The following is a 141,526-nucleotide window of genomic DNA, read 5'->3' on the forward strand; positions in this document are numbered from 1 at the left end:
CCTAGTGAGCCAGCCCCATGGGCACCGAGCTGATCCAGCAGTATCCTGTAGGGAATAGAGCACCCAGCTCTGTCCTCCTGCACCTGAGCCTGGCTCAGATCCCTGTATGAGCCCCCACAAGAGCTCAAATCCTTCCTCCCACTTAACCTCTGCAGGAGGATCCCCCATTCAGTCACATAACAATAGGACAGAAAAAGAAAATGAGCTTAGTGCCTGAGTTCAGTTAGAGCTCTGTCATGTACCCCTGGAAGCTCCTCCCAGGTCCTGGCACACAGTAGTTCCTCAATAAATACATGTTACTTCACTGCATAGCTGATCCAGGTGAACCTGGCCTTAAACCACATGAAACTTGGTCACCTCCTTCCTCCTGCCCTCTCGTTCTACTTTTGTCACAGTGACCAAGGTACAACTGCTGAGTCAGGTTGCCTCAACTTGAATTCTGAATAGACCGTTACTGTCAAAGGAAACTTGGGTAAAGGATTTAGCTTCTGTGTACCTCAGTTTCCTTATATTTAATATGGAAGTAAAAATACTACTTACATTGTGAACTTTTTTTTTTTTGGTATGCCAAATTTAAGTATGTTATGGTAGGCAGAATAATGGGCATCAAAGATGTCCATGCCCAAATTCCTGGGTCTTAAGAATATCCTTGCATGGCAAAAGGGACTTTGCAAATTAAATTAAAGGATGGCCTAGAGATGGAGAGTTCATCCTATATGATTTAAATGGGCCTAATCACATGATTCCCCAAAAGTCCTTGGTGTTTCCAGAACGAGTTGGAGAAAGAGTATGCCAGAAGAAACAGCAGAGAGAGTCGAGGTTGACTGGCATTGAAACTGGAGAAGGGGTCTTGAGCCAGGGTAGATAGGAAGCCCCTGGGAGCTAGAAGAGTGAAGGAAGTGGAATCAACCCTGGAGCTTCCTAAATGGAATGCAACCTTACTTACATCTTGATTTTCAGCCCAGGGAATCTTCTAAGTCTCAACAGAACTGTAAGATAATAAATTTGTGCTGCTTCGAGATATTGTTTGTGATAATTTGTTATAGCAGCAACAGGAAACTAATACATATGTGTAAGCTCTTTGAAGAGTGTCTGGCACACCATAGGAGCTCATTGTTCTTATTATCAATATCATTATACAGGGTGGAGAACACACAGTTGCTTCTAGTGAGAGCTGCTCAGAGCCCATATCCCACTATAGCAGGGAGCAGAGACTGGATATAAGAAAGCCAAGGGACAGGGACATCTTCAAAACAAAATGTCACTTGGCACAGCCAAGCTGTGAGTATAAGATTAATGATCAGCTCCCCTGCAGTCCCTTTCTTTTAAAGAACAGAGTGGCAGGCACCAGGGAGAGAGGGGTGGGCCTGCATGGTACAGCCATGCTGATATTTCTATAGCTGTCCCTGTAGAGATGACAGCCAGGGGGCTTGGTTGCACCCCACACAAATAGATCTGCCAAGGAGACAGAGAAGCCCAGGAAATCTCTGCCATCAGAATGGTCCAAATCTCATACCTGATGTACTACATGGAAATGAGCAAGCCCCACAGCTGGAAGGACTTAGAGTTAGACAGAATTGGGGATTTTCTCTCCTGACCAGATCATGCAGATTGACTCAAAAGGCAGAAAGAAAGGGAAGGGCTACTTCAGAATAGCTGTGTGCTACTTGGTCCCCAGAGGCACAGTCTGGCTGACCAGCAGAGGGTCACGCTCACAGAGAAGCCCCTCTCTGTGCCTCCTCCCTCCATCACCTCGTTCTCTGTCACCCCGACCAAGTAAAAGTGAGGCTTTGTCCCACAGAACCCCCAGCCTCCCACCCCTGCCTCCTCTGCAGAGACCTTCATCCCTGTCTTCCTCTTCAGGGACCACACATCCTCTGTGCACACTAGGGACCTCAGAAATCTGTTCCCAGTTGATCTGCTTCTTACCAACAGCTAATGAGAACTAAATTGGTGGCCTCCCATAGTCCTCATTTCTAGGGTAACAGCCTTTGTCTCAGAAGAGACAGAGCCCAGACCATCCCATATCCCTAGACTCCCCTGCCCCAGAGGATGGACCATTTCCCATTAGAACCTGTGAGATGGTGTGTTCCCTGCGGGCAGGTGCATGTCTCTCTGTTCAACATAAGGCCTGGCCCTGAGGAGGCCCCCAAATCCAGCTGTTGAAGAAGGGATACTCTTAAAGAGAGCAAAGGGCCCTGAGAAACTCAATCCCTTCCTAGTTCATTCTAAAGAGGGGCTCAGCAAGAGGAGCCACATGGAGAGACCAGCTAGCCACCTTTGGGCAACTGGAGATAGCAGTGACCTAAGAGGGAGACGGATACCCTGACCTCCGTCAAAGGACCCATTCCATATGGGTGCCCACTGTCAACCAAGGTGGCCTCTCTGTCCCAACCTCCCTGTCTTCTTAATTTTAGCTCTGAGCTGATGTCTTCCACTGCTCTCTGCTCCATCTCCACGTGAGTTCATGGACAGAAGAACACTCCCTGTTCCTCCCTCCACCCCAGGTTACCATATCACTTTCCAAAAAAGAAACTCCCCTTACCACCTCCTACTCGACCACCGGAAGTCAATCTGCATGAGGACCTTATAAAGCCACTGCTAGTCCATGTGGCCTCTGCATGAATTTGAAAAAGTGCCCATTTCTCCTTGTGAATGCAGATCCCACCAAAGCATACAGCCTGGCGAGAAGAACAGAGGCTGGATACGGGCTCCCACCTACCTCTTGGCCAGGTGTCTGCAGAGCGCACAATCTACCCAGTTCACAGACTCCAGGGAATGCACCCGCTGAAGGGGCCTGATAAGACTACTATTGCAAATGCTGGGCGCAGTGGCACAGGTCTGTAATCCCAGCAGCTTGGGGAGGCTGAGGCAGGAGGATCTTGAGTTCAGAGCCAACCTCAGCATCTTAGCGAGACCCTCAGCAACTTAGCAAGACCCTATCTAAAAATAAAATATAAAAATAGGGCTGTGGATGTGGTTCAGTGGTAAGAGCCCCCTTGATTCAATCCCTGGTTTTAAAAAAAAAACAGTCTAGTCTTGCTCATTTTACAAGTTAAGAAGTGAATACCCAGAAAATGTTAGGTAATTTATCCAAGGTCACATGGCAAACTGGTGGTAAAAACCAAGGTCAAAAACCAAGATATTCTGACTCCCAATCCAGTGCTTATTCCCTCACTCCAGTCTACCCAAGTCTTACTCTTGGGGACAGATGGCAAAGCCAAGACAGCAGGAGAGCTCCTGAAAGCAGTGCCTGGGGAGGCCTTCTTGTACTAATTAGGAGAGAAGTGATAACCTCATCTCAAACTCTGTCTAGACATAAAATTGAACATAAAACTCTCTGAACCGTGTACCAGCTAACCCTTGACTGGTGTGGAACATAAATACAGATCTTCCCTATTTATTTCCCATCTACCAACCACATTTATTCTACACTACCTCATTGCGAGTGTGTCCCCTAACATCTGTGTAGGCCAGTATATCTGTCTTGGCCTGGCAACTCCCATACAGGGTCTCCTGCTTCAGGAGAACCCCTGAACATGCTGAGAAGAGAACTTTGAATTTAGATTAGGATGAGGACCATCTGATGGAAGCAGGGAGGGAGGGTAGAAAGAGGAAAAAAGAAAAAAAATGCAGGCCTGGAGGTGTAGCTCCGTCTTAAAGCTCACCCTAACCCTGGGACCCAGCCCCTGTACTGCAAGAAAAGAAAGAAAGAAACAAACAAAGCAGAAGCTCCTCCCGCCTTAATTCCTAGTCCGGGATTCATAGCAGCACTGAGCTCTGCTGCCCAGAAATGGTGGTGAAAATAAACATGGGTGTGTGCATGTTTGTACACAACCCCTCCCCCATAATACCTGCAATATGACATACTTATTAAACTCAGACAGAGTCAAAATATCTGGTTTTGAATCAAGCATTGCCACTTTCTGGCTGTGAAACTTCAGGCAAGTGCCTTAACTTCTCTGTGCCTCAGTTTCTTCTTTAATAATACAGGGATAATAAAGACATGAACTTGTAGAGTTTTATGACAATAATGAAAGTGAATTCACCTGTGACACTTAGTACATTACCTGACTGATAGCATAGTAAATGTCAGTGGTGACTATTTCCTGACACCTTGTCCCGGCCCTGTTTTCCTGCAGCTGTGTGTGGAGGGCGTGGTGCTGTCCAGGTTGCCCAGCACAGTTTGCAATTCAGTCCTCCAGTATCTGCTGGGACGGGCCATCTGGGCAAGGAGTGAACTGCCCGTCACCAGGAAACTGGAAGAACCCAGATGAAATGTCACTCAAAAAGGGACACACTCTGTGCACCAATCTTGGAAGCAGAAAGAAGTGCCACAGACCAAGCAAGCCAGCATCCCCGCCCAGCCTCTCCTCCGGCCAGTGCCCGTGTACCTGCCGCAACCAGGTGGCCATCGGCAGCTCTGAGGCAGGCACCAAGGAGGATATTCAGAAGCCTGTTTCCTGAACCTCCCAGTCCCTTCTTTATTGTACCAACTGCAGCTACCCTTCACCTTCACCTCCAGGGCATCCCTGCTCTGAAGCAGGGTGGGGCAGGGACCAGCAATGGGCACCAGAGCCAGGGTGGACTCCACCTCTGATGCAGCTGAGCTGGACGAATAGAGAGCCCAGCCTGTACAGGTTTCCAAAGGCCAGGATTCATCTTCTGTGAGAGGTAAGGACTTCCCTGTCACAGAGGGAACCAAGCAAGAGTTTGTAGAAGGGTCAGAAGCTCAACCTCTGGCACAGGTTCAAATCCAGCCCCATCTTGACATTGGAGGCAGTTTCCTAATTTCAATGGGAGGAAAAGAGAGATTTGGGGAATCCTTGCTGCCAAAAGTATTCCTGTCTGGGACTCCTCCCCTCTTGTCCCCATCTCACGCAGTCTAGCAACATTTTTATCTTGTGTGCCAACCCTTGGCCCTCCACTGGAGAGGGATGTGTTGATAAACCAGAGGCCAGCTGGGGATGCATTACTGCATATAATCTGTCCATTCAGCAGCTGCTACAGCAGTTCCTCCTTCCTAATAGTATTGGCTTTGCCTGGTATTAAAAAGGGCCCCTAAGTGCCACAGAAGGTCTTTGCTGGGGAGAGGAGAGCACACCTGGAGCCGTGGGGGAGGGGAGGTAGAGCCAGCCCCGGGAGAATGGACCACTCTCTTGCTCTGGATTCATCCAAAAGAGCTTGCAAAAATTAGGCATGGGGTGGGGCAGGGGAGAGGAACTGGCAATCAGGAGGCAGAGCTTTACCCAAGACTGGCACACTGGCCACCTCCCCACACCCTCTGTGCCCAGAATGATGGGTGCTGCAGGAGGAGGTGTGTGTGTGTGTTCGTGCGTGTGTCCCCTCAGCTTCCCTATCACACCGCCCAGCTACTCTTCCCAATCAATGGCCTCTTTGTGGCAGAAAGGGACTGGGAGCTATGACACCAAGTGTGGGGGAGGGGTGGGAGGCCGGCTCCCATGCACATCGGTGCAGGACCCAGGCTTGCTGCTGTCTGGGATACCGCCCCCACGCTCCCCAAACCCGGAGGCGTACGCTCACCCAAGGTCTCCGCACCCTCAGCGCAGAGAATAGGACCCTCAGGAGCAGTGGCATCCAGAGCGGGTCCTATAGACCCGGAGAGACCCAGATGCGCAATCCCCAGGCGCCACGCCCGCTAGATGGCGCTGGGCCCGTTGTGCTCGTCCCACTTGAGGGCACTCCCAGAAGCAGCCCAAGCACCCAGCGCATCTGGAAAAGGGCGAGAGTGGCAGGTGCCTACTCAAGGACACACAGATGGGGGAGAGAGGTTGGAAGGCGGCATTCGTGCACTCATTCATTCATTCTCTCACTTACAGGTGCCTATTGAATTGTACAGTTGGACAGAGGGACAGTTGCCCACCCTCCTCTTGAAAGTCTAAATGCCTTTAATCTCAAGGAGACCACAGCCTCAGAGAGATTAGACACACAACGGAAAAGCGCATCCAAGGTAATTTATGCCAAAAGCCAAGTGAGAGGCACAGCCAGTGCTCTGAACTCAGAATGGCTGAGGAATAAGACAATGCAGAACCTAAAATAGGTTACCTTGACCATTCGGCTCCAGACAAACCAGATGGATGACAGTCACTCATTCCTGCCAGTGCCAGGCCCTGAACATTCCATCATGACCAGAGAGACACCACCCTGTCCTGGGGGAGTTCATCGACTAGGGAGAAAGAATCAGGCACATAACCACACAATTACCTAGCTCCAGCTGCTGCCTGAGTGTGCTCGGCACTGCCCTGGGCTGCCTCTGCAGTCCCAACCAAAGAAACAAGAAAGGGCTGCCTAAATCTGGGGCACCATCAAGGCGAGGGTGGCCATCTTCCTGCGGGCCAACTGGGGATGAGGAAGAGCCAACACTTACTGAGCACTCAATTCTCCACGGCCCGCATGGTGGATGTCTCCTGGCTCAATCATTACTCCAGAGCTACCATTGGGACCCCTGCTGCCTGAGGTGCAAATGCCATACCTCTTCTGCTACTACAGGTGGCCTCTGGGGCCAAGTCTAGACGCACAGTTGAGGGCCAGGATGTAGGGAAGGAGAGAGATCAGAAACAGAAAGGGGCCAGGCAGATTGAGAAGCCTCTGGATGGGGGCCCTTGTCCCCTTTTCCCGCCCATCACAGCCAGACCCTTCTCAGTGTCTCTGACCAAACCCCAGCCGCTTAGCATTCCGCTCAGCTTCCTCCCTGCTCCAACTCCAAATGTTTATCAACACATGCTGTAATGTAATCAGCTCCTGGGAAAATACACACCAGGTAACGGATGCTGACAAGAGTGTCAAACAGATGTCCCCTCCCTGCCCCTCCCTCCTCCCTCCCAGCCAGAACCGGCACACCCAGGAGGCTGGGGACGCCCTCTTGCCAGGCTACCCTTCCAGCCTTGAGAGTAGAGGCGTTCCCCAGGAAGCTGCCAGGGCAGGGGATGGAGCCTGCCCCTGTGGGGCCCAGCAGTGTGACAGATACTGTGCTGTGGGCTGTGCATGCCTCACCTCATCTCGTCTCCTCACAGCCACGCAGCAAATCTGGTCTACTCTCCCCATTTTGCAGATGTAAAAACTAAGGCCCACAGTGATGATGAAACCAGAGGGAAGCATCAGCAAAAGGAGGGACGATCACCCTCACTGCCGTTCACTGTCAGGCTGCTGCCCCAGGACAGGGCACAGGCCTTTGAAGGGGGCTGCCCTCGCCACTTTTCAAAGTTGTCAGATCTATGGGTCTGGCCTCAGAAGACATGGCAGGCTAGATATAAGGTGACTCCCCGTTCCTACCCCAGCCCTGGTGGAGTCAGGGTGCCCATTCTGTGCTGCGGGCTTGGGACTCCATGAAGAAGAAAGCCCCGGCTGCAAGGTAGGAGGAGAGGGGGACTCTGAGAACAGGACTCTCCTTCTTTGTTCTTTTCTCCTCCCTTCCCCTGGAACCCGAGCTTAAGGACCCTTAGGCCAGCCTGGACAGAGGGGACAGGAAGTGCACAGAATTGGGGAGAGCCCAAATGGGACAGGGCAACTCCCCCCAGACCTCCCGGGGGCCCTCCCAGGATCAACTGTCAGAGGCTGGTTGTCCTAAAGGAAATCAGTAGTTGCTTTTCCCTCCAACACATTCAATTGCTCCTTTCATCTAACAGGGAGTTGTAAATGAGAGTTTATGGGATTTCTAATGATGGTGGTTTCCCTTTATCAGCCTCCAATTCCCACTCCTCTACTAGGATTGACTCTGGAAAAGGTTTTGACCAGGAATCAAGAATCTAGCAGAAACCTGCCCTGCTTCATAGGGAGGGCTAGAGCTTGTCAGATTGGTATCTGAAGGCCATGGGAAGCTCACTACCATGAAGTCGGATCTGGGTTCCAGGCTGCCTCCCATCCCAGATGGCGCGCTTCACATCTCTGGCTTCTGGTTCTTTAGCCATAAACCTGGGGTAATAATGCCTGCTCCACCCACCTACGCCACAGGGCTGCTGCAAGGATCAAATGAGATTATAGGCCTGAAAGGCCTTGGAAAAATATAAAGCAATCACCCAACCTGGTTTGGCTAAGATTATTATTGCTGTTGTGATTGTGTGTAGGTGCGAATGGAAGAGCAAATTATGGCAACCTGCAGGTCTGAGGGTGAGCTTGTTTGTGTTACATGGGAGTGTATGCGCCAGTTTTGTGGAAGGGTGGAGTTCTTGTGTTTGCACCTACTTTTAAAAGCACATGTGGTTCAATGTATGTGGCTATGGGTTTACCAGCATAAGGACACACATTAAAGAGCTTTCATGTAGTCACATATAATAATATTATACTAAAATATAATGCAACAGTCCATGTACCAGGCATTGAGCTAAACACTTGATTTGGTGCTTTTTTTTAATCCCCATGATGTGTTTATGAGGAGGTGTGGGCCAGCATAGGTGTGCAGGTTGTGTACATGGCATTTGCTACATGTGTGTGTCCATGCTAGAAGGGGCGTGTCTCTGATGTAATGAATATGTAATGTCTCTTCATCTCTTCCAAGTGGCAGGAAGTGTCTCCATGTGCTTGCCAGAGTTTCAACAAAAGTATGGGCATAAATGTCAGTGAATCTAAATATGTGTGCACAAGCATGTGTGTGCACACCTGCCTCCCTATTCCAGGGCCGATTAGTATAATTGTTCATTATTTATCAGCTGCTTGGGCTCCGTGAGCCCCCAGCAAACCCTGAGTGCCATTGCCACGCAGCCATCAAACCCACACAGACACATTGTGGGGACAGCAGCAAGCTTGGGAGGGGCGCCACTCTGTTCTCTGGAGCCATGATCTGTGCCCAGAGGCAGGGCCCCTGCCAGGGGAATGTACAGATTGAAACAGCAGATTTGGAGTTGCAGGGGCGCTCTGCAGATAGGCTAGGTTCAGGGGCCTTCAGGGCAGGACAGAGACAGCACCATCAGGTCCAGAGGACCTGGGATCAAAAGGATAATAGTTGCCCAGCCCTGGATCACCATCTTAGCATAGTAAGCATGGCGGCTGCTGAGTGGATGGGGGTGAAAGAGTCCTGCTTTTCTCCAGCCCCACCCTGGCTCCCCTTGTCCTAGGAATTCATGCCACCTCCACCACACAAGGCTGATGACATGCCCAGTCTTTGGGCCTCCTTCCTTTCCTTCTCACAATAGTACCCCTCCGGGCTCTATTCACCTCTGAAGTTACACTTCCCAATCCTTCCTGACCCTTTTAACTAGGGAAAGGTCCCTGCACACCTGACATTCCCACAGGCTCTAGATTTCCCTGCCGTCCCACTTCCTCATTGATCCTTGCTTATCCTAGTGGACTTTGGTACCAGGAAGGAGGGGAACAAGTCTCAGTTGTTTAGGGCTTTATCCTAAATACTTTATACTAGGCCTAGCATAGTATCTGGTCATAGTTGGTCCATAATATTTCTGTGTGTGTGTGTGTGTGTGTGTGTGTTTCTGGGGATTCCCCAACCCCCATGAATGAATTATTGTTTAAAGTCTGCTCTAGGCTGAGGAGAAGTCCCCTACCCCCATCCCTTCCTCCATCCCACCCCTCAAATAATCACCACCCCCAACAGGTGTGAAGATAACAAATTTACAGAGCACTTTTACCAAGATCCTGAGAGCCATCAGCACCATTCCACAAGTCTAAGACACTGACTTGAAGAGTTCAAATAACTCACTAACAAATTATCCTGGCTCACCAGGGCTTTCCTAGCTTTAGCACAAAAGTCCCATGTCCTTGGTCACCCTTCTTGTCCCGGGTTTCACAGTTGGCAGATTCAGGACTTCAGCCTAGTACTCCCAACTCGCAGATCATCATGTCCCTCTGCTCAGCTGCCTCCTGAGCAAAACACAAAATTCAGCTCCTCAAAATTCAGTTACCTTCATGGGCTCTGCCTACCCTTTGGATGTCACCCCCCAGGCCACTCACCACCCTCCGGGAGCACCTCTCCCCAGAAGAACGTGCTCAAGGAGTACAGGGCATTAATATTAACCTAAATCAAATATAATTCAGAAGCTCATTTCTGCAGGAAAAGCTCTTTACATAATATAGGGAAAAGTTAAATCTATTATTAAAGTAACTTTGTGATAATATTAAAGTAAATTTTTAAATAAAATTAAAATGGAAAATCTTCATTCACAAATTTTTTTCATTTTTCCAGGTCACTGCCCCATTTTCCTCTTCATAGATGCCTATTTTTATGGAATTGTAATGCAGCATGTGTATTATACTTGTCCTTTTCACTTCACATTATAGAAACCTGACTTGGATTTTCCTTATCCAGAATTCTCTCTGTCACTAACATCCCTCATTAGCCCAGATCACAGGGATGCTGGGCTCAGGGCTGCCTCCTCTCCAAAGGACGCCTTCTTCAGCAGGGATTCTCAGCTCAGGGCCCCAGCTGGTCTTCCACAGGTCACCGTGAAACACTCTCCTTGAGCGGAAGTGTGGTTCTCAGGGCAGATGGACATAGTTTTCATCAGCTGCTTCCTGGAAAGGGCTGCAGCCCACTGAGGCTAAGACCCGCAGCTCCACAGTCCCAGCCTCGGCTCCACACCCAGGACAAGTGTCCCCTGTGCGTTTTCTCTGCTGCTTTTGAACTGACCAAGGAGTTCTGCTCTTCCTTTAAAACAAGTTCCATTTCTTTACTTCCATATGGCTCTCAAAAAGAAAAATACTCATTCCTCCAAAGTAATCCATCCTGACAGTCAACCCAACCATGACACCTATACCAAAATATAAGGGAAGACAGGGCAGGAAGCCAAGTGTCCTCTTCCTTTCTCAAAGTCCTCTTTTTTTTTTAATTTATTCTTTATTCTTCTCCATCAGAAGTATTCCAGGATGAAGCTCTGCAAGTGGCTTCCCATCCTCATGATCTAAGCTCCTAGGTCCATGCACAGCCTCAGTGGAAGCTTCTTTTCAAGTATTCCAGTCCCAAAGCAGGAAACATGCCTCCACTCACCTGCAATCTTCCCTAGGATTCTGGATGTGGTGGTTCACAGGACTGTAGGGAAAGTGTCCTTGGGATGGCCTGTCTCTCGGGCTGATCTCTGTCTGGTCTCCCTGCTTAGCCCTTGGAATAGAAACAGGGACAATACTAACTCCCCTTCTGAACTCAGTTTTTTCTGGAGAAATGGATGTTCAAGATGGGACTAGGGCCTTTCCATATTGCCCCAACAGCCTTGGAGATCCCTGGGACACTGCAGCCCACAGGGGAGAGACTGGCTGCCTGTTAGCCATCTTGGTACCACTTTGACACACTAGATCATTGGACCTGGCGGTGGGGTGCAGCTGCATTTAGCTGATCCATCCCCAAGAGAATGGCAGCCATGGCAATAGAGAGGCTCTGCAGTGATCTCGGTAGGAATAACAATAATTAAATGTTGCTAAGCACTGTGGGATACAGAGGCACCATCATAATCACCACAGCTACCACTGTGATGATAACAGTAATTAGGGGCTGTGGTTACCCCACTACCCCCAGGAGCACTGCCTGGGGCAAGGTTGGCCTGTCAGCTTAGGGAAAGGGGTACCTATGCAGGCTGTCTCTGGGGTTGACTCAAGTTCTGGCCACACTTTCTCTGAGGGATCCCTTCTCTTCTTCCTTTCCTTTCCTCTTGCCCTCAGCCTCAACTGACCTTGGATTGAGGACTGGGGACACAGGAAGGGGTGACCTCCATTCGGCATACCATTCCAACATACCTTCTGCTATCAACACTTTCCAGGGGTTTGGGGAATCTTGGGGATTTCTTCATAGAGTTTCCTCACATCAAAGTGAGCTTTATTAGCCAATTACTGAATGACACAGAGGGGCCTGGGATATGGCCGGGAGGGGAAGTCATTATTGTATTGACTTTGGGCCTTTTCCAAGCCCAACAGTGCTTGTCTGAAAACATCTCCAGGCCGAGGGAGGGGCTGGGGAAAGTGTCCTTGGGACGGCCTGTCTCTTGGACTGATCTGTCTGCTCTCCCAGCTTAGCTGACTGCAGCTCTGGGGTGTGGGAAAGGTGAGCCCAGCAGCCTGTGCTTTGAGTGGATTGTCATTCCAGCAGTCACCCAGTCTCAGAGACAGGAAGGAGGGCATGTGGAACTCATCTCATCCGTCTCCATGCCAGAGCAAAGATCCCATCAACAGCATGGCTGATAAATGACCCAGCAGCCTCAATCTGAGAGTGACTTGAAGTTCATTCCATGGCCGGTCAGCTTGGATCCCCACAGTCGTCCCTAGACTAACTTGAAATCTACTCCCCAAAACGGATGCCACAGGCCCTGATTCTCCTAGGAAGATCCACAGACAGCGGCTCCTCTCCCCCTACAGGTGCTGAAGATCACTAGTCACACGCCCTGCCACTCCTTTCAGCCTTCCCACTTGTGAAATAAGAAGTCACCTTCCAACCTCTCTCTGCAGGCAACTTCAGCTTCCACTTCGCTACCATGACCTTATTAATTTCCCCCACTTTCCACCTGCGCTACTCTCTTTGTCTTCCCTCCAGAAAAATACCTGTCTTCCCAAGGTTGCGCTCTCCTCCCCTCTCACCCACCATCCACCCCTGTCCAGGGCTTGCTCCATAAACGACCCCTTTCACTTCAGATACCTGCTTCTCCAATCCCTCACTGTCTACCGGCTCTTTCTGTCTGACTCCCAGATGCTCAGCAGCATTTGATTCCCCATCAAAAAGGCTCCTGGGCCTGTCTCACTAACCCTCCAGGCTTCTGATCAGCTTGTCCCTCTGTCCACCACCAAGCTTCTCAAAAGAAAGAAGGACACCTGCTGCTTCTGCTTCCACTTGCTGCTTCTCCCCCCTTTGATCTGGATTCTGTCCTTGCTTGGCTGCCAATATCATTCTCTCAAAGGTCACTGGTGTTTTTGCCACTGTTTCCAAAGACCTCTTCTGGCAGAGCTTGGTGACATGCCTGGAATCCCAGCAACTCAGGAGGCAGAGGAAGGGAATCACAAGTTTAAGGACAGCATGAGCAATGTAGCAAGACTCTTCCACAAAAGAAAAAACAAACAAATAAAGAGGACTGAGGATATAGTTCCCTGATACAGTGCCCCTGGGTTCAATCTCCAGTACCCCAAACAAACCAAACAAACAAAAATCCTTCTGTCCCTGCCTGCTTTCTGCAGTATCGCATGCCATTGGCAACCTTCTCCATTGAATCCTTCTGTCACTGGCTTCTATGACAACCCATTCTCCCAGGTCACCTCCACTTTCACTGACCAATCGTCATGTGTCCATCCTACCCACATCGTTGCCAGATTCATCTCCTGAAAGCACAGATCCGACAGATCCCAATAATGGCTCTCCATGGCCTACAAAAAGAAATGTGCATATATATCATATATGCATATATATCATGGAGTGGTTAAATCACATAACTATATGTAATACATAACACAATAATCCATCAAGAGTTTTCAACTTTTTTTAAGCAGCAGAATCTTCAAATCCATTAAGAAGATTCCTTTTCAGAAGTCCAAACCCAGTGCACAAGAATATCATGCTCTTTAAACAGGGCTCCTACTGAAGCAGTGGTAAGGGAATGAGGAAAGCCCAAGAAATCCTAGGGTTCTCAAAGAATAATTTGAAAACCATTGAACACACTAACTTCCTCAGTCTGCACATGAGAACACTGAGGCCCAGGCAGGGGAAGTGATTGGCAGAAAGTGGCACAGGATGTGAAGGAATCAATCAGCACATTCTCATTAAGTGCTTACCAGATACCAGGCATGTTCAAGATGCTAGGGAGAGAAGAGAGAAAAACTAACGTGGTCCCTGTCCAGCAGAAACTGACAGCCTATTGGAAGTGAATCAAGCATTATAAACAATTACTGAAGCAGTTACAAGAATGCAACAGGAGCCATGGGAGAAAACAGGAGGGAATGTGCCTGGGACACCACGAGGAAGTGACAAATGTAAACTGAGCCCTAAAGAAAAAGTAGCTGACCAAAAGGCAGGGGAAGAGTGTTGGTGCAGATGGAACAGCTTGGGTGCAGAGGAGACATGTTTGGTGGCTAGAGCTTCAGGAAAGCCCAATAGCTTCTACTTAGAGCCCAGGAGAGGGGAAAGATGAGGCTGCAGAAGCAACCAGGAGCCCCATACTCCCTGTTGAGGACTTGACACCAGCCTCAGAGTCGGGCAGGCTAGGGAAGGGTTCTCAGGAATCAACCTGATCATTTGCATTAGAAGATAATCCGCTGCTAAATGCAATGTGGTATCCTAGATTGGCTCCTAGAATAGAAAATAGACATTAGTGGAAAACCTGAAAAAATCCAAATAAATTCTATAGTTTAGTTAATAGCATTATACTAATGCTGACTTCTTAGTTCTGATAAATGTACCATAATTATATAAGATGCTAACATTTGAGGAAGCTGGATGAAGGGAATATAGAAACTCTGAACCATCTTTGTGATTCTTTTGTAAATCCCAAATTATTTCAACAAAAAAAAGTTTTCTACACACACACACACACACACACACACACACACAGGTGTGTGTGTGTGTATATTCATTCCTCTAGCAGAATGGAGCAAAACTGTATGTGGGGAGACAGATTATAGTAATAACAATGCCTAGCACTTAAGCCATTTTCCCTATACACCAGGTATTGTTCCAAGTACTTAATATGTTTAACTTATTTAATCCTCACAACAACTCCATAAAGTAGGTGCTATTATTTCCCCCTATGTTACAGTTGAGGAAATGTTGAGCACATAGAAATTAAATCACTTGCCTGCAGACGCACAGCTACTAAGGGTCAGAGCTGGTGTTTAGGAATTCAAATCAGGCGACCTAGTTGTACAGTGTCATGCACTTGATCCATACATGTTATCCTCTCCCCTCAGTGTGTACAGGCCATACTGGTCTGAGGGTACTGTAAGGGCTACCCGGAAATCATGAATGCAGGCACGAGAGTGACAGCAGAAGTGGAGCAATGTCATTAGATATATCAGACAGATTGGACACAGAATTAATGGGGTTTGCTTTTGAGTTGGAATGTGACAGCTGAAGAAGAAGGAAGGAGCAAAAATGGCTCCTGGGCTTTACGAGGGACCTGAGCCCGCTCACCTGATATTTTGTCTTATGCTTCCTCCCACCAAGAAGGAAACCTTCCAGACCTTTCATAATCTGGCTGCACCCACCTGTCCCTTTCTCCTACATATCCCCAGGATGAAAACAAATGGGAACACTTGCTGTTCCCACACTAACAGAACCTCTTCCACCTCTATGCACCTCTACCTTCTTTTCAAACTCTGCCTCATACATGAAATTCCCTCTTCTGCCTCCCTTGGTCCAAACCTGATCCATTCTTCAAGGCCCCAGTCAAATATCACCTCTTCCAGCAGCCTCTCTGCTTCTTTAAAGACGATGAATGTAAAATCATATGATCTCATTTATCTGCCATCATCTTCTCCAACCAACCCATCCCCAGGCATTCATGCCCCTCCCCTAAAGACACACACTCTTGAAGCCCATTTAAAAACAGAGCATCCAAGAATTCTCATGCCAAATTGGGGAGGGTAAGAGAAAAAGAGCAGGGAACTGGCAGATGTTGGTGCATCTGGAATTGTCCCCTTGAACCCATCCATCCATTCAGCTTCCACCATGCCAGGCACAGAGTATGAATCCAATTCAGCAAGGAATCCAATTCAGCCCTGGCCCTTAAAACACTTGACAGCCAGATGGGAGAGTCCCAGCTGCAGAACCAGCTATCATAAACTACATTTGAGAGGGGCATTCCCAAGCTTAAAATCTTGCTGGTGGCTACTTGGCATGGTTCACAGAGCACCAGGCCTGTTCTTTCCTGGAGATTAGGCTCAGGTTAAGATCAACCATTTGAGGGCCCCAACCACCTCCCCTGTTGCTCACCTTCATTCCTTTCCTTGTGCTGACCCCCTACCTTAAATCTGGTCTCCTGACTGCCTTCCCCAGCCAGGCTCAGCTTTGATAGATGACTCACTCTGCCCCTTTCCACTAAGCTTTTGCTAAACTGCCCAGGCTAAACTGGTTACTTTCCCCAGGACCCACCAAACCACACCACACCATATATGTTTCTTCCTATCATCTGTTTCTGCATCTGGCTTCCCCCTGCTAGACTGGGCTTCCTTGGGGCAAGGGCATTACAATGACCACTTCTGTATATCCCCAAGCCTGGCACAGTGTTTTGGTAAAAAAAAAAAAAAAAATTACGTGTTAAATGTAAAAGGTACAGCAAGTGAGCAAGAATCCAAGCAAGCGAGTGTCCATGTGAGTCCCCAGTGTGACTACTTCAGGAGATACTCCTGGGCCAGTTCCCCAGAAGAGGAAAGTGGTGCCTTGCTTGCCTTTCCTGTTCCTCCTACACTCAGGATAGATAATTTACTTATTATCAGAAACAGGCTGTTTGGCTCTGCTCCTGCAGCCTTGGAAGCTGGGCAAAGGGCAAAGGGAGCATTGTCTGGTCAGGACTCTCTTTAGTGGGAAACCCTGTCTGCCTCCCCCAATCAGGGATAGGGACAAGAGGTCTAGAGTAAAGGGAGAAAGGGCAGGCTTCGGGCTGCCAAGGGCTCTGAAGGGTGCATTCGTCTTGGCAGGAAGGCCACCACACCCGGATGTGGTGGGTGGTGAACGGGATGGGGCCGAGTCCCTACCCTGGCGGGGACACTGACTGAATGAGCCACTTTCGCGGGTATCCCGCAAATCAATCAAAAGAGAGGCACGGATTTGCGTTCCCTTGGGGAAAAGGAGAGTGCTTCGATTTGGGGAAAGGAACCCCTAAACTCAGTAACGATTATAAAAGAAACCGTGCCAGAAACCTGAATGCCTGATCTCACCACCAGTGCCCACCACCGGCTTCTTTGGTAGCTTCCGGTTGGCAGCGCATAGAACTGTCTCTGCATTCAGCGTCCAAGCGCTGCAGAGGAGTGGTAGCTCTGGCTACCGGGGTGTAGTTCCAGCTTTGCTTCTTTCTGGCTTGGGCGAGACGCCTAGCCTTCCACTGGGCCTTTGTTTCCTCATCTGTGAAATGGGTCCAGAGTTGGAGTAGAGGGCTATAAAAGCTTTGACATTGCTAAATCCAGTGCTTTCCGCACCGCTCCTCCGCCGCGGCCCCGCCACCCCATCTTAACTCCACCCCCGCAGAGCTGCTTCTCTCCGACGCCGGCCGCTAGGGGTCACTACCTCCCTTTGTCAGCGACCAGGGAGGGCAGCCCGCCCTCCGGCCCACTCCCGGGCTGAAAGGCGACCAAGGGGGCATTCCTGGAGCGAGGGGGCCTGAACGGGACCCCACGGTCGTCGTCCCATCGGCCTCTGCCTAGGCCCTGTAGGCGCGGGCTGGCTAGCTGGCGGGCGGAGGCCCGGCGGGGCCAGGCGTGCGTCGGAGCCAGGAGGGGGTTAACGCTAACCCCTCCCCCTCGGGCTGACATCACGGGAGAGCGGTGAGAGGCTGGAGCTCGGCGAGTGAGAGAAAGAGAGGGAGAGGAGCGAGCACGGCTCGCCTCGGCGCCCAGGCAGCTCCACATTGTTGCGGATCGCCGGCACCGGGCAGCGCAGCGGCGACGGGGACGCGCGGCGCACCCGGCTCGCTCTCTTCGCGCCGGCCGCACAGCCTGAGCCCCTCCGGCAGCTGGCCGCCAAGCCGTGTGCCCGCAGCCTGGGCCCCGAGCCCTCCGCGCCGCCCGGGCTCGTCCCGCCATCCTCGGAGGACGGCCGGCCATGGACGCCTGCAAGTTGGAGCCGAGCGGGAGGGTGTGAGCGCGCCAGGGGCCGGGAGCCCGCGCCGCGCAGCCGGGCAGCCGGGCGCGCCGGGGGTGGGTCCCTCGCCCCAGCCCGACTCTGCGTGGAAGAAGAGGGCGGGGACCCGCGCGGGGAGGAGAGCCGAGGAGGCGAAGGGGGCATGACTCGTGCAACTTGCGGCGGGCATCTGCCGAGCCTCTGAGCCGGCGGCAGCCCGGGCCCCGGATTGCGGCCGCGCGGATCCCACCCTGCCCACCCCGCCCCGGCCGACGGCTGCGGCTGACCTGGATCCTCCGAGCGCCCGCCGGCCGCCAGCGATCCGCCCTCGTCTTCCGGGCTGGTTTCTGGAGCGCGAGGAGCGCCCTCCTCGCCTCCCCTCTCATCGGTCCCCGGGACCCCGATGGCTCGGATGGGGCTTGCGGGCGCCGCTGGACCCTGGTGGGGACTAGCTCTCGGCTTGACCGCGTTCTTCCTCCCAGGTAAGCGCGTTCACCTCTGCACCCCCCCCCCACCCCCCGCCACCCATCCAGTGCTTCCCCTGGGCTGGGAACTGGATGGCGGGCACTACTGGGTTGCAGGGAGTGAACGGAACCACAAAAGTTGGGTCACGGCTTGGATAAAAGGGGAAGTAGGAGGTGGCGCGGCGGAGAAAGAGAGGTTGAGGAGCCGAACAGCCTGCCCTGCAGGGAAGCAGTTAGATGCACGTCTCTGTGTAGCAAGAAAGCACTTTCTCCGCTCAGTTCTTCACAAAAAATAATAATATGTAATAGCGTTCTATTTATTTAATAACCAGTTCTCAGCTCGAGAAGCAGTTTGGAAACACTGCATGTTACATAAATGCAAAATAATCACCGTAATCACCGTCTCGGGGTGTGAGACAACAGCCCCAGGGGGAGGGCGTCAGTCTAGGAGCTGGTGGGCTGTGGGTTTGGGGGATAGCAGGGGGGCTTCGTTTCTTTCGTCGTCCCCTTGCCAGACGGTCTCAGGCTCTCGGCCCCCTCCCGCCGCACATCGCTCCACCGCGGGCACGGAGAGCCAGCTCCTGCTGCAGAGGCGGTTCCTCGCTCACCTGCGGTTCCTTTCCTGGAGGGTGAGGCCCGAACTGCTGGGGATCGCAAACTCGGCCTTGCGCGGGACTGGGCTCCGCCTTGGAACTCCGCTTCTAATGCTAGGGGTTCTCCCGGGAGGAGGTGCCACGGGCTTCGTGCCAGCCAGGTGGCTGCTTGACCCACTTTCCCGAGGGGCCACGAGGGTGCCGAGCGTATCCTTCCTTCCTCGAGGTGCGGGCTGCCAGCAGCCAAAGGGTTAATACAGCGCAGGACCCTGAGGTGGCCCACAGTGGACCACTCTGACGGGTGGGGTGGGGGCGGAGGCTGGGACCAGCCCAGGCATATTGTGCTGGGGAATGAACTGGAAAATGCGTTTAGGAGGCAAATCCGACCGATTCCCCTTGCCTAGATTTAACCCTTTGTGTCCCTGGGGAAGCTACTGGGTTCCCAGTGGGACACCCAATTTGGGTCAAGGTGGGGGAAGGGTCCTTGTAGCCCTCTGGGAAGAAACCTGAGATGATGACCTCTGCCCCTAGCAGAGGGAGGGGGGCAAAGGGGAGCTTGACTGAAGCACATGGTCCTCACTTTGCAGTTTCAGGATAGAGGGGTGGGAATACAGAGACTTGTTCCCCCTGGGGCAAGAATATGAGATTTCCAGTGAATCTTCCAGTCAGAGTTCCCAGGCAGTTTGTTAGAGGGGGTCAGCTTGGCTGTCGGGGTTTGGGGTTTGAGTGATCTTCTGAAAGGCAGGAGCCTGACCTCATTATTTCTGTGCCCCTTTTCCTACCAGCCAGCTCACTGCTGGAACTCCACAAATCTGGCTGGGTGGCAGATGCCAGGGAGAGCAGTTTGTGAAAACAGGTGTGTGGGGAGGAGGTGTCCCCACCCCTGAATCCTGGGGTGCATCTCTCCTAAGGGGGAGAGGGGAAATTCCAGGGCTCACTGGTGTCATTGCCACTTCCCATGGCCATGACTGAGCCCCCTTCCCCCAGAGTGGCCTTATGGAAGTAAGAGGTCTACATCTCACACTGGACGGCCTGGGAAGCCCAGGACATACAGAAGCTTGGACTCCAGGACTTGCTTGATCACAGGGATCTGTGCTTCTGGGAATCCTTTGATTCCACACATCCACATTCAACCCAGAGGAGGGAGAGTTTGCCCAGAGCTCTGGTTGCTTCTAGCACACTAGGGGTTAACCTAATCCTGGGATGGACAAAGGGCGGGAAGGTTTGGGGAGGGGGATGAAATCAGCCTCATTCTCCCCTCCTTTTGTTGCTCTCTCTCCCCAGTTTTATGTTGAAGGGTGGTTAATTCCATCTTCGGTGGCTAGAGGCCTGCTGTGTTCCACCTGCTTAGGAAGGGGGACTGGGAGGTGACCCTCAACTGGCTCAAGGTAGACACTCCCTTCACCAAAAATCCAAATGAGAGCTTGGGGTGCCAAAAATGGAGCCACAGCAGAGACAGGCAATTAATAAGTGTTCTCTGATTGATTGTAACTGATGGATGGGTGGCTTTCGAGGCAGCCAAAGTTCCAGACTCACCAAGCTCCTTGATCCACTGCCTGCGTGCCTTGCTTTCTCTGGAGTCCACTGTGAAAGGCAGGTAGATATGGTTGTTCCCAGTTTGACCCTTGAATAGAGGCCAGTAGGCCCAGAAGTGGCCAGCCCACCCAACTTACACACACACACACACACACACACACGCACACACACACACTCCTTTCTGATTGCTGGCTCCTGCTTCTCTCTGGGGACTTGCCAATCTGCTGCTCTTTTCTGGGTTCTCCTGGGTTGTGATAGGGAGCATTGTGGGGGTGGGGAGGGAGGAGCCCCTAGTGTGTTTGATGGCACCTGACCACAAACACTCCCAATCCAGCTACTAGAGTGTACACAGGAAAATTTGTTTCAACAACACAGACTTTACCAGGCAGGGTGGTGAAAGCCCTAGAGCCTGTCTTTGTTTCCTGACATTGACACTCTGTGGTTCCTTCCCGTTAACTTAGAGGAGAGGGTCAGTGGGGCGTGTGAACTGCAGCCCAAAGAAAGATGGGGAGCCCTAGGAGGAGGAGGAGGAGGAGGAGGCAGAGAACCTGCCTGAGAAGCAGGTGTCCCATCTACACCACACCCTCCCTAATTGGCTTCCCTACACCTTTTGTCTGGAAAGAGAACACACACCCCAGGTGTCATGCACACTCTCTCTCGGAAGACCTGTCGGGCCACATGTACCCCTCTGCAATCTGTGTACAGCTCACTGTCATGAGGTGGTTTACTTTGAAACTCTGAGTGTTAGAGCTGTCGGGTTATTTCCTCCCCATTTCTCACAGACAGTGGTATTCTCGGGCTTGCTGGGCAGGGCATTGTGGCAAAACCAATTCTGCTGGCCCAAGGCTTGCAGTGTGTGTCCACAGCTGACTCCAGGCCTGTTTTTGAGGCAGCACCGTGGAGAGTGTCTCAGAATCAGGCAGGAGGGATCAGGAGACATTGGACCCAGGGGCCTGGCTGAATGGCCTAGCAGGTGTCTTTTCTACCTAGACTCCTGAGCATGTAGCCCCAGATGCCCGATGCTGGCTGACATCAGGAGTTCATCAGTTCCTTTCTCCACCACTTGGCTTTGCACAATGAATCCACTTTGGCCACAGCCTGGGCCGCCTGACCTGCAGGCCCAGTTTATGCTGGAGTTTATGCTGGAGCCAGCTAAAACCCTAGTGCTGACAGCTGAGCGAGTGGGCCAGGCTGGAGGGGCAGAGGGTCGCCTCCAGTTGCTGTGACTATGATGCTGCCATTGTTTAGCACCTGACTAATGTTCATTGTTCAGCACAAACAGAAAACACCCAAGGGAGGTGTGAATGTATCTTCGATTTTTCTGATTGTATCGTTCCTGGTTAACCTGGTAAATTGAATGCCTCCTGGCCTGGGGAAGGGGCAGATGGAGAGGTGTCTGCGTATTCACCTGTTCGACTGATTTCTTTCTTTCTTTCTTTTTAAAAAACTTTGATCATTAGCCAGCACGCCAGGCTAGAGGGACGTTAGCCAGTTGTGGAACTTGGCCTGTAACGTTTTTAGAGTCTTGCCTTTGGTCTGGAGTGGTTGTGTGCACGGCTTTGTGTGTTCATGTTGATGATCTGTAGTTCCCTGTCACAAGTGCAGCTCTCTGGGGACTAGGATGAGGAGGTGTGAGCACCTATGTCTGCCGGTCATCATGGGACTAGAGCCATAGAGTATCAAATGTACGTTCCTATAGAACTGATTTCCTATGGCGTGCTGATGGATTTTGTGAGTGGTTCTAAGCTTTGAAAATGCCTGTGTCTATGTCAGAGTGTCAGTGAGGGTGACTTTGGGAGGAGACCCAGGATTTGCCCTTGGCCAGCTCCTTCCAGGACAAGCTGCCTGGTCTGGGTCCAGGTCCTTTAGGTGGGTGGGTACCCTGGGAGCTGCTGCTTTTTCTCCTCTGCCCTTGGCTTTAGACTAGGCCTCGGCATCCTCAGCAGGAGGCACCTGAGACCTTGACAACACCTGGAGAGACTCTCCTGTCAGCCTTCTGTTTTCTCTGTGGCCAGCGGAGCAGTGTTTGAGCCTGGGGTTAACCCTGGCCTGCCCTGTGGGTTCTCATGTCCCTCAATGGCTGGGATTGGCAGAGGGAGATAGGTTTTCAGCTCCTGATTTAGCATCTTTGCTTCCTGCTTGGGTACTTGGGGGAAAGAATCACAGGAGGGGGATAGTAAATCCTGGATTTTTAAAAAATAACATGAACAGAGGGCTTCAGTTCTCCATAAAAAGCCCTGCAGAGCCATTTGCATGCCCAGGTCGGCAATTTTAGGTTTTCCTAGAAACATGGTTTGAGCCTCAGGAAGTAGGAGCCCTCTTGTTAGAAAGGAAGTGGCAATGAGAGGCAAGGAGTGGAGAGAGGATAGTCCTAGGAGCCTAGTACCCTGTGCCCGGGCCAGCTGGAAAATGTTTTGCCCGTAGTGCCAGCCCCCCTCCATAGAGACCAGGTCTGCAGAACTGGTAGCAGATGTGCTGGCTGGGGCAGGAGTAACTTAAGATCTGAGCAGGATCACCTTGCAGAGGGAATGCCCCGAGCTGGAGATAACACCCCTTAGTCCAGTTAACTCTTTACACTCTGGAGTCTCATTCACTGTTTGGAACTGGGAGACGGGCAAAGAGAAAAGACATCAGGCCCTATCTGAAACCTCAACCCGTTCCACAAGGAGCACTGAACTCCGTGCAACAAGAGGAACTCAAAAAGGACTCAAAGACATTCTGACAGCACACTGTAGAATTTTCAGGGCAGTGGATAATCCCAGGTTTATCCTGGGTAGGGCTCAGGAGAGGCCATAGGTGTATAGTCACTGGGTCTTAATGGGAATTGTGCCTTTCAGGTTTCCAAGGGAGAGCAGAGAAGCAGATAGCCCAGTCCTCTCCCTGCCACCTGGTGGTTGCCCCATCTTGGCAGCCCAGCATAGTGACACTGTGGAGGGTGGCGATCTGGGCTCCGTTGAAATCCAGCTCCATCGACTGCTAGCTGAGTGACCTCAGTGAAGTTGCTTTTCAGGCCTTGGTTTTTCCATCTGTAAAATGGGTTTCTGTCAATACAGATTTCCAAGACTTGTGAAAATGAGATTGGGAATGATGAATGAAAAGTGCTTAGCACGTTGCCAGACATATGATAAGCATCTTGCAAAGGGTGGTGACTTCTGTCCCTACTCCTTTCCTCTGAATGCTCTTGCCTCCTGAGTGCTTGTCAGGTAGCATCACCTTTATGGCTCCCTTGAGAAAGAGACACTCAACTGCCCACCCATTGCTCTTGTCTCCAATCTGGTGCTGCTTGGAGAGTGAGTCCCTTCTCCCACTTGGACATAATAACCCAGGTGCAGCAACTGGGGAGTAGCCAGGGCTCTGGGAAGCTCAGGTGGCCTGGCTGGCTACATGCCCCTGCCCCGTGGTGGTCGAGGACTGTGCAGGGAGCAGGTGCTACACAGCCTCCACTCTGCAGCATGTCGCCCAGGGCTCTCCCAGCACCCGCCTCGCTGCCTGGCTGGAGCCCAGCTGGGGTGCCATTGCCCATCTGGAGCACTGGCTGTGGCAGCATCCTGGCTGGCAGGGAGGGCCTGGGACTTGGCCTCTGCCTCCTTCAAACTTTCACATTTGAGGAGAGGATAGACAACAAGACTCTCTCGGGGAGTCTACCCCCCTGGTGAAATGGTATGAGCCAGATAGGTAGCGAAGTCCCTCCTGGGCTGCTCCTCCTCTGTTGCCTCCCCTATCACAGATGGAACCCTTCTGCAACATTATAATGACAGCAGTGTTTGTTTTCAGCTCATCTATCCTCTTCCTGACTGTTCCACCCAATATATAGGCCTTACTAGCATGACCTCCACCTTACAGAGGAGGAAAGTGAGACTTAGTTTTGGTACCTTGCTGCCCATCTCATGCCAGTATGGCCAAATTAGGTGCCAGGACTTGAGACTGCAAACCCAGTAGATCAGGAAGATGAAATGAGCTGGGTTGGACAGCCAGGCTGGATGTGTCCTCACTGAATGTGTCCATGAGATGGCCGTCCACTTCACCTGCCACCTCCATCTTCAGTCCCCTGCAGTGTGAGCCAGAGCATGGCAGCTCCCTGGGAAAGTAAGGGATGAGTTGAGAATGTAGACTGGGGAAGGGTCCCGCTGGAGCTGGCCATGGACCCAGGGTAGTCTGAGTGCGGGATGCCAAGGGCCAAGGGAGCTGTGGGCATCCCTCCTCCACTCCAGGGATGTGGCCTGAGACGTGGCCATGAGCTGTGAGTGTGGAGCTTCGGGGTACAGGCAGGCCCAGGGCAGGGTGTGGCCTGGCTCAGGGCAGAGGGCAGGTACTCATGGACTAGATGGCACAGCCAAGAGGGGCAGAGGGACAAGATTTGGTGGATAGAGTTAACTCCTCTCCTTGGCCACCCCCACTTCTCTGGTCTGCACAGACCCCAATTTCATTCCCAGTTTATGAGGAGTCTCATTACCAAGCCACAGACAATAAAACCCGCCTGACCACTTTGGCCCGAATCTCATTAGAGGACATGAGTTCCGCTGGCTGGTGGCTCCTTTGGGACACAGCTGCAGGCGTGGCCTGAGAGGGAAATAGCCCATTGGCCATAGGTGTCAGAATGTCCCATTGGGCAGCTGAGTTCAGTCTATGAGCTTACATGAAGTCCCTTCCTCTGAAATCACCACATGCATGCTCCCCAAGCCTGGAAACTTGGGGTCCCAAGTTTCTCTACCCCCTGGAACTCTTAGTTCTGCCCCTGGCCTCTTAGTTCTGCACGCAGTACCTCTGGGACTGTTCTAAGAGTCTGCCTCCTCTAGAAGGAGCTGGCTCTGAAGCTCAGCCCGCAGCATTCCTTGGAGGAGGGCTCTTGGGGACAGGTGACAGCATACCCAGTCACACCTGTACAGCTAGAGCAGAGATGGAATTGGACATCCTTGCAGTGGCCTTGGCCTGAATCTTGGCTCATCTTTCTATCCAAAAAGCAGGGGGTGGGGACTTGGAGACACCATGGCAGAAGTTCTTTCCCACCTATAAGTGAAGTTTCACTCAGGACTGAAAGAGCAGCCACCACCAGGGGCCACCTGGTAGCCTTGTCAGGAGCTTCCTGGTCCCGTCTCCTCCCTGGGGTTGAGTCCCTAGGCTACTGTGATAGGGCCTGGGATTCCACCCACCGGAGACAGGATTGGTTTTTTCTTAGCAGATTCTGGTGCCCGTCGCTGCCTCCACTCTGCAGTCTCTTTCTCTCCCACCACCCGGCTTCCAGAGCACCACCGTGGCCTGGTGGGTGTCACTGAAAAACAAGACCAGAGCAAAGAGAAGCACATCCCCTCCCTTGGTGCCTCAGGCTTTTTGGAAAAACTGCAGGCTAGACCCAAATGACTGCTTCTGGGCACACCTGGGCTCACTTGACCCCCACAAGTGGTCACACAGTTCAGTTCATACTTTGGCAGGGGAGCTGCTATTCCCGTCAGCTGAGTCAGCGGAGATTGGACAGCCAATCTGTGATCAGATAAGAGTCCTTATCTGAGAGTAGGGGACAAGAGGCCTATGTTGGGCCCATGAAGCAACCCCATAAGGTCCTGTCTGCAGTTCTTCTGGAGCACAAGCCCCACGTGGGATTGGGGAGGTAGCTGCCGGGAATGGAGTTCTCCCTGAGCTGTGCCCCGGGTCCCCCGGGTCCCTCCCACTCTTGGTCCTGGTGTCTTGTGGGCAGATGCGGTTAGCTGCTAGGATAAGAGCAGGGTAGAGGAGGTGCCTTGGAGCCAAGCCAGCCCTGTTACTACTTCACACGGGTCCCACTGCAGGGGAGGTGACAGCAACATCATTACTGGCAGCCAGACTCCTGACTATGTGTGCCCACACTGCTGCTTGGATGACTGTACCCCAGAAGGACACTCATAGGCCCTGGAGCATGTGATGGCTGCGCCGCTAGCTCATCTCCCACTGCCCTCCCTGCACCCCACCCTGCTCACTCTGGTGCTTCCCCACCCAGTGCCATTGTACCTCCTGTTCCCTCACATTCTCCCTTCCAGCCCATAGACACTAACTGCTGAGGTCAGGAGCCACTGCAGTCCTCAGGCTTCCCACTTGAGGACCACCTCTTCACTCACAGCCCCAGCACCTAGCTGTGCCACCCTGTGGTCTGATACTCTCCACCTTGCTCGGTAGTTCTTTGAGCCTGAAGTTTGTCTTCTCCACAGTACTGAGAGTTCCCTTGCTGATGCGGCTTGGTTTCCCCGGGGTCTAGCCTAGTGGGCCACTAGTCCATGCCACATGGAGAGACGGTTGCTCATAAGGACTGTTGGTGATGATGATAAAAAAAAAAAAAAAAAAAAATTTATTGAGAGCCCTGGGTGCCAGGCCTGTTGTAAACATCTTACAGGTAATAACTTATTTGATCTTCATAGCAACTCATGGAGAAGGTACTTCTGTTTTCTCCATTTTTACAGATGGGAAAATGAGGCCCAGACAAGAGTCTTGTAACTCACGATTGGTCACAAGGCTGGTAAGTGGCAGAGCTAGGACTCAGGCCCAGAAAGTCAGGTCAGAGTCTATGATCCTACCACTTGACTAAGCCACCTATCTTCTGGCAGGCGGGAGGCTGGGTGATGGAGGAGACAGCCTGGAGTACTCATGAGCCCCTGCTTCCAGAACTGTCCACCACCTCCACATAGCACCTAATGTTTACACTGTGTCCCTTGATGGCTCTGGAATAATCTGGTGCTGTCATTGTATATTCCCTGGAGCACCTGGGGAGCTATTAGCCCTGTATATTCCAAGAGTTACTGTTATTTTCTTTGGATACCTTAGAAGTATTAGAAATACAGTTGTAGTGAGCATGATGGTACACACCCCAAATCCCAGCAATTCATGAGGCTGAGGCAGGAGGATTGCAAGTTTGAGGCCAGCAACTTAGCAAGGCCCTAAGCAAATAAGTAAGACCCTATCCCAAAATTTTAAAAAATAAAAAGGGCTGGGGGTTAACTCAGTGGTAAAGTGCCCCAGGGTTTAATACCCAGTACAAAAAGAAGAAAGAAAGAAATACAATTGTTATATCCCTGGTATATCCTGCCCTGGTCACTGCTGTACCTTGGGGGTTTTCGTGTGGCTGTGCTAGAGTGGAATGTTTTGATGTTCCTTTTTCATCCCCTGAATCTGGGGACATCATCTCCCACCACATTTTGTGGTGAGACTAGGCCAGGCATAGAAGCTTCCCCAAGAGAACCTGTGGAACTGCCCCCGGCGGGTGTCCCAGGCTGGCCCCGCATCATGAATGGGTCCAGGACTCAGCAAGCTGATCCTATGCCAGATCCCATCCCAAGCTTCTGGAAGGTTTTGGTCTCTCTTTCCCTCTCCCAGAGATCTCAAATGATGGCAAGGGCGGGGCCCCTGCCTGGGAGTGAGGGAAGAAGAGGATTTAGGGTGTTCACCCGCGCAGGCTGCTTTGATCTCCTGGGATGAAAGGGCTGGTGCTTCCTCTGCCCCAGGCAGACCAGGGACAGGGAGCTGGGGATAGAGGCAGTTGATCTTGGGGCCAGGCCTCCTCAGCCTCACAGCAGGGGTAGAGAACATCCTAGTAGAGATCACAGGAGCAGAAAAACCAAAACCCTTTCCTGATGTGTAACTAAGGGCTAAGCATCAACTTCGGACGGTACACATGCCGATGTCCTCTCGGTCACCCAGGCCCAAAGCTCCTCCTGGCACCCCCTGACCCTCGGTTACCCTGTGGGCTCGGGCCTCACAGACTCCCTTGCTTAATTAGGAAGGTAACTTGGCTGCAGAACAGTCATCTGATCTGTTTCGACGCCAAAGAGAAATTCCTCCTAGACCCTCTGCTGTTCCAGATTATCCATGCTCCGTTAGCTTGAATTACCACATGGCCCCTGTGGCCCAGACACCAGCCATAGACATGTGATAGTGCTGGGGGCTAGAATCTACCCTGCACCCAGGAAGTGCTTGGAAGTTGTAGGAGGAAGGTGGGCTTAGGCCCTTCCTGAGTCCCTCCAAAATCCAAGGATTGCCCAGCAAGCACACAGGGTCCCCTGACCAGACCTGCAGGTGGCTGCCCTGATTGTGGGCCAGACCATTTTCATGCCCCTTTTCTCTGCTCTCTGGAGCGGGACCTCCTCGTAGGGCTTTGAATCTACAGCAGAAGCTTCCTGCAGTAGCTCCCAGGTCTCAGTTGGAGCAGAGGCAGGGATAGGCATCTCCCCAAGTGTAAATAAGATCAGAGCAGAGCAGCCACACTGCACTGGATGATTTTATTATGTTTGCCCACTTCCCCCGCCCCCCGAACTGTCTCCATCTCATTGGCCTAGATTGCTGCATCTCTCAGAATGATGGATGGGCCTCCTCTCTCTTCCCAGGGAGGGTGGCCAGCCCTGCTATATCGTCCTGCCCGGCCCCTTCCCAGATTTATTCCCTATGTTTATGTGGCCAGAGAGTCATCAGTGTCCTGGGCTGGCTGAGCACTCTGATTATCTCCACTGGATTGATGGATGGGCCGTTGGTGAACTTAGGCGACAGACCACTGTTCCCTGCTCCCGACTCTGCCCTGGCAATAGCACCCTTCCCTGCCCTCCCAGGAGTCAGATAATGGGCTGGGATCAGTACTGAAGAGAAGCAGGAAGGATGGGGTGGGGGCAGTGACAGTCCTTGGCGCCCTCCTCTCAGGGGCTGCTGCTGCAGAGAGAGCAGAGAAGGGTGTCTGTGGCCTCCTCCGCCCCAAGCTCTGCTTGGAAACACCTTTCCTAGGAAATGTCCTTGATGGCCCTCTCCCACCTCCTATCGCTCCATTACCCTGTCCCCTTGGCACTTGTGTACACAGTTTGCTCTATAATGATAATCTGTGTGGTTTATGTGTTTCTTTACAAGTGTTTTTATGTCCTCTGTGTGTGTATGAGGGAGGTTTATGATGTGTGTGTGTGTGTGTGTGTGTGAGAGAGAGAGAGTGTGTGTGTGAGGTCACATGATGTGTGTGCGCACGGGCGTGGGCATGCACGCCTGCTCCTGACTAGACTGATTGCCATCTTCACGGGCTGGGGCTCTCGCCCAGCTCCTGGGGTGGGGGGCAGAGCCTGGGTGCCAGGGTGTGGTGGAGGGGGAAAGGATGGGAGGCAGCCAAAGACGATGAGCGTCTGAGCCCGGGTCTACACTGCCCTCAGCCTCCAGTTAGAGAATAGGCTGAGGTCAGTTAGGTCATTATTTTGTCTGTATGATCACAAACAACTGGTTTGACTATTTTTCTTCTCTAAATTGAAACCACTGGTTATTTTGGAGCCAAATCATGTCAGCATTTTAAGACTTACCTGTGTCAGTCTTAAAATGAGCATCTCGTCTTCTCTAAACTTGACTTCCCTTAACTGTAGAATGGGGGCCAGGGGGTCCTGAGAGGCTCACAAGAAGTAAACAGGAAGAGCCCTCCCAGCAGGTGTGACCTGGAATGTTGTGGGGTCCCTTCACCAGGATGGTCAACATGGGTGGACCAGGAACTCAAGCCCCAGGGCTCTTGCAGGCAGATCCACCCCCCATCCCCAGAGGGTCACCAGGGGAGCTCAGTGGCTCCTGAAGCCAAGACGCCTGGGCCTCCTTCAGGGGAGCTGGAAGCGCAGGATTGTGACTGCCCCAGGGTGCAGTGTAGAGAGAGCCAAGGCCTGTGGGTCACCCTCCCTGCCTAGATATGCAGGCGCGGCTGTGGCTACGCCAAGCACTGTACTGTCCTTCACCCTCCAAGGCAGAGTCTGCTTGTCCCCCTCCCAAGGCCAGTTCAGGAAAGAGCCTCCCAGCAGGTGCACAGCTGAAGGTACCTCTCTGGGCAGAGGAAGACAGAGATGGGTCAAGTCTGAATCCTAGAGTCTGAGCATTGCAATCCCTTTCACATCCTAAAACCTCTTAATGACATCCCTTCCAGTTGGTGGATCAGCCAACTTGAACACGAATGTCCCAAGTGGTGGGGAACTCACCACCCTCTGTGGAAACCCCCATAGTGCTCTCTGCCCCACATTCCCCTCTACACTCAACCAAGATCTATGTTTTGGAAGCTGCTGCCCATCAGTCCTGTTTCTGCCCCTCAGAATGGCACTGAGTACATCTGATCCCACACATGACGTCCCCCAGGCACCTGGACTGCCTGAACTCCAGTGTCCCCACTCCCATAAGCTCATGTGATCCAGTCTCATACCTCACGGTCTCAGATGCCGTCTTCGGTGTCTAGATCCCCAGTCACAGGGGAGTTGCTCACAGAATTGAACCTGGTGCTCCAGATGTGGGCTGAGCAGCCTGGAACATTGGCCTCTGATTGCCTGCCTTCAGCCACAGCTGTCCAAGACCTAAGAGTGGCAGCGCGGGTCGCTGTCTGCACCTCACCATCCTTCCCATCCTTTCCAGCCCTCACCCCTTCCCACCCCTGTTTTCTTTTGGATTAACAATAAATTGCAGTGAAAGATCTGCTTATCTCCAGCAGGAATTAAGGAATTAAGCTGGTGATGGGGAGAGAAAGGAGGCAAGAGGGAGCATATTGCCAAGCATCAGGGTGCACAGAGGCCAGGGGTGTGTGTGCAGGGGGTAGCAGGGCTGGGGGACAGGACTCTCTGCTCACATTAGTAACCCTGGTGGTAGGCTGGGCCCTCCTGGGGGTGGACTCAGCCGCTTTGAAATGGGTGTGCTGACTAGTGGAAGGAGGTGCACCACAGTGCCACAGGTGGGGTGATCTCCTGGCAGCCTCTCCTGTCATTCACCAGTGCTGCCTGACCCAGTGCAGCGGCTCTGTGGCGTGTTGCAACACGGGGAGGGCAAGCCACAGCACGCTGCAGGGTAGGGTGCTGAGCTCTTTTGACGTTAGGATACAGAGGCAAATGCTGCAGTCAGAAGTCCAGGGGTCCCTACCTTGCAGGCAGTTTGTGAGCACTGTCCTGGCACTGAAATGGCCCCAGGCAGGCCCTGCCACTCCCCTGAAGGGGTCCTCACCCTGGGGTGCTTGGTTTCTGTGCTAAGACAGTCACAGCCCCTGGCCAGGCCAGCATCCCGGCCAATGGTCAAGAGCGCAGGGAAGCAGGACCCATGGGAAGTTCAGCAATGATGGTGAGGGAGCCAGAATCAGGGCCTCAAGTCCAGGAGTCAAAGCTGGTTAATAATTAGTAACTCTGGTTAATAATCATTGGGGGTTTTTTACCCAATTTTAATTCCCCTGCCTCCTGTAACCCTGGAGACCTTTCTAGGCTATGTCCAGGCTCAGAAAAGAAGCCCCCCCCCACCCCTAACCTGGGTCACCACAGCCCAGCCAAGCTTCGCCCTCTGACCCTCCCACTGCCACCCCCTCCCCCAGCTGGGTCTGGTCTTTAGAGCCATCGTGGTGTTTAATCTCCAAGAGAGATTAGTGACCTGCTCCACTGCCCTCCCCCACAGGCTGTTTGGAGGCCCCTAGATATTTCCTGCTGGACGGACAGGCCCCGTGGCCACCCAGAGAGGGTCTCCCCAGCAGCGCTGCTGCCCCATTGACTCTTTTGGCTTTGGGCCTTTTCTGCTGACCATGCAGTGTCATGGGTGGCACTGTGGGAAATGTTCCCCTAATCCTTTGGGTGAGATCAGTCAATCAACCAACAAATGCTCTTTGGACATCCGCTATGTGAGGAAAAATGCTTTAAGCAACTAGAAACATTCAAGACTTTACTCCTCTGGTGGCATCAGGATGCACTTGAAGACACCTGACCCCAGGCGGGTGGCTTAGGGTGAGGAAGCGCAGAGGTCCATGTGTCTTGGGGGTTGGCATTTTTCATCTCTTAACTGCTGGGAAACTTCTGGCTGGAGTTTGTCCAGGTTGGCCTGCCTGTGGCCTGGGGTCCTGGGCACAGTCCCGTTCTGATGGTGGTCAGAAGAGTTTTCTAGAGCTGTTTTTGAAAGCCTTGTGGTCAGGGGAGAAAGATGGGGCAAAGAAAGGGAATAGAGAGAAAGGAGGCAAGGGTTAAAGTAGGGGACCTGGGAGTGGGGTCTCCTGTCAGCCCCGATCCTTTGTGTGGGCTGAGGCTGAGTACAGTAGTGGTGGCCTGTCCTCAAAACAGATGGGGCCCCCGGCCTCTGCAGTGATGCACAAAGTTTCCTGGGAATTATTCCAGTGGTTACAGGGGCTGTGACGGAGACATAGCCTGACCTGGGGGAGGGCCACAGGGGCTTCTCTGAAAGGGTGACCTTCCACTTCTGCAATGGGACTCCCGGTTCTGCTCTTTCTCCTAACCGCCTGCACCCGCTGTGTTGTCAGTTCTGTATCTCCTGCCCTCTCTGAAGGACCCCTCCCAGCCCCACCACTGCTACCAGCAGAGCGAGCACAGAGAAGTGAGAGCACATCCCTCTTCTGCTCAGAAGCCCTCATGGGCTCCCTAGTGCCACTGACTTTTTAAGTACAGGCTCCGTGACGTAAGCCCAGGCTTTCAGCCTCAGCACTGTATTGCTGACGTGCAGCCACACAGCTCTTGACTGTGGGGCCGTCCCCAGCCGTGAAGGATGTTTAGCAGCATCCCGGCCTCCTCCCACTAAGGGAGCATCCTCCTCCTCACCCATGATGCAGTGTGGTACAATAAAAATTGTCTTCAGACATTGCCGAAGGTCCCCCCGGGGGCAAAAGCACCCCCAGTTGAGAACCACTTGCCTTTCACAGAAGCCCACTTTTCCAGGTACTTCCCACAACTCTACGTGGACCCACTACAGGTTCCAGCCAAAATGAGTGCTCCCACTCCCGCAGGCGCTCCTGCCTGGGCCTTGGTGACAGAGCCAGAGCCCCAGCACACCCACCTGGGAAGTGCCTGGTTCCCTCCTGACCTTTCCTCTTGTCTTCTGCTCCTGCCTAGAATTAAACCCCTCCCTCCCCCTCCCCCAGACCCTGAGCTCCATAAGGAAGGGCCTTAAAATCTCTGCTGGCCCCAGTTTAGTGCCCTGTACCCAGTATGTGCCCCATAAATGTTTATTAAAATGATGGGAGCCGGCTGGCTTCTCAAGCCCGATAAGCTCTGCGGTCTCCTTCTCTGTTTTCTCTTGGCACCCTATTTAACCCGTAGCCCAGACAGGGGAACTTCTGATGCTTCTGTTTCTCCTGACACCTCCATACCCACCTCGTTTTATTCGCAGCAAACAAAATCATCTTTTTCCCATTTGTTCAGCATCCGCTAAGTACGGGGAGCTCTGTGGGGTGTGTGTGAGAAACTGCATGGCTGTGTGGCTTCGCAGGCGGTGCTGAGTGATGGCAGCGTCTGGGGGAGGGTGTCAGTGTTTGGGTCAGAAACGATGCCACCTCAGTGACGCCAGCATTGTGACTTGGGATTTCCTCATTGCTTGACACTCTAGACTCTACTCAGGTGGGCAGATCTGCTCTGTCAGCTGTGGTCCTTCCTCCTGCAGGCGTGCTCGGAGGGCTGGCCTTCGCTGCCCGGCGAACTCCTACTCCATCTTCAAAACCCAGTCAGACCTTACTCCTTTGGGACGCACCCTTCCCTCTAATCCCCCTCCCCAAATTCAATATTCCTCCCTCTGTTGTGGCACTTGGTGAGCAGCCCTGCCAGAGCAGTGCTCTGTTAACAGTTCATTTAGCCTGTGTCCTTGAGCCCCGGGACCGTCTCCGTCACAGGCGTGTGTTTATATTCCCACTCGGAGGCACTTGATAGAGTCTTACTAATGTTAATTAAATAAATGGGAATAAATTGCTGATTTTGTTTTCCAAAGCATTTTCTTTGTGCTGTGTTAAAAGTGTGCTTCTGTAATGACTTTGCTTAACCTTTCTGCACTGCTCCCGTGTGCTCCTGAGCACACAGACAGGCATGCACGAGCTGGTTAAGTGACATGCGTGTGCTTGAGTGAACACATGTGAATCCGTTTCAGGGATTCTGTAAATGTAAAGGTGCATCCCCCAACATGGCCCCCGCAAAGTTGGCATTCCCTTAACCTCCATGCCCCCACCTTTGAGAAGTGAAGGGATGAAGGTAGGGAAGGCAGGGTGAGCCCCTTCCCAGGCCCCCTGCCCAGCCTCGGGTGGCCCAGGGAGTGCAGGTGGGTTGAGGGGGCAGAGCCCTGCATGGCCTAGCCGGAGCACACCCCCTTGCCTATCCATCTCTGCCCTGTTTAATTGGAATTTGGCTAGTGGAGACCATCTGTTCTATTCCGTCCTGTTTCCATGACAACCAAGTGGCTTGAGACTGAGGTTTGTGGTAAGAGAAGTGGCCTGGGGGATGCTGGGAAAAACAGCTAGGTCCTCCCCCTCGAACTCTTGAGCCTCGCCCTCTCTCCTCTCTGCCCTGCCGTCACCCCATACTCAGAGAGGGAAATAAACCTGCTCCCTGCCCAGAGCCCCCCAGTATCCTTCCCTGTCCCAGCCCCCCCGCCTCCTGCTCTTTCCCGGGCTGCTTTGGCTGCCCACATGCGCTCCCCCTCTCCCTCCCCTTCCATTCATAAGGACTTTCCACCCGTAGGGACTGGAGGGCCAGCCTGCTCTCCTCCCCACCCTGGGACAGGGCATGACCTGAGGCGGAAGGAGTGACCTGGGCAGTGGGATGAAGCTCTGTCATGCCTCCTCCAGCCACTTCCTTTCCCTACCCAGGTGTCTCAGAATCTCCCCACCCTGCAACGACTTTGCAAGTCTTAGAAGACTGATGGCTTTTCCTCCTTCCCAGCCCATTCCAGGACCCAGTAGCCACAGATGATAGGGCCTGGGACGCAGGGCCTTCAGCCTAGGAAGCAAGTGCTCTGTCACAGCCCAGCACAGACACTCAGGGCCCCACAGAAAGGATGGTCTTTAGAAGGTGGCCTTGGCTCCCTTCGTCCCCCAGCTGCCAGTCAGAAGAGTGACCCAGCAAGGGCACACAGCAGAGAGAAAGCTCCGGGCCAGTGGGGGCAGTGGACCACCAAGCGGGATGGCTCGACTCCCAGGGGCTCAGGCCTGGCACCCTGGGCCTGAGGAGGGGGCTTCTCTCTCATTTCAAAAGCCAGTTCTGTTTTCACGGTGTTATTTTCTGCCCTAATTTTCCCTGTCCAGGGCCGAGCCTCTTCGTGCCTGCTCTATTACCAGGGGACCTGCCTGTCTTCAAAAATAAGTGGTGTGTCTTGTCAGGTGACATGTCTGTCACTCTGGTCCAAGCCATCACACGCAGGATACGCACAAGAAACACTTGCTATGGTGGGGGTGGGGTCCAGGATCTCTCTAGCGTCCCCTCCCCCAGCAGAATCATCCCTAGGCAGGGAAGAGAGGTGGGCCTCTAGGCCTCGGAAGGGCTTTGCTCACCCATGTTTGGGGGGTGCTGCAGTCTTGTACAGGTCTCCTGGTGGCTTGCCGATCTTCAGCCTAGCTCTCCACCATGTCTTTCTTCATGTACCTCTTTTTTTCTTTTTATTGAGATACAATTCATATACCATAAAATTCACTCTTCCTGAAGCATACAGTTCAGTGACTTAAGATATTCTCAAAGTTGTATGGCCGTCACCACTACCAGCCCAGAGTGTTCATTTTGCCTCCCGGAAAGGCAGCCCTGTCCTGGGCTAGCCATCGCTCCCACTTCCCTGCCCCACCTCTGGCTACCACTAAATCCACTTTCTGCATCTATGGATTTGCCTGTTCTGGACATGTTATTCCCTAAATGGAACCATACAGCTTGTGGCCCTTTGTGACTGACATGTTTGCCCTTAAAGTTCCATGTCCCTCCTTTTAAAGCACAAATGTGGCCAGGTCAGTACCTGCTTAGAATGTCCATGATGCCCCTTTGCCCACAACGTGAAGTTCAGACACTTGTCTAAAATGAGGTCTTTCAAATTGGCCCCTACCGTTCAGACCTCCCAGCCCCCCAATATCTGACATTTCAGACACACCCAGGCTTCAAAGACACCCTTTCCTCTCTGAGAGACTCCTGCTCATCCTACAAGATCCAGCTAGAAACTTGATCTTGGCTGGGATCTTCCATCACCCACAGACAGAACGCCCCCCCCCCAACTCCTTCACTTTTGGTTCATACTTTAAAAAACAAATAAACAAAATGCAGTACTTAGCACACAGTAATCACTTGTTTTCATGTCTGGGGCCCTTGTTAGGCTGAGTTTCCACAGAAAAAGAAAATGCCTTAGTCTTTCTCATTTCTCCACCTTCTGCGGGTTGTCACTACTGGCGGCTCCCCCCAAACACAGGCACAGCGCGTGGCACGTGTGTGTACCAAGTCATGTTTTGCAAGTCAAAGGAAGTGGAGTAGGAGAACCAGCGTCAGTGGGTTGAATCTGGGAGATGTAACTAGAAGAATCTGGAAGGAGGGGGAGGGCTCAGCAACTTGGCATGGCCGAGACGAGGTGGGTATGGCTGCCTACCTCTGTGCGTAGTCAGAGTGGAGGGAAGGTGGACGGCTTTCATGGAGGGGCATGGCCGCTGGCACAGGGGACATGGGAGATGGGGTAGAAGGTTTGGCAGAGGTGGGAGCAGAATGGGGAACAGCCACAAGAGGGGAGGAGTGACCTTTAACCAGAAAACAGGAGTGGGGTGGATACAGGGGAGGGGACGCCCAGCAGACAGGACAGTTATGCAAAGGCTCAGGGGCAAGTGAGAGTGAGCGCCTAAGATACTCTGGGGTGCAGCCTGTGTGGCAGAGGAGGAGGGCAGCGTGGAGGCTCGGCTGGCGGACTGAGCAGGAGCCCAATAGCCCAGGGAACTTCGGGACAAGGCAAGAGCAGTGGCCTTTCCACTGCATCCGATGGAAACCTCCCCATCCTTCAAGGTTATTTAAGGATGGATGGACTTTCCTGTCCACCCAGTCCCTAAGGGCAGCAATGGCCCTCCTGCTCTTGCCAGATGGAAACTACTGGAAGGCCAGGGATGGATTCTAGTTCCCCCCGTCTTCCTCTCCTCTTCCTCCGGCCCCATGGGGGTGATTTGGGTTCTCTGGCACATGTCTTGCCCTTGGACTCTGAGGACAGCCCTCTGACCCTCAGTTTCTTCTATAAATCCTGACTGAGGATAACGCAGGGGAATGATGCCAACTCTGAGGGTTGTCCTGAGGACTCCGTGAGATAATGTATATGGGTGCTCTGAAGAGCTGGCCGGCCTTTGTCAACAGGTGTGCTGTCAGCACAGGTCAACCAAGTGAAGGACACCCAGGCCAGGGTCTCTGGTCGGGAGGAGTCTCCAAGGCCTGCCTCCCTGTTATGCCATTTCCAAGGGATTGGGAGCCCTGGTGGGAGTGGTTCTGTGCTGTTTATTTGAAGGCAGTCAGTCCTGTATTTTCTGGGGGGTGGAGGACAAACAGCTCCCACCCTCACTCTGAGGGTTTAGGCGAGCAGAGAGAAGATACACCAGTACCTGGTTGGGAAGGTCCAACCAGGATCCTCTTTGTGGGTGTCCCGCAGTTCTCAGAGCACAGGAAGTCTGTCCTTCCTGGGGAGGGGGTAGTGGGCCAAGGGGCCTGCCACAGCTTGTCCCACAGGGACACAGGAGCCACTGGCCTTCCCCAGCCGGGAGGATCCAGTTCCCCAGGAGGGTGCTGAGCAGACCTTCTGCCCCTATAAAAACAAAGCCATCTAATTGCCTTTTAATCTGGAGTCGGGGTCTGCTGGTGTTGATAAGCCTCTTTCCCTTGATAAAAAGTCATTTGATCTCCTCCCTCTGTCAGAGGAAAACAGGGGAGGTGGAAGGAAAGAGAGGTGTGAGGGCCTGGCTCCCGCCAGGGGAGAGGCCACCGCAGGGGTTTATTTCTCCCAATAACAATCCTAAATAAGGGGGGACACACATCTCTCTTGTCTTAAGGCCATTGTTTATGCAGGGCTTTCTTCTCACCCTGCCACTCCCGCCTCCCCCAAAGGCCCGGATGGGGAAGACAGCTTGTCTGCAGGCAGAGGGTGTGGGCTGCCAGCTGTCTCACTTGGACAGGTGGGAGAGGTGGCCCCACAAACCTGGATGCATCCCCTACCTTCTGGCTCTCCCTCCTCAAACTCTACAGGCCACAGAGATGTCCCAGTGACTGCAGAAGCTTCTTCACCAGTCCCCTGCCTTCACTCCCTACTGTGTCTTTCCAGCAGTTGTTAGGGATTTTGTTAAAACAGCCCAGATAGGTCCTTCCTCTGCTGACCCCTTCCCTTCAGTGGCTCCCATTTGACCCTTAGAAACCCAGGGCCCACATCATCTGTCCACTGTACCTCTCCCCTCCAGCTGCATTGGTCAAAAATTCTAGAGACACTCCCGCCTCAGGGCCTTTGCACCTTGTCTCCCTCCACCTGGAATGCTCTCCCGGGTAGTTCCAGTCCTGGCTTGCTCACCTCCTTTAGTTCTTTGCTCAAATGTCCTTTCTCCTTTCCCATTAAGGCCTTCCCAGCACACCCTTGACCAAAAATAGTCCTATATAAACTTTATCACAGTCATTGTCTTTTCTCTTGCTAGAATCTAAACTTCACAAGCCCAGAGAATTTTTTTTTATTTTGTTCCATGCTGTATCCCTAGGACCTAATAGTAATATATTAATGAATGAATGCTTCAGAGGCCAGCTGCTGCCTCCTGCCCCTGCATACCCTGCCCCTGTTTCAGCACACGCGCGAGCGCGCACACACACACACACACACACACAGTCTCCTTGCAAGTCCTAGGCTCTAGAAAGCCGTCCCTGCCCACATGTGCACTAGCATCTATCCAGGGTCCTCGCCTCATCCCCCTGACCTACTTCTGAGCTCAAGGCTGTTATCCCATTTTACGTTGGAGGAAATTGAGGTCAGAGAGGTTAAGGGCCTACTTACACACCTCCACAAATGCATACCAGGGGCAGGACTCACTCTGCCTGTCCCCAAGTGCCTGTACTTTCCCCAGAAGCTCCCTCAGGGCTGAGTGGAAGAATGTCTGAGAGGGTCCCCCACCCATGGGCCTAACACCCTGACTGGGCTGCAGGGAAGCCAAGCAGGGGAGTGGAGAGAGCAGGAGCGGGGAGGTTCCCCTGGTAGCTGCGCCCCACCCACAACCAAAGACAGCCTGGGCCTGGCCTATCTCTTGCTGGCCCTTGCTGCCGTGGCCAGAGCACCTTCTCCCTGGCACACAGGCACAGCTGAGCCTCCTATCCTTTCTGTACATCTGTTCACCTGCCTAGGGACCCTCCAGAGTGCCGCAGGTTGTTGTAGCACCTCCGAGGCCTGCCCCATAATCCGAGGAGGAAGGGAGACTTGCTGAGCCCTCCAGATGCTTAGTAACCCAGGTGAGAAGTGGGGACCAGGGAGCTGCAGTACTTCTTCCTACACTCAGGCTAGGGAGTCAAGTCCATGGGCTCTGACCCAGTCTGCCCTTTCTCGCCACCAGCCCTGACAACCTCAGGGAACAAAGACCCACAGGGAGGAGGGAGACAGCCCTGGCCCTCCTATACAGACGTGAAAAAAATAGTGCAGTGCAGGACACGGGACATGTGGCCCTGGGTGATCACACACCGGAGGCCTTCCAGCCAAGGAAAGTTGTCTCTGGTGCTGAGACGGGGTCCCGAGCCAGGAAATTTGCAGGGAGGGAGCCACTCTCTTGAAGAAGAGATGGCAGGAAGGCAGAGTAAGTGTGTGCTCTGAGCCGTGTGAAAGGACAGGCGTGAGGAGGGTCATCTCTCCTCCAGAATATTTCCTGGTGCTGGGTGCCAGTCCCAAGCCGGGCACATGCAGACACAGTGGAGTTGACAGGCCAGACAGGCGGAGCTGCACATTTCATTATCCTGGCAGGAAGCGGCCCTGCATTTTACATGATTGATCCTTTTGGGCTCTCACTTAGACCAAAGGGTATGGGCTACTTTAATAATCCAGGGTGATAGAAATCCAGGGTGGGAGTCAGACTGCGAGTGGTTGACTAACATGGGCTATGAATGCTTACAGGGACCGCATGGCCCTAGAGCTAGGAGGGCTGCCCGGTCACCCTGGGCGCTCTCTGGCCTCTGTTTCCCTATGTGTACAGAAAGAAATGTTGGGTTAGTTGCTCCTTTGGAGCTCTTGGAGTTTCTTCTGGCCCATGCTTTGTGCAGAGTGGACCTGTGTGGAGTTAGTGACTGTTCCTACCCCTGGTCAAGTTCAAGGCAGAGACCAGGCAGGGTACAAGACAGGGTGGTGCCACCACTTCTGTGGGTTGAGCCAAACTATGAACTCTAGAGATGCCCTACTGAGTCTCACTATAAAACATTTACTTATTGTCCCCTTGGGTCCTGCATGAAGTCTCTTTTTGACTCCAGCACGTGAGACTCAGAGAGGGGACAGACAGGAAGACTTGTGGTTGGGTCCTGCCATGAACATTTCTCAAGCCTGCCTGGACTGGGGGAGCGTTGAGGTACCTTGGCCTCCTGGTCATGCCTTGCGTCAGTCAACTCTTGTGGGTTTTGCCCATATGCAGGCCCTGGCAGGCACTGGGCACCCAACTTTGATAAGGCAGGGCCACTGGGTTCACATGGGGCTCACTGGCATTTACCTGGCCCTTCCACTGTGCCTGGCTCAGCTCCATGCTCTGTGCTTATGAAAATTCATTTACTCTTCCCAACAACCAGTGAGGAAATAACTATTCTTTTTTTTTTTTTTCATTTGCTCTTTTTAGATATACACAACAGTAGAGTGTATTTTGACGTACATACATGGAGCATAACTTCCCATTCTTGTGGTTGAACATGATGTGGAGCTACACTGGTCGTGTATTCATATAGGAACATAAGAAAGTTTTGTCCAATTCAGGAAATGACTATTCTTTCTTCCTTTTTATAAATGAGGAAATGTGTACACAGAGCATAAAGTCACACAGCTAGCAAGTGGCAGAGCTGGGATTTGAACCTCGAGCTCTCTGCTGTACAACTAGATGGAACAGAGATTTCCAACAAGCACCCCCTGATGAGGTGAGGCAAGATGGGGCAAGAGGCAGGGCCAGGCCTGGCCTGACAAAAGCAAAAGGGAAGACTCACTTTGTTCCAGCCCAGGAGCTGGCTGTGCCACGCACTCAGTCGTGTCCCCAGCTCTGTACTAGCTGGATGGTGTCTGGCAGTGGCTGACCCACTCCTAGGCTCAGGATCAAAAAGCACGGGGCAATGGACTTCCTCTTCAGCAAAAGGGATGGAGATTAAACAGCAGGAAGGATTTCCCAGCTGTCGTGACCATGCACTATTAAAACAGGCAGCCCAGGGAGGCGGAGGCCCTCCCAGGAAAGGTTAATGCCATCATCGATGGCTCAGGGCTGTTGAAGGGGTGAGTGAAGGAAAGGGGTACAGGGTGACCCCTCCAGGATCTGGAGGTGAGATCCTGTCACACAGATGGAAGAGGAGAACATTGGCTATCCCCACACTTCCTAGGACCCTGCCTGCCCCCGCCCTGCCATTGGACTTCATTAAATCGCATTTTCCCAGAGCAGGGCAGGCCGGTGACAGAATGAGTCAACGCCAGCTTGCTACAACTGTCGCCCCTGGAGCCGGCGGGCATAGAGGGAGATAATTGGGAGCAGTTTGACAGCTTAATGTCTGGGGTCGGCTTCCTGGAGCAGAGCAGGGGTGGGGTGGGGGTGGGGCAGGGAGCCAGCCAGGAGGAGGCAGGTGAGTTGGGGCTGTCTTCAGGTTGACCCCCCACACCTTTCCCTCCATGTCCCCAGGAGCAGCTTGTTGGACAGGGAAATAAAGCACAGAGAAGGAAATTAGATACGGAGAATAAATTAGGCTTTCTTTATTAATTTGTCAGAACTAATTAACATCTCCCCTAGATTTGTCTCCTCTCCAGATGCCCCCTGGAGCAGGAGGAAGGGCAGAGTCTGGGAGAGGCCAGTCTTGCCCTATGGGATCCCAGCCCGGCCTCTTGGTCACAGTACTTATCTCCAGAACACAGAAGGGTAGAAGAGGTGTCAGTCCTATTCCAGGGACTGCAAATGAGAGGGACCCCACAATATATCTTGTCCACTTACCGTGGGTACTGAGCCCCCCAAAATATCCTAGCACTAAGTCCTGGGTTTTCCTCACTTCGTGGGTGAAGCAGCTGTCAGTACCCTCCACATTTAGGATTATGGGGACAAAGTTTGATGACAAGTACCACTCGGCACTCAGTCAATGTCATTACCTTAGGAGACAGAACTCAGATCCTGAGAAGTTCCCAGACTCACAGGTTCACTTGGGTTTGACCCTAGCAATGAGCTCAGGGAATAAGGAGCAGTACGTGGCGTGTCCATCTCAGGGAGGACAGAACGGAAGCACTGTGGTCAAGTACCTCAGGGAGACCCCACAGCCAGTGACGGGCAGAGGCATGACCAGAGCTGCTCTGAGCAAGCACTCTCCTCCTTGGCCTGGCTCCTGAGCTCCCATCCAGCCCATCTCACCCCACTGCTGAGCCCTGACTCACTGCTGGGAGTCTCTCTTACTAAGAGCCACCTCACTTCCTGGTGTGAGTCCGAGGTCTCCCAGGCCAGGTGCCAGCCCAGCTCTAGAAGCTTAGCTGCCCCTTGACTTGACTAAGAGCATGGCTTCATTTCCTGGAGTTGATGACCTTCCTCACCCACCCCCATCCCAGAACAGGGGTCCCAGCCCTGCCATGTCAGAATGACAGGTCTGAGAAGCCCCTCTCCACAGCAGGCTCAGAGAAGCCCTGAGACCCAGCCCTGCCTTGGAAGGTAGCAGCATCTGGTCTGCTCCATCCTGCTGTGCTGCCAGAGCGTCCTGGAGGTCCCACTGCCCCAGCCTCCACCTGGCAGCCCACCTCCAGGGCCTGGGAAGGTGGGGGGGCGAGCCTCTCACCCCGACCCCGGGCCTGCACGAGCTTGTTACTGCCACACCGGAGCCTGTTGGGGGCTGGATGCTGAGCAGGGCCAGAGGGAGCCTGAAGGAGGGACAGCCGACGAGCCCTCCTGTCGTTTAAATGCAGAAACAGGCCTGGGAAGAGAAGCTTCTGGGTTCACTGGCTCCTGGCAGCACCAGGACTGGAACCTGGGTCTCCTGACTCCCAGGCTAGGCCTGTCGTGAACCTGGTATCAGTGCTTGATAAATGCCATTGCAAGTAAACAAATTTGTCACATCAGGGACCCTCAGAGCTACGAGGTGGGCATATGCCCAATAGGGTCATACCACAAGGTCAGTGTCCAGGGGCAAGGTCACAGCCCACACTCATTCCCCCCACCCCCACCTCGCCTCCAGTGAGTCTAGATGCGCCCCCCCCCCACCCCGAACATGCACCCTGTTCCAGGCCCACCAATCCTGGAAACAGGGCTCCTTCACCTCCTGCCGGGAGCATAGTCCCCTTCAGGCTTTGTTGCATTTGATGGCCCCAGTAGACCTGCGGGGCCATGTGGTGATAATTGTGATTCCCACTCTACAGAAGGGAACAGAGACCCCGAGAGGTTGAGTTTTTCTGTCTTCCACGTCTTCAGAGCTTCGCGTCTTCGGGTCTTCAGAGCTGGACTGATAAGTGCTGCCTCTTCCAGGGTCTCGCGCTGCATCTAGAGGAGGCAGACCCGGGTTTGTGTTCTGGCCCCTGCTCACCTTGGCTTTGGTTCCTGAGTGCTGTTGAGCCTCGGTTTCCTCAGCTGTCTCATAATCCCTGCTTTGAAAGTCTGTACTGATCACCTCACGAGCCAGGCGGGTGGCATCTCCAGGCTGTGCTAATGCCCAGTATATCTGAGTATCTTTAAAAAGGCCCTCTCCAGGCCCTCACTCTCCCTCATGTTTTGGGTGACGAGGGACCAGATGGAAATGTTGGAATGGAAACCTCCTGGCCATTCTGTGACTAAAGCCAGGCCCAGAGGCCCAGCTGCACCTGCCCAGCAGAGGTGCCAGAGTTCGAGACTTGGGAGGGTGTCCTCTATTGTCCAGGACTCAGTGCTGGGCACTGCAGCAGGGGGTGGCCAGCTAGGATGGTGGGAAGAAGGCCACAGGGAGAGGGAGGAGCTGGATTCGCTGGCATCTGTCGGCCGGACATGGGAATGAGCCCCAGAGTTCCCGTGAGGACACTCAGGATTTCCTTAGACTCTGGGAACTTGGGAAAGAGATTGGAAAATCCCCCTTAAACCCTGTCAGACCTCTGTGTCCTCTACCTCCATGCTTCTTGCCACACGCTCAGGACCTGTCACATGCCATGGTGTAAATACAGGTGGCGGTGTGCCTGCTCAGGGAGCCAGCCAGTAGAGACACAGTGCCCTGCCCATTACCCTCTGCAGAGAGACTGCCTCTTTGGGGAGCTCTCCTGGGCCTCCACTGGCCACAGGGCTTCAGGACCAGGCCAGGTACCACAGGCCCCAGTGGGGGTGCTGACTTGGAGGGAGAGAGTTGACTGGCTGAGGCTTGCTCTGCAGACCTGCACAGGGCAGCCTGGAGAATTCAGGCAAACAGGAGTAACCTTGGCTTTGGGAGGATTTGGAATCCACGTTAAGGTGAAGGAAGGGGCCCTGCTTCAGCCTGAGGGGCAGTCTCAGCTGTGGCTCTGTCCCTGACTCCAAAGTGGCTACATATCAGCCTCCACTTCCTGAGCAACTGCTCTGTCCGGCACTTGGCTAAAATCATCTTGATACATTATTTTATCGAGTCCTTGTAGCCATTTTGAGATTAAATATTGAGTCAGTTTTACAGATAAGTAAGGAAACGGAGGCTCACAGGGTTGTGGCAACTCACTGGTGAGTGGAAGAAGCCAGCCTCAGGTCTGTCTGCCACCCGAGCTCCCTCCCCAGCCCCTGTTCTCTCCTTAAGAGAAGGAGCTGCCTGATCCCCAGCTCTGGTTCCTGACCCAGTCAGCCCAAGCGCACCGTGGACTGGAGACTGCTTCCATTCCAGGAAGAGAAATTGAGGACAGGTATCAGGAAGTACTTTCCTACCAGTGAAGGATATAAAACATGTTAGCAATTTCCCAGGAAACAAGGTAGAACCTCCCACTAAGGAGACCTTGAAAGGAGAAGAGACTGATTTAATCACCCGAGGGCCACTGTTTAGGATCAAGCTGTGCCAGAGACAGAGGGTAGTATTAGACAGCCCCTCTCCATAACCTCTGGTTGGGAAGTTTCTGAAGCTCAGACAGAACTCTGGCTGGGCATGACTTTCATCTGCTGCCACCTGGCCAAGAGGGTCAACCATGGGTGTCACTTCCAGGCTTCCTTACTTCAGTCCACTTGAGAGTCCTTGCCAACTGGTGCCTGGGGCAGCATGTCAGGCAGGGCAGGGCCTGGGCCTGAGCAGGTGTGGTCCCCAGCTACCTGTTTGGGCACCGGTTGGCTCCACACTAGGGATCTGCCACCCCAAAGCCCATCTGCTCTTTCCCTTCGCTGTCCCTGGAAAAAGTGCCAGGAGGAGATCCAGGCTGGGCAAGTCACCAAGGGCTTTAGCCTGTGATGCCCACCCCATCCTCTGGGGACATCCATCCTACTTACATAGGTAAAGCTGTCGTGCAAGGTGACAGGTAGAAGCTAGAATCTCAGGAGAAGGTTTTAATTGAGGAGTCAGAAAGGCAGAGTCCCCAGCATCCTTCTGGGGAAAGCAGACAGAATCCTGAGCTTCAAGTTCTGATTCAACTATGCTTTAGCTGTGCCCCAGAGCAGATCTCCTGCTGCGGGTCTCAGTGTCCTCCTCTGTAAAACAAAAAATATCAAGACTTGCTCCAAAAGATGGAAACGAAAACCAGGAATCCCACAAGGGAACTACTGCGTAGAGCGTGTTCACCCAGTTCTGGTGGAAATAGAACAACATGAATTTTAGGAGACAGGAAGCACAAATACTGTCCACCAGTATTTATTTTTAAGAGTAAGGGACACTCCAAAAAGGAGGGCGGTGGAGGGTGAGGGGCAGAGCTGAGCCTTATAAAAACAGGCACATAGTCAATCTGTCTCTATCACTTTGAAAATGAGATGTTGTTCTGAAATGCCAGCCATTCTGATGGGACCAGGTCTGGAAGAAAGATGTGGAGACACCACAGGGTAGATGGTGTAAAATAAAATGCGTATTTTTAATTACTTCAGTTCACATCTCATAAAAGAAAATAAATAATAAAGCACAAACCCTTCCATTCCCCACGCCCCCCCCCCTTTCTCTGCCATGAGTCAAGAACCAGTTCCCACCAGTCTTGCTGGGGTTCAAAGCGTCTCCCCGCCTAATCCTCACCCCAACCCGTCCCCCCAACTGCCACCGTGGGCACAAGGCCTTCCCTTGAGCAGCGTGGGCACTGCCACTCCCAAAGCCAGCCTCTGTCTGCTGCAGTGGGCAGCCCCTGGTGTTGGCCAACCCAATGGGGGATGCTAGCAGGTAGACCCCCTTCCCCCACTGCCTGGTGACTTCCAGGCCTCTGGTTGATTGTCATGCATCATCCGGGTGCAGTGGTGCAGCTATCTCACTATTATCAGGCCTCAGCACCCAGCCTGCCCCAGACAATGGAGACAAGATGTTGCTTCCCACCCTGCCCCTGCCTGCCTCCAGCAGTCCTGCTCCTGGGCCTGTCTGAGCCTGCACCCCGAGAGCCAGGGCCGGGGCCCAAAGACCCGATGAGCCTACCAGCTGCCTTCGCACCCCGGGAACCCACCCCTGCCCTGCTTCCTGCCAGCCCTGGCTTCCTTATCCACTGAGGGGGACAGACCTCTCTCCTGCCCCCCTGCCTGTTCCCCTCTCTGCTCCCCCCTACCCCCAGCCCTGACTCAGTACCTCACTTCCCACTCAAGCTGTGCCTACCAGACATGTCAGGACAGCGCGCCTCGGTTCTGGTCCTACAGGCTCCACTGAGCGCTCTCAGGGGAGGTGGGGCAGTGGGGAGGATCGGCTCTGACCTGCTTCTTCAGGCTTCTCTCCCTCCTCCACCCCACCCCAAGGAGACAGGCAGGGTTGAACTCCAGAGCACCAACCAAAGGCCCCGCCTGGGCTACTGAGGCCTAAGGGTGGTGGGAGGCAGAGGGTGGGAAGCTGCCCATCTTCACCTTTTTCTGGGCCGCCTGGGTCTCTAAGCTCATGGGACACCAACCTACCCATCAGAGACCCTTACCCAGAAGTCTTCACTCTTTGGAACCAAGAACATAGAAGAGTCAAGAGATGAGTTCTCCTTGACTTTGCACTTTATTGTATAACCACAAGTAAGTCATTTCACGCTTCTGGGTCTCAATTGATCATCTTCAAAGTGGGCAACACCTTCCTCTTGATTGGTTCCAGAACCCTGGATCCTCAGGATACCCAGGACTAGAAGCGGGTGGGATGAGTCTGGCAAGCCAGCCTGGACAGCAGAGGATAGGAGGGGTGCTTCCTCCTCCCACTGGAGCTGGAATTAAATGCACCCCCACATCTGTGGCCTCTTAGCCTTTCTCTTGTACAGAATCTTTCTTTTTTCAAATAATCATGTCCTTGGCACTCCTTTGATCAGTCAGCTTCCTAAATTAAAAGCTCTCAGTGACCTGGGAAGTTGACAGGGACCTGCATCCCTGGTCTGTTCCCTTGGATTTGGCTCAGGCTCCCAGTTCATGAGTGAACCAGATTCAGCGCATTCCTCCTGTGAGCACCGGCATGGGCACTGGGGCTTCTGAGATGAACATGTCCCCATTTCTGTCACAGCCAACACCAGGGACTGCTATTTGAGCAAGGGGTTGGGTCTGTGGGGACGCAGTGGATGGCACTGTGTTGAAAGAGGAGTTTCCACGAGGCTGTTGTGGAGGGTGGGGACGTGGGAAGGGCAGGAGAGGTAGCTGGGAACTTAGGCAGCAGAGGCGGATTGTGAAGGCCTGTTGAGTGGCTTAGCTTTACCCCAGGCAGCAGACAGCCGTCAGTCGGAGGAGGACTTACGTCATTCCATCTGATTTGTATTCAAATCCACCTACTAGCTGTTGGCTTGGACAGATTTGTACACCAAACCTGGGCCTCAGTTTCCTAGCATGACAGTGGCACCTGTCTTACAGGGTCTCTGTGACAATGAAGTGAGATTCGAAGCGCTACTCGGGTTGCTATCTTCAGTGTTATGGGTACCATAACTCCAGATAAGAAATGGGAGCCTGCACTCCCAGCCGAGCTGCAGTAAGGATGGGGAACTCCAGGGCCATATCCTAGAAATTAGGAAGAGGAATCAAATGGCTATAATGTTGCGAATGATCGGATTGGGCCCTGGAGGTGGGGGTGAGGGGGCAGCTGGAGAGGAGTTCAGGGCAGGCACATGGCTGCTGGACACATGGTCGGGACCCTGTCACCCTGGAAGCATCATCAAGCCACGTGGACCCAGCTGCATGGACCAAATATCCATCCCCAGATGGCCAGTCCTCTCCCAGCCCTTCTCGTCTCCCATTCCTTCCCCTGGTCTCCCTCTTCCCAGAATAACACAAAACCTCCAAGTCACCATGAAGTTCAAGGAACAATTGTCTTGCCCACCCAGCCCCCATCACTTCAGACTGTGGGTGTGAACCAAGCAGGAAAGATACAGGATAACAAGTCCAGGAGCCTTAGGGGACATCTGGAGACCAAAGGAAGAACAGTGCACAGCCAGAGGTGGTGGCCTTCCACCACATGCCCACTGCTCCCCTCTCTGGACCTGGCTGCCTCCACCTTGATGAGCCCTGTGCTTATCTCCTGACCCAGAGGCAGGGCCTTTGTAACCACAACAAGAGCAGCAACCACAGTACATTTCCATGGGCTTGTGTCTGGCTGATAAGTCCTCCCAGGTGCTCTCATGACCATTATCACCATTATCACGTTATTGAGCCACTGGCAAGCCAAGTCACACCTTTCCACCACTCTTCCTCCAGGGCAGACTCTGCCAGTTCCCTTCCCACAGCTTCTTTGCAACCTCTGCCCATCTTTCCTCATCTAGGCATGGGGAGCGACCAGCTGGTCCCCCGCTAAGGTCAGCCAGCTGAAGGATCTCAGGCCGCTCCTTCTTCCCACCCCGACCTTCCCTGGGTCTCAGCCTCAGTTCTCCGTCCCTTTGACTTTCCCATCTATCTATACACAAAACTCACCCACAACATTTCAGTTTTCCAATCAAATCATTAATCACCCCAGTAATTAAATCCAATTAGCAGTCATAGGGGCCTTTCTGAGCGAGGAGCCATTAGCCTGGGTGAAAATGCACGGGAGGGAGAGGAAAACCCACCCTTTCCCAGCATCAAAAATGAAAGCAGGCATCGTCGCTGCAAAGCAGAGGGCCCCAATTAAAGCCCGGGCCGCACTCATTAAGCTAATTTGCTGTGCTATCCCAGCAGCCTCTGGTGGGAAGGCCTGACGGTAGAGCTGGCCAACATGCAGCGGTGGAAGGAGATGGGACGGCTCTTGCTCACTTCCAAGTCCACTCTTGGGTCCCTGAGCCTCCCTCAGAGAAAAGCTGGTTTTTCAGGAGCACCTGCTGCTGCTTTCCAGGACTACAGGCTTCTGACAACCCAGAGAGAGGGGCACGCTAGGTGGGAGGGACAGGGGTCAAAATGAGGACAGAAAGAAGACCGGTGGCTTTCATTTCCCGGCCTTGGGAAAGGACAGAGCTCGGCAGTCACTCACCTCTCTGGGCCTGAGGTTGAGGGGACTCCCCTCCTGAGATGGTTGTGAAGATTAAATGAGATTATATATTTAAATTTCCGGTACCTTCAGTTTTTAGTACTTGGCAGCCTTAGCCCTTTAAGACTCCCGGAAGTGCTCAGCACTCCTCCTTAAAGCCCCACCACCCCAGGAGGCAATACCAGGAGATACCACCACCCCACCCAGTGGAGAAGCTGGCAGTTCCCAGGTGGAGAAGTTGAGGGGCTGAAAGACAAAGACCCATAGCCAAAAAGTGGCAGTTCAATCCAAATGTCAGGCATAAGGAAGGTTTTATGAGTTTGGAGTCTGAGATATTATCCTTTGTGGCTGGTTGGCCTGTAGCTCTGACGAGAGTGGGGGAGGTTGCAGGAGGCTGGGCCTCTCCCCAGAGCCAAGGCCAAGAGGCGGAGGGGATGGTGTCCACCCTCATCCACCTCCTCAGCAGACTCAGGCCAGGGCCACCCACGGACAAAGGTTGCATGAGCCATGCACCCTTACCCACCAGTTGGGGGCTCACGGGTTCAGGCCACTGCTTCCCCAGGGAGGGGACACAGTGAGGCCTTGAGGCATCCAGTGCAATGGCAGAAGGTGTAGCCTCTGGAGACAGACTGCCCAGATCAGAACCAGCCTCACAGGCTGTTTGACCCTGGGCAGATTATTTGCCTTCTCTGAATTCCTCATCTCTAAGATGAGACAATAATGATACTTAGCTCCTGGAGTTGTAAGAATTAAGGGAGTTAATAAATGTAAACATTCAGACCCGGCCTGGCACAGGCAGCTGATATGCACATGCTAACTGTTCTTACACCTCTGGGAGGGGCCTGGCAGGGAACATGGCCCTCTTGTACTTTCTCTCCTAGGAAGAAAGAAGAGCACCGCAGACCCTAGGCTTCTGCTGCTAAGGGGATGATGACTCAATCCTGGGGCAGATGAAGGGACAGCACTCTTCCCAGACTTGGGGAACATGAGGTCCACCCTTCGCACACACACATCTGGGCCACGGGCTGCAGCAGGGCCAAGAGGGCCGAAGGGGGAAGGAGGGGCCCGAGAGGGAAGCAGGTGGCCACAGAGGCTGGGCTGCGTCTCCACAGCTGGGCGCTGTGCCCTGTGCCTACGTGCTGGCTCTCTCTTCGGGGCAGGATGAGGAGCAGGCCCTGGCATGCCGGCCCCTACCCAGTGACTCCTGAAACCCTGGCAAGTCGGAGCTGGAGCAGGACTGGGCGAGGCCCCTGATAGATTCACATTGGGCAGAGGGATGTGGGGGGTGGGAAAGACCCTACGTTCGAAACTGACACCGGCACCAGAGCCAGGGGAGCCTGGGGGAGCCAGCAGAGCGGGGGGGAGGGGCCAGGCCTGGGATCTCCCTACCTCTGGGGTCCCCTCACCCCATACGCCCCTGCCTGGCCGGGCAGGAAGAGGACAGGTAGTGGCAGCGGCAGGGCTGTGCTCCTCTCAGCACTTTGCCAAGTGAAGAGTGACGATCTAGTGCTGCTGAGGAAGGGGGAGGAAGAAGCCCAGCAGGTCTCCCAGAGGACTGCCTGGGATGGAGGAGGTCATTTTACACAGGTGATCTCACCCCAACCAAGCAAGGTGGACATGCTAGGCCCCAGTTTACAGGTGAAAAGGCTGGGTTTAGGGAAGGTCATAGGCCATGGTCAGGGGTTCTACCGCTAGAAAGCACCAAAGCTGATCAGGAGGCTAAGGCAGGAGGATCACTTGAGCCCAGGAGTCCAGGGCTATCCCTGGTAACCCCGTGTTGAGAGAGCAAGCGTTGGGCTGCCACTGCAGTCATGGCTGTGCTTGGGGTTTGCTGCACTTTGTGGCTTAAACCCGGATATGGTTAGGGCTGGGCTCAAGACCAGGTTTTGTGTCTTGGTCTAGGGTTACGTGGGCGGCTGCAGAGGATGCTTTCAGGTTAAGGCTGGAGTGGATAAGCCTGGGATTCTCGGAGTTTTGTTTTGTTTTGTTTTGTTTGGGCGGGGGGCCTTTGCAGACCCAGCACCAGTTGAACCAAAGGCCATTGCCTGTGTCTGCAGGGGAAGGAAGTGTTCGTTCTCACTGAGGCTTGGCCAGCACAGGGAATCAGGACTGAGGTGGGAGCTGGGCCAGAAAGCATGTTGGGGGCATGACTAGATGGGTTCTGAAGCCATGGCGTGACCGCAGAGCCATTAGAAGGTGCTGCTGCCCTTGTCCCTGAGTTCTCACCTCCTCTGTTATGTCCTGTGACAAAGTTCTCATGCCCCCAGGGTCCCATGCAGATGCCAGCAGATACAAGTCTGAATTCTGGGGCATTGAGAGGGGTCTTGCCTCCTCTCCAGCCCAGCAGGCTGGGAACTGCGTTCTGGCCCACCTCCCACCCCACTGCCGGATCTCCTCAATGGAGTCAAAGAAAAAACACAATCCCAGATCTTTGCCAGTCCCATTTCTGGTCTCCCCTTCTTGCCTTCCCCTAGACCCAGGTCAGTAAAGTGCAGCAGACAACTGTTACCCTCTGCCCAGAGGTCCCTGGCCCAGGAGCAGGGCTTAGAGGGTGGCAGAGAGGGCTTTTGTAGGATGGAGACGGCCCTGAAGCAGGAGATGTGTTGAGTGCTAATCTGCTGCAGTCTGGGGTCAGGTTGGGACATTGCTGGGTGGGGCTTCATGACAGGCAGAGGCAGGTAGAGGGAAGATTGTGTCAGGACCTAGTCACTGATGACCCTCTCCCTGTCTAAGAGTTTGGGTCGCCCTGGTTCTATGACTCTGAAGCATCATCAGAGAGATCACTAGGGGCTGATGAGACCAGGTCCTTCCTGAGGGGACAGGGCCAAGAGACAGGCCCTGCCCACACACCCATCCTGGTGTCCCTCCAGTGGCCCTCTGTGTTGCTCCAGGAATGCACACATAGCTCTGGGTCCTGCTGCCTTGCTAGACAAGTGAACCTGGCCTCTTGAGAATCCAGGTTGCTTTCTACTCATTGTCCCTTCCACAGGAGGACCCTAGCCCACACCCTGAAGCCTGGACAGTCCCTCTGTGTCTAAAGCCTTGCCACCAAGGAAACCCCCCAGAGGCTGAGGCAGTGCGGACAGAGGCAGAGCTGCCAGCCACATAGAGGTGCCCGAGGTGTGGACAAAGGAGCTGGGGAGTGACAGATGCCAGCCTGGGTGTGACAGGTCCAAATGCTGTAGGGTCAAAATGCCACAGGAAGTGTGAGAGTGTGTGTGTGTGTGTGTGTGTGTTTATGCACCCGTGTGCACACCTCTGCAAGTGTGTGCATGTACCTGTGCACTCGCCCATGTGTGTGTCCACCTCCTGAGACTGAGGCTGGAGCAACCTGTGCGTCTGCAATCAGACCCTCCCACATTAAAGGGAAAGCCAGCAGAGCCAGGCCCAGGGTAAGGAGAGCAAACGGCAAAACTTAATGACTTTAATATGAAAGAATTTGCCACTAATTAAGCACAAACACTCCACTAATGCAGAGAACACATGTTGTGGATTTCATTTAAGCAGGAACCAAATGAGGTGAAAATCCTCCTGAAATGATAGCAGTTTACCAGCCGAGGGAAGATGCCGCCTGACCTCGTTTCTGCTCTGAGAAGCAGCCCAGCCCCTGCCTTCGCAGCCTCTGCCCTCCTGTCTCAGAGTTTGGCCAACACCTCCTCTGTGTGTCTCCGTCTGTGTCCCTTCCCTGTCCTCTTGCATCTTCTAGAGACATGCAAGCCACTCGACAACCCATGTTCTGATAGCGAGCTCCCCAGAGTCCCCTGTTCTCCCCACTCATCTCCCATGTACATTGTCCCTCCTCCTGCAGAGGTGAGGACCAGACTCTCCAGAGAGGAACGCCCAAACCACTGTCCTAGCCTGCCTCTGGGATCTCTGTCCCTGGACATGCAAGAAAAGCTCCCTGTCAGAGTACCCCCAACAGGCCCCCCACTCCCCTCTGCACCTTCACCATGAACTCCACCACCTCTGCCTGAGCCTGACACCCTGCCAACCAGTGGTCTTAACTGGGAGCAGTTTGCCCCCTTGGGGACATGTAACGATGTCTGGAGATGTTTTTTGGGGTGTCACAAGTGGAGGTGGTACTCCTGACATCTTGTGGGTAGAGGCCAGAGACGTTACAAAGTATTCTTCAATGCATAGGACAAATCCACAACACAAAGTTATCCAGCCCAAAATGCCAGTGATGCTGAGGTCAGTAGTGCTCCTGGAGGTGGCACAGCAAGGACTCGCTCACGAGCACATGGTGGGCAGGTACAGCTGGGATGGGAGCGGCTCACCTGAATCCTAGCAGGTCTCCCCCACCTTATAGTGCTCAGCTACTTCAATAGCATACCCATGTGCCCAGCACGACGCTCAGAACTGTCTGAATGCTGCCATTATCAGCCCTAGAAGTAGTATTATCCCTTCTCTTTTATACATAAGGAAGCTAAGACCCAAAGAAATTCATGCAACTCATCAAAGTCACCCATCTAATAAATTGCAGAATCAAACCCAGGTCCATCTGAATTCAGGTCGATGCTAATGGGTTCATTGCCTGATATACCCGTTCCTCTCAACCCCTTCTCTATCCTCTCGTACCTTCCACCCAACCCTGTGTTCTGAAAATGAGCCTTCCCTGCAGGCAGACACCTTGCACCCACCTGAATGCCTCCCCCGGCAGCCAGCTGTGCAGGCAGCTGCCTGCCTGTAGCTGCACAGGGCATCAGCAGAACTGGATGCTGGGGTGGGCCAACTGGCCCCTCCTGGGGTAGGGCAGATCCCAGAGCCCTCTGCTTTCAAACGGGTGTTGAAGATCCCTTGGAACCCAGAGGGCTGAGACAACGCCTTTATCAATACTGAGCTTTTAAAAGGTTCTCCCCGGGAAGCCTGGGGAATTCTCCCTCTGCTTTCTCAGCAGCCCCCAGCTTCTCCCACCCCCACACTAGCCTTCCAAAGAGATTGCTGCTGCACTCCCCAAAATATGTCATTAGCAATGCATGCTCGCCAAGGGAACTCCGGGCTGCCGTGTCTGTCATGAGACTGTCATTTGCTACAGCTGGGTTGGAGAGTTCTGGGCCCTGCCTGAATCTTGGCCTTAAGAGCCAAGGGCTTCAGGGTGTGCAAGACTGAGAAAGGCCAGGACAGGAGCAATCCCAGCCATGGTGGGAGGGGCGTGGAGCTGGGGAACATGCAGACACAAACAGGGCTCAGACCTTGGGAACCGGGCCTCAGGGCCACAGCTCGCTTAGGTGAGAAAAATATTTTTCACCTTATGGTCTGGCGTGAGAAAAGAAGAGAGACTGGCTGCTAGGAACTGGGGCAGAGGAGAGAGGAAGCAAATTAAGAAGTAGCACTGGGAAACAAGTAGGATATGGGGCGAGAAGGTGGCCAACAGATCAGGCAGACCTACACCCTGTCAGGGTGTAGCTTTTTGCTTTCAGTGAAGGAAGAAGCTTGGGACCCTGGCCAGCGTCCTTTCCATGCAGGTGTGAGGCCCCACTGACCAACTCCTCCCCTTGGTGAATGTGCAGTGTCTAGGAGACTACAGTCAGACCTGAGAAATGGCTAACCCTGGCCCAGGACCCCAGCTGGCTCAGAACCTTGTCCATCAACCACGTGGGGACCCCTTATGATTTCTGTTTGCCAGGCTAGAAGCTGGACTGCTGCGACAGAAGCATGCCCAGTACAGGGGCCCTCAGGGTGCAATAACACCTAGCCCACGATGGGGGCTTCCTGGCACGGGGCTGGGGGTGCTCTCCAGAAAATCACCTCCTCAAAAGCCAAGTCCAAGGTGATTCAGGAAAGACAAAGAGGAGGACTTGGGCAAGTCATGGGGTGTGAATTTTTAGCCAAAGGAACAGCATGACAGAGAACTGATGACAATGTTCAGTGTGGCTGAAGGGAGGGCACGTAGGCAGAAGAGCTGGCTGGAGGCTGGAAATGCCCAAGATGAGGTCCAGAGCCCACGAGGACCTTGGACTTGACCCTGAGGATTGCAGGTAGCCACAGGAGGATTAGAAGTAGCAGTGTTTAATGTTTTAGAGAGAGAACTTGGCTGCTGGGTGAGAGAGAGTTTAGAGGGGGAGCTGCAGGCAGGAGACTGTAGACTTAATGTCACACTCTAGGGGACTAGTAAGAGATGATTGGGGCTGCCTAGGGACAAGGAGTGGAAATCGTGGGTGCTAAGGTTCCAAGGGAAGGGATTGAGCAGAGTTGCAGCCCAGGAGTGTTGAGAAAATGAGCAAGTGAGATACTGCTCGAGGTGAGGGAGAGGGAGGGGGTTCTGGTGAGAGGGGGCTTTGGACAAGTTTGAATTTGAGCCAGAAAAATTGAAAAGCTACTTAGGAGCTAGTGTCAGCTGGCCTTGGTGATTGCTTGGCTATAGAAGATCCCCATGTGCCCTAGCTTGGCCATAGCACAACTTGGATTTGCCTGGCATGCCACTTAATCTGGGAGGTCTTCCTGGTGGAGCTTGGCAGAGAGCCACTTGGTAGACAGGTTTCCAGAGGCAGCTCCAGGGGAGGTGCAAAGTGAGCTGGACAGGCCACCTCAGTACAGTTCTAGGGGTCCTCGAGTCCAGCACTCCCATCTTACAGAAAAGGACACTGGCTCTACCTGAAGCCAGACAAAAACAGTGACCAGGTAGTGGAGACCAGAGCCCACCTCTCCCAATTTTCAGTGGGTGCCTTTCCTTGTCTTGTCTCCACCTGCCCAGAGGAAAGGTGGCAGGTATGGTACAAGATGGGAAGTAGAATTGACCAATAGGTGCCACCTTGCAAACTAGAAATGGAGCTGGGTGTGATGGCACATGCCTGTAATCCCTGTGGCTCAGGAAGTTGAGGCAGGAGGATCACAAGTTCAAAGCCAGCCTCAGCAACTTAGCAAGGCTCTAAGCAACTTAGAGAGCCTGTCTCAAAAAAATTTTTTTAATTATTTTTTAAAGGTCTGGGGATGTAGCTCAGTGGTTGAGCATCCCTGGGTTCAATCCCTGGTTTAAAAAAAAAAAAAAAACCAGAAATGGAGAAAAGCAGGGCTAAGAGAGAAGCTCCGAGTCCCTGGGGTGCCAAGGTAGAGTCAGGGGTGGCTAAGGCCTGCCTACCAGGGCTCCTGGGGCTGCAGCAACGGCAAGAAACAGGCCAGCAGAAGAGCAGTCCAGGCACCCTCAGCACCCGCTCCTCAGTGGGAGAAGGCAAAACCTAACCCCCTGATTCATCCCTGTCCCCCAACCTGTCCTGCCAGGTTTCAAGAGAGATGGGACTTGCCAAGCACCCCATATGGCTGCTGCCACACTAGGGTTTCCACGCTGCCAGAAGAGAAGGGCTGGCCAGGCCTGTCTGGAAGATCCGGGCTCAGGCTCCTTCTCAGCCTTTTCCCAGGCTGCTGCGCTCCCGCCTCTCCCACGCACTGTGCTCCCCCACCCAAGGCGCCGGGCGCCAGCCCCACAGCCCATCATTAACCAGCTCAGTGTGGTGGGGGGGGGAGCATCAGCCAAGAGGAAAACATTGGTAGTTTCTGTGACCCCAGAGGAGGGGCAGAGGCGCCTAGGCTTGGACAGTAGCAATTAGCCCCTGACTGTGGGATCCCAGGATGTTATCACCCCTGCTGGCAAGGTGGGTGTGGAGAGGGCTCAGAGTCCCCAGGATACCTAGAGCTGTCCTAGCAGCACTGACCTCAAGGGAGAATTCTCCAGGGCCCACCTCCCACCAGCCAAAGTTTCTGCTCTACAGGAGACAGGGGAACAGAAATGCCGGCTAACAGCAGGTCAGGGCCAGGTGGACTTAAGTCTAGCCCTGGCCCTGAACTGCTGTTAGCCAGCATCTCTGCACTGGAGTCCACCCTGGCTCGGTGCCTTCTAGATGTGCCTAGTCCCACAGAAGGCTGGCTGGGGAGCTGGCTAAGAACTGAGTCTGTCTCCTCACTGAGGTCTCTGAGTTGGGCGACTCTGGCTGCATCCTGGTATAAAGGGGAGTCTGGTGGCAGACCATGCAGGCTGGGCACTTGAGGAGCTCCAGACTGATGGGGAACTGAGCCTGAAGCACAGATACGAGACGGGACAAGTTCAAAGGACTTCAGCAAGAGCCACACCCTTGTGGGTTCTGGCTGACAGAATGGTTGGGTCCAGGTGACACTGATTGCCAAAACCTTCTGAGAGCAGGAGACCCCAGAAAAGGGATTGCCTCATGATCTCACCGTCTCCCTTGACAGCTTCTCCCAGGTGAAGCCAGCCTGGGCTTTGGAAGTGAGCAGCTGGCCAGCCCTGAGGATTGACATTTGGATAAGAGGCTGTGCTGGGGCAGGGGGGCACATAACCTTAGGTCACTGTGCTGACTCAACAGGGTTTCGGGGAGGCACTTCCCCCTCCCCAGTGAGTGAGTCATTCCCACTTGCACTTAGCTGGTTTCTCACCGGAAGTCCTGCTCCTTTCTGCCAGTTCCTGGAGGGGAGGGAGGGAGCATCCCTGGAAAGCCCTAGATATGGAACTCAAAGGACGATGGTTTCACAGAGGCCCTCAGGAGCCCAGTGCCCCCCATACAAAGAGACTTGCAGTGTGTCTCTAATGCGCCATCACTCCACTCCAGGCCAGGCCTGCCATCTCTGTCCACCCAACTGAGGGTACTCAGGCAAGTCTCAGGAAAGCAGGGTCTGGGAAGGGTTGACCCAGCTAGGACAGAGAAAAAGGTGATCCATACCAGAAAGCCCAAGTCCCCTTGACTCCCCCAGGTACCCTGTTCACCCACCCACCTAGCCATCTGGGCCCAGTCCCAGCCTGCTTGCCTAGGAAGAGGAGAGTCTGAGGTTTAAAAGTGCAGGAAGAAAAACTGCTCCAAGCGGGTCTAGGGGAGCAGAGCAGGCCACACCCTGCTGCGTGGGAACCTGTGGCCCCCGCCTGCAGATTAGCTCCATGGCAGGCAGGGCAGGGCCTTGGGGAGCAGGTTTGTCTGCCACAACTGAGGCGCCTTTGTGTTTTGTTGCTGAGCTGGGGCTTTTGCAGGTTTGTGACGTTCCGGGGGGGCCGGCCTGACGCCTGTTGTGCTGGCTCAGCACTTCTGGGAAGCCAGGTCACCCAAACTGTTCAACCTGAGCACTAGTGGGGAAACTGAGGCCCCTGAGCACAAACCCCAGGGACCCATGTCCCAGACCCTGGGTTCATAAGGTGGTCAGGAAGAATATAAGCAGTGCTTGAGGACAGGGGAAAAAATTCATTCTTTCAATATCTTTGGGATGCAAGAGCCCCTCTACTGAGGGCACGGGTGCCCAGGGGATCTTCACTCTTCACTCCTTTTCTCTCTGGATCTCCCTGCTCTGCAACTCGCAGCCTTCTGCAGGTGCCCCACCTGAGCTGTCCAAAGCCCCCGTTTCTGGCACTCAGTCACTGGACCCCACTGCAGGGTGGCCAGTCGACTGTGTGGCTGCAAGATTCTAACTGGTGTTTGTGTCATTCTCACAAGGGGTGATGGAGGGACATTTCAGGAAGGACACAATCCAGAACAAAGACTCTGGGGAGTTAGATTAAGCCAAAGTCTGTTTGGGGGCAGGGTGGGAAGAGTACTAGACTGAGGTTGGTGTTCTATGTCCCTGGGCAAGTGACCCAACCCCTTGGACTTGGTAAGTGATGGGCTGCTTGGTCCATTGAGCTCCAATGTGCTGCCTTGCCAGTGATCCCAGTTCCCACGAGCCTGCAGGGGAGGAGAGAGAGTGTTTGGGGAAGCAGAGAAGGTCAGCAGGGATTCCCTAGGCTCAGGACCCACCAGCATCAGGAGTGACATGGTCAAGGCAACCCAAGGATAATCCTGCCCCTTGCACAGGGGCTCGCAATCTGTTGGGAGATGAGACACAGACCCAACACACATGCCAAGAAACAGAAAATTAAAGGGTACAGATGTATGTCATATGCTCTTAGAATATGAGTAGAAGTGTCAGCTAAAGAAGGAATAAAGAGCTACAGAGGTATCTGGGAAGAGGGGGACCTCATAGCACCCAGTATAGTGCCCTGTGTGGGGTACATGCTCAGTAAACATTCGTCGAATGAAGTTCCAGGAAGGAGGTGTACTGCTTCTGAGATGAAAGATGATGATGGTGATGGCAACTAACATTTATTGAGCATTAATTGTGCTAAATGCTGCTCTCTGAGTCTCCCCTGTACTCTTTCATTTAATCCTTACAACAATTTTATGGGGCGGGTATTGACTATTAGAATCCCCATCTTGCCGAAGTGTGGCCTCAGTGAGAACTGAGCGACAAAGAGGTGAATTCACTGACCCACAGCTGGATAGCCAGGACGTGCAGAAGCGCAGTGCGAGCCCATGTTGCCAGCTCTTAGCGTCCCTGCCTGCTGCCTGGAGGAGATGTGCTGGGACAGCCCTTCAGAGAGCGGAAGCCACCCTTGTCCATTTCTAGATTATCGGACTAAGACAGAAAGCCCCAGGCAGAAGCTTGGGTTCCAGGTGCCTCCACCTGGAGTGGGGAAGAGGGGAGCCCACAGGGGAATTTCCAATCTTGCCCGTCTTCCTGTTCCTCTCAGTTCCAGGGCTCTGGTATACCATCCCCAGTGACTCAAACCCCATATTTCAAAGACCCCTCACGCTGGACCCCAGACCCTTCTAGCAGCTGTGTCAAAGGCAAAAAGCAAAAGTGAGCATGCTGTTCCTTAGAGGTCCTCCCTGCCCCACCCCACCCGGCCCATCTTGGGGATAGAAAGGGCCAGGAGCACAGTAAGAGGAAGCCAGAAACTTTCCTCACTGCCTGTCCCAGGGTTGCTTCTGGTACAGCCACAATGGAGAAGAGCAGCTCCCCCCAATAGACTCAGGGATGAGGAGGGCTACCCCTGTCTGGGTACCAGAGCCCCTTGCAATGCCCTTCCCCGCATGCCCAGATGCTATCAGCAATCTCCCCTCCTGGCACTGACATGGCCCTAAAGGATGAGGTCACTCCAGAGGCAGCAAATGAATGTCAGCCTGTGCACCAAGGCCTGGGCCCTGCCTCCTCCACACCTGCAGGGGGGATGAGAGGAGAGGGGCTCACTGGGACATGGTGGGCCTTGTTCCCCTACAGCTTCACCATGCCTGGCACTAATCCCAATATGGCTCCTGGTGCCCGCATCCCTTCCCCCCACTCTCACCCATGGCCCAAGCCCTCCCAACTGGCTTTTCCAGTTCCTGGCTTTGTGTGGTGCAAGTTCCCCAATTATACCCGCATTATCTCAGCTGGGCAGCCTCCAGCAGGTTTGGGGAGTGGAGGCTGGGGGAGGGGCAGGGAGCACCCACTCATGGTGCCAGGGAGGATTGAGGGTTCAGTTGCCTGCCAGCTGGCCAGTCAGCAAGCGGGCTGGACTGTCTGGCCCATTGACCTCACCGTGCAACTGCTTCTGGGGTGGGGCACAGGCGGGACTGCCATCAGACAGTTAGGGCCAGAGGGAGCACTGAGACAGGGTAGTCCAGCCTGTCAGAGGGAGAGGAAGGTCAGAAAGGAGAAGTGATAGGCTAATGTCCCAAGGTGGGACCAAAAGCAGAAGCCCCCAGCTGTGGCCGGCCTTAATCCCATCCACTCCTCCAGCAGCAGCACCTCCGCCTGAGAGGTGTCGAGTGTGGCACCAACTCCAAAGGACCAGCTGGAAGGCTGGGGTGGGGACACCGCATGTGCCTTGAAGGGCCATGTGGATGTGACTAAGCGTACAGAGGAGAACATCAGGGAAACTAAGAGTCTGACAAGGGCCTGGCTTGGGGGGACCCAAGCCAGATTTCCTCCACAAGCATTTCTTGAGTGCTTACTGTGTGACTAGCACCAGGGATCCTAGTCTCCTGTGCCCCCTGGAGGGGAGGATTGGGGAGCCATTTATTGCCCTGTCAGTGGGCTTTGGAACCCTCAGAGGAACCCACCCTGATTCTACGTCTCCATCATGTAGAGGCTGTAGCCCCAATTGCCACTCTTGAATCCCAGACTCCCTTGGGGTCCTTCCCCTGTCTCTGGGTCAGTACAGGGCCCAGCAGTATTGGTATTATTGATGGCACAAATTGACTGAGCAAAGTAAAGACTCAAGGACATGAAGTGTACTAATGTGTGACAAGGACATGGGTTGTGGGGACTTGACTGGCTTGGGATGAGTGTGGGCCTGGATGGAGCTAGAATGCAGGACATGGAATGCAGTGAGCGGAGCCAAGTTCAAGTGTAAAGAAGTTCAAACAGAAGACACTGTAGATGGGATTAAATAGTCGGTGGAGCAACGGGAGGGAATTTGTTCATTCATGCCACGAGGTCAGTCGCTCCCATCCTCTTGCAAATCTCTGTTCTCCTGGCTTCCATTGCAGTCTGGCAACAGATATTGACTAGCACCTATTGTATGTCAGATGCTGGGCTGGGCATTGGGGATACTGAGAAAAGGCACAGATCCTGCCCTGGAGGTGTTCACAATCCAGTGGAGAAGTCAGAGGGTCAACCACCACATTCCAAGGCAGAAGGAGCTGCGCTAGAGGTAGATGGTTATCTCTAGCTGGGAGGATCAGGGAAGTTCCTAAAGATGAGTGGCCTCAGCCTGATCTCCATAGGGAGAAGGGGAAGGGCCTCCTCAGCTGAGGGAACTGCATAGCCACAGCCTAGAGACTTTCATGGGCAGGCTTGGTGTGCCTTGGTGGCTGGGCTGAGTTGCCCACCGACAGGACCCAAGTGCTGATAATGACTGGCAAACAGCCACTCAGGAAATAGTACTTGGGTAACTGGGAGAAGACGAGAGGGAAACCCAGAAACATGCCATGTTCTTAGGATAGGCTGGAAAACCCAGCTTATGGAGAGATGTGGGGAACAGGCAAGTGACAAGGATGTCAAAAGCCAAGTTAAGACATTTAGATTTGATTGTAAAGGCAACAGGGAGCCAGTGGAGACCTGGCCTTGGGCAGCACCTTTGTCGCCCTGCCTGGCCAAGCCAGTGCATCAGGGAACGGGGACCCAGCCATGAGGGACAAGACCACAGCAGTGGCCACAATGACAGCCACCACAGGTCCTCACTGTCACCACTGATGCACTTTCCCATCCATTATACCATTTGGTCCCCTAGCAACCCTGTGGGGTAGAAAGGACTGGATTATCTGCCCCATTTACCAGAGGAGGGACCGAGGCCCAGGAAGGAGAAGCAGTTTGTAGCTCCTAGACTGGGGCTCTCCTTAGAAAGCAGGCCACTCACCGCTCATCAAAAATGAGGGTGTGGACATGTGTTTACTATGTGAAGCAATATTAATGATATATCACCGAGTCAAAAAGCAGTGTGTGGAATGATCTGTACACTGTGGTTCTGATTTGTTTTAAAAAACAGAGAGAACAGAGGTAAAGAAGATGAATCCCATAATATTATCCATGCTATTTCTGAACAGTGGGATCATGGGATGTTGTCATTTTCTTATCCAGAATTTTCGGTATTACCCAGAGTGTTTTTATAACAAGTAATTAATATTTTTATTATAAGAATTTAAAAATTAATGACTGCTATAAAATACCGGGCCAGCGCACAGGGAGCCATGTGGGTGGGTGGGGGAGGTGGTGCCTGGCACTGACACGTCCTGTCGTCCCCTCACACAGGCGCACACACGCAGGTGGTACAGGTGAACGACTCCATGTATGGCTTCATCGGCACGGACATAGTGCTGCACTGCAGCCTTGCCAACCCATTGCCCAACGTGAAGATCACCCAGGTCACATGGCAGAAGGCCACCAATGGCTCCAAGCAGAACGTGGCCATCTACAACCCAGCCATGGGTGTCTCTGTGCTGTCCCCCTACCGTGAGCGCGTGGAGTTCCTGAGGCCCTCCTACACTGATGGCACCATCCGCCTCTCCCACCTGGAGCTGGAGGATGAGGGTGTCTACATCTGTGAATTTGCCACCTTTCCCACAGGCAATCGGGAGAGCCAGCTCAATCTCACTGTGATGGGTAAGCTGGCCTGGGCCCTTCCTTCTTGCTTGTCCAGAGGCCCGTGACCTGGGGGCTTGGCCATCTGCAGTGTGTGCCTCAGTGGCCCCAGATATCCTCCTGGAGTGGGCATGCACCATGCTCCGGGGATGGCACTTCTAGTCCCTTCTAGCCAGGCTGCCCCACGCTTCACTTAGGGGTTGGAGGCAGGGGCGGACTAGAGGATCATTATTCAGGTTGGAGCCCCCACCGTGGGACAGTTTGTGGGTGACCAGGATGCAAGTCAAAGGAGCCATGTCACTTGAGCATGCCAAGACTCCAAGAAGGCCTAAGCTCAACAGAAGGGGATACAGATAGTAGAGCAGGGAGGACCCGTCAGACACGAAGCACTTCCCAGGAGAGGTTCTGAGAGGGGCATTGGTGAAGTCCAGCTTCGAGGCAGGATGACCTGAAGACAAGGCCCAGGGCAGGGTGTGCGGTGCCTCTGCATCTCTGATGAGGCCACGGGCTGATCCCATGGTGCTCTGCTTTCCCGCAGCCAAACCCACCAACTGGATAGAGGGCACTCACACAGTGCTTCGAGCCAAGAAGGGGCAGGATGACAAGGTTCTGGTGGCCACCTGCACCTCGGCCAATGGGAAGCCTCCCAGTGTGGTGTCCTGGGAGACTCGGCTAAAGGGTGAGGCGGAGTACCAGGAGATCCGGAACCCCAACGGCACAGTGACGGTCATCAGTCGTTACCGCCTGGTGCCCAGCCGGGAAGCCCACCGGCAGTCCCTGGCCTGCATCGTCAACTACCACATGGATCGCTTCAGGGAAAGCCTCACCCTCAACGTGCAGTGTGAGCAGGGCAGGGTGCCAGGGCGGCCCCCCTCCCTCCGATTCTGCCTCTCATCCTTTCCTCCTTCCTGAGGTGCTGTCTTCCCATCTCCTCCCTCTTCCCTTCCTCCTCCCCTTGCCATTTCTGAGGTCCTAGGACCCCACCCTTCCTCTCCCTCTTTCAGCTGTTTCCAGTGTCCTCTTCCCATTCCCCCACATCTGGGGCTCCCTCACCTTAAGTTCTGCTTTCCTAATCTCACCCTCTTCAAACACCATCCCTCACCCTACAGATGAGCCTGAGGTGACCATCGAGGGTTTTGATGGCAACTGGTACCTGCAGCGGATGGATGTGAAGCTGACATGCAAAGCTGACGCTAATCCCCCAGCCACTGAGTACCACTGGACCACGTAAGTGCCGCAGGGCTGGCTACTGCCTTGAGTATACCTCGCAGGATCGTGGGCCCAACCTCCAGGAGCCTTAGGCAAGGAAGAAATTAGGGTCTGGGCTCAGGTTTCTCAGCAAGAAGCATGACCCCAAAGACACTCCCCCCCCCATGTACACACATACACACACACACACACTTATTTCCATGTTTGAATTCCAGGGTCAGTTGAACAAATCATTTTGCCAGAGAGGGCTTCCCTGTAATCTACTTCCCTTCCTCTCACTAATAAATAATTTTGTCATTTTCCTTTGGTGATTCAGTCTGAGTCACTCCCACCCCAGCCCCCAGCATTTATTTTTATCAAGGTGTCCCCAGGGATGCTGGCATTCTGGAAATCCCAGATCATTCTTTGTCCCTATTTCTTCTCTCCATCACCCCTAGATTTTGCAGGTGGAGGCAGCAATCAGCCCAGAAGGCTTGAGCTCATGGAATGCCCCCAACCGTGTCCTACTGCCCCATTCTTGGCTTCACGGTCTTTGGACCTAGCCCTTGGAGGGGACTGTCTCCCCTCCTGCCATCTCTAACAGCCTGGGCCAAAGTGCCTCCCAGAGAGATCTGGAAGGAACACCCAGAAAGGCAGGGGTGTGGGGGAAACCAACAAGGTTGACATAGGTGTCCAGAAGACAGAGGCTCAGAATGAGTCTCTACCCATTCTCCAGGAAGCAGAGGGCCCTGGCATGCCCTACCTGTTATCCTCCACTTCCCACAACAAAAAGTGTTTCTGAAGCTGTGAGTAGGCGGAGCCTGCTTACCAGTGCAGCTCTGTTTATGGAGGAGCTGCTGGGTCCACTGACTAATAGTTCCCCAACATCAGGATCAGGAGGAAGGAAGGTTTCAAACCTCAGCAAACTCCCAGGAAACACAGGAAAAAGTCCTGTGACATGCCCAGCAGCAGCACAAGATAATGACCCAAAACAATTCCTATCTCACTCTTTGAAGAGCTTCTTAAAATGCAGATGGCCAGACCCTCATCCCAGTGGTTCTGCTTCAGGAGAACCTGGGGTCAGGACCCAGGCAACTCTGCTGTTCCTCAGCCACCAGGAGACCAAGGAACCAGGAGCAGTAGAAAGAACACCCTCCAGGAGACCAGAGAGCTGGCTAGAGATTCCATTCTGCCACTTCTCTAGATGTTCCCTTGACCTTGAACCTGAGATTTCATGTTTCATGGGGCAGGTACCCATCTTTAGTGTTACAGTGATCAAATATGAAACAGTGAATAATATAAAACTGCCAAATGCAAGAGGTCATTGTTGTGGGTTTTTTTTTTTCCTCCTCCTAATACAGACCCTACCACAAGCACTCAGCAAAGGGCTGGTAGGCTTGCAGCCAAGAGGCAGACCCAAGGGCAGCTTCTTGGGGCTGAAGATCCGTAACCCTGTGCCATATCTCCCAATTCCCACAGGCTGAATGGCTCTCTCCCCAGGGGCGTGGAAGCCCAGAATAGAACACTCTTCTTCAGAGGACCCATCAACTATAGCCTGGCAGGGACCTACATCTGTGAGGCCACCAACTCCATTGGCACCCGCTCAGGCCAGGTGGAGGTCAATATCACAGGTAGGAAGTTGCACCCTCCCCTGCCTCGCCCCGCCCTGGGGATCCTCTACTACTTGCGTCCCCCACCTGTTACAGGGAGTTTGTGTCTCCTTTTCCTGCTTCTCTGGTTCTCCCGGAGCTTTGGCCATTGGTCATGCTTTGCTTTTCTCTTTGCTTTATTTAGGGCTGTGTGGGAGACAATCAGGGTGACTCCCAATCAGAGAGGGGAGGGCAGAGGCTCTAAAAGGGAGGAAGAAAGTGTTGCTTGCAGCAGGGCTATTTGGAGGCATGGGGTGGGGGAGGGGGCCTGTCCCTGGATCTGCCAGCAAAGCACACCTTGAGAGGCTGGCATGGTGGGGCAGGTCTGTAGGTGGAGCCCATCCCCTTTAGCTATGTCCCTGCAGTTGGGGAAACCTGTATGGGCCGCCTGGAGAGGCTTACCTCAAGCAGGAAGACTAGATATAGCCCAAAGCCACAGTGGTGTGTGTGTCCTGCAGCTGAATTGCTGATTCCCCTGATCTTTCTCTGTCAACACAATGAGGTGGATCAGCTACCTTCCCTCTCAGGAAAGGGACAACAAGGGATAGATGTTCTGGAGATAGACTGCACAAGGGACATGCCCCCGAACAAGCCTCATCTGTACGATGGGGATAATGTGACCTGCCTGGAAGGAAGTCAGCTGTTGGAATTACACCTGGCATAAGTCTGTGGATAGATAGCCTGTGTTCTATGATTATTATTGTGACCTCTGTCATTATCCTCATGATTAATGGAAGCATCCAAACGAGGCAATAGAGGAGTAAATGGTCATCTAACTTTACAAGAGAGAGTGTCTTTAACATTGAACCTAAACTAGTTGCAGGGTGAGAAAGTGACAGAAAGAACCTCCTAGAATGGGAAGTGGCATCATGCTGCTGCCAAGGAAGACAGGAAGTAACATGTGCAGAAAGTGACTTCAGGCATACAGGAAACTGGGCGGAGGTTCCTGGGTTCCAGGTACAGGATTTGGGCAAACTCTGAGGATCCGCTGGCTCTGAGCCTGTCTCAGGAGTGTGAGACCTTAGGGGTGAGTACATTCAAGAAAGAGGAGCCCAAAACTATCCAGGTGTTGCATCTAACTGTCCTTAGGCTGTTGTGTCACCTCTCAACTGGGAGCCACTCCCTGCCTCTGGTTCTGGACTGTTTACAGGAATAGAAGTGTCAGGGTTGAGCTTAGGAGAGGCTGAGGTAGCCCCCCTAGCAGGCTAGGGTTTGGGGGCACCCATAGATTGGCAGGTAGAAGAGAGGACCAGAGTCACACTCTTCTCCCTCCTGAAGTAAGTATGAGCCAAACCCAGAGCCTCAGAGACCCAGGCTCTGGCCCTAATGCTGTGGGGGCAGATGAGGAAAGGCAGTGCCACCTTCCTAAGGAGCATAACTAACCCCTGGGGAGGAAGCATCATATGAGACCAAGTATGTTCACATGCTGGCTCTTTCTGGCTGTGTGGCCGTGAGCAAATTCTTCACCTCTCTGAGCCTTGGTTTCCTTATTTATAATGCAGAGATGGTTGTGTTTCTCTCAGGCTTCTTATGACCATGCAGTGCTCCCAGCAGGGCAATGCTTTCTCCTGTTGGTGGACCACAGTGCCACATCCCCTTCCACCAGCCAGGCTCTCTGGGGAGACTGCTGATTGGGAAATCAGGAGGAAGCCAAGAAACCCAAGAGCAATGTCCTCCCACTGACCTTACTGCCCAGCAAGAGAGGACCAGACAGAGGCCCTGCTAGGCCAAGTAGTGTGCCCAGCCCCAGTGGCAGGGTGGAGGGGGGAGTCACAGCCTCCCTTCCCCCAACGCCCAGGAGGAAGCAGGATGACCGCGAGTGCAGGACTGTTCCTCAGGGACTCAGGAAGGGAGGGAGAAGAGAAACCCGCCGTGACACGCCAGCTGCTGTCCTAACCTGCAGGGGTGCTGTGGTCCCGCCTGGGTGGCAGCATGTGCTATTTGCCTGCACCCACATCATGCTAGTGTAGGTTGGGGCAGATGGGCCAGGGACACCAGGGCTCCAGCTGGAAGAGGGACACAACACGACTCTATTGTTGACGGCTGCCTTGGGCAGAAGCTAGGGAAGCAGGGCGCTTAGTGAATCACTGATAGGCCGCAACTGTGGGCTGGCCCTCCCCAGGGGGAGTCTCTTGGGCTGCCTCCATCAGCCAGGTGCCTGAGCCTCTTTGGGGCTGTTGATTCTTGTGCCCTTGGGCAGCTCCCAAGTAGCAGCAAACCTCACCACCCTTCATCTCACACCCGCCAGGAGCTGCCATATTCTCCAGGGGCTTGTCCCATTGGGACATAGCCATACCCTGTGCTCCAAGCCCCACTGGTCCGGAGGGAATGCATGAGTGAGAGGGATAAGTGGAAATTTAATTTTTTATTCTGGCCATCCGTTTGGGTAATAGCTTTGCCCTGGGCGCATCTGGAGAGGACAATGAAAGCAGCTGGGGCAAGGCCGGGACGCGAGCTGCAGGGTTCACCAAGACACACATGTGCAGGCACGCGGGGCAGAGCTGCAGGAGAGGGAGTGTCGGAGGCAGAGGTCAGGGAGCCAGGCATGGAGCAGGTGGGAAGCAAAGACCAGAGCACGAGGCTGGGTTAGGAGCAAGGCCACTGGGGCCTCTGAAGGGCTCAGCAGGGAAGCAGTGAGGTGGGCATGTGGGCTAGACTGCATAGGCAGGAGGCTGCGGGTGGCACCAGACACCCGTGGGGGGGCTGTCATAGTAAGTCCCGGATGCAAACAACAGGCCCAGGCTGCGGCTATGGGAACAAGAGAACCAAGGAGGGGAACCCGGTGGGATTTGTTGGTGTGTTTCCGTGGCACCTGGGACCCCCAGAGAAGCCCATTTCACAGACCCTTTTGCTGAGGAGCAAATTTCCTGGGGTTGGCCCAGTAGCTATACAAGGGAGGGAGAGCTCCTCCCTTCTTCCTCAAGGAGTAATGCTAAGAGCAGGAAAGGGGTCCCAGGTATGACCTTGATCAGACTAAAAAGACCAATAGAGCAGCATCTATCCCTGCAGGTGTTAGAAAGAAAGCGTCCAGGCCTCTCTGACAGGGACCCAGCCTCTTGTCACTTCCCAAGAGCAGGGCAGGTAGGTCACTAGGGTATAGGATATCTGTCCCTCTCATTTCCAGTGAAGTCAGGACTCATCCTTTGAGGGCTCAGTAACAGGTCTCCCCATCAGGCCAGGGGTTCTTCAGACCAAGGGTGGCGAGCCTCCAAGAACTGTCCAGCTGGAGGGGAGCGGGGTAAGCCTGCAGGTGTGCATGTCCAGGCATGAGTATGGCTGTGTGCTTCTGTGAGTGTGTAACAGTGAGCCAGTGTAGGCAGGCGAGCCACTGTCTGCATGCTGAGTGTGCAAATGGGAGCTCATGGCTGTGCTGCCGGTAAACGTGCCTCTCTCTAAGCCGGCAAATGGCGGTGTGTCTGGGAGGCTGAGAACGCAGCTGTGTCTGTACCTCTGGGAGGATCCAGTCCTCCTCCAGCTTGCTGAAGCCCTGCCTGATGGTCTGACACAATGCACAGCTGCTGCAGCTGCAGGAGGACAGCAGGGCTTCCCTGAGGGTGACCCCAGGCCTTCCTCCTCTCCCTGTGGCCAGCTGCACTGCATGCTGGGAGGTGTAGTTCTTACAGCTTCTGGGCCTAATCTGATGCCTGAGCATTTCCTGCCTGAGGAAGCATCAGGCATTGGCTTTGGAAATGAAATGAGCCCAAACATTCAGATCCAGACTTTAAGCCCTAACCCCATTCCACCTCAGATTCATCCAGGGTCCCCACACACCAGCCCACCCACCTCACAAGGAACCAGGGCCCCAAAGAAATGGACAGCCCCATTACCCTGTGGTTCCAGCCAGCCTGGGATCCCAGACGGGAGACTGCACCCTTCAGGAACAGGGCCAATCTGCCCGCTTTGTAAAAGGATGTGAGGGAGGCCGGCTGGGCCCCCGCCAGCAAGCGCAAATGACCCCACTGCCCGGCGCTTCTCTCTCCTCCCAGCTGCGGCCCTTGCAGCTCTGCTCTGGCACAGAGACAGGAACTACTGGCTGAATGTGACAGCTGGAGGGACAGAGGGGGAGGGGAAGGATGCTCCATCCACACCAAACAGCCCCTTCTGCCTGCACACGAATTAGGTCTCCGTATCTACTCCTTTCTTCTGCCTCCTCTGCTTGGCAGCTTCACTCTGAAGTCTGCAATTCTGGAAGGTCATCTTATCTTAGCCATTCTTTTACCTCTCCCTGGGTCTGACCCTACAGCAGCAAAAATAACCAGGGTTCTCTTTGGTCCCAAAAGATACCCAGGCAAGAGTAAACTTCCTTAGCATTTAGGAAGGAACAAAAAGAGAGAAAGTTAAGCAGAGAGCCTGGAAGGCAAAGAAACTTGATATAATCTGACCCCAAACCCTTGGTCCACTCCTCCTGTCCCTGACTCTAGTGAAATGAGGTCCCCAGTGCACCCCATGCCTGGTTTGAGTATCTTCGGAAAACTTGCTCACTTAAAGCTAGCTCTCGTCTAAGATAGCCTTGCCGTGAGAAAATTCATTTTTTCATTCAACAAATATTTCTTGAACTCTATCCATATGCCAGGCAAGCTAGGCACTTGGGATACATCAATGAGCAAACAGACTAAGTCCCTGTCCTTGTAAAGCTTATATAGTAATTCTGAAGGTGAAATGGAAAAAAAGAAGAACAGAGTAAGGTGGATCACAAGTGCTAGGGGATGGGGGCCTCATTCACTGCAATTTTAAATAGGGTAGTCGAGGAAGTCTCAATGAGAAGGTGACATTTAATGATGGAGTGAACCACAGGATCCCTGGGGAAGAGCCCTCCAGAGTCCTCCGGGGTATGCAGTAGCCAGTGCAAAGGCCCTGAGCACTGTCGGTGCCTGGAATGGAACAGCCTACAAGAAAGCAAGATGAGATGGCAGCAGAGAGCAGGTCACGGAGAGCATTCTAGGCTCTGCAAATCTGGGCTTTTATGTCAGTGAAACAGGGAAAGCCATTGGAGGGCTCTTGGTGGAGAAGTGGTGTGATGTAATTTACACTTTAACAGGATCTCTCTGGCTGCTGTGTTGAAAATAGTCTATAGAGGGACAGGGTCGAATCTGGAGAGCAGTGAGGTGGCTGTTGCAATAAATATTCCAAGTGAGAGATGATGGTGTCTTGGTGCAGGGTGGTCATGACAGGGGTAGTGAGAGGCGATCAGGTTCTAAATTCATTCAGATTATAATTTACAAATTCCTTTGGAACACCAACCACTCTCATGAAACAGATAATATGGTAAACCCTTCTACACTGATTAGTGGGGTCAAAAAATCCAATCTAGTTGAGTAAAATGATGGTCTGACACAATGCACAGCTGCTGCAGCTGCAGGAGGACAGCAGGGCTTCCCTGAGGGTGACCCCAGGCCTTCCTCCTCTCCCTGCGGCCAGCTGCACTGCATGCTGGGAGGTGTAGTTCTTACAGCTTCTGGGCCTAATCTGATGCCTGAGCATTTCCTGCCTGAGGAAGCATCAGGCATTGGCTTTGGAAATGAAATGAGCCCAAACATTCAGATCCAGACTTTAAGCCCTAACCCCATTCCACCTCAGATTCATCCAGGGTCCCCACACACCAAGTTCAAACACTTATATGGATAGAGTTCAAGTTGTTTTTCATTGGTTCTCTGCTGTCAAAGAGAGCACAAAGGTAACTAGAGTTCTACACAGCTGCAACCCACTGAAATGAATCAATCCCAGATTATGAGGCCACTGCTTCCTGTTGAGTTCCTGCGAAAGAGAAGAGCTTTAGTCCTTTGAAAACTGGCAGAAGGACCACAGCCAATAGTAGTTAATCCTAATTTGCATTTACTTGCAATCCTATATTAATTTGTGATTAATGGAATGGAATTAGCAATGGTCTAAACCAGAATAAGAGGTGCAGATCATTAGTACATAAGAATTCTACAGAGAAAACTATGAGAAGGCTGCATGAAGAATAGAATAAGAGACTGCAGTAGATGGAAAGGAGAACAGGGAACAGCATCCTTGGCAGGGTGCGCAGCATAATCAAAGACTTACAATAAGGAACCCACTTGGATAGCAAGAACAGTTTTCTATTACTGTAACAAAATACCTGAGGTAATATAAAAAGAAAACAGTTTATTTTGGCTAACAATTTCAGAGGTTTCAATCTGTGGTCAGTTGGCCTGTTGCTTTTGGGGCCTGTGCAAGACAGCACATCATGGTGGGAGTGCATGATAGAGGAAGCTGCTTGCCTCCTGGCAGCCAGGAAGCAAAAAGAGACAGAAAGGGGCCAGGTCCCAATATCCCCTTCAAGGGCACACCTAAATGACCTAACTTCCTCCCACTGGGCTCCACCTCTAAATGTTCTACTACCACCCAATGGCACATTGAGCCAGAAACCAAGTCTTCAACACATGGGCCTCTGGGGGTCACTTTTTCAAACTATAGCAGACTGCAAGGAAGGCACGCTGGTCAAAGTCAAGATGAGGCGGCATGGTGGAAGCCTTGAAGGCCAGACTGCAAGGCCCACCAGGGCGTGTGGGAGTTACTGCTGGTCTTCAAAAAAGGAAGCAGTCAGTCATCTATACAGTGAAAATTAACCTCTGCCCAGCAAGGGGGAAAGAGACCCAAGGCAGGTAGGAGACCCAGGAGTCTACTGCAACAGTAAACACCTGCATGGTGTGGTGAGAAAATGAACAGGAGGAGTCAACAGAATTTATGACAGATTTTGACCTAGGAGGTGGAGAAAAATCAATGATCACAATTCTGAGATGTAAGAGCAGACAAATATTGGTGGCAGTAGAGGACACAAGGGAGATGTGTTGAATGGAAAGGATTTGGAGGGAAGATGTAGAACTGCCTTGGAACAGATGGGTTTTGAGTTGGTGATGAGAATTTCAAAGAAGGATGTAATCGTGGGCAGTTTTTCAAAGGTGTGCCCCTACATAGGAGTCCTCTGAGACAGTCCTGGAGACAGGGGACTGGAGGTTCATACTCCAAGAAACTGAGAAACACTCCACCCCACATGTCCCTCTTACAATTCAATGTGGGTGAGAAGGTGACGGGCCCTGGTACTTTGCCTAAGCAAAAGTTTCCAAAATGTGTGACCCCAGTGTTTTTGCTGACCCCGAGCCAATGGTTTGAGGTTCCGTGGACCAGTTTGGGGAATGCTGTCTAAGGGGCCTTTGGGGACAACATCCTGGCATAGGTGAGAACTGTGTACCCAAAATGGTTTGAAGAGCCAGGAGGATAAAGCTCACCTGTCAAACTGAGACCAGGTGTGTCACTAGAAAAGAAACAGGGTCAGGGCTGAAGGTCCAAGGACAGAGCTTGCAGTGAGATGGCACAGTGGAAAGGACACCCAGAGAGGAAAACCAAGGACCAAGGATCCTGTCTCGGCAGGCAAGGGACAGGTTTCCAAAACAGGAAGCAGATCCCTCCATCAGGGTGCCCTGCCTGTCCTCTTGTCCTCTACAAATGCATGGCTTCCTTCAAGGTTAGGCAGAGTCTGGCCTCCTCCAGAGCCCCTTTTCTAACTCTATGCCACATCGTCCTATGTTCCCCAACACTCCTGAGCACGTCACTGTCCAACCCCTTGACTTCTGCTCACTGCTCAACTCTAAGCATGTCATTTGATTCTCTGGCAAGGCTGTAGTTGCTTGTACCCTACTACAGATGCTCAGGCGTGTTTGCTGATTGGATGGTGAGTAGAGAGCTAAAGGCAGGTGTGGAAAGGAGAGATTATTTAGACCTAGTGAGAAGCAAAGGGGTCACAGGCAGGTTGAAAGTACAGATGAAGCGAGGTTCCCCACACACACACTCCATTGCCCCCAGGACACATAAGATGGCAGCAGCCATGTGGAGTAGGTATGGAGCCATTCTAAGGTCAGTAACAGATGGGACCTGGTGAGCCAGGAGAAGCAAGTGGTTCCAGGAGACTGTTCTGGATAGAAGCAGTCAGGACCGATATTCAGTAAATATTTATGGGGCAGCTCCTCAGTGACCTGTACTGAGGACACAGTAGTGACAAATGGAAGTTAAGTCCTCGGGGCTTCTCTCCTCCAGTTCCAGGCATAGGAGCATCTGGGTGGCCCTAGTTCCAACACGTGACCTCAGGCAAATGGCCTCCCCTCCTTTGGGCCCCTGTGTTTTCTTAGCCCTTCCAGCCTAAACTGCAGGAAGGCCTCTGCTCCTTCCCAGAATCTCCGCCCCACTCCTCCCTGCTGCCTGCTGCCTGCTGCACCCCACAGCACCCCACAGGCTCTCAGGGGCCAGCTCCACCCAGGAGGAGGGAGTGGGCTCATGGGAGGAGCCGATTCCAGTGGAGTGAGTGATGCTGAATCAGGGAGTGAGCTGGCAGTAACAGACTTCCAGGGGCCACCACAGAGGCCCAGATAGACACTCTACCTTGGCCCAAAGAGAGGAGGGAGAGCAGCACAGGTCAGCCCCCAGGGGTAGCCCTGGGCTGCACTCTGGCTCCTACTGACCAAACCCAGCCACGGTCTCCGGTGCCACCCTGTGGTGGTGCTGGGAACCGCCTCCCTGAGCCTCACCCGGGGACCTCTGGCCTCTAGCCTGGCTTCCACACCCTCCCAGGCACCAAAAAGATAGGGTAGAACAATACTGTGTGCTGTCCCCACTGGCACAAAAATCACCCCCTGGACCTTCTCTCCTGACAACTCTTCTTCATTTTCCTCTTTCCACCTTTCCTACCTCTCATTTCTGCTCTGTCCTCAGTGTGCACACAGCTGTACACACACTCCACCCTGGCATAGGCGTGTGGCTCCACGCACATTCTTACTCACGTGCCCTAGTCTCTCTGGTGCGTACACGTGTGTCCACTCCCCGCTTCCGCTCTGCGCCTACGCCCTGCCATGCTGGGTATCTCATGCCTCTAGCCTATGCTGGCAGCACCACCAAGCCCCCACCTTGCCCTACAGGCCCAGATCACAGCCAAGAGCCGCAGCCCTGGTTTCTGGCACCTTGGCAGCTGATGGGCACTCACTGAGCACCTACCAGGCCAAAACTTAGGAACTCATTTTCTCTGTGCCCTGGGGGCAGATGAAATAAGCACAGAACACTTAGTCTGCTCTGGGCTCTGGGCTCTGGGCTCTGGGTCTAGTAGCCAAGGTGATGGTGTTGGAGCACAGTGACCACCTGGTGTCAGGCAGAGGGGCATTGGTGACTGCACAGGCTTTACATGCAAGAGAAACAAGATTGTATTGTTCGCTGGGTGGCCTCGGGCAAGTTCTTTAACTTCCTTGAGCCTCATCCCCTCATGTATCTGAGTAGAAATGAATGGCATACCTGCCTCTAGAGACAGTGAATGGCATCTAGTGGACACCTGCCAAGGGTGGTGCTGCCCATGTGCCTCTGCACCGCAAATGGGAGTGGAGCTGGGCTGCCACCACGCCCCAAGATGGTCAGGATGGAAGGCCCTGGTGCTGCGATCCTGCTCTGGTACTCTCTGCCTCTTTCCGCTCTCGCCTCTTTCCCTCCAGCTGTGGTACCGTTGGGCACCAGGAGGGGTGGAGACCAAGGGGCCTCTGGAGCTGGAGCTACTCAAACCTCGGGTGTGAACATCCTATCCGGGGCCTTGGGCCCTCTTCCCGGCCTTTCCCTCCCCTGCCTCCCTACCCACCCTGCTGACTCCCGAGGAGCCGAAGCTGACGCTGTCCCCTCCGTCTCTTTTCCTCACCCAGAATTCCCCTACACCCCATCTCCTCCCGAGCATGGGCGGCGCGCCGGGCCGGTGCCCACGGCCATCATTGGGGGCGTGGCGGGGAGCGTCCTGCTGGTGCTGATTGTGGTCGGCGGGATCGTGGTGGCCCTGCGCCGGCGCCGGCACACCTTCAAGGGTGACTACAGCACCAAGAAGCACGTGTACGGCAACGGCTACAGTAAGGCCGGCATCCCCCAGCACCACCCGCCCATGGCGCAGAACCTGCAGTACCCCGATGACTCGGACGATGAGAAGAAGGCGGGCCCGCTGGGCGGGAGCAGCTACGAGGAGGAAGAGGAGGAGGAGGGCGGTGGAGGGGGTGAGCGCAAGATGGGCGGCCCGCACCCCAAATACGACGAGGAGGCCAAGCGGCCCTACTTCACGGTGGATGAGGCCGAGGCCCGTCAGGACGGCTACGGGGACCGGACTCTGGGCTACCAGTACGACCCCGAGCAGCTGGACTTGGCTGAGAACATGGTTTCTCAGAATGACGGGTCTTTCATTTCCAAGAAGGAGTGGTATGTGTAGTCCCCTTCCGGAGCCTCTGTCTGTGCCCACTTCTCCCCAGCCCCTACCCGCACGCCCCCTGCCCACCCTCGACACCCACTCCTCCAGGAGCCCGGCAGAGACTCGCCCAGCTGCCCAAAGCCAGCCCCAAACTCCTGGGGAGCCAGGGGAGCCCAGGGCAGAGCCGACCTGGCTTTGTTTTAATTTCCTCCCTCTCCCGGCCCTTCCCCATGGTGTTGTGTTCGACTGTGGCTTGGTGTTGCTGTATCTTTCCTTTAACAACCCCACCCACGGCCCTATGTGTAGGGAGCCCTGTTCTTGTCTTGTGTACCTGGGCATCCCTTCAGGGTTTGGGGAGCCAGCCCTCCCCCGCCCCCCAACACTGGAATCTATTTGTATTCTCTTCATTGGGAGTGGAGGGCTCAAGGGGCTCCAAGAGGTAGAGCCCCCCACACCCTACTCCCCAGTGCTGCTCCTCCTCCCGTGGAGAGGGAAGCCAATACCCCCCAACCCTAGGCTAAGGAAGCTGGAGTTTGGAGCCCTGGTCTAGACAGCAAGTGTACCCCAGAGGTAGCGGGGTTGGGGTGGCTTCTCCAAAGCACCCAGGGGAGTCTTGTTTGTTAAGTGAATCAAGTCGAGGTCCCTACCTGGGTCTTGGGGCAGTGTGTTTTCCTGGTAGGGTGGTTTTTACATTTTTTTTCCTCGTTGGCCTACAGAGTGGAGTTGACCCTGCTCAGGTGCATCCCTCCCTTTACCCCTGATCTGCTCCCCACATATTGGGGGACCCCAGGTGGACTCTGCCCACACTTCCTATATGCCTCTGCCAACACATGCACATACTACATGCACACACACCACCGGTCTACCCCTGCTCTCCCCCAGGGCTCACATGCCCTTCCCAGGCTGGACACTGCCCAAGGCTGTCCCCCACACCTCTTCTCTCTTCCCAGATCAGGGTAGCAGCAGCCTGTAGAAGCTTCCAGGGCAGCTAGGAGGAGGCCTCCCTGATGCTACCACTCTAGGGTTTCAGGCTGACCCCTACCTTTCCTTACAGCATGCAGCTTTCTCAGATTTCTCCCTTATCTGTCAAGTGCTAGCAACACTTGACTCTCTTGGAAAGTCAGGGCTGAATTCCCAGAAGGGAATTCCCTCCAGAGTTAGAGGCCAAGAAGTGTTTATGGGGAGAAGAGAAAGAAGCCATGCCATAGAAGATCTGCAAACATGGTCTGATAGGAGGACAGCTAACCCCTCACACACGAAGGCCAATGTCAATGTCACAGGCCTCGAAGAAAGTGCAAAGTGGGTGGGCAGCCAGGAGACCTATTGCTCACCCACTCTGTTCTCTGCTCAGCTTCCCTTTGCCCATTCTGGGCTGAGGGGAAGACCAGGGAGAGGCCTGTCTTTGTCAATTCCCTCCTGGAATGGGACTCTAGGTTCCTCTGGACCATCCAGGACCACTGTCCCATGTGTACAGTGAAAGAAGGCCCCTTCCAGCCCTCTCTGTCTCCCAGATCAAAGTGCCTCAGTTCCTCCATCTGCCCCCCCCCAACTCCCTGGCACTCTAGATGGACATGCCCACGGGAAAGGCCCTGGAACAGGAGAGCTGGGCTCCAAGGGCCCCTGGCCTACCCCTCAGGATCCCAGCTCCTCAGCCCAGGGTATCATGCTCTGTGGGATGACAAATATTATTTGGGGGGGAGGCAGACCACTCTGTGCCCCACGGGCACTGACCCACCCTGCCATAGGCTTCCTAAGGGAGCCCCCAGTCCCTTCCCCACTCCCCCTGGTGCTGCTATCAAACCCCCAGGCAAAGCTCTATCTCTGCCCTGGCAACCCTGGGCCCACCAGCTGGGCCACCCTCACCAGCCCTCACTGCCCCAGCCCCAGCCAGGCCGCCCAGTAGCCACGTAGCAGAAGTCTGAAGCCATGCCAGCCCTGGGGCGGCTCTCCCTTCTTAGCATTGGGGGCACTGCATGGAGTGGAGTTAGGGGAGAAAATTCTGGGGTCTTTTTAGACACAGGGCAGAGGGAGAGGAGGAGCTGGGCCACTTCTCCCAGCAGTATTAGTGTCCCCCCGGGCAGGGGATTTTCCCATGTTACATCACTGCCCCATCCCTCCTCATGCCACTCTGGCCGCTCTGCTGGCCCCTTCTCTCCAGGGAGGAGGCCATCCCAGGGCCCAGCCTAACAGAGGCATTCCCTGTCCCCATGGAATCATGAGACTGAAGGGACTTGTCCTCCTACATCTCCCTTGCCCTACACTGCCACCCTGTTCCTCATTCTGTGATGGACTGAGGAGGCCCCGGGCCCAGACAAAGCACTGAGTCCCACTTGACACACCTCCACATCTTCCCCCCAAGCAAAGCACAAATTATGGGATCCATGCAGCACGGTCCAGGAGTCCAGCCTCAGCATGCCAACCTGGGCTGAGCATTGGCATGAAGCAGGGGTCAGCACTCAGACTAGGGAGATGGAGATTTCTGAGCTCCATGTTTGTGGGACAGTGGGCACTACCGCTGAGCTGCAGACACAGCCATCTGGCAAAGGGAGGTCCGGCCCAGCAGAGAGATGAGGACATTTTGCTTCTCCTTCATGCCCCCAGCATGATCTGAGCTTCTGCTTTGCCAGAAATAAAATAAACTTGGTATTAATTGTGCCAAGGCCTCCCTGGTTGTCATCCTGCCTCTTGTTGCCCTCCCTGTCCTTACCCCCACCCCGCTGCCCCTATGCCCCTATTTTCTTACAGATTTTGGTATTGTTCTAATGTGCAACAACCATCTGAGTCCCCTTTTACCAGAAGGATCTGAAAAGCAGCAGCACAGAATAGGTGCACCCAAGCCTGTAAGTGCCGCCACCTCAGGCCCAGCATGCATGCATGTGGAGGACACACACACCTCCCACAGACCCAAGCACAGGTGTGTGTGCGTGCACACACGTGGCCAGATGAGCACTCAGCACAGATGCAACCCAGGAATGGGCAGAAGCTGCTAGAAGCCCTTAAGGAGAAACAATGATTCCTCTCAGTGCTCAGGTCATAAGAGAGGCCCACAGGGGCTCTGGTCCTGGGCATGTGCCCCAGTCACTGGTGCAATAACTTTCTGCTGTCCTCAAGACAGAATAGGGACTCGTGTCAGGTGGATGCAGGCAGCCTGCCCAAGCCCAGCAGACACTGGTGTTCCCTCTCCTGGGAGGAGGGGGGTGCTCCCAGGCCTCTGGAGGTCCAGATAGAGACCCCCAAAGCCTGACTGCCAATAGAAACCCTCTCCTAGTGAGGGGCAGGTAGGCCGAGCCACCCCGGGCCAGGGAGGCCCAGGAGGTGAGGCTCTGGCCTCTGCTGCTGCTGCTCTTCTGACCCCTGCTGTGAGGAATGGGCTTGTTGGCCGCAAAAAAAAAAAAAAAAAAAAAAAATGGTTTTCTTTTTTTTGTACAAATGGAAACAAAATCCAGGAGAAGCTACCACCCTCACCTCTGAGTGTGATTTGCTTCCTTTGCTTCAGTTTCTTCGTCACCGTTTTCGTCTTTGGTCCTGGGGACGACCCAGCAGATTCTCCTGGTTCTGACCCAAGGGGTATTTGCCTCACCCCCTTTTACTTGTATAAAAAAATGATGGGTTGAAAAATGTACTGAGGAAAAAATGTACTTTTTTATAAATAAAGTGTTTAAAACAAAACCATTGGCTTCTAGTAACTGCAGGGGTGGGTGAGCTGCAAAGCTAGAGAGGGCAGCTTTGCAGGAGAGCTTGGTGGGGGGGCCCTCACCTCTTCCCCCTTGGTACCGTGACAGGGACACAGACCCCAGAGGCATCTCACCTGCCCTTGCAAGAGTCCCCCAGGAAGAATGCCCAAAGGCTGTCATGGAGCCATCTCCCACTCAAGTGGGAGGGCCACGGGCAGTGATTGGCCGCATGGCATAGGGAGGGTTGTCTTCTGCAAGCTCAGGAGGGGGTCCTTCAAGAAAGGGAAGCCCGAGAAGACTAAGGGACAGAGCATAGAGGCAGGGCCATGCTGGCTGGAGCCTCCTACCCAGAGCTCCTGGGCTGCATGTACCCACCTTGTCCCTCCCAGTTCTCCTGGTAGCCTCTTCCCTGCTGTCCTGCTCCTTCCTGCCAAGTCCTCCCCTGTGGCTTTTTGGAGAAGAAAACCAGCAGTGTCACACCTGCCATGTTAGACAGACCCCTGGGGACAGAGAATAAAGAGGAGTTCTACCCTTTCATCTTTTCTGAGGACACTGCCCAACCCCATCTCCTGTCAGTTCTCAGAGACCAGCCCCCACCCCCTCCCCCATTTCCCTCCAGAGGTAGGTTGGGGAAAAGGTCTCCTTGTTACTTGGTTTCCTCCCCATCCCCACACCAGCACCATCTGTGCCCCATCTCCCAGGCTGGAATGCAGGACAAATTGATCCTGGGGGTGGGAAGAGCAGGGGCTTCAGGGATTGCCCCCTCCAGCCAGCCCCCGGGAGCATCTCTTTTCACTGAAATCCATACCACAGTCCCCTGGGAGAGGGGGTTGGGATGATAGAAACCAAGGTGGCTGCTTAGCAGAAAGCCTCCTGCCCATTTAGGGGTGAGATCACATCCCCCACACCTAGAATTGAGGCCCGATGGACAGGCAGAGTCAGGCGTGAAGAAAGAGACACCAGCAGCTGTTGGCAGCTGGCAGGGGCCCCCCTCACTGGAAGACCAAACCGGCACCCCTGGACAGGGCTGTGTTTAGATGTTGATATTCCAATGAGATGCAAATTGGTTGTTTAAGCGGTCACTTCCTCACTTTTCCAGGCTGTCCGTTTAAGTTAATTTTTAATTTGCGCAGGCAATAAATGCTTAATTACATTATTAATATATTGGAAGAAAGCAGTGGACAGAACATCCTAATTGGCATTTAACTAGAGCGTTCCGGCAAATTAGCCAAGACTTTCTCCATTGGCAGCAGAAAGAGGGCAAGCCAATTAGTCCAGACCCTGCCTTTGGGGGTGGAGCTCTGTGCTGGAGAAACCTGAACCAGCCCCTTCCTCCAGGCTCTGGTACCAGGATGCCCAGCTCCTGGCCTTGAGGATACCAAGCGTTCAAGGCCACACTTTAAGCTTTCTAGTCGAGTCAGGCTCAGGAAGAATTTCTGCTAGTTAGGCCACGGCTCCTCCTCTGCCCAGACTCCAACACTTGCCCCTGGGCACCCATCAGAGCAAAGGGCCCAAAGCTGGATGGCTTGAAGGCAGTCCCTGATTGAGTGGCTGAAGTGTCCTGGGATGTGCTCACCATTGCCCTATCCCAGCTGGTGGTTCCAGTTCTTGGGTGTGTGGCAGACAGGATTCCTCTGGAGCCCCTGGAGGCATCTTTCTTCATTCCCCTTTATCTACCTCCTCCTGGCTACAGAGGTTAAGGACTGAACTCGAGGAGTTGAACTCATGTAGTCACTCACGCATTCATTCATTAAGGTCACATTTTTGGTCACCCTGAGCCAGGCACTGCTATAATATGATAATCCCTATTCAAAGAATTCAGAGACCTAGCGATCCCAGATTCCAGAATAGCCAGGGCCATGCTGGCCGAAGACTGTAGCAGAGCCGTGGGTGAAGCGCTGTGGCAGCCAGGATGGGGGGCACTGATGTAGCTTAGGAGGATCACCTGGGCCTTGAAGGTCATGTAGGGTCTCTCCAGAATGAGGTGGGTTAAGATGATCCCAGGCAGACTTGAGAATTTAGTATTTGTTGTTCTGAAAGTGACCATCCTAGTCCAACATGCTCATTCTGTACCTGGAGAACAGAAGTCTAGAGTAGACACAAAGGCTTTGGCCCAGCCACACTACAAAAAAGCCCACACTGAGCATGCTCAAGGGCAAGGCCATCTCCTGAGAGCAGTGAGAAGCGAGAGGAACCAACTAACTCCTGTCAGGCAGGGCAGAGATATGATAAGTTCTCTGTAGATCTGCTACAAGTGTCTGTTCATCCACAAATCAGCAAAAGCTCCTATGGTGTTTAAGCTGGGCTTACAGGGGCCACTTCAGTGATGAGTGGGCCTCAGGGTCAGATTGGGCTCATCAGGGAAGACTTCCTGGAAAAGGTGATAGCTGAGATGATTTGGAAGAATGGAAAGGTCAAGGAATGAGACAGTGTGAGGAGGGTAGGACCTCTGAGGTCTGGAGAGGGGCCCTCCCGTGGAAACACTTCTGTACCTGTGTCCACAGTCAGATGCTTCTGGGGAGCAGTCCACAGACTCCTCTTTGGTGCTGGCTCCTGTGGCCTCCGAACACTATTTTCTCCCCTGATTTGTAGGCTTGACATGTGCTTGATTGTGGGCTTGGCAGAGCCAGGCCAAGCCCTCCTCTATTGCAGGGGAGGGTGCTGTTCCACTCCCATCCCTACTACCAACCCCCAGACAGCAGCCGAGGACATAGAACTATCCCTCCCTCCCTCCCCGCCCTGCCAACCACTTCCCCAGAAAGTGCACATGTGTGCACACACACCCGCTCCACAGCCCTCTGGCTCCCCTATATCCAAGTTCATCCTGAGCTCCATGCTAGGAAAGGTATCTGAACAGTTGTGCTTGGCTTGAGAACCAGGGCTGGAGACCATCTATGTACATCACAGGCTCCACTGAGCACAGAGAACTTCACCCAGGATATATACCCGAATCAACTGGGTTTTTAAAACATCAGGCCTCACCCTAGGCCAACAGGGCAGTCTCTGGCCTTCCAGGACGGCCCTTCAGATCTTGGGAGATGGTCTCCTCGCCAGTCAGTCCACTTCTCCACACGTGGAACCCCATGCAGCCGTCAGGACTGCTAGGCGCCTACCCTGCTGGGAATCACCAATCCTGGCTTCAAGCCTTGGTGCAGTTGGTAGTAGCTACATGAGGACAAGATCTCAAGGCCAGCACAGACAGAGTGAGCACTCAAACCAGCACCTCACAATCCCAGCGACCTATGGGCTGTGGGAAATGATGATGTGTGGGCAGTTTCAATCAGTGGAATGTAATCGTCTGTAGCAGAGAAGCTGTTTGTATGTAAGAGCAGGGAGACCCTGGGAAATCTCTGTACCTTCCACTCAATCTTACTGTGAACCTAAAATTTCTCTAAAAATTAAAATCTATTTTAGGAAAAGAAAGTCTGAGTTATTCCAGGTGTTCCTTAAAAAAAAAAAATTACCTTTTCTCTGCCTTTCCAATGATCCAGAGGTTAAAAATGCTGTTCCTTACAACTGGTCTTGGGAGGAGATATCTGTGTGTCCTTCCTGACCTTGGCCTGCCCTCTCTCATATGGTGGGCACAGCCAACCTAGCTGACTCCAGGAGGTTGGCATGGAACCCAGAGGGTCTTACTCCTAATGGTTAAGTTTCTGGATAGATGGGGATGGATGGATGGATGGATGGATGGATAGATGGGCAGGCTGGTGAACCTCTGAGTCATTTCCACACATGCTTCCTCTAAACTGGACTCACTCGCCTTGTGCGTGGGCTGCCTATTTTCCCCCAAATTGGATGACTTTTTATGTATCTCTACTCTGCTTTATCTTAATGATTGAGGTAAACATTTCAGCCTGTTGTGTTCCTTTTGGGTGTTGATTCTATCACCACTTCAGCTCACTGCAGTCATTTATTGAATGAAAACACAGTGAAAGGAAAGGGACAGGACTGTAGAGTCACACTGACCATGATTCAATCCCCAGTCCCACCACTCCTCACCTGTGTGGGCTTTAGGCAAATTGCTTGCCTTCCCTGAGTTTTATTTGCCACTCCATGTGAATAGACTGCTGGGATGGATAAAAGGATGGTTCCTATGTAGAGCTGGTTATTTGTAAAGTGTGTAAGAGTGGTACCTACCACAGGCAGCTGCCATAAGGATTAAAAGAAAATAACTTCCTTGTAAAGGATTCAGTATAATGCCAGGAACCAAATGGGTGCTCAGTTAAGTTTAGCTAGGATGGTATTATTTCTCACCATACTTTTCACTACTGGGTATCTGCCCCTAAGTGGGGAAATGCAACCTGTCAGGGGAATGATACCAGGTATTATGACACTTGCCAAACCTGAGGCAAGTTTCCAGCTCTGTGTCATCTCCTGGCTTCATGGTGACAAGCACCCTCTTGGTTTCTTCCTCCCTGGTTTGTACCATCCCAACAACCACCCATCAGTGGTTGGAGGGATATAGGCATGGAGAATGTGTCCCCTGGTTGGGATCCTGGAACTAGGCTACTGTCATGCATTGGGAACTGGGACAGCTGCAGAAACATGAGGACATATGTATTCCAAAGCAAAGAGATTTCCAGTGCATGGTCCAAAACTTCATTTGCAGAACTCTCCCAGGAACCAAGAGATGGGGTGTAGGTCAAGGGTAGAACACTTGGCCCTGGATTCTACCCCAGGCTTTCTCCTTACATGGCATCCATGTAAGGCTTTGGTACTTTGTCATTGTTAATTTTTAAGCTTTTCTTATTGGGCAATGCCATACCAACAGGAAAGTGGATGGCTCTTCAGGGTTCAGCTCCAAATGTATACACTCATGTCACAGCCCCAGATCAAGACAGGCTCACTCATATTCCCTACCAGGCAAGACCCCCCACTCTGTAAATTCACAGAAGTAGAGTCCTACCAAGTGTACTTTTTTGTGACTGGTTTCTTTCCCTCAGCATAATGTCTGTGGGCTTCATCTGGGGTGTTTCTTTTTCATTGCTGGGTATTACTCCCTCATGTGGATTGGCTCACAGTTATACTTATTCTGTCTTGAGTGGATGTGGGATTTGTCTCCAGTTTGAATCAATTATGAATAAATTTGCAACAGTATGTAATTCTGGGGCCCATCATTTCTATTGGATACAAACCCAGGAGTAGAATTAGGATTTGTAGATGCAACCCGTTTTCTAAAGGGGCTGTGAAAACATACTTTCCTTCTAGCTGCATTTGAGTTCTGCTGGCTGAGGACTTTCTTGTCCAGACTTGGTATCATCTGTCCTTTTAGTTTCAGCCATTCTGGCGAGGGCTTTGTGATATCTTATTGTGACTTTAATTTGCATTTCCCTGATGACTAATGATAGTTCCAGCACTTTTGCATGTGACTGTTGGATATTTGGGGTTTTGAAAGAATCCTGGACTTTAAAAAAGAATGTTTGAAAGCCCATTATCATATGTTCCCTGGAGTTTAGGAGGAGGGGTTGGTGTCCATCCAGCCCTGCTAGGGTCCTACTAGAACAGGCCCATGTTCCAGGGGCCTATGAGGCCTTGGGGAGGCTGGAACAGGATGCCAAGAACCTGAGGTGGGAGAATGATAAGTCTCCAATCTCTTTGGAGATTCCCAAAGTAGCAGGAAAGAAGGACTAGCAAGCAGGAAATAAGCATTCTGCCTAGGACGGTGGCACATGCCTACAATCCCTTTAGCTCCCAAGGCTGAAGCTGGAGGATCACAAGTTCAAAGCCAGCCTCAGCAATTTACCGAGGCCCTAAGCAACTCAGCAAGACCCTGTCTCTAAATAAAATATTAAAACAGGACTGGGGATGTGACTCAGGAGTTAAGTGGCCCTGGGTTCAATCCTTAGTACACACACAAAAAAAAAAGAAAAGAAAAGAACCAAGCACTGTGTCATAAAACAGAGTGGCTTTAGCATTCAGGTGCTATGGTGACCATACCAAGTGGGGTTCCCTGGGAAACCTCCCACATCCCTCCATTAACTTTTAAATAACACAGATTTCCTGGGGGATTCAGAAGAAGAAGGGCAGGGACAGAGAACTACACCTGGTGCAGTTTCATTGATGACTGCAGCGGGTTGGGGGAAGGGCAGGCAGTCAAGTCTGGGCCCGGTAGGGATCTTACTGGAGAGAGGCCTGGACTGGGAGTGGTTTAGAGGCTGGGCTCTGCTTTTAACTCTGGCACTTCTCACCAAGTGACCTTGAGCAAAGCCCTTTACTGCTCTGATTCCATGACGGAGGGGCCTGGGTCATGCCCCCTCTGCATGTGAAACAAAAAGCTGGGGAATTGATAGCCTGATGGCCTCTCCTGGAGACAGAGCAGCAGGGCTGGGATAGCAGGTCCCTGAGCTCCACAGAGGCCATGACAGTGACAAATCACCACATCCCATTCTGTGGCCTCTGCTGCGATGGATGCTGAGCCTAGGTGCCTGGGGTGACAGTGTCCGGGGCCAACTTTCAGAGGAGTCCAGTCTGCAGCAGCAACAGTGAGAGTGTGGAAGACAGGGACAGCAGCCCTGTCGGGCTGTTGTCACCTCCCCTCTCTGGTGAAAGCCCCCCACTCTGCTCTCCTCTGCAGAGCAGTGAAGGATCCACCCTGCTAACAAGACAAACGATCCAAAGATGAGCAAAGAAGGGTCTCCCAGAGAGACGCCCGGGGGGACTGGGCTCCCACATCTCCTCTGACCAACACTAAGGAATGCAGCAGCAGGGGAGCTTGGGGACAGACCCCAAGAAAATTGTGCCCGCGATTTGTTTCTAGGGTTTTCCTCCAGAGAAGGTATCATCTATTCAGTCTAGGTTCCTTCCATGACATTCTATTAGGAGAAAACCCCAACCACAATGGCACTTGGAGGTCCCACCTGGCTGGTCCCAGCCTCCCTGCAGGCTTGGGATAAAGATGGCATCAGGGACTGCCCAAGTAGGAAGGCTTCCTCCAATGACTGCTGCCGCCACCTCTTAGAGACCAGCTCTCCCTTCCAAAGTCTGGACCCACGGCTTGTCCTGCCTTGTCCCTTATTCTTTTGTCCCTACAGCTCAAGACACGCAAATCCCAAACAAGGATCTATCTACCAATTTTAAAATTACAGTCATTCCTTAGTATCTGCAGAGGATTAGTTACAGGACCCCCCTCTGCTACCAAATCCACAGATGTGCAAATCTCTTGGATAAAATGGTGTAATGACTGCATATACCTATGTATATCCTCCCATAGGCTTTAATCATCTCTAGATTACTCATAATACGTAATATAATATAAATGCTATGTCATTACACTGTATTGTTTAGAGAATAATGACAAGAAAAAAATATGGTACATGTTCAGTATAACACAATTTTTTTCTAAATGTTTTCAATCAGGAGTTGGTGAATCTGTGGCTGTGGAGCCCACAGATACAGAGGCCGGCTGTACAAACCACTAGAACCGGATGAAACCTCAGAGATCATTTTCCCCAACACTCAAATGAAAAAACCTGAGACTCAAGAGCCTCATGACAGTAAAAATTCTTTACATTTATATAATATTTGGAAATCATAAAGTGACTCAAGATATTTTAATAATAGCTAAGACTTATAATATCATTCACTAAGTGCCAGGCTCTGCTCAAAGTGCTTTATGATATTAAATCCTCACTTCAGTCCTGGGAGAGAGGTGTTATTATTACATCATCCCTAAGACAGGGAAATGAAGAACCTAGAAACCCAGGGTCACAGAGTCAGCTGGTGCAGAGCTGGGCTTCAAAGCCAGGCAGTCTGGCCCCAGAGCCCAGGCCTCTGACCACTTTCCCACCCTGCTTTCTCTGATCTACCACCATAGAGACTCTAAGGGACAGATCCACACCATGGCATCCGTGAGCAGAAGTCCAGGAGAGAGAACCATACCAGCCTTACGCCTGCGGGGAGCCTGGGCCCCATACAAGTTTCAGTTCACTCACAAATCAGCACGTGCTCTGGGCCAGTAAAACCTGAGCTTGTGCGAATAATATTTGATATCACATTGAGTCATCAGAGGTAGGCAGGGCTCATGGAGAAAGGTTTCCTGGAAAAGATAGCATCAGAGATGATTTCGTCCAATGGAACTGATGTGGAAAATTGTAGAATACCCAGCACTGGGAAAGGGCAAAGATCTCCACATATGTTTGTAGCAAGCATCAACAAGAACAGGCCAGGTCCCTTGAGCTGCAGGAAGGGGACCCTGGCACCCTACAACTTCTTAATCCCCTGGGGAGGTAAGCAAGAGGTGGGTTTGCCCAACCCTAGGTAGCTGGCGATCACCCTGAGGCTCGGGATGTCCTCGGCTTGTCCACAGTCACACAGGGTTGAGTGATAGACTCAGAACTTGGACCCAGACCTTCTGACTCCCAGCCAAGTGCTCTTTGCACGGGAGCCAACCTCCCACGACAAGGAAACAAAATAGACATTTTGAGGAACCAGGGTTAGGATTTCAACACAATAATTTTATGGACAATTCAGACCATAACAGAACTTAAGCCCTCATGGAATTTTCTTGAAACAAGCATGTTCCTTTGTTCATTCACATACTATTTTATTAACTGATTTGCCCTCCCTTTTTCCCTTCCTCCCTCAGAAACTTTCAATAAAGATTTGAGCTAGAATTTCTAATAATCCATATCAAATATCATTTTTAAAACAAAATACCACCATGGTTCACAGTTTTCCATTGACTTGTAAATTACTAAATGTGTTAAACATACACCATCCTGTCAGAAATAGTGTTGGGGAATCTCAAAGCAGAGTCCTAACACAGAGACACAGGGAGGTGGGCCAATCTGGGGGCCATAGAGGCCCACGTTCAATCACTGCGTGGACCTCTGATGAGCTTGGTGATTTGTGGTATAAAGAGGAAACTCCTCTTGGCATGTGGTATAAAGACGAGACTCCTCTTCCCGGGCTGCAGTGAGGGGCGCATGAGACACCATACACACAGCTCCACACCACCACACCCAGCCCCATGCCCACCCCAGTCCCAACCAGACCTTATCCAGCTTTTGTCCCCCAAGACAGACCCAGTCCCAAGTCTGTCCCCGGTTCTCTTCTTAATGTTTTCCCCCTCAAATTGGGGAAGAGGGTAAACAAATGAACCGGTGGGCCAGGCCTGGTGGCGCACGCCTGTAATCCCAGTGACTCGAAGGGCTGAGGCAGGAAAATCACAGGTTCAAATCCAGCCTCAGGAACTGAGCGAGACTCTGTCAGAAAAAAAAAACAATAAAAGGGCTGGGAATGTAGCTCAGTGGTAGAGTACCCCTAGGTTCAATCCCAATACAAAATAAATAAATAAATAAATAAATAACATTCTCTGAGGCTTTCCATGGTACCATCCACAGAACTTTCCAGAACTAAACCATCCATCCCTCTTCTTATTGCCTCCCAAGAGATATTCAAGTCCTGAAATTCCCCGCATTTCTCAAGTCTTTGCATCCATATCCCCCTAAACGCCAAACACTCCAGAATTCCTCCTGGGGAGAGTGGACTCACACCTTCTACTTTGGCAAGCCCAGAGAAACCCCATAGGATTGGGGGGGGGGAGATACTGGGGATTGAACCCAGGGGCACTCAACCACTGAACCACATCCCCAGCCCAGCCCTTTTTATATTTTATTTAGAGACAGGGTCTCACTACATTGCTTAGGGCTTTGCTGAGTTGCTGAGGCTGGCTTTGAACTTGCAATCCTCCCAGCCTCCCAAACAGCATGTGCCACAGTGCTGGGCTTATATTGCACTTGGACGTAAGTGTTCACCTGTCTAAACTTCCTCTCGTTTCAATGACTTCTGGCCGTGTCGAGATTCCTCTCCATATATACTTGATGTGGAAGATTTCCACCAGGACCTGAGGCCACAGTGTAGGGCGACAGAAAGCCCCCTGTCCCGATGGACAGCAGCTGGACTGAACAGCTATCATTTCCAGGAATGCAGACATTCTAGGCTTCCCGCTCTTGGTCTTGGGAATTAAAAAGCTTTCCAGGTCCCCACGCTGCCCAGCTTCTCTTGATAACCTGGAGAGAGCTCAGGTCTGTCCTACTGTGGGAGGGTCACGCTTCCACACTGCCCACTGTGACCTCCTGAATCACCTGCCCATGTACTGTGCAGAGGTACTCTGCAGAGGTGGCCTTCCTGGAAGAAGAAGGTACCCTGACCAAGAGGCTAGATGGTGGGGAGGGGCTTCTCCACAGGAAGAGAAAGACAAGTAACGTGGGCGCCCTGAAGGCAGAGCAGCTCTGGGTCAGTGGTCCCAGATCCTCCTGTGCTTCTCTGTGAGCTTGATCACTACCTCGATGACTCTGGAGAAACCACTTCTCTCTCACATCTGTTTTCTCATCTGTTTGGGACCCTTGCTTTGCCTATTTCCTAGGATTGCAATGAAGAGGGTCAAGTGAAAGCTATTTGCAAACTGGGAAGCTCTATACCCATATTAAAGGATCATCATTTTGACTTTTTAAGGTCATTCCACCAAGGAGACCTTAGGGACCTGCTTAGAATACCTCCAGGGGCAGGAACCCCACTTCTTCCAGGAAGCCTACTTCTCCACAGGCAGCACTGTCCTTGTAAAGGTTTTAGAAAGCATGGACCTCCGTGGTAGAGCACATCAAGAGAAGAAATAGAGCTGCTAGAGGTGGCGCATGTGGTAATTCCAGCCTTTCCAGAGGCTGAGGCAGGAAGGTCTCAAAGTACGAAGCCAGCCTCTGCAACTTAGTGAGACCCCCCCATCGACTTAGCAAGATTCCGTCTCCAGATAATAAATTCAAAAGGGGCTGGGGATGTGACTCAGTGGTTAAGTGTCCCTGGGTTCAATCCCTAGTACCAAAAAGAGAGAAAGAAATCGATTCTCCAGGAACTCTGCCATTGCTGTGTTTGTATTTCCTGGTTTCCCTACTTTCCCGTTAACATTCATTTTGAAAAGTGCTCCTTTGGTCTCAGATGAAGTAAAGTGAAACAGAATGTTCCTGTTGGCTATGAATGACCATCACAGAAGGAAGTGAGGGCAGCTCAGATTGAGAGGGCAGGGCTGAGCTGGGGTTTGAGACACACACCACCCTGCCCAAGAGCCAGATCCTATAGAAAGGGGGACCAAAGGAAGAGCTTGAAAGATCTAGAGGTAGAGCCCTTCCCAGGCCACCTCTCAAACCGTCCAGGAAAGTACTGGATGGTGTGAGTGAGTCTCCTTGAGCCCCGGGAGATTGAGGGAGTGATGGGCCCCCAAAATACAGAGCAAGGGCTCAGAGAAGAGACCTGGGGCAGAGTGTAAGTTGAGGTGGGGTGACGGGCTGCAGACTGCGGTTCCTTCCCCCACCCAACTCTTTCACTCCTCCCCAAACGTAGGCCAGCTCCAGGGCTGGCCCAATGGGGAGGAACCTACTTCTGAAGCCATTTGCTGTTGTAGCTCCCAGGCCTAGGGAGTGAACTCACTCACTTTCCTGACTGCACAGATCGCTCCACAGGGAGGAGCTGGATCTGTGGTAATGCTGTTGTCACTCACCAGGGCCTTCTTAGCCCCAGCCTTGGTCCCCCAAGAAGGCGCCCAGGGAAGTAAAAGCTCCCACCAGGCATGAGAAAGGCTCCTCCTCAGACCCACGCAGGCCCCCTGAACGGGAGTTCAGGGAACAACATAGCTTCACAGACTCCAGTGCCACCATTGAGGGAGGGAAGGAACTTGCAAAGACCCCACACCCACCCAAGGCCTCCTTACCAAGGCAGCTCCCTGGGCCTGGGCCTAGAACTTGTTTCGGCAGCTCCTCGGTGACTCTGACCCTAGGTCAGTGAGGTTTGGTTCTGAGCTCCTTTGCTTGGGCCCTTTACTCTGCCCAGAATCCAGCCGGGCACAAGATGGTAGCTCCAGGAGGCCCTGCAGGGCGGGTAAGGTAAGAGGATCTTTCAGGTAGTAGAAGAATCTGGAACTCACAGGCCGCTGGCCCACCACCACCACCATACAGCAAATGCAAAACCTCCTGCTGCCCCCATACACTCTGCTTTTCAGGACTAGTAAGTCCTCCTGCTCCTCCCTCTCTTGTGACGCACAGAGCTCACTCCACGCCAGGGAATCCACGTGCTTCCCCACATTTACTTCTACCATCTCTCCATTTGACACAGGAAAAACTGAGGCTCAGCCTATGAAGGTCACACTGCTGGAAAGCGGAAAATGGGACAGATAGTCTTCCTTCTCTGATGTGATCTTCTTCCTCCATTCAAGGAAGCACTCTGTGGGACCAGCTGGGAGGGGAGAGTCAGGAGCTGGCAGAGGAGCAGGACCAGGGTTTTGCCCAATAGGATGAGAGAGATGGGCACATGGCAGAGAAATGGCCTCCCCAAGTCCCCCAGTCCTCTCTATACCTGGCTGAGCGAAACCCTGGCTCATTCCCCTCCCTCCTGCAGGCTTGAGGTGGGGACACTTAGGACTGGGAGATAGTTCCTCTCCCCCAAGGAATGTGCGTGAAATCCCCTTAACACTCTGCAGCTGGGCCTGACTTTAGAGGGGTTCCTCCTCCCTCCTAATGACAACTCAAGGTGTGAAGGGCTGGGTGGGAGGTGGTGGGGAGGGGCTGGTGACACTGGGGAGAGCATTCCAGATGGAGGGAGCATCACAGGCCAGGAGGAAAGTAACTGTCCTCAACCCTCCCCAAGGGGGTCACACACTGGGACCAGGTTGGGGCATGTGGATCATGTAAAGGTACCAAGGAGAGCTGAGGGCAGGGGTCAGAGAGGCCAACAGGCATATCTGCCTAAGAAGCAGACACAAGTCATCTACAAAAGCAAGCCTCAGTAAGCACTATGTGCAGGCGCTAAGGACTGGGATGTGCATTACCTCATCAACCCTTCACAACCATCCTGTTCTTATTCCCATTTTCCAGATGAGACCCTGGGGCTCATAGGGTTTGAGAGTCCTGCTAATTAAATGGCAAACTGAGCCAGGTGCAGTGGCGCCCACCTGTAATCCCAGCTGCTCAAGAGGCTGAGGCAGGAGGATCAGGAGTTCAAAGCCAGCCTCAACAATTTACCAAGGCCCTAAGCAACTCAGTGAGACCTTGTCTCAAAATAAAAAAGAAAAAGGGCTGGGGATGTGCTCAGAGGTTAAGTGCCCCTGGGTTTAATCCCTGAAAAAGAAAGAGAGAGAGAAGGAAGGAGGGAGGGAAGGATAGAAGGAAGGGATGAAGGGAGGGAGGAAGGAAATGGCAAATACAAGTTTGATCTGGATGGTCTTCCTCTGGTGAGGCACTGAGAGATGGAGAATGCAAGGGGCATGAAATGATCCCAGGCAGGATCCTCCTCCAGGCCACACAGAGCTGTATAGGGAATCAGGAAGCCAGGATTCCTATCTCACCTCCATCATCAATGAGCTGTGTGACCTTGAGCATTTCACTAACCTTCTCTGAGCCTCCTGTTATGCATCTATCAACAGAGACAAAGGAATGGGGATGTCAATGTAGATAATTTAAGTAAAGGCATATGTTAAGATAGAATTGATATTATGGTAATAGGGCCACAGATGTAATTTGGTCCAAAGAGGCACTTGGGTGAAGAATCCAATCGTTCAGGGAGGGGAGAAGTGCTAACATTATCACCAACATCATTGTCGTCGTCATCGTCATCATCACCAATCAGCAGCAGCAGCAACATCACTATTATGAGCAACTTCATCACCACCACTATTAATTTCTATGTATTGAATAGCCAATGACAAAAATAGCAACCACTAATTACATATTGACTGGGTGCCAGGCACTGTGCTAAGCACTTCACAGAATTTATGCCTGATCCAGGCAAAGGAAATGGACGGAAGTCGGGGGCAAGGGGGAAAGGAGGCTGGAGCCGCCGAGCCCAGAGCCAGCCTCCAGGCCAGGGGTCCAAAGAGGTGACTGCAAAGTTCCGAACCAGAGCGACTTCTATAGCCAGAGAAAAGGCTTTTTGCACTGAAGGACTCACGAGTGAGACACGAGGCTAAAGTGCAACCCAGGCCAGAGGCAGTGACCAGGGCCAGGGGCTCTGGGACAAAACAGGCAGGAGGATCAGCCCAGGCCACCTGAGGCTATGAGGTAGAGGGTCAGGCCTCTTAGCCTCTAGCTTCATAGAGAGAGCAGAGCGAGGCTGTGTCCAGGCCCCACAGTCACTGGGTACACAGACCAAGGAAAGGGTTCTGTGACTCTTTCAGGCCTGGCCTCTAGGGGGGTTCCCTTGGCACCCTGGGTCTCAGGAAAGCCCATGAAAGAGTCCCCTCCTACATGGGCTGAACCAGGAAGGAGAGGGATATATCCACTCCTAACAGGGAAAAGGAAATTCCTACGACCCTCAAGTGTGACCGGGCAGCAGCCATCTCCTGGGAATAAAGAATTGAAAGGGGACTTAGAGCAAGCAGGACCTCAGCGGAGTGGGAGATGGCACGAGGCCAGGATGGGGAATTAACATGGGGACAGTCTGAGGTCTGAGTCTGAAGGCCAAGGCCACTGGGCTGTGGGGATGGCCACTGCTGGTCCCTGAATATGGAGGGCCATGATGGACACCCGAGCACCCTGCAATGTCATCCGCTGCAGCCTTTTGGTGTTGCCTGTACCATCAGAAGCTTCCTCTCCCCGTGAGCCAGGTCCCCTGTTCGCCAGCTGCATTCTCATACAGCAATGATGCTAAAATGATGCTTGGAATCCCCACCTCTTCCTGGCACTTGGAGGGCTGGGGTCCCTGGTGAGACTGCTGGACTCTGCCTTCAGACCTTCTTGACAGATGAGAGTGGGCTCAGTGCCCTCCTCCAGTCTCTGGCCACCAGGAAGGAGGCCGGTCCTGCACACCTGGGTTGGAGAAATGGCCAGTAAATTCTGCCCATTGGACCAGCGGCAGTGAAATCAGCTCTTCCTCCTGCCAATCCTACCTCAAGTGAAAACACCCACCCTCCAGAATGTAGGTTCTCTCTTTCTCCCTTCCCCACCAAGGTAGTTCCAGACCACACCCTGTGGGGTGGAGCCTGAAGCTCCCCAGAAACACCTATTTGGCCTGCCTCACAGGAGATGATTCATCCAGGAGAGACTGGCACAGAGGGTCAACTGGCTGCTCTGAGGTGCTCAGGAGAAGCCATCCCCAGGAGAACCTTGGTCAGTCCGACTCTTGAAAAAGGCAGGGTCTCTTTCCCCAGTCAGGAGCAGCAGGAAAGAGGCATTGCTGTGGAACCCAGGCAAGGCAAGGTGGCACACGCCTAAAATCCAGTGACTCAGGGAAGCTGAGGAAGGAGGATTTCAAGTTCAAGGCCAGCTTCAGCAACTTAGCAAGGCTCAAAGCAACTTAGCAAGACCCTGTCTCAAAAATTAAAAAGGGCTGGGCTGGGGATATAGCCCAGTTGGTAGAGTGTTTGCCTGGCATGCACAAGGCCCTGGGTTTAATCCCAGCACCACCAATAAATAAATAAATAGGGCTGCGGTGTGTGGTTTAGGCGTTAAGTGCCGTGGGTTCAATCCCTAGTACCAAAGAAAAGAGTGTTGATCCCCTAACTGTGGATTTCACTTTTTCAGTCTGAGGGATGAGAAAATAATACACATTGTCATCTTGTGACAGGTGAGAAAACTTAGGATCAGGAATGCCACCTGCATGACCCCAGAGACAAACAGAATCACCAGGGCATTGGTCAGAGGCCATCCCAGGGCCTGAGCCAATACAGAGCACGCTCTGCCCCTCCCTGGAGAGAGGCTCTCCAGGGAGGCCACAAAGGGTGTCAGGCCTCCCGACATGACAGGAGAAAGGGACTGAGCCAGGTGTGGCAGTGCACGTCCATGTCCCAGCTCCTCAGAAGGCTGAGGCAGGAGGATGGCTTGAGCCCAGGAGCTTGAGACCAGCCTAGGCAACATAGCAAGACCATCTCAAAAACAAAAGCCGGGGGCTGGGGCGTAGCTCAGTGGTAGAGTGCTTACCCGGCATGCGCACGCCCCTGGGTCCAATTCCCAGCACTGGAAAAAAAGGGGGAAAGACAAAGAAAGCCAGCCTGGCCCAGTGGGTCTAATCCCAGCTACTTGAGAGGCCTCAGCAGCAGGATCGTAAGTGTAAGATCAACCTGGGAATTCAGCAAGGCCCTGTCTCAAAATAAAAATATAAAAAGGTCTGGGGATATGGCCCACTAGTACAGTGCCCCTGGGTTCAATCACCAGCACAGCAATAAAAAAATAAAGATGGGAGGGGACAGACCCCCCCAAAAGAAGTCACCGTGGATCCAAGTCCAGCTGTGACAGACCTGGCCATGGGACTTTAGATAGCTCATTTGACCTCTCTCAGAGTAAAGGCACATGGCCAGCCTCGGAGGACCCATGTAAAGACTGGGTCCAGCAGCAGGACTGCTTTCTGGAGGCCTCTCTCCCCTCCTTCATATGCCCTCCCCACCCCTCTCAGAACCTAGACTCCAGCCCTGGCCCAGGTCCTTCTCACAGCCATGCCCGGCTGCCTGCAGGTGACAGGCCCTGCCCTAAATCCTGTGGAGCTGGGACTTGGGGAACAGATTTGTCACGGTGTAACCAGAGAGTGTCTGGGGGCTCAATGCCAGGGCTCCAGCTGGGGCCAGCGCCAGTCCCCCTCCTCACAGCTGTCAAGAGGAGGCCCAGAGACAAAGCAACCAGGGGCCCCCGCTTAGGGAAAGGGGTAGGTACAGTTGTGCCTGCAAAGAGATGAGCAGAGGATGGCAGGTCCATGCTGAGTGAGGGGCCAGGACCTCTAAGAAGCCCCCACTCAGGGGCTCAGAAGCCTGAGCTAAGGAAAGTCACATCACACACCTCAGTTGCAGTGCTCATTCTGCTGCTGACCAGCTGGACAACCCTGAACAAATTGCTTCACCTCTCTGAGCCTGATTTTTCTCATTGAGAAGAAAATTATCAAATTTTGCAGGCTTGACATGAAACCCCAAATCAACCAAGGTGCCCAGAGCCTCGCACACCACACACTTAAGGCCAGCTTCTTTTTGTGTTCCTCATTTTTGTCCTTGTGTCTCCATTTCTTGCCACGATTATTTCCTCCACTGGGTGGGACCCTGCAGGTGGATCAGACAGGAACTAGAGGCTCCAAGGGAAGTTATACTCGAGAAGGTGAAACACAGAGTTTTTTATTTTAATTTTTTAATTTGGGGTACTAAGGATTGAACCCAGGGTCACGTTACCACAGAGTTACATCCCCAGCCCTTTTTTTATGTTTTATTTTTAGACAGGGTCTCACTCAGTTGCTGAGGCTGGCCTTGAACTTGAGATTCTCCTCAGCCTCCCAGTTGCTGGGATTGCAGGGTTGCACCACCGCACTCAGCAAAACCAGGGTTCTTAATTCCAGCAACTGGGGAAGCTGAAGCAACAGGATGTCAAGTTCAAGGTCAGCCTCGGCAACCTAGCTAGACCCTGTTTCAAAATAAAAATTTAAAAAATATTTTGTTTAAATGTGAAGGTAATGGGGAGCTGGGATGTAGCTCAGTTGTAGAGTGCTTATCTACCATGCATGCATGAAGTCCTGGATTCAAGCCCCAGTACTGAAAAGAGGGGGGGGGGGGGAGGAAAGAAGGAAGGGAGGAAGGAAGGAAGGAAGGAAGGAAGGAAGAGGGAAGGAAGGAAGTTAGTTCAGAGTTCTCTGTTCTGGTCTGATCCATGTGAGGCCCTCCCCTCTTTTCCCTTGATTTCCCTAACTCCCACGGTGCATTCACAAACTCACCCATCAGGTATTTTTGGTTTTCTCTGTAAGGATGGTATAAGGCCCCTTATTAGGACAGCTGCCTCCCTCTCTTGTTTAGTGGCCCCAAAAGTGGCCTCAGAGAAGGTGATGAGTGAAAGCCCAGGAGAGAGTTCCCAGAAGCAGAGAGTAGATATGGGGCTGAGATCCCAGCCCTCAGTGCTCACTCGGTCTCTCCCCTGCCTGGCCCCCAGGGCAAGGAAGAGGAACTGACCCCCAGAGTTGGGCTGGCCATGGTAGGACAGAAACCTGAACTCTGTGAGGCAGACAGGGTGTGTGCATTTCCCCACTGCTCCTCCCAACCCACCCTTTGGAACTTCCAACCTGCCTCAGCGGGCAGCAGGGACCTGAGATCTAAGTTTGGGTTGTGTCCAGAGAAACAGGAGTTGGCCGGGGCCTCAGGATGAGCGCGCCCCCTGGTGGACGGTGAGATTCCAGAGGCTCTGCTGACCCTCCCTCAGAGCTGCCCTCCCTGGAGTTCCTTCAGCCAAACCTGGATTCATTCACCAAGCACCCAGCCCTTCCTGCCCAGAATAGTGCCAAACAAGTCAACCAGGGGCTCAGTCTGTAGAAAAGATGTGGAAAGGGGGTGTTAGAGAGGGGGACAGCCAGTGCAGCAGAGGAAGCGCGTCCAGGTTAAACTGGAGATGGTTCGGCCTGGCAGAGGGGGAGAAAGGGAGACCCTTGCAGAGAGAGCAGCTCCCACCACGCCTGAGCAGACGAGGAAGCAGAGACTCCTGTCTTTGGGGATCTGTAGGTGGCCCAGGCTGACTAGAGCATGGCCAGCAAGGGACAGCATTGGGATGTATCTTCCAGCACCAGCGGAGAGCAGTTCTCGAGGGGCCTCTTGAGGGGTACCTTGGGACCACAAGCTCTTGGAGGATTGTAAGCAAGGAGGGAGCTCAATCTGATTTGTAGTTTGAAAAGATCACTCAGCTCCAGGGCTGCTATCCACCCTCGAGAGTGGAGAGCAGCTCAGAGGAGACAGAGTGGCTGGTTAGGCTGTGGCAGCAACTCAGGTGACATGGGGGTAGTGACCCTGGAGACAGAAGGAGTTGCCACTCCCAGGAGCTGTTCAGGAGGTTGGAGCCACTCAAGAAGGTCATGGAATCCAGAGGCAAGGCCTGTGCTTCCTGCATCTCTGCACCCAGGGCCAGAATAGGGGCGGCAACATCGCTGGTTCTCCATGCATGTCGTCCGCTAAGCCAAGGGGACAGCAGAGTCAGAGCAGAGCAGGAATGCTGAGGGTATGGAAGAGAGGACCATGGGTGACAAGATGTCAGGTTTAGAGGAAAGGACACAGGTTATTTAACCGTGTGCAGGGCCCAGCCCCAGGGGTCCATGAACAAGGAAAATGAGGCTGAGGCGCAGGGTGTGAGGAGGAGTCTGAGGCTTGGGAATCCTTATGCTGCACACCCACCCACAGCCCAGCGCCTGGACCTGTGACCCACACAAGGCCCCCTCGGTGGGGCCACAGCTCAGCAACGTGGGTGAATGGATGGATGCTGAGGCCAGAGCTTCTGCTGAGAGGCCACCCTCTAATGACCAGGAGCCAGGACCAGGGTGGGGCTACAGATACCTCAGGAGCCAGGCTGTGCTGAGGTCTCTGCCAGACAAGCCCTCCTCAGGACCTGGGGGTTGGAGGGGAGAGAGAGAGGAGTGAGAGAGTCAGGAGTGAGAGAGAGGCAGGTGCTTGTCAATCCCACTTTAGGAAAATTGGCTCCATGGTGTTTATTGCAAACTGCAATTTAGCATCTCTATTCAGGTCCTCTCCGTGTTTAATTATATATAATATGGTGGTGGGGAGGAAGCTGAGGAAGGAGTACATATGATTTTCTCCTCAGTTCCTTCCTCCCTGAGTGTTGGAAAGGTCAGAGGTGAGAAATGGAGCCCAGCAGAGGGAGGGACACAAAAGACCTGGCACCTCTGTGGCTTCACACGCCACGCCTAGACAAGCGGAAAGCTGTGCAGGCGCCTGGCCATGGTGCAGACTGGTGGCTCCATCAGGCTGAGAATGAGCTCAGCAAGCCCTAGCAAGTGTCCTGGGCCCTCTTCTCTCTTTTCGGAGGCCCAGGGAGGTCAAGTGACTTGCCCCATGAGGAGCCAGTTGAGGGGTGTTGCCCCACGCCCCAGCCTCCTCCCTCCCGGGGAGCAAGGCTCCCAGTACTATGACCAGTTAGGTCCAGAGGGTGGGCTCTGCCACCTCAGGTCAGGCCACAGCCTTCCAGGTTTTCAGCCTCTCCTGACTGAAGAGACTTGGCTTCCTCCGGGAGCCCCCAGGCACCCCTTCTCCACCTGATCTCACGCTCCCAACTTCCCCTCATGATCCTCATCCTCTCTCCAGAAAGGGGTCGACAAAGCTCCAATGAGCTCATTTGCGTGTTTAATTGGGTGGGGAGGGGAAGGTAATTAAGCTCCTCAACAGGGGTCTTCCCTGCAGAGCCAGAAATGGAATGAGAAGGTGGGACCCCATTTCTGGCATAGACCCTCCACCCCAACCCACCTCCATACCCCAGATCCCAGGATCACAGCACCGTCTGCAGATACAGCTCTAGGAGCCAGAGGATGAGGTTCTGCCCCCACTAACTGGACAGCCAGCCCCTCCAGAACTGGAACTGGAGGGTGGGGGGAGCAGGGGAGGGCAGAGTCCTGCATCGGGATCTGATGTTCTCACTTTACTCTATTTTGCCCACTTCACTGACTCCCTGGTTCCGTTGAGAATCAATCTCTCTCTCCCTCTCTTTTTCCTCTCTCTCTTCCTCCTACCCTTCTCCCCCACTGATTTTCTTCCTTGATCTCTTGGTTCCAGACAAGCCCCTCCCACAGGGAGGCCCTGGAAGTGTGGCCAGGCTCCTGGGGGGCACAGTGGCTGTGGTCCTTATCCTCAGCGTGGCTCTTGCGGTCTTCTTTCTGTACCGCCGGCAGCAGAAGAGCCGACTGCAAATGGGCAGTGATGGGTGAGTGCTGGCCAGCCACCCCCAGGGGCCCCAGGGTCACTGAACACCTGAACATCACCATGTTCATCGGCCAGGTTCCCTACCTCACCTGTGCAGGAAAAGGTAACCCTCAAGAGCGCTACCGTACACCAGGTGCCACCCCGAGTTCTACACTGGGACAGATAGGTTTTTTTTTTGTTTGTTTGTTTGTGATGGGCACAATACCTTTATTTATTTATTTTTATATGGTGCTGAGAATCAAACCCAGTGCCTCACACATGCTAGACAAGTGCTCTGCCACTGAGCCACAACCCCAGCCCCCATGTAGATGTATTTTGTCCTCGTGACAACTTGAAGAAATAAGTGCACAATTACCCACAGATGAGGAATAAAAGGCACAAAGAGGTTAAATAACTTGCATGATTTTACCTCCTCCCAAGTTATAGGGCAGGCTGAGGGCCAGAGAGGCCAGTGAAGCATACAGTTAATGGGGGAGCTGAAAACCTCACTCATGCCGGGCGGTGACGCACACCTCTAATCCCTGAAGCTCAGGAGGCTAGGAGGTAGGAGGATCACAAGTTCAAAGTCAGCCTCAGCAACTTAGTGAGGCCCTAAGCAAGACCCTGTCTGCAGATAAAAACTTAAAAGGCTGGGGATGTGGCTCTGTGGTTAAGCACCCTGGGTTCAATCCCTGGTACTCAAAAAAAAAAAAAAAAGAGAGAGAGAGAACTCACCCCATAAATAACATTTTAAAGAAAGGGTCTTGCTAAATTGTCCAGACTGGCCTTCAACTCCTGGGCTCATGAAACCCTCCTTCCTCAGTAGCTGGGACTAGAGGTGTGTGCTATGGCGCCCAGCTTTAATGCATTTTTAAAGATCACAATGAAGGCAAAAAAAAATCCATGATGAACAAAATATCAACATTGTAAATAGAGAGAGGATTAGAATTACTGATTTTTTTCCTTTTGCCTTAGGCTATAATATGGCTCAGCACGCCACCATTACTGATCCTGTCTTTATTTAAAATGTTGATATTTAGTTCATCATGGATTTTGCATTAATTTTTTGAAAAATACTGCTTTAAATATTATTTATCATGATGGCTAAGATTTTGGGTGTCCTATACCTTGCATGTGGAGCCTTATTCCCCTGGCCCCAGGTTTATCCCTTGGATTTCCTAATGTCCCCTGGAGCTAGAGCTATTCACTCCCGTGACTCCCATACTACAAAGCTGCTGGGCTAGAGTGGACACATAGCAGGTCACCCTTGGCCTCTACCACTGACGCTGAGTCACCACAGTCCCACTCTGGCCACTCTGGGGGCTTCCTGGGGCCTATCTTGATGGGCTCAGGGACCAGTAGTGGTCAGGAAGTCTGGCTGCGGCAGGGACCCCCATATAAGTCCCTGTGCTGATCTCAACCTCATCTATTCTCCCAGGACTGACCTGTCCCCCTCCCAGAAGCTGGAGCCTCCTCCCAACAGTCAGAGCCACCTTGCATCTGAGGACATCCAGGTAGGCCTAGGGCAGCAGAGAACAAGTTCCCTAGACTAGGGGGACAGGGAGAAAAAAATGGGAGATGACCCAGGAAGGGAGCCCAATCTGGACACAGCTATCACACCAGCATAAGCCAGGCCCAGGCCGACAACCTGCCCCTCACCCCAAGAGATGGCAAATTAAGACCCTCCCTGCCCAGGACTCCACCTACCCAGGACCCCTAGGGGATCTCTTCCCCCACCTCTTAGTCCATTTATTCATTTTAAACAATGTTCATAAAAAAAAAAGAAAGAAAGAATCCGGTTTGCTCTACCAGAAAAATAAGCTATAGGAACCACTACCTGGAACATTTTAACTGAAGACTATTTGATATCTATCGACATAATTTTTTCCAGTGATTTTTTTAAGATGACTTCTCTAAAATGGGTATGTTCTATCATAACAAACATATACCTCAATAAAACTGATTTTTTAAATGACAAAGACAATATATCCTATGCAAGAAATAAAACATTGTCTTTAAAAAGTAAAAAAAAAAAAAGAAAGAAATGTTCATTGGGTCCCTGCCAGTTGCCTGGCCTGTGCTGGTCCCTGGTAGAGGAAGTGACACTAAAGGCTCAAGGTGCGCCCTCCCAGATAGCCACCGTGTAGGTGGTGCCCATGGGATGCCCAGGACCCGAGGAAGGGAGTCCTAGTCAGACGTGGGTGTGGTGGGCTGCCTGGAGCAGGCCACGGCAGCACTCATCTCCTTCTCTTCCAGAGTCCCCATCTGGAACCAGGCAGGCAGCAGCAGGAAGAGGAACGGCCGAAGCTGCCCCTGCACCCGCCCTACTACGACCTGGGCGTCTCCCCCTCCTACCGCCCCTTGGTAAGGAGAACTGAGCAGGGAGAAGAGTGCCCCCAGCCCAGCTGCACCCGCCTGGCCATGTGCTCAGCTGCCTTAGGTGAAGAGAGGGCAAAGGAGGCTGAGGAGGCCAGGGCAGGGTGGGCACAGGAAGCCCACCATAGAAGGAAACCTCTACCCGGGGGTGGAACCGCTCAGGTGCCCTGGGCACAGGGGTGCTGCACAGTGGGCAGAACAGTGGGAGAGTGGGGCTTCTGTGGAGGCTGAGCCCTACCTGACGCCCAGCTCTTCCTCCCCCAAGCTCCCTCCCTCCGTTCTGCACCCTGAACCCCAGTTCCCAGTCCTGCCAAAGACCACCAGGAAGCCAGCACAGCCCTCCTCCTGGCCCCACTCCCAGCTGCTCAGAGGGCCACCGTCCACTTGAATGGCTGCCACCTCTGCCCACACCCTGTTCCTTCCAGCAGGCATGGGGCTTGGGGGTGGTACCCATATGCTGCCATCCCAGAGACCCAGGCCAGAGCGCCTGGGCCTAAAGATAACACCCTCTCTCCTGGCACTGGTGGGTGAGCCGTACCTTTGTCTCCACAGTACAGCCATCCTCCCTCTTGGCGGAAAGTGCCTTCTAAGGCCCACTGAAGTGCCAAATCCTTCCCCCGGGGAGATGGCTCTCCCTTCCAGGGTGCTGGCCCACAAGACCAGCCTGGCCTCTGCCTTCTGATAATATGCAGAGGCGAAAGACCCCCAGCTGGTCAACTTGAAAGTGGGCTGGAACTCACTGTGGACACAAAGCCCACTCCTCAGACAAGCCCTGACCACTCCATTTCCCATCTGAGGGTTTAGAGCATGGCCCAGTCTGCACCGTGTGGCCCACGGACCCCAACAAAAGAGACCACAGTTGTGCAGAGCACCCACACACCAGGCACCTTGCAGGCTGCTTCTCAAACACAATTCCGTTTCTCTGCTCTCACAGCAATCTCTATGATAAGTCTCTCATTGCCCCCATGGGTAGATGAGGAAACTGAAACTCCATGACATTAGGAGCTTGCCCAGGAATCCCCAGTGAGCGACTAGGAAAAGCCCAGGGTCTTCTGGCTCCCAAGTGCAGGCACTGACCCTGCCGTAGCCACTGTGAGGAGCAGAGGTGTGGGGACTTCACCTGAAGACAAAGAAGCCCAGAGCCACAGGTGGCAACTCAGGGAATGTGGAGCCCTCTGCAGCCTCAGAGCCCAGGTCAGCTGCCTGTTGCCCAGAGAGCAGGCCAGGTAGCCCTGAAAGTGGGCAAGGTCGAATGGAAGGGGGAGATCCACTGTTTCCGGTACAGAGAAAGCTGTGCCCCACCCAGGGTTTGCCAAATCAGCCTCTCCTTCAGCCTCTAGTCAAGAGTCCATCACCTTACTCATCAGAGCTGTAGGAGGAAGGAACAGGAAGAAGGAGTTGGGGCCGAGGCATGCAAAAAGAATATGATGGAGGTTAGCAATTTGGAAAGACTCCAGTGGGACCCCCTGAAGAGTGGGCCCAGGCTCAGCATGAAATCGCAGAGATATAAGGGGACAGCTGCAGCTGGCCCTAGTCCCCAAGAACAAGTTCCCCATCCCACTCTCTGACACCGCCCCCTCAGCCTGGCACGCACAGCCCTCCCTGGGGACATAGGAGGAGTCAGGCCGTGACTGGCAGCCCTAGCCCAAAGACAGCATCCACTCTGAAGGCCCCCCCTAGAAATCCCTCCTGTCCCCACCTCCTCCCTCATCTGAGCCTCAGGCCCAGCAAAGGGCTATGCTTCCTCCTCCCCATCAGCCGTCCCTCCTTGGGCTGTGCCCAAGTTGGATTGATGAAGTCCCCAGATAAGGTTAACCATTCAACAGCCTCTTGGGGCACAGGGCAGAGGGAGCCACCTCTATCCACCAGCCACAGGCAGGAGGGGCCAGATGATGGGTCAAGGAGAGCATCTGCCCCACTGGGTCCTACATGAGCCCTGGGCCATGTGACAGATGCTTGTAAGAATGGCCTGTGGGGTGGTGTGTGGAGGTCCCCAGGGGAAGGGAAACCCTGGCATCCCAGGGAGGCTCTGTTGCTGTTGCCAAGAAAGTAATTCCTTTTGGCTTACAGAGCAATTACTGGGCCGGGGAAGGATTTATCCCCTGTACTCTGGTTTGTTGTCAGTGCTGCTTGTATACAAGTCACATTATTGATGTTGTCATCAATTCTCCTTCTCAACAAGTGGTGAGAAAGAGTGTGGCAGAGCATGCACCATTCACCAAGGCAGGACTTTGGGAATAGAGGATCTGGGAAACTGCAGGGAGCCTTGGGGTCACCAACTTAAGGTTCCTTTAAACTCAGTTTAAAGTGGGCTGTGAGTTCCAGTCCACTTCAAACTCAGCCTGACCTCCTCCTCCTAGCCTGAGTGTGCCCAAGCTTCTCTTTGTGTGGACCAGGTTCATGCTGCACAAACACTCCAGAGTGCTAAGACCATAGCTCCCCTTCATGTCTGCCAAGGTTTCTGGGCTAGAAGTCAGGCAGCAGGTACCATTTGTAGAACCTGTGGATCTAGGCTAGATCTTAGGGAGGACTTCAGAGGATTCAAAGCTCATGTCTGCAAGAGAAGGGAGAGGGACACAGCCTTACCCTCAAGGAGAGAGGCTTCCAACTCCTCAGCCTTATGAGCACAGAGAGCCCAGGTTAGAAGCAGATGAGTCACCCCCATGACCTTGGAGGATGGAGCAGCAGGTAGGGCTGCAGCCCACCATGGTCCCACTGTGGGGTATCTGAGCCATGTGTGCACAGCTGCCGTGGTGCACCCCCACAATGAGAGATCTTCTCATCCATCCAGGTTCAGGGAGCAGCTTCTCCATGACTCGGTAAGGCTCTCCTCCTGAAGATGGGGCCCCTGTTGCTAGGGCAAATTTAGGGCCACCACCGGTACTCATCTCTCCTCATCCATCCCCAAATCCCCTTGCCATACTACCTCTTCAGCAGATTCTGGTGGCTAAGCTGTTGATGTGACCCAGACCTCCATTCCCAAGGCCCCTGAGTCCTTGATAAGCACACTCTTCTCGTGCAGGCTTGTGTGTGTCCCCTCATAGTGAAACCACAAGATGCACCCAAGTAGACCAAGCGTGGCTTCTGGTTTCTCTCCTCTTCCTGCACTGGGTAGCAGCTGCCTGATCTCCTCCTGCTGATCCGACTCAACTACCCCTGACAATATGTGGCTCCCCTTCTTGCCCGGTGGTTCCTGAACACATGGAGTCCAAGTATTCTAATCTCAGAACAGCCCTGGCTTCCAGCCCAATGGGACCCTCAGCCGCACAGACAGAGTCCAGCACGGAATGCCCCACTCATTCACTGGGAGCAATGGAAAGTGACTCCTTCTGGCTTTCATCTTTTGTTCCCAGACCTGTGTATTCTTCCTTTTGGGGACACAGCACCATTTAGAGGCCTTTCAAAGTATTGCCACCAAGCTGGTTCTGCAGATGGCATGTAGAAAACTGCTCCAGCAGCTGCAACTGGAGCTATCTCTTGATTGAGCCTCTAGTCGTAGTCTGTCCAGGCTGCTGTTACAACATACTATGAACTGGGTGACTCATAAACAAGAGGGACATATTTCTCCCACTTCTGAGAAAGCCGAGTAGTTCAAGGCCAAGGCTGGCAGACTCAGTGTCTGGTGAACCTCTCTGGTTCATAGATGGTATAAATGGGCACCTGGGGCTCTTCTAGAAGAGCACTAACCCCACTCATCTCCTGGAGGCCCCTATCCCTGAAGCTATCATCGTGGGGGTTAGCCTTTCAACATGTGAATTTGGGGCACACCAACATTCAGACCACAGCCTCAAACCTCATTCTCTAGAAACCATCTGGTTTCTGTAGGGGCCAGACTGACAGATTGAACGGAGATAAGACAGGGATCACCGGCCAGGAACAGGGGTGGGAGCAGCTTTCAAGGGGGTGGTGTCCGTTACCTTGCAGGGCAGAGACCTTGCAGTGTCCTCCAGCCTGGGTTGGCAGCAGTTCCCACCAGTGAAGGGTAGGCCACCTCTTCCTGCTCTGAGGGATAGACATATCCCCAGGGCTCTGTTCATTCACCTTCACCAGAGTCCAGGGTCCCAGGTCGTCTGAGCAGGGCCCTTACCTTGGTGCTATAAGCCTGCCTGATCCAGCCTCTCCCAAGCTCTGTGGTTCCTGCTCTCAAATCCTGTCTGCTCCTAGCTGCTGCATCCCCCCACTACAGGAGATGGGGTCTCTCTGGAAGCTTCCAGAAGGTCTCTGGCTCTCACACCAAGTTTTCATTCTTGATGGTTTTCAGTTCTTTTTATTCACTAGTGGTGCCCACATGACTTCACAAGGACCAGCCAACACGCTGTCCTCGCAGGCACTGTCCCCTGAATCCCTTTAGAATGCTACACTTTGTACCTGAGAGTGTCCCTCCACCAGTGTGCTCGCCCAGGTCACCACTGGTGAAATCTTTGGCAACAGGGCTAGTGCCTTGTGCCAGGGACTCTGTGTTCTGCAGTCCACTGGTCCTTCCTGCCATCAGTCAGTGAGCCAGACCCGAATCTCCACTTTATCCTTTGTACCTGTCTTCTTGCCCCCATCAGGGCATCGCCTAGCAGGAGCTGCAGGTCACCACTGTCTCTGAGACAAATTCTGTTAAGGCTGAAGGCAACGTGCCCAGGGCTCACTGCACAGTGGAACCTATAGAGCAAACTGGAAAGCCCCCTCCCCCTACCTTGATGAGATGCTCCCAGGCTACCTTTTGTCATCTCTGCCAAGTCTCCCAGGCCTCGCTGGGGGTCAGAGCCGCGGTTGTGCCTATTGATAGCGCTCAGTGGAGAAGCACCTACAGAGAGAATTTACCTAGACACTGATGGTCTCTTGGTAAACGGCCTTAGTGGAACCTGTGGAGTCTGGGCCGCTCCAGGACACCTGGCCTAAGCCACCTGAGCTCCCATCCCCAGCCATCCTCACAATAGTGGAGAACAAGAGAGGGCTTCACTCAGTCCTCCCTCACCACTGGTACCTGAAATGGGGGACACAGTGGTTGTGTCCAGTCCCTGCCTCCGTAGCATGGTTCCCACAGCATCCCAGAGTGGCGGCCACTCACCCTTCCCACCTGTGGACCCCTATGACAGGCCCAGGCTATTACTACCTCTGAGGCCATGGGGTGAGGCCAGTCTAGGCTGCCTCCTGGAGGCTCTTCAGCAGCTCCTCCTCACACTTCCCCACTGGCCTGACTCCTCTTTCGCAGCCACAGATACCCTCCATGTATGGATTGGACCCAGACTCTTATCTGTCCAGCCCTACCCCTTTCCTTCTGTCTCTGGCCTTCTATATCCCAAACCTTCTCCTGAGGCTCTTTGTTTCTGGAAAAAAAAAAAAAAAAGGTCTCCATCCTCCATGCCAAGCAGCTCTGGAAATACCAAGGACAGAGGGACAAGGTGTCAGGGTATGACTCTCACTTGTAAGAAATCAGGAGCTAATTGCATTAATCTTAGCCCTGCCATGTGCCTCTGACCTCAGTCACCAGATGGGCATTGCTAGGTGGTAACTAAGATCAGGAGGCCACCAGACAAGGGAAGAGAGTGGGCCACACGTGGGGCCAGCCCAGGGGCTCCCCTCCAACAGCACAGACCCCCCCATCCTGCTCCAGCCTCTGCCCTCCCGGCCTGGGACACCCCAGCTCTCCCTCGGCGCTGCTCTGAGGTCAGGACACGGTCTGCCTGGGCACCTGCATTCAGCACTGAGCCGAGGAGGAGCGGGTTGTGAGGGAAACTCCCGAGATGAGAACTGGAAGGGCCTCGGGCCTCGAGCCACCCTCACATTCTGCTGAAGGGGAAACCGAGGCCCCAGGAGGGAGAAGGGCTCGGCACCCCAGTGTGACTTAATAGTGCCCACCCCCAGCCGTGGCAGGGAGGGCTCTGCTTTTCCACGGACCCTAATAATTCCCAGACTAAGAGCCCAGGTAACGCAGGGCCACGGAACAGCCAGGGTGGGAGTTGGAGCCAGGGCTGTAGCAATAGGGCTAATGCTCCTGAATTTTATTTCTCCAGTTTACAAATGAAAGATAGGCTGTGTTCCCATCGGGCCACGGCAAGTGACCAGCTAAAATCCAAAGCCTGATGCTTGGTCTCCACGGTCCGCCTAATGCCTCTGGGCTCTGCTGCAGACCCCGGGCTCGGCACGGCCCTCCTCTAGGCCTGTCTCTTCCCTCTGCAAAATGAGAGGGTGGGCCGAAATCCTCTCTCAGAGCCAAGTGGGGCCAGGAGTGGTACCCACCTGCCTCTGCCCACCCATGCCAGGGCCCCAGGGAGCACAGCCTAGCAGAGCACATAAATGCCTGTGGCCTGTTCATCTTCTAAATGTCTTTCTTTGTTTTTATTGATCTCTCCCCCAGTACTGGGGATTGAAGCCAGGGGCATTTTATCCTTGGGCTACACCCTCAGCTATACATATATGATCTCACTAAGTTGCCCAGGCTGACCTCAAACTTGAGATCCTCCTGCCTCAGCCTCCTGAGTAACTGGGAGTACAATCGTGTGCCACCAATGAATTCATTTTCTGATTCTCTTTCTCCACCCCCCAATCCTTTGTGTCCCTTATCCTCTCTCATGTGCCCATGGCACACTCAACCTCCCCATTCATCCCAACGTGGGCCCTGGGCCGCTTCATCCCCCACCTGACCCTGGATGCCCCTCCTGCCATCACCTCCTCTGCCCCATTCCCAGGATTCTGGCCTAAAGGACACTGATGTCTGCTATGCAGAGCTGGACACCTCAGCCCTGGAACTCGTGCCAGGGCCACGGAACACTGTGCCAGGCCCTGGTGAGGTTGTGGAATATGCCACCATCCAGTTGAGCCCACCCTAGCTCACGACCCCTAGTGGCCCACCCTGCTTCTGGACTACAGGTACACCCCGGCCAACACCTGCCTGCTCTGCTGGCCCCCCTCGGCCCTCCCATCAGGGCCTGTACCGTAACTGCGTAGGCAGCTGAAGGGAAGCCAGGCTGGGGCCCTGCAGTGGGAAGGGGAAGGTGGGTGGGGACCAGAGGGGTGTAGAGGAAGGAACGGGGACCAGAAGAAGCTCGGAGGTCTGGAATGAGGTGGCCTTTCTGCCACCAATTTGTGTCGCCCTAAGCACATGGTGTTGGTGCCCGTGAGCCTCATTCTCCCACCTGTGAAATGAAGAGAATGGGCTGAATAACCTCCAGGGCTCCTCCTGCTCCAACAGTCCTCCTTCTTCTCACCCCCTGCATCATGACGGCCCGTTGCCCTCATCAGACACCCGGATGCTCCACTTCATTTTCCCATCAAGGGGCCTACATGAGACTACGTGCTCACATTTCCCTCTTGATCTCCTTTGGCCCAGGTGAACAGTTAAATTTGACCAACCTTCATTGAGCATCTGCTCGTACCAGCCACTGTGCTGAGGATTGGGGTCCAGGGAGGCCCCTGGCCCCTGGCCTCAAGGGACCACCAGTAAGGTGGACAGCTCAGGGCCCCTAAGCGCTTGGCTGAAGGAGACTCATGGGCTCTGCAGGGGGTGTGTAGTGAGCTGGGCCTTGGAAGACCCTGAGAGTTACATGCAGGCCACAGAGCACAGAACCAGACATGACTCTGGAGAGGGCAAGATGAGAGGAGGTTCAGGAAACACATGCCCTCCCCCAGGGAGTGTCAAAGGAAGCTGACTATCCTTAGTGCTGGAGCCTCGGGCCAAAGGCCCCACCCTGTGGCTGCAGATAAGGAAACCTGGTCTGGAGGCCCTTGTGCTTGAGCTGTTTTGGGGGATGAGTAGGCGTAAGGGGACAGAGGAAAGGACAGCAGAGGCCAGGTAAGGCTGGTCAGGAGTGATAGACAGTGCTGAGTGTGAGGGAGGCCCGGTGCAGGGGCCGGCCCAAGAGGGGTTCCTCTGGAGACCCCAGAGAATGTTCCCACCTCCCAGGATCCAGTTTAGTTCTGAGACCACAATAGCCAGGACTCTGCCCCCACAGTTGGCCCATCATGCCGCAGCAGGGCCTTGTCTCCGGCACCTCCACGGGTGGATCGCTTGGCCTCACCCTGTTGGGTACATAACAGTAAAGAGCAGAGGGAGCAGGGGCCTCCCAAGGCCCTGTGCACAGCCGTCCTAGGAGAGCCCGGTCCAGGCCCTGCTTCCCCCGGCCCAGCTCATCCTCACCTCTCAGGTGGTGCCGCAGACCCGAGAGAGGGGGCACCTGTGACTCTCCCCTCCAGGGATGGGCCGTTGCAGCTTCTTGTGAGGTCTGGCCCAGGAGGAGCCCAACGGCAGGAGCAAGGCCGGGTGAGGGAAGCACACTGGGGGGGTGGGGGCAGAAAAAAGCTATTAATCCTATAAATCCTAATTTGGAAGCCCTCCCAGTCTCTCTTTAGTACATGAAGTTGGGCGGGTACAATCCCAGCCGCTCCTGGCGGAAACCCAAAGAAAGGAGGGCTCTGCCACCTCCCTTCTTGGTTTTTACTTGCCAAACATTCCCACCCTCTACAGAGCCCTTGGGGAGGGGCATGCTCTGTTTAGGTGCAGAATCCAAAAGGGATTGGAGCAGGGTGCCCAGGATCGGGGAGGAGCTACCCGAGCTGACAGGGCTGGGGAGCGGGTGGAGTTGGGAGGAGAGGGGGCTGCGGAGTTGGGGATTAGCCCTGTCTGCCAGGGAGCCCCTTCCCACGAGGTTCTCCACTGCCTGCCTGGGGCTGCCCCACAGGAGGAACTCGGCTGTCAGACAGGAACAGGTGCAGGGCCACACGGCCACACTGGCAGACTCTCCCCTGCACACCCCCCTTCCTACCCCTAGATTGGGGTGCAGGCCTGGGCCACAGACCCCAAGAAAAGTGCCCATGTGAGCTCACGGTATCCCTGCGGCCATTTGATGCCTCCCATGAGGCCTTGGCCAGGAACTTGCTGGAATCTCTGGACCATTGAACACCCACAGCAGCCCATGGCAGAGCCAGCCAGAGAGAGGTGTGTCCCTGGGGAGAGGAGGACCCTGAGCCTGGGAACAGTGGGCGAGGGAGCTGAAGGCATCGTTGTAGAGGAGCCCAGACTCCTGGGCAGGAGAGGCTGGGAACTGGGGCCCAGCCTACCTGTCTCTGTGGGCCCTTTTCCTCTGCTCCCCCACCTGGCCCACCCTCCCCATCTGCCCTCCGCGTTTCCTTACCCCAGACCTCGCCCCCCAGCCTCTCACTCTGCCTCACACCAGCCACCGGCTCCCCTCTTCTCCTTCACACATCTGTTTCTCTCTCCCATCTCCTGCCCCCCATGTGCGCACACGTACCCCTCCTCTCCTCTCCCACTCTGGCTTCCTCTGCTTTTTCATCTCCCCCCTCCCCAAACTCTTCCCCTGAAGTTGCTGGCCAGGACTTCAAAAGAAGATCAAAGCTGAGTTCCCCCATCAAAGCCCAGGCTCTGCCGGGAGCACCCCACCCCTTGTCAGACCGTAACTCTCCCTGACAGGCTGGGGTCCTGCATCCCAGCCCCCTGGGAAGCACATTCCCAGCCAAAGCCCTGGACTGGAGAGATCACTAGGTTAGTGGAAGCTTCCAGTGCTGGGGATTCAGAGAACCAGCTGAAAAACTGACATGGCCGGGTGACTCCTGACAGCATGACCTTAGGCAAGGCACTGAACCTCTCTGACCCAAAGTTACATCAGGTTTTAAATAGGGCTATTATTAAATTTCAGGATTGTTGAGTGAATTAAAAGAGAGAATGCAAGCCAGTGCAGTGGTGCATGCCTGTAATCCCAGCAACTCAGGAGGCTGAGGCAGGAGGACCGAGAGTTCAAAGCCAGAGACTCAGCAACTTAGCAAGGCCCTAAGCAACTTAGTAAGACCCTGTCTCTAAATTAAATATAAAAGAGGGATGAGGATGCAGCTCAGCGGTTAAGCACCCCTGGGTTCAATCCCTGGTACAAAAATAAAAGAGAGAATACAGGTAAAATATCTAGCACCATGCCTGCTTTTATAGTAGGTGCTCAATAACTGTTGTTCTTAACATTATTGTTATTACAAAGTATTACAAAGTCCTCCAACATAAGAATATGTGGAATGAGAGTGTGTGCCAAGGAGTAAGGCCTGCTGCTGTCCTGAAGGACAGTGTCCTAAGGTCCCCAGTTCTGGGCCCCACTCCACACAGAGGCTCCATCTGAACCCACTCTCTGGGCCTGGGCCTTGCAAGGGGCAGTGGCCACTTCAAAGCCCCCGTCATCTTCTTGCCAGACATCCACTCTGCCCTGACTGGACTCCTGGCCCACAGCCATGCTCCCTGAGCCTCTGGCCCCAGACCTCTTCCTCCCTTAGCCAGCCCCACACCCTTAGGAGCTGATGGCATCTGGATGGGGTGGGAGGTGGGGCTGAGGCAGAGACTGCTCTTAAAAACTACTCTTGGCTCTGAACATCAGGGAACTTAGGGGATGACGTGGCTTGAGTAAGTCGCTAACCCGCCTGAAGCTTGTTTTCTCATTTGTAAAATAACGGGTTAGCTGCTGCCTCAGATCCTCCTTAGGAGGCAGACTCCATGCACATTATAATTTTTGAGAACTGAGGAGGTAGATCTCAAGGACCTTGGCGTTCGGATCACACAGGATCAGAGAGACAGGAGGCGCTGAGCTCTGGGCTGTGCACTCCCGACAGCGGGCAGGTGCGGACACTCACTGTCTTCCGAACCCCATGCAACCCCAGGCCGGGAGGGTGAAGGGCTCAACGGTTCTGTTTCACCAAGCAAGTGACCTAGGCTCCAGAGATGAAGGAACCTGCCCCCAGGTCACACATCGAGTAGTGACAGAGCCGGGAAGCTAACCTGCATCCTCTCAGGTTCTCCTCCCTTCACCAAGTGATGGGGATTGTTCTTCCCAGGTTGTAAACAAGCGTGTGGACGCTCGGATCCAAGGCGCACAGGCGAGACTCCATACTGCGGGCCACCCAGCTGGGCACCCGCCCGTCTCCTACCCACGTGCCAGCACTGGCCCAGGCCTTCCCTGGCGCCTCCTTGGACATCCACCCTCTTTCTCCCATGCCTCTCCCCGACTCCCTGGTGCCAGGGCTGCCTGTGGCAGCACCCCACACACCTGACCTGCCCAATCTCTTGGCTGCACAACCCACCATCAGGACTTCAGCACCCCAGGTGCTGAGAGGCTGGCGCAAGGTGGACCAGCAGAGTTGCCTGCAGCAGTGGGAGCCATACCTGTGCTGTCCCTTATATAGCCTCCAGCCACATGAGGCCACTGAGCCCTAGAACTGTGGCCAGTGCCACCAAGGAACTGATGTCATTAATTGTGATAATGATATTCAATTTTATCTTAGAAACGAGCAGCTAGCAGCTGCCACACTGGACAGCACAGACAAGGCACCGAGAGGGTGTGGCCTCCACCCCTTCACACAGGCACACACAGCAATGGGTATTTTTGAAACAGGATCATGGGATCTGCTAGGTGGTGAGATGGGCAAGAAAAAATCCTGGTTCCTGAATTCCCCAGCCCAGGGCAACCTGCATTGAGCCCCAAACAGCCCATTGCCCAAGGTGTCCAGGCACAGAGAAGGAGGGCAAGCAGAAAGACAGTGCTGCCCTGAGAAGCCAGTGGCCCGGCAAACACCTGAGTCCTGTGTAGTCTGCAGACCGAGCCGCACAGGCTGGACCCGCCATCCCAGACCTTTGCTGAGGGTTTCTTTCCCTTCCTGAGGGTGGTCTTTGCTCCTCTGCCTCTCAGATGGTGTCCTTTCTCTCCAGACCTGAGGGAGGGACTCGGGAGCCTAATGGCCTAAGTCTAAGTCTAATCTAATTCAACCTCATGGGAGGCCAGAATCCCCAAAGGTCGGACAGAAGCAGAGAGAAAGAGAACTGGGAGGCCTTCCCCAGAGGTAGGCAGGCTGGCCAGTCATTAGGTCAGTCACTCTGGCCCCACCATCGTTAGAGGACAATGAAGACTCCAGATGCTTTGCCCCCCTTGGCTTGTCAGACCCTGGGAACAGCAGCTGGTGGGCAGGGCTCCCCCTGCTGGGAAGACCAGGAAATGCGCCCCCCACCACACAATGAATGGATGGGAGCCTCCGCCAAGCTCAGCTCGCACAGGGAGGAACTTGGGTGGAGGTGGGAGGCAGAACAGAGTGGCCAGCGCTCTCAGACATCCTCTCCAGGGCTCAGGATGGTGAGAAGCCAAAGGAATATCAGTTCGGGGCCCCGGGAGTGAACTCACTACCCCCACAGCCTCCCACTCCCCTCTCCAGAGATGGCCCTTCTCCCACCTGTTCCTCTGGCCCCCGGTCTCTGGTGTGGGGGAGAAACTGGTCCCTGCTCCTGATGACTCATGCGTGACCTCGGTGGAGTTCACCTGCATGGAGGGGGAGAATAAGGACCACCTCCCAGGCTCACAGAGAGGATGGAAAGGACAGAGGTGAACAGTGAGGGTGTTTGGCTGCAGGGCCTGGAGCAGGCAGGGCATCCAGTACCCCGTGCTCTCCCTCCGCCTCCCTCTTCCTCTCCTCTCTTTCCCCAGAACTCCAGGATGAGGACCCCGCTCCCTGGACCCCAGAGCTGACACCAGAAGACAGTTGCCTGGAGCTGGCCGCCCACCTGTGCCTGGCTCCACCCCTCCAGCCACCTTCCGCTGGCCTCCCTGGGCTCTGCTGCCCACACAGCCCTGCGAGAGGCCACTGTGCTCCTTGCGCATGTACCCTGCACCCATCTGCTGCATGCAGGCCGGCCAGGGAGAGTCTCCCACTGCGGGGTGGTTCCCACACCCAGACCTCCAGGTTCTCAGCCTCACTTCCCTCAGCCCCACTCCTGGGGTGAGCTCCAGGGTGAATGGTGGAGTGAGAGCCCCGGGGGGTGAGCAGCCTGGATGGGGGGGGGTGCCCTCCACCACCACACATTCCCCATCCTCTCACAGAAGCTCCTAGTCTCCCCCTTGGCCTCCCAGGCTCAGCACCAGCCAGGCCACAAGCCAGAGACCCCTACGTGTCCTCTGCTGCTGGGAAGCAGAGCCTTCAGTGCAGGGGAGCTGCCCCCAGGTGGCAGTTCCCCCACCTTCCCAGCACCCATATCCCCTCCAGACTCAAACCAAGGTCCTTCTGCTACCCACCACCATCTCAGCCATCGCGGTAGATCTCCTAAGGGGCTCAGCGACATGGACCAGACCACAGCCTCTGCTGGCCCCTCAGGTCCTGGGTGACCTGGGTGTGGCCAAGCCCCTTTGCCTCCCTTCAGGGCCCAGAAGTTCCAGGAGGCCTAGGGGCTCCCAGACTGTGAACTCCCCCTCCTGCTGGGGGTTAGGAAGCTCCGGGCCAGTCCTGTTCCAACACGGCTCTCTTCCAACAGGGAGAGAACCAACCCAGGAGGCCACCTTCCAGTAACCCCAAACCCTCAGGCCTGGCTCAGGGGGCATCTCCCGAGCCAGCTCGAGGCCAGGTGGAGAGGGCCCTGGGAGGCTGGGTGGGCCCACAGGCCTGCAGACTCCATGAGAGCTGGGGCAGTGCCAGGGCCTGGCAGCCATGTGGCCAGAGCACCACATGAGGAGTCTGTGCAACGCCTCGCACCTGGGCCAGAGGGGACCAAAGGATACGGGGAGGCCACCACCCGGGCCCAGGAGGGTGATAATGAGTGAGGGAAGGGACCCCAACCTCAGGGCAGCCCAGGAAAGCATTATCTCCTCTTCCAAATTCCCAATCCCATCTCAGATTCCCAGGGCTGAAGAGGCACCAGGCCTGACCCTGCCAAGCAGAGCTCAATCCTAATCCCCAAACCAGCGGCACACGCACGCGTGTGCGCGCGCACACACACATACACACACCCGGGGAAGGTCTAGACCCCGGGAATAAGCAGACCCCATGTGGGTCTGTTAATATCACGTCCATTCTTCACAAGAAAGGAAGACAGGGATGGCATATCACAGTCACTGCACCCTGATTTCAACCAGGCATTTGTCCAAATGTGGACAAGACAGAAACACCGGCTTCCCGACACAGCGAGGTGGACTGGAAACGCCTCTCCGTGGCGCCCCGTAGAGTGGTCTCGCCAAGCTTTCTTTGGGGCCTGGTTTGTTTTCAACTTTCTTAGTATCTCCTGGAATGAAGGAATGGTGCTGACTGAAACTCTGGAGGTAAAAGAGAGGAATTAGGACTAGTCTACGCAGTTAATTGGCAGTCCAAAATATCTGCAAAAGGTGGACGATTAGAGAAAACCAAAAACAAACCGAAACAGAGATCAATGTAGTCTTTTGTTCAGCTTCAAAACCCCGCAACATACCTTTGGGATTAGAGATCCCTGGTTTGGTTGTAGTTCATGGAAACTATTTCATTGACTAAATGTTTAAAATGAATTAACAGCTTCTGGGGGCTGCTTAAGATGGTAGATACAGCCCAAGAGTAGTTCCCTCAGCTCTTCACTGAATTACATTGATGTTCCCAGTCTGTCTTGTGTGTGTGTGAGTGTGTGTGTGTCTGTGTGTGTGTTAGTTTTACATATTTCTGTTCTGTTAGCCTCAGCTTCTCCACTTTGCCTTCAGGTTAGCTACCTTACCCTCATGGTCACAAGGTAGCTGCCACAGTTCCAGGCATCATATCTAAGTTAAAATTTATAATAGAAGAAGAGACCTGTTCTTCTGTGTCTTTTAAAAATCTTTTCCAGAAGCCCCCTGGTAGGCTTCCCCTCTACCTCATCAGCTAGAGTTGTGTCATCTACCCACGCCCTTGCCCAAATCACTGGGAAGGAAAATGAGTTTACCACAACTCCTTAGATCAGTTTTATTTTCCCCTTGGCCCATGGAGGAGGGTGAACACTTGATTAAAATCACATTTTATTTAGGAAGACAAAAAAGAGGACGTGGAGAGAATAAAGATGATTAAGTCACCAAAAGCCCTGTTTTATTGGTATTGAACTCTCTGTCGTTGAAGGCATTCAAATAAAGACTGGATGAAACTTGTCAGAGATTCTTGCAGTGGGTGAGAGTTGAAGGTGATGAACTTGAGGTCCTTTCCAGTGGAGAAGATGTCCAGCCTCCACACTTCAATGATCCTCTGTGACTCCCATATAGGAACTTCTCCAGTGAGGAACCACGTCTCTTGCAGAGATCTCGCGAGTAGGCTTTGGGACCCATCGACACAGCTCCCAGGGCCCAGGGTGTCCCTCAGCTGGACACTGCCCACCCTTCTCCACTCTGCCACATCCGTGCAGCTCCGACACCCCGGGAGACTAAAGTGAAGACACAAGCGAAGCCCCAGCCCCTTCTGCCCGGGTGTGGCCCTCAGGCCCCCCCCCCAACGGTGGATCTTCAGGGCACTTCAGGGGCAGAAGGGGCATCCCCTGTACCCTCTGAAGGTTCAATAACAGTCTCATTAAATAAATGGCAGTAGATTCGTAGAAAAGGCACACAGGTTTACTGCATCCTGGGAGAGTGGGGACCGGATAACCTGATGCAAGTTAGAAGCTTCTATACCTTCTGGCAGGGGAGACGGGGTGTAGGCAAAACAGAAAAAAAGGAAAGTATTTTCGGGAAATGAATGAGCCAAAAAAAAAAAGCCTGGGACAGAGTCCGTGTGGACTGTGGATGTGAGGTCGCTCTAGTCCTCTGTGCTGAGAGCTGGTCCTCCAGAGGATGCGGCCCTCAGGTGGACACCCACGGAGCTTCAGAGACGGCCCCTCCCAGCACTTAGGGGAGGGGGGAGCAAAAGACAGGGGACGGGGAGAAAGTCAGAGAGACCCTGGTTCTGAGGCTGCTTTTTTTAGTTCAAAGTACCCAGCATGTCCAAGTGCCTGGCTTTGGAGTATTGTTTTGTGAGCCCAACAGAATTAACACCCTCAGCAGCGACAGACACATCGGTGGTGTGCGAGGTAGAGGAGCCAGAGGAGAACTGTCCATTTGATTTCTGACTCAAAGAGCTCACAGCAAAATTGGAGGAAGAGAGACCGAATACGCAATGGAACCACAAAATAACAATTCTATTTCTGCAAAACACATGTTAAATCAGCCAGATTTCTTACATCTAAATAGAAATACAGTTATCCAAGATTGGCGCTCGGTGGCAGATGAGTGGAGATAGACAGAAGGTGTTCTGGGAACACAGAGGAAGAAAATCAATGTTATTTAAAATCATAGTAATGGAGGATAACAATTTTCTAAATGGATATTTCCAACCCCGCATGGTGGCACATGCCTGTAATATCAGCATCTCAAGAGGCTGAGGCAGGAGGATCACAAGTTCAAGGCCAGCCTCAGTAAAGTAGCTAGTTTCTCAGCAACTTAGTGAGATCTTGTCTCAAAATGAAAAATAAAAAGGACTAGGGATGTAGCTCAGTGGTGAAGCTCCCTGAATTTAATCTCCAGACCAATAAATAATAAATAGGCCAGGGTTGGAGCTCAGGGGTAGAGTGCTTGCCTAGTATGCACAAGGCCTTGGTTTCAATCGCCAGTACTACAAATATAAGTAAACAAATGAATGAACAAAATGGACATTACCAGATATGGTCAGATATCAGTCAGATTTCTGTTACTGTAACAAAATACCTGAGATAATCCACTTAATAAGGGAACAGGTTTATTTGGCTCACTTCACGGTTCATTGGCCCCGTTCCTTTGGGGACTTCAGTGAGGAAGCACATCATGGTGGGGAATGCATGGTGACACTGTCACTTCATGGCAGCCAGGAAGTAAATAGAGAGGAAGAGGAGGGACCAGGATGCCAATATCCCCTCCAAGGGCATGCCATCCAGGACCTTCCGCTAGGCCCCACCTCCTGAAGATTCTATCACTTCCCAACAGGCCACAGCCTGGCACTGTTCCCAATTCCAATGCCTGGGCCTTTGTGGGACCTTCAGAATCCAAATGACAGCAATCTGATTGTACTTGCTTAGACCCCTGTCACCAGAAACCACTGTCCCCTGAGGAGGGCCTGGGCGCCAAGGAAATCTTCAAGGAGATAGGCTGTAGCTGTGTGCCTCCGCCTTCTGATGAGATTTTCGCGTCTTTCTATCCATAAAATAGGCTGTTGGAATGGGTTTTTTTAAAAATAGTAACTCCCAAATTTCCTAGAGTTCCCTCTGCCTGAGCCTGGGGCTAGCAGCCTTCATTAAGCACATCTTCAGATTAAATTCTCAGATCCCAATGCTCTCCTAATGTCCCTTTCGGGTTTGGGAAGTCACTTTTCCCCCTGGTATTCAGATAAAAGCAGCGCCCCATCCCGGCCTCATGCTTTCCAAGACTCTTGCGACTGGCGGGACCCGGCCTGCGAGGGCTCCCTCTCCTCTGATGCCTCCCTCTCCATCCCATTCTGTGGGGAAATGAGTTCACTCAGGTCTTCTTTCTTCTGCAGACCTACAGAGGGAGGATGCTACCTAAACCAGACTTGGGGGCAAGGAGAGTCCATGTGATGGGCAGTCCTCTGCCCTTTCCTTAATTCCCTCCCCACCCCCCAAAAAATGTGACTAATATAAGGCAGAACTTGTAAGAGGATTTTACTAAAAGTTGGGAAAAATTGGGATGGGGGGGCATGGGGGGAAGAGAGGTGGGGCTATTTTTAGCAAGTGGCTCAGATTTAAAAAGCAGATCCCCTGGGGTTCAGGGCGGTTTTTGTTTTGTTTTGTTTTATACTGAGGAGGGAACTCGGGGGCACTTTGCCACTGGGTTGCATCCCTAGCCCTTTTAATTTTTTTTTTTTTCAATTTTTTGAGACAGGGTCTAAGTTACTTAGAGCCTGGGCTGGGGATACAGCTCAGTTGGTAGAGTGCTTGCCTTGCATGTACAAGGCCCTGGGTTCAATCCCCAGAACCACCAAAAACAAAAAATCATCTAAGTTACTTAGAGCCTAACTGACAGGCTGGCCTGGAACTTGTGATCCTCCTGCCTCAGCCTCTAGAGGGGCTGGAATTATAAGTGTGTGCCACCATGAGCAGCAGCCCCTCCCTTGTCCCTCCCCTGCTCTCCTGTTTCAGGGTTCTCACCCTCTTCCTGCTCAGATGTCTCTGGCTTTTGTCTTCAGAGCAGTTCAGCCCCCACTAGGAAGGAGCTAGAAGGAGCTGGAGCTTTTATCTGTCACAATTGATGGGTCATCTTCCAAAAACAAAGACTCCAGATAGCACTTTTCTCTAGGATCCACAAGCAGCTGGAGACACTCTGCTTGATCCACAGGCTTCTTAAGACAGTGAGCCCCAGTCACACTGGAGGGAACTGAGGCTTACAGCAGTTAAGAGGTTTGCCCAAGGCCAGGCACGGCGGTGCACGCCTGTTATCCCAGCAGCTCGGGAGGCTGAGGCAGGAGGATCAAGAGTTGAAAGCCAGCCTCAGCAACGGCAAGGTGCTGGCAACTCAATGAGACCTGCCTCTAAATAAAATACTAAAAAGGGCTGGGGATGTGGCTCAGTGGCCGAGTGCCCCTGAGTTCAACCCCCCACCCAAAAAAAAAAAAAAAAAAAAAGGTTTGTTCAAAGTCACAGAGCTGGTAAGTGGGGACATTTGGATTTGAAGTAGGTCTATGGACTTTAAACTGTCCCTTTTAAGAATGACACTGATTTTCAAAGAGGCTTGAGGAAACCTTGGGAAAAGGGAACAGAGAAGCCCAAGGTGTGAGGCAGAGCCCAGCCCCCCCCCACCCCCCCCCCCCGTCAGCTGACAGGAGTAAGCAGAGGCAACCCCAGAGGAGGCTATAAGAGAAGCCAGGGTGGGGTCATAAGAAAGGACATAAGTAGAAGATTGTAAAGCTGATTAGAAGGGGGAAAAAACTAAGGGACAATTGGGCACATCAAACAGAAGGACTGAGCTGGGCACATTGGCACACACCTGTAATCCCAGCTACTCAGGAAGCTGAGGCAGGAGGATTGCAAGTTCAAAGCCAGCCTCAGCAACTCAGCAAGACCCTGTCTCAAAAAATAAAATGGGCTGGGGATGTGGCTCAGTGGTTAAGCACCCCTGGGTTCAATCCCTGGTACAAAAAAATATGTAAAAATAAAACCAGGACTGGGGAAGTAACTCATTGGTAGAGCACCCTGGGTTCAATCCCCAATAATGAGACAGCAACAAATAAAAAACAGAAGGACTGGGCTGGGGATATAGCTCAGTTGGTAGAGTGCTTGCCTCGTATGCACAAGGCCCTGGGTTCAATCCCCAGCACCAAAAAAAAAAAAAAAAAAAAAAACCAGAAGGACTGAATGTGGATTGGGAGGGCAGGAGGTGACCCAGAAGGAGGAGTCAATAATCAAATCCAAATTTCCAACAGGCTACTGGGTGGGGGTGAGGGTGCTGGCTGAGATGATGACCACACGGCAGGAAGGTGCGGAGGGCTGTTCGAATGGTTCAAGTTCACAGGTGGAGATGGAGGGCCTGCGAGGCAGCCCAGTGGAGAGGTTCCTAAGCAGCTGGGTTCACGCCCCAAGACAAGCCCACACGGGAGATCATTGCTGTCAATGGTAATTAAAGCCATGAGGGGGATGAGCTCATGCAGGGAGAACGTGTGGAGGGAGAGGAGGCAAGCACCCTGGACACAACCGAGGAGTACCCACAGGAGAGGGAGGGCCCAGGGCCGGAGACAGAAGAGGAAACTGAGAGGCCAGCCAACCCAAGGGGGTAGGCGGCCCCGCCCTGGGGAACCCACAGGGGTGGACTTCTCCAAGCAGGGGCCCACGTTGTCGAATGCTGCCCAATTCAGTGCTAAATAGAAAATACTGGAGGCCATTGTTTTGGACTAAGCTCCTGTACTAGGCCCCAGCTGACCAAGCTAAAAGTCAAAATGGAGTCACTCAGGCTAACGTTCCATGTCACCAAGCTGAAACTAAGCTGTTTATCTCAGCTTCTGAGAAATCGGGATTAGAGAGATAACAGCCATATTCCCAAACAGACTGGTTTCAACTGAAATGATAACAAAGTTCCCTCTGCCTTAATCCTCACACAAAAAAATGTAAGTGGAAGTAACCTGATATTACCCAATGGGTTATTTTGCTGTTGTTGTCTCCCTGTCCCCACCCTACAAGGAAAGTAATGCCACTCCACTTCTGTTGTCTGTGCCTGCTCACTTCAAGCCATTCTCTAGCTATAAATCCAACCACCTTTGCTGGGACCATCATAATACTTCCTCTATTTTGTGGAATAAAGTGTTGCCTGATTCTAGAAAATAAAGCTAGTTAAGATCTTTTAAAGTAAATTTTTGTAAGTTTGTCCTTCAGAAACATTCTGAGAATGGCCATTGGGTTTAGAAATGGGGGTGGGGGAGCGGAAGCTGGGTATGGTGAGAGATGCCTGCAATCCCAGCTACCAAGGAGTCTGAGGCAGGAGGATCATAAGTTCGAGGCCAGCCAAGGCAACTTACTTAGCAAGACCCTGTCTCAAAATTAAGAGGCCTGGGAATGTGGCTCACGGGTGACTTTGGAAACCACTGGTGATTCCAGGGAGAGCAATACCACTTGGGAACCCATTTTGAGTGGTGTGAAAAGTGAATGAGAAGGAGAACAGCAAGCAGGGAGAGAGTTCTGTCAAGATAAGGGGGGGGGGGGAGAAGATGTTATCTGAGGAGCAAATGGGGCCAAGGGAGGGAGGGTTTTGTTTGAGGAGAACGATAAACAGATAAACAATCTAAACAGTTAAGTGACAGCAGAAAGGAGCCAGCAGCAGGGGATGGGGGTGGGGGGGACAGGCGGAGGGTGCTGTAGAAACAGTGAGGACTCAAATGGAAACAGACCAGACTTCTGTGGCTCAGAAGTGGAGGGGTCCTCTGGCCTCCCCTACAGAGGCCCCTTCATAAACTCAGAATCAGCCAGCATGCAGTGGCGCAGGCCTGTAATCCCAGTGGCTCAGAAGGCTCAGGCAGGAGGATCGCAAGTTTGAAGCCAGCCTCAGCAACTTAGCAAGGTCCTAGGCAACTTAGTGAGACCTGTCTCTAAATGAAAAATTAAAAGGGCTGGGAAGGTGGCTCCATGGTTAGGTGGCCCCTGGGCTCGATCCCTGGTACCCAAGACAGAAACAAAGTCAGAATCAATAGGAATCCACTAGAAGATCTGGGACAGGACAGGAGGGGCACAGAAGAGCAGAAACGACTCCTAAGGAGAGGAGGGACCCAGCTAGGGGCAGGGGAGGAAGTTCTCAGGAATATGGTGACAGCAGCCTGGGTCCTTATGGACCACCCCACACCCCCAGCACAAGGACCACAGCAAAGCTCTCTGCCCTCCCTCCCCAGGCCTGTGTGGCTTTCAGATCACCCATGGTGCCACCCCTGCAGTTAGTATGGACTTGGACTTCTGTCTCCCTCACCCTCTGGGACTTACCGGTGTGCCTACAATCTCTACCTGTGACCTGGGGGCCAAAGATTCTGGCTCCATTTAGTTCGTTTGTTTGTTTTCTATACTGGGGACTGAACCAGGTATAGGAAAAGAGAGAGAGAGAGAGAGAGAGAGAGAGAGAGAGAGAGAGAGAGAGAGAATGTCTCAACTAAGATGCCCAACCTGGCCTTGAACTTGAGACCCTCCCACCTCAGCCTCCTGAGTAGCTGGGATTATGGGTATGTGCCACTGCACCAGGCTTCTGGCAGAAGGTGTCCCAGAGTCCTCCTCCCCAAAGAAAGGAGTTGTTCCTTGGGGCTTCCCTCCACACAGGCACCAGAAGATGCCTGCAGACCTGGCTCCTCCCGCTCCCCCCGCACCCCGCCCACCTTGCTGAATTCCTCTGCAGGCCTGTTCTACACCATGGTTGCAGCGTGGCCGTTTATGGAGCTACTCACTTACCTTTGCTTTCATGATCCTCACAGAGCACCTAGCACACACCCACCACTCCTGCTTGCAGGTGATCGGACGATGATAACGCCAATCTGCCCAACCCTGCCCAACGCAGCCTTCTCACCTAGCATTGTACTAACTGCTTTTCTCTCTCTCCCTCCCACTCTCCCTCCCTCCCTCTCTCTCTCTCCCTCTCCCCTCCCCCTCCCCCCCTCTCCCCACCCCCAGGGATTGAACCCAGTAGCGCCCTTTTTATTTTTTATTTTGAGACAAGGAGACAGTTCTCACTAAATTGCTGAGGCTGGCCTCGAATTTGTGATCCTCCTGCCTCATCCTCCTGAGCCGCATGCGCCAACGTGCCCGGCCTGCTTTATTTTTTTTTATCCTCTTTCTCCTTATAGGAGCCCTATAAAATGGGCACTATTACAGCCATTTTATAAAAAAAAAAAAAATGTAAAAAAGAAACTGAGGCCTAGAGTGATGAAAACCCACGCAGTGGGTGGACAACACCTTGCTCCTCCTCCCCTGGAGGCGCTGAGCTTCTCTTCATTTGGGTTTCCCACGTTCCCTTCTAGAATGACGTCCCCCTCCTGTTCTGTGCATTGGCCCAGCGCTCTGGGCTGGCTGGCAGCTGGCTCACCTGGCTGCTTACTTACTTCCTGCTCAACACAAGCCCCTCCTTAGTGAAATGAGGCCAACCTGGAGCCCTGCTCTCCCCAAAGAGGCGCTGGGGAGATGAAATGAGGTCAGAGGTGGGGCAGCGCTTTCAGAAGTGCTCAGGGCACAGGGTTATTCTTACCGAATCCTCCCAGAGCGGAAGCCCTGGCATCAGCAAATTACATGGTGAGGTGTGCTGCAGCCACTCTGTTTCGCATCCCAGGCTGTTTACACTGGAGCCCTTCACTGGCTGGGTAATGAAGGGGTTTCCCTCTTCTGAAGGAATTCCAGGTGTCACCTAGCAGACGGAGAAAGCTATGAGGGACCTTCCCTGCACTTCTGAAATCGTAGCCAAGAACGAAAAGACTGACATTTATTGAGCAGTTAGTATATGCCAGGCACTGGGCTTGCACACAGCACCTCATTTATTTCTCACAAACCCTTAAAGCACAAACACTACTATTTTTACTTTTTTTTTTTTTTTGGTACTGAGGATTGAACCCAGCTATGCTTAACCACTGAGCCACCTTCCCAGCCCCTTTATTTAGAGACAGGATCTTGATGAGTTGCTTCGGGCCTCTCTAAGTTGATGAGGCTGACTTTGAACTCATGATCCTCCTACTTCAGCCTCCCCAGCCGCTGGGATTGCAGGCAGGTGCCACCACTCCTAGCTACTATTTTTACTTTATAGATAAGAAAATTAACTTATTTGAGGTCACAAGCTTTGAAGGGATTAATTTAGGGCTTGGAGGGAGGGTTGTCTGATGCCCAAACTCACCCCTTTCCCATGAAGAAAAACCCAAGCCTGCCTCCAAATTCTGCAGAGAGCAACCTCCTCTACAGCAGCCACAGCCTTGCTCCTGTGGGATCACTGATGTGCCTCCCGTTGCTTGTGCACAGGACGGGAGCTCTTTGAAGACATGGACTATGTTCAGTTGTCTCTGTCTTCCCAGCATCAGCCCAGTGCATGCGCCACAGAAAGTGTCAACAGAGTGGTAAATGATTGACTGGTCAAAGAATAATTTTTGTTTTAAGAATAAAATCATGAGTGTTATAAAAATATAAAATCACTTGCATCAAAAAATTTTATTTAGGTTTTATTTAGGGCCAGGTGCAGTGGCACACACCTGTAATCCCAGTGGCTCAGGAGGCTGAGGCAGGAGGATCACAAATTCAAAGTCAGCCTCAGCAACTTAGCCAGGCCCTAAGCAACTCAGAGACACTGTCTCTACATAAAAGTATACATATTTTAAAAAGAGGGAGCTGGGGATGTGACTCAGTGGTTAAGCACCTTGGGGTTCAATCCCCAGTACCCCCAAAAATTATTTAATTAATTAATTAATGGAGGAGCCAGTATGATGTGAGGGTGCAGCTCAGTGGCTGCACAAAGCCCTGGGTTTAATCCCAAGCCTTGCAAAATAAAAAGAAGAAGAAGAAGAAAAGAAGAAGGAGGAGGAGGAGGAGGAGGAGGAGGAGGAGAGTGGAGCGCAGTGGTGCACAACTGTAATCCCAGTTATTTGGGAGGCCGAAGCGGGAGGATCACAAATTAGAGGCCAACCTGGGCAACTTATCGAAATCTTGTCTCAAAATAAAATTAAAAGGGCTGAGGAGGGTGTAGTTCAGTGATACAGTGTCCCCAGGTTCAATTCCCATATCACAAAAAAAATTCAAAAACAAAAGAAAAATTCAAAGAACCCCAAATATAGCTCTCCTAGTCTGTTTGGCCAACCATAACAAAACATCCTAGACGAGGTGACTTAAGCAACAGAAATTTGGTGCTTAAGCTTCTGAGAAGCTGGAAGCCCAAGATCAAGCTTCCCACTGATTCTGTGTCTGGTGGGGGCTTGCTCTCTGACTCTAGGAGACCACATCTTCTTGCCATGCTCTCTCAGGTGGCCTTTCCTCAGTGCATTATAGCCAGTCTCCTACAACTTCCTGTGTTGTAACATAGCTCAAAGACAACGAAAACCTAAAAATTACACACACACACACACACACACACACAGAAGTATGCTAGATAATATTGGTAAAGATGGCACCAGGAGTGCTTCTCTTCTGGGAGCTCAGGAAAGATGGCGCCCAGAGCACTTCTCTTCCGGGAGCTCAGGTCCATGACGTACTGAATGGCGGGCGAACCGTCACCTCCAATCCCTGTGAATGGCACGAACTTTGAATGGCGCACCTCCAATCCCTGAAGTGGCCTGAACTCTCAACCAATGAAGAAGTAACAGCCCACTCGCCTTGCACCTCCTCATCCTGTGTTAAGCCCATAAATATCAACACCCTGTTCGTGTTTGCTCTCTTACTCTTACTCTCTCTCTCCTCTCTCTCCCCCCTTCTCCTCTCTCTCCCCCCTCTCCTCTCTCTTCTCCCTCTCCTCTCTCTTCCCCCTCTCCTCTCTCTCTCCCCCTCTCTCTTCTCTCTCTCTGGACTCTCTTCTCTTCTGCGACTGGCCGCTACGATCCTGCTAATAAAATCTCGGACAGGTAAACGTTTGTTTTGGCTTGTTGACTTTACGGAGCTTTTCCATCATCCTTTACATTGGTGCCGAAACCCGGGACGGGGATCCCCGTCACTCAAGGTGGAACCCTGTTCCCAAACTCCGAGCCCAGCCATTCCTGTCATAGTCCACTCCTCTGATCGCCTGCCTGACATCCACCACCGGCATGCAGATTGGTGAGTTCCCCCATCCAATGAGCGCCTGAACCCTAACACACCTGAACGAGGGAATTGTCAGTTGAGTGTCCGGTAATCCCTCCGGTGTTTTAGGGGGGAAATGCACCCCTCTGAGACCCATCAGGGTTGCGGTGGACCCCGGGCACTCTGCTAGGACACCCCTGGGAATCGACCGCCTGGGACGTAGGATTAATTCTCTCTTTCTAACTCCTCCGTCTCTCTTCACTCTTATCCCCTGTGGACAGGTTAGCGTAATCGCTACAGCCCGTCTCACCAGAGTCTGGAACTCCATTCCTTCCTCCTGGAACTCTGTTCGTTCCTCCCGTTCCTGACTCTCTCGTTCCAGTCGAAAAACTTTCCTGACCTCAGGTTGCCCGAGACCCCGGCCCTATTTGGGTCTCACAGATCCTATTTGGGTCGCACTTCACTGGTGACGACTGGGTAGTGCCCTCTGTATTTCCTCGCAGAAGTCGGTCATTTTGGGGATGCCCACTTGATCCTCCGTTTGCCCTGAGCTTCCAGGAAGCTCTTTCCGTCCCGGGTTTTCTCTCTGTCCTCTCTCTTATTCTTTCTCTGTCTCCCATCTTGCCCTCCAGCATGAGAACTTCCTTGTCCCTCCTGGCCAATTCTCCCTTGTGGTGCCTCTTAGATAATTTGAAAACTCTGAGCCTGGCCCCTGATATTAACCCGAAAAGGCTCATAAAGTTCTGTACCCAGGACTGGCCTACATACCCCCTAGACAACCAAAACGTTTGGCCCACATGTGGGTCTCTGGATCCCAATTTACTCTGGGATCTTTTAATTACTGTGAGCGATCAAAGAAGTGGAACGGGATTCCTTATGTGGAGGCTTTTTCCTTGCTTCGATCTCATCCAAATCTCTGCACCCAATGCAAGCCTCAACAGCTATTCCTTGCTCTTAAACCTCCTTCCTTCCTCCTCTTCTCCCCTCTCTGCCTCCACACCTTCTCCTCCTCCTTCCTCTTCTCTGCTCTCCACCTCCACTTTCCACCCGGCTGATGAACTGCCTCCATACCACTCTCCCCCGCACTCAGCCTCGCTTTCCCCACCTTCACCTCCTCCCACTTCCCCGTCTTCTACATCTGTGGCTTCTTCTTCAGACACTTCTCCTCTTCTTCCTCCAGATACTTCCGCACAAATTCCTCCCACTTCCGTTCCTTCGTCCCAGTCCCTCCACCTCAGTTTAGTCCACCCACCACCCATTCAGCCACCCGTTCATGCACTAGTACAGCACCTAACCCACAAGTCACCACATCTCATCACCTGACTCAAACTTCACATGTTGTGGCCCCCCTTCAGGAGGTCGCTGGGCCGGATGAGGTTTTAAGGGTTTATGTTCCTTTCTCTATGCTTGACCTTTCTCAAGTAGAAAAAAATTGGGATCTTACACTGCAAACTCTGTCTCTTATATTAAAGAGTTTCAGTACTTAACTCAAGCCTATAGTCTCACCTTTCGTGATCTCTATATGATTCTGTCCAATACTCTCCTCCCTGAGGAAAGGAGAAGGGTCTGGGACCAGGCTAGGGCCTATGCAGACCAGGTTCATCAGACTAATGCCCACCATCCCTTAGGGGCCCAGGCGATTCCAGACCAACACCCCCATTGGGATTATAATGACCCCCAAGACCTGGGACGTAGGGATTACCTTATTACCTGTCTGATAGCTGGCCTAAAGGCGGCAGCACAAAAGGCTATTAACTTTGATAAGCTCCAGGAAGTCGTCCAGGAGAAGAATGAAAACCCCTTGGCCTTCCTAGACTGACTAACAAAGGCTCTCCTTCAGTACACTAATTTGGACCCTGAATCCCCAGATGGGAGGCAACTTCTTATGACCTATTTTTTCTCACAAAGTTACCCCAACATCCGGGCAAAGCTAAAAAAATTAGAGAGGGGACACTTGACTCCTCAGACCGAGGTGCTGGCCATGGCCTTCAAGGTCTACCACAACAGAGATGAAAGAGCAAAACGCCAAAAATGCCAGATGTTGGCCTAGGTGTTACAGGGCTCCTTCCAACCTATGGAAAGGGAGAGACAACAACCCCCACAACGAGGACCCTCTGGGCCCTGCTTCCAACCTATGGAAAGGGGGAGACAACAACCCCCACAACGAGGACCCCCTGGTTTAAGTATGCTTTAAGTATGGTGATGAAGGACATTGGGCTAGAGCTTGCCCTAACCCCAGGACACCACCCAGACCGTGCCCCAGATGCAGACATCCTGGCCACTGGGGATCGGACTGCCCTGCCACAGTCTGGCTGGGCACAAATCACGAGCCACTGAAGCAGGAACAAACTTTATTTCCAAACTCCCGCAAACATCACGCATGTGGCCTTCTTCCGGGACACACCACCCACCAACCGGAAATTCCTCCTCTCGCACTTCCCCAACCAATGGGAACTCTCCGGGAATCCCCGTGAGAACTCCAAAGTAGCATGAGAACTCCAAAGTAGCAGGCCCAGGAGGACAGCAGGGGTCTAATATGCAATTGAATACACAGCTTAACATAACCATTATCATCTCAATGGCTTGCTGGCATCACCTCTCAACCACTCATTCTGGCAAAAATGCCATGCGTCATTCCAACTCGGCTATGGCTCTCAGCACTGTCCCATTTCCCTAAGGGGAGCTGAGGTCAGTCACCCCGCCAGTGACTTGCTGGGCCTAGCAGCCAAGGATTGACGGGGCCCTGGGTCTTCTCTCCTGACCTATTCAATCACCAAGCAGGAACCCAGGGTGGTTATCCCAGTGGATGGGCGTCCCATAAACTTTTTGGTAGACACCAGGGCCACATTCTCGGTTCTGAGAGAGTTTGGGGGAACTACCTATCCCTCTGAATCTCCTATTGTTGGGGTAGGAGGTCAAACCATCATCCCGTGCAGAACTCTTCCCCTCACGTGCTCCTTATCTGAGTTCTCCTTTTGACACCATTTTTTGGTTATGCCTCAGTGTCCGGTGCCCTTGCTGGGAAGGGATATATTATCCATCTTGAAGGCCTCCATAACCTTATCCTTATTGTCCTCCCCTACTTATATCTTCATCATGGCTTTACTCCCCGACGAAGAAGAGACTTTACCCCCTTGTGTCTGGTGTGGAGACCCCAGCGACCACCAGAACTCACATTTTCCCCTCCGCTGTAAAATGGTAGATCCAATTGTATGGGACACTGAAACCCCATCCTCTGCAAATTGTTCTCCTGTGGAAGTGCATCTTAAAGATTTGACCACTTCCCAAACCAGGCCCAATACCCGCTGCCAACTGCCAGTCTTAAGGGCCTAAAGCCAATCATTCAGAGCTTACTAAGAAAGGGGTTCCTCCATCCCACACACTCTCCATTCAATATCCCAATTCTAGCTGTAAAAAAGCCTAATGGAACATACCGTTTGGTGCAGGATTTAAGGTTAATAAATTCTTCAACCAGGCCCATACATCCCCTGGTTCCAAACCCTTATACTATCCTTTCCTCCATTCCCGCAAACTCCACCTGTTTTTCAGTTATTGATCTTAAAGATGCCTTCTTTTCGATTCCACTATCTCTCTTCCCAAGACATATTTGCCTTCACCTGGACTGATCCAGAAACTAGACATTCCCGACAGTTAACCTGGACTGTCCTGCCCCAGGGGTTTCGAGACAGCCCACATATTTTTGGACAAGTCCTTGCTGGAGATCTTGAGAATTTTTTCCCTCTATGCCCCAACTCAACCCTCCTACAATATGTTGATGACCTCTTCCTCTGTAGTCCCTCATTAGAAACCTCAAAGTCGGACACAGCCACCCTTCTGAATTTTCTTGCTCACCGAGGATATAGGGTTTCTCCACAAAAGGTGCGGCTCTCTCTCTCTCTCTCTGAGGTTGTTTACTTAGGGTTCCACATTTCCCCAGGAAAGAAAGCTATCACAACCAATAGAAAAGGCCTTATTGAAAGCCTTCCAGTACCAAAAACTAAAGAGGAGATTCTCTCGTTCCTGGGTCTGGCAGGCTATTTTAGGGCATGGGTACCAAATTACTCATTACTTGCCAGACCATTATATGATCTAGCAAAGGGGAACAAGCATGAACCCTTGTTACTTTCAGCAGCACCACATTTCAGAACCCTCCAGAAGGTCCTCTTACAAGCACCGGCTCTACACCTGCCAGATGTTAATAGGCCTTTTACTCTCTATGTTCATGAAAACAAAGGGCAAGGCTTGGGGGTGCTGGGACAAATGTATGGGCCCACCTTTGCTCCAGTGGCATACCTTTCGAAACAGTTAGATCCAACTGTCCGGGGATGGGCTCCTTGTCTCCGCGCCCTAGCGGCCTCCTATGTTTTATTAAAGGAATCACAAAAGCTTACCTTTGGAGCCAAATCACTGTCACCTCCCCTCATCACCTCAAGGACTTGCTAACATACAAAGGACTGCAAACCCTCCCTGTCGAATTCTTTCTCTCTTGGTCTCTTTCCTCTACGACTCCTCAGTTTCCTTCCAAACCTGCGCCCCTCTCAACCCAGCAACTCTGTTACCCATTCAGGCTCAAGGTCAAACATAGTCCCCAATACATAAATGCAGGGAAATTCTAGAAAACTTCCTCCCATGCCCAATTAATATCACTGAGGGACCTCTAGACCAACCTGATTACACCTGGTTCACTGACGGCAGCGCCTTTATGCATAAGGGGATCAGAAAAGCTGGATATGCCATAGTGTCCCTATCACGAGTAATAGAAGCCAATCCCCTGCCTGCAAATACCACTAACCAACAGGCTGAGCTGGTAGCTGCAACGCGAGCCTGCGAATTGGCAGCAGGGAAAAATCGTACGCTTTATACTCATTCCAAATATGTTTTCCACATTCTTTTATCTCATGCAGCAATTTGGAAGGAGAGAGGTCTCCTGAACTCAAAGGGCACCTCTATAACCAACTCCACATACATCACCCAGCTACTACAAGCCTCCCAGCTTCCTAAAAAACTTGGAGTTGTCCATTGCAGATCACACCAAAATGACTCCTTCCCGGTCCCACAGGGGAATTCAAAAGCAGATCAGGCAGCCAGGTCAGCCGCCCTTTCAGACCTCCCTGGATCTCTCATTGCCACGTGCTCTCCATCATTACCCAATAACGGAGACCCACCTAAACCATGCCCTCTTTACTTACCTCCACTCCATTTTCCACACCAGTCCTCAAACTCTCAGAGCCTTTCTCCACTCTTTCTTTACTCTGACTCCCCAGGATAAAGAAGTGATACAGCAAATCACAGCCTCATGGCAGATATGCAAAAGAGTGAATTCCAATACGTCTTTAAAACCCAGAACCTTCCCTTCTCATCAGGCTAGGGGCCATATTCCCAGGGCAGATTGGCAAATCGACTTTACCCACATGCCCAGAGTAAAAATTCAAATACATACTAGTTTTAATAGACACATTCTTGGGTTGGGTAGAGACCTTCCCCACCTCAAATAAGCGGGCTACCACAGTGGCTAACATCCTCCTAACCGAAGTAATCCCTCGGTTTGGGATACCCGCTTCAATCCAATCTGACAATGGGCCTGAGTTTGTCTCTCAAGTAACCTAGAATGTGGCAAAGACATTGTCCATCCCATGGCACTTTCATTGTCCCCATCGCCCCCAAGCCTCAGGTAAGGTTGAGCGAGCCAACTGCACAATGAAAGACATCATAACAAAACTATCTTTAGAGACTCATTTAGATTGGGTTAAACTCCTCCCTCTTGCCCTACTACCCATGAGGCCTTTACCAAAAAAACCATCCCTTGCTTCCCCCTTTGAGATAATGTATGGTCGTACCCTTCTCCCCCCAGGAATCTCACCAGAGCCTTGGCCCCTCCCCAACCAATATGCTCTTCCCCTCCTCTTCCTTATATGCTCTGAGCTATGGAAGCAACAAGATTTGTTGCTTCAAGATCCAGAGAACTCAGCTGCCTCCTTTCTGCTCAAACCAGGAGAATGAGTCTACTTTTCTTCCCCAGGGGAAAGATCCTCCCTAACCCCAAAATGGGAAGGGCCATTACAGGTAGTCCTGTGTACACCCAATGCTGTAAAACTCCAAAAGGAAGGAAAGAAACTAACCCCCTGGATTCATATTTCTAGGTTAAAACCAGCGGCAAGCCCTACAGAGGGCAATCCCACCACAGCTCCCAACCTTGCAGGACCCCCACAATTGCTCAGATTTACCTGTGAGATATCCCCAGATAACCCTCTCAAGCTCTGTTTTTCACAGTCACGCACCACCCTTCATCCCATTCCAGAGAAGAACATACATAAGAATGGGGCTCCTGATAGGATCTAGGAGCCCACATCAACACAATACACCCACACCCTTTTAGAAATCAGCAATTGGCACAACAATCCTATTGGGACCTCTTCACAAACCCCGTCAGCTGCTGGATTCTCTCGATACTGGGACCTCTAGTTGGTCTTTTTGTTCTGTGCCTTCCTTCCTTACATTTTACAATTCCTTCAAGGACAAATTAACAAAATCTCTAACCAAACTTTCAATCAGCTCCTCTTCAGGGATTACCAGCTACTTGCCAATGAGCCAGACGACATGCACATCCAGTGCTGAAAGATGAAGATACCAAATGACAAATGCACTGAAGGGCCATCTCTACCCCACCATGCCAAAGAAATAAGCCCTTGGTTTTCAGGTTTATGTTCTTCTGCCTTCTCCTGGACATAGGTTTTTTTCCTACCAACCCTACGAACTGGACGACATGCCAGAAATTAATGCTGTTTCTTTTCATAGTTGCAGGGCACATTCATGGACTTCTTCCCAGAGGAAATCCATGCCTTCAGTGCATGGATATGGAGCCTTCTGGCCCTTCTTCTCCAACCAACAGACCTCCCTCCCTCCCTCTAAATGACGCCCCTACTCAGCAGGAAGTAGCCAGATCGAGCACGACGCCCCCAAACCAAAACAAAAAAGGGAGGAATATTGGTAAAGATGGCACCTGGAGTGCTTCTTTTCTGGGAGCTTAGGTCCATGACGCACTGAATGGCGCGTGAACCGTCACCTCCAATCCCTGTGAATGGCGTGAGCTTTGAATGGTGCACCTCCAATCCCTGAAGTGGCGTGAACTCTCAACCAATGAAGAAGTAACAGCCCACTCGCCTTGCTCCTCCTCATCCTGTGTTAAGCCTATAAATATCAATACCCTGTTCATGTTCACTCTCTTACTCTTACCCTCTCTCCTTTCTCTCTCCCCCTCCCCACTCTCTTCCCCCTCCCCTCTCTCTCCCCCCCTCCTCTCTCTTACCCCTCTCCTCTCTCTCTCCCCCTCTCTCTTCTCTCTCTCTCTTGACCCTCTTCTCTTCTGCGACTGGCCGCTATGGTCCTGCTAATAAAATCTCAGACAGGTAAACGTTTGTTTTGGCTTGTTGAGTTTACGGAGCTTTTCCATCATCCTTTACAGATAGGGCACCAAATACTCATTTGGGTCCATCTCAAAATCTTTTTGCAATTTTTCCCCTTAGAATGAATCAATCAATGAAAGCAGTTTTCTGGGGTGCAGGAACCATCCACTCCCCAGATGCCCCTCAGTTGCATCTCTCTTGGATTGTACCCCTGCACATTTCCTTCCTCACCCTACCCCACCTCCACCAGATCGTGGGTGGTCCCAAGCCTGGCCCTGGGGCCTTTCAACTGCCATTCAATACCACCCACACAGAGATCTAACATCTCAAACCCACATTAATGGCAGGCTGTGGAATATCTCATTTGTCTAGGACTGCAGAAAGACATTTGCATTGCAATGTCCTAAAGGAAGGAACACAGAGCAGCAGCCAGGGAACAGGCTGGCCAGGGAGTCGGGCTCTGAGGTGCCACAACTCTCTAGTCACTCACATTGTCATTGGCCTGCAGAAGATCTCCTTAGCCCCACAGAAGGGGACATTTCACAGCCTTCCAGGAAAGGGCCTCCCCAGGGTACTCAGGGCTGTGGCCTCCTTTACCCACGGGCACTGTTGAAAAGTTTCAGGTTTCGCCAAAAATTGCACCTGCCAAGAACCTGGGAGTGTAAGAAAAAGACCAGGAATGCGGAGGAGGTTTGCACAGGAAAATCCGTGGAAAGCAAACACTGGGCTGTCCAAATGCCACTGGAGCGCAGCTAGCTTGTTGGGATACAGGCTGGACTTTGGGTCCTCTGATTCAGTCCAACCTTTGCTCTGAGAAAACAATTTCTGATATCTTTCTCTGCCTTCTTTTTAGGAAGGTCAAGTTTTACCTGAAAATGTTTATGTTGTGGGTCCATGGTGTTTATTTCTGGAAGAACAGTCACTGCAAACTGGCCAGCAGCCATAGCCTCCCATCGATGCCAACATGAGCCCTAGCCTCTACCCAGTTGGCCAGCCTCCAGTCCCACCCTGCAACTCCCCACACCATCCCAGAGTCATTTTTCTAGGCACATTTGCCCTTATCCTTTTCTTACCTACAACTTTCTGCAGGATTCCAATCACCTAAAGGATAAGCCTAAGGTGTCCCCAATCGCACTCTTCTCTCCTCCCCACCTTGTCCCTGTCACTCCCGGATCTCTAGCATCACCAACTCCTCCTAGTTCTCTGCACACCCCTGTGTCTTTGCCCGTGTACTTTCCTCTGCCTGGACTATGCTTTCCTGCCCCCTGGGAGGCGTGGTTAGGTGTCCTTCCCCATACAAGCTCTCTGCTCCAACAAGCCCTGTACCCATCTCCATACCTCTCCAGTTGATAATCTGCTCCTCCTGCACTAGGCTCTGGGCTCCTTAAGAGCAAAATTTGTTGTATAGAACCTGCCTAGCTCTGGGCTTGATGTCAGATGCCTGCAATTCCAGCTACTCTGGAGGCTGAGGCAAGAGGCTAGTTTCAGCAATTTTTTGAGACTCTGTCTTAAAATAAAAATAAAAAGGGCTGGGGATGAGCCAGGCATGGTGGCGCACGCATGTAATCCCAGTGCTCAGGAGGCTGAGACAGGAGGATCAGGAGTTCAAAGCCAGCCTCAGCAACAGGCAAAGTGCTAAGTAACTCAGGGAGACCCTGTCTCTAAATAAAATGCAAAATAGGGCTGGGGATGTGGCTCAGTGGTTGAGCGCCCTTGAGTTCAATCCCCAGTACCAAAAAAAAAAAAAACGGGGGGGGCTGGGGATGTAACTCAGTAGTAAAGCACCTCTGGTTTCCCCAGTACGCTCAATAAAAACCTTCCTAGTATGCATGAGGCCCTAAGTCCAATTCCTACTACTGGGGGTAGGGGAGCCTAGTGAGGACTTGTTTCTTGTACTATTAAACAATGTGTCCCCCCAAAACTCATGTCCATCAGGAGTTTGTGATGTGACCTTACTGAAATAGGGTCTCTACAGACATAATAAAGTTAAGAATAGGTCACATTGGATTAGAGTCATATTATCTTTAGGATAATCCTAAAGATAATATGACTGTTGTCCTTTTGTTTGTTGTTATTCTTGTTTTGGGGTTTTTTGTTTGTTTGTTTTTTGATACTAGGGATTGAACCCAGGGGTGCTTATCCACTTATCCATATCCCCAGCCCTTTTTATCTTTTATTTTGAGACTGGGTTTCCCTAACTTGCCCAGGCTGGCCTTGAATTTGAGATCCTCCTGCCTCAGCCTCCTGAATTGCTGAGATTACAGGTGTGCCGCCACCGCACCTGGCTAAACCTGGGAATAGTTTTAACCTGGAAGGTGATGTAGTTTGTCTGCGTTTTAGAAAGGATGTGCTCTGAATGGAGGGTAGAGCGCAGACTGGAGGCAGAGAAGCCCTGACAGCTGTGGGGCTGTCATAAGAGTCTGGGAGGTAATGGTGACCCTGGGAAAAAGAGAAAGTCTGGTGGTCCATTTTGAGAATATAGTATTTAGCCTTAAATGTACAATTGGGATGTAAGAAAGGCAACCTGTGACCTATCTATCTAAATTCCTGGATCCAATCTCCAGAGGATGCTGCATGTATCCAATTATAGCCATTTTAACTATAGCCTTTCCCTTTGCCCACCCCAATTTTTAAATTAGCCAATCATGTAGAGTGTAACTCCAGCTCCTCCTATCAGAGCAAGGGGCAGTGCTGCCTTTGAAATAAAAAAACAAGCTGACTGCCTGCCCTCATGTTTTTGCTTCCCGACTCAGTTGGTGGTGACCTTCTGCAGAAGTAGGAAGTTTACCTGCCCAGCTACTTCCAAGCACTCAAAGCACCCTGCATCTCTAACAACCCCCTAGTGAGAAGTGGCAGTGGAGTGGAGAGAGGTCAAAGCCAAGAAGTTTGTTTTTATCTGTTTTTGCAGTTCTGGGGATCAAGTTTGCTCAAGCTAAGCAAGCATATTCAGCAAATGAGCAATACCCCCAGTGTCCAAAAAGTATTTAGACAGATGGCATAAACATATACAGTCATAAATGAGATATGCAAAAATATGACTTTCTTTATCTCTCCATAACTGAATATAACTTTGTTCTTGTGGTGGTTTCAAAGATGTCCTCAAAGGGCTGCGGGGTATAGGTCAGTGCCAAGTCCCTGGGCTCAACTCCTAGTACTGCAGAAAACCAACCCAAAACCAAAAATGTCCCTAAAATATTTTATAATCCTTTCTTCAGGTGGTGGAATCTAGCTGGTGGTATGCATCTGGAATCCCTGAATACTCAGGAGGCTGAGACAGGAGGATTGCAAGTTCAAGTTCAGCCTCAGCAATTTAGCAAGGTGCTAAGCAACTCAGGGAGACCCTATCTCTAAATAAAATATAAAAATAGGGCTGGGGATGTGGCTCAGTGACCAAGTGCCTCTGAATTCAATCCCTGATACCAAAAAATAAAAAACAAAAAGGGAAGGGGTTGTGGCTCAGTGATAGAGTACCCTGCTTTCAATTTCCAGTACTTCCCCCCAAAAAGGAGAAGGAGGTGGAGAGGAAGGGAGGGGAAAGGAAGAGGAGGAAGAATTTAATTTGCTTCGCCTTGAATGTGGACTTAGTGACTTACTTCCAACTAATAGAATGTAGCAGAAGGGAAGTTACATGAATTCCAAGGGTAGGTTATAAAAGAATATGGTTTTCATTGGTCTCTCTCTCTCTCTCTCTCTCTCTCTCTCTCTCTCCCTCTCTCTCTCATTCTATTTGTCAGATTGCTGCTCTGGGCAAAGCTAATGGACATATAAACATTCAAGCATTCCAGTGAAGAAAACCACGTGAAAATAAACTGACACCTCCTATTAGTAGCCAGTACCAGCTGGCTGTTCTTGTGAGTGGCCGCCCCAGAATTCAATTCCCAGCCAGGCCCGTTGGCACACACCTGTAATCCCAGTGATTTGGGAGTCAGGAGGCAGGAAAATCACAAGTTCAAGGCCAGCCTCAACGATCTTGACCTTAACTCAAAAAATTAAAAATAAAAAAGAAGTAGGGATAGAGCTCAGGGTAGCAAGTAGGTCCTTGCTTAGCATCTGGTGGCCATCTTAAGTGACAGCCTCCATTTTAAGGAAAAAGTTTTGCTTTTCCACCCAAGGGCATTTCTGAGAAAGGCTCACCATTCCCTCATACCAACCAACCCAAACCCAAACAACCACATTAGGACCCGCCTGGCTCTGATTCCTCATCCTGCCCCGTAAAAGTCCCAGAACCCAAGCCTCTCCTGCCTCCCTCCGCTATAGACACGGCCTTTCTTTGTCAGCTCTGACAAATAAAGTCTTGTGTGTATCTCTGCCTGGACTCCGTATTTGATTTCTCTCTTACCTGTCTCTCATTGCTCGCTTTCCCTTCAGAGTACCCCTGAGTTCAATCCCCAGTAAAGAAGAAGAAATGAAAAAAAAAAAAGAGAGAGAGAGAGAGAATACAATATTTAGACCCTGTGAAGTCCTCACACAACTTCAGCCTTGAGCCTCCAAGCATTCCAACTGGGGTTCCAGTCATCACAGAGCAGAGAGAAGTTGTCCCCGCTGCAAATCCTGACCCACGAAAACTGTGAAAAATTATAAAATTTGTTGTTTTAAGCCAATAAATTCTGGGTAATCTGTTACACAGCAATATTATTAACTAATCCAGTTCTTTCTTTTGTTTTGGCAAGGTACTAGGGATAGAACCCAGAGGTGCGCTCGCTCTCTCTCTCTCTCTCTCTCTCTCTCTCTGGTGCTGGGAATTGAATCCAGGGGCACTTTATCACTGAGATATATTCCCAGTTCTTTTAATATTCTATATTCCCTGATCTTTTGAGACAGGGTCTCACTAAGTTGATGAGGCTATTCTAGAATTTGTAATTCTCCTGCCTCAGCCTCCCAAGTGGCTGGGATTACAAGCGTGTACCTTGGCATATGGCTTAATACAATTCTTTCCACTGAAGCTAACTCTTGAAACCACGGTTTTCTGAAATAAAAAGGTCTATTGAGCCCTTACAGATTCTGGTCAGAAAAGGACCAGGGCATGGGACAGGATCTGCAACTCCCAACAGCAAGACTAGATAACAGTTGGAAAATGTTTACCAGACCTACGAGTCAAGAGCATTTTTACAACCGACTTTGGAAAAGGAAAACATAAATTGTTTACATTGGCTATAGATATGAGCAACAGGGTGGCTCAAAATGGGTCAAGTTTGGGAATAGGACAGTTCGTGAGGAGAAGTACTTACTGCTTCTTGATTAATTGGGGTTGTCATCTGGAAAGTTCATATGGAGACAGGAGGTGATGACATCTGGGGGTCAGTAACCAGGGGCTTGAAGTCAAGTTATTTTTGTGTGTGTGTGTGCAAGGTCCTGGGGATTGAACACAGGTGTGCTCCATCTGAGCTACATCCCCAACCCTTTCCATTCTTTTATATCGAGATAGGGTTTCATTAAGTTGTCCAGGTTGGCCTTCAACTTGGAATGCTCCTGCCTCAACCTCCCGTGTCGCTGGGATTACAGACATGCACCACCACGTCCAGATGGTCAGAGTCTTAATGCACATTAAGAACTGTGGAACACTTTTTGTTGGTTTTGGCTAGTAGCTGTTAACTGGTTAACTTCCCTTATCTATCCCTCCCAGCCATTTTAATTAAATTTAGGACATCTCAGAAATTTTCTTTTATCTTTTATTTCCAAAGCTCCTCTTTTTACAGACAGCTAAGAATATTTCATCTTGCCAAGTAAGGTAACTGAGTCACTTCCCTTTCAGTATTGAAAGGGAAGTGACTTTCAGTACTTCAATACTCCGCCCTTTTCAACTGATCCCAGATGCAAACTTCTCAGCAGAGCTTCTGGTCTTTTCTACTATGGCCTCCTCCTCAGGGATGCCTCAGTCACTGGGGGAGGCTTACATAATGTCTTAGC

The 141,526-nt window shown here is 52.6% G+C and overlaps 1 protein-coding gene and 3 long non-coding RNA genes across 8 annotated transcripts; 1 reads left to right on the forward strand and 3 right to left on the reverse strand.

The window, feature by feature from the left end:
- The first annotated feature begins 17,221 nt into the window (after positions 1-17,221).
- Nectin1 (nectin cell adhesion molecule 1) lies at positions 17,222-80,275 on the forward strand. The gene is made up of 6 exons (XM_046438657.2): positions 17,222-18,189; positions 63,221-63,571; positions 64,089-64,391; positions 64,660-64,777; positions 66,218-66,369; positions 76,080-80,275. Exons 1-6 carry the CDS (start codon positions 18,111-18,113, stop codon positions 76,625-76,627), a joined length of 1,551 nt encoding a protein of 516 aa, XP_046294613.1. The 5' UTR covers positions 17,222-18,110; the 3' UTR covers positions 76,628-80,275.
- Positions 23,017-30,967, reverse strand: LOC124088863 (uncharacterized). Of its 5 annotated transcripts, none has more exons than XR_006850487.2 (5): positions 30,877-30,967; positions 30,460-30,607; positions 25,451-26,577; positions 24,173-24,378; positions 23,017-23,326 (listed from the first exon to the last, which is right to left on the reverse strand). It is a non-coding gene; the product is annotated as an uncharacterized LOC124088863 (long non-coding RNA). The 5 variants fall into 5 exon arrangements; XR_006850490.1 differs by lacking the exon at positions 30,877-30,967 and having other exon boundaries at positions 25,451-25,778; positions 26,436-26,577; positions 30,460-30,870; XR_006850491.1 differs by lacking the exon at positions 30,877-30,967 and having other exon boundaries at positions 25,451-25,569; positions 25,722-26,577; positions 30,460-30,870.
- Positions 80,276-88,712: 8,437 nt separating the features above from the next.
- On the reverse strand, positions 88,713-107,641 carry LOC124088902 (uncharacterized). The gene is made up of 3 exons (XR_006850502.2): positions 107,191-107,641; positions 91,982-92,137; positions 88,713-89,483 (listed from the first exon to the last, which is right to left on the reverse strand). It is a non-coding gene; the product is annotated as an uncharacterized LOC124088902 (long non-coding RNA).
- Positions 107,642-118,006: 10,365 nt separating this feature from the next.
- Positions 118,007-126,506, reverse strand: LOC124088904 (uncharacterized). Its single transcript, XR_006850503.2, has 3 exons — positions 126,355-126,506; positions 125,719-125,874; positions 118,007-119,278 (listed from the first exon to the last, which is right to left on the reverse strand). It is a non-coding gene; the product is annotated as an uncharacterized LOC124088904 (long non-coding RNA).
- Positions 126,507-141,526: the final 15,020 nt, after the last annotated feature.

The sequence above is a fragment of the Marmota monax genome, unplaced genomic scaffold (assembly GCF_021218885.2).
Source record: "Marmota monax isolate L192 unplaced genomic scaffold, Marmota_monax_Labrador192_F-V1.1 WCK01_AAM20220418_F8-fsc00081, whole genome shotgun sequence".
Taxonomy (NCBI): domain Eukaryota; kingdom Metazoa; phylum Chordata; class Mammalia; order Rodentia; family Sciuridae; genus Marmota; species Marmota monax.

Bases quoted from the DNA above. Each gene is read 5' to 3' on its own strand.
- Nectin1 (XM_046438657.2), top strand. From the start codon at position 18,111: ATGGCTCGGATGGGGCTTGCGGGCGCCGCTGGACCCTGGTGGGGACTA. The intron at 63,572-64,088 runs GTAAGCTGGCCT...GCTTTCCCGCAG, and splicing joins GCTCAATCTCACTGTGATGG to CCAAACCCACCAACTGGATA. The intron at 64,392-64,659 runs GTGAGCAGGGCA...CTCACCCTACAG, and splicing joins CCTCACCCTCAACGTGCAGT to ATGAGCCTGAGGTGACCATC.